The sequence below is a fragment of the Schistocerca americana genome, chromosome 4 (assembly GCF_021461395.2).
Source record: "Schistocerca americana isolate TAMUIC-IGC-003095 chromosome 4, iqSchAmer2.1, whole genome shotgun sequence".
Lineage (NCBI taxonomy): Eukaryota > Metazoa > Arthropoda > Insecta > Orthoptera > Acrididae > Schistocerca > Schistocerca americana.
The window spans coordinates 546,249,139-546,393,317 of NC_060122.1; the positions used below are offsets into that span (position 1 = coordinate 546,249,139).

At 40.8% G+C, this 144,179-nt stretch overlaps 1 protein-coding gene across 3 annotated transcripts; it reads right to left on the reverse strand.

The window, feature by feature from the left end:
* Positions 1 to 16,795: 16,795 nt before the first annotated feature.
* On the reverse strand, positions 16,796 to 104,566 carry LOC124612328 (nucleobindin-2). 3 transcript variants are annotated; one of them, XM_047140465.1, is made up of 10 exons: positions 104,385 to 104,564; positions 99,022 to 99,152; positions 93,206 to 93,316; positions 88,246 to 88,470; positions 87,365 to 87,538; positions 53,208 to 53,310; positions 39,180 to 39,360; positions 24,803 to 24,959; positions 24,593 to 24,661; positions 16,796 to 18,150 (listed from the first exon to the last, which is right to left on the reverse strand). In XM_047140465.1, exons 1-10 carry the CDS (start codon positions 104,419 to 104,421, stop codon positions 17,311 to 17,313), a joined length of 2,028 nt encoding a protein of 675 aa, XP_046996421.1. In that variant the 5' UTR covers positions 104,422 to 104,564; the 3' UTR covers positions 16,796 to 17,310. The 3 variants fall into 3 exon arrangements, with proteins under 3 accessions (XP_046996421.1, XP_046996422.1, XP_046996423.1); XM_047140466.1 differs by lacking the exon at positions 104,385 to 104,564 and adding an exon at positions 104,316 to 104,337; XM_047140467.1 differs by lacking the exon at positions 24,593 to 24,661 and having other exon boundaries at positions 104,385 to 104,566.
* Positions 104,567 to 144,179: the final 39,613 nt, after the last annotated feature.

The window sequence follows — 144,179 nt, forward strand, 5'->3', positions numbered from 1 at the left end:
GGGGGGGGTAGGTGGGGGTGCCACCACAAGTGTCCAGTGGCAAAGTGGGAACCCTGGGAAAGATCTGTAGCAGGCAGTCAACTTCCACACTCAACTGGCAGACCCCCATAATATTGAAGCAGAAAAAGCTTAAAAAGGTCTGGTGTTGGGCCAATCCACTGTTCAGGTGTAGCTGCAGTCAATTCAATCATTAGTAAATTCAACCAAATTTCAAAACAAAGGTAAAACAGTGAAAAAATAGTAAACTACAGTGAGGTAGGGGAGGTGCATCAGCCAAAAATTGTTGGATACCTCCCAGGGCTTATCTAATGGCAGAAAGTCAACTTCTGCATCTCAAAGACAGTGCCTTGGACACTTTACAAGATACGAGCAGAATGCTCAAGTCATTGAATGATAAAAAGGTAGATTACAAACATGTATGAAAGCAAAGATGAATGTAACAGTTTCATTTGCGACATAGAGTCAGATTAAAAGTGAACAGAAACTAAAACAGCAACAGAAAAGCAATAGCCAGGTGTGGCCAATATGAAGCTGGCAAAGGACAGTAGATTACCTTTGGCATGGATGAAGGGAGAATCAATGTGTAGCCTGTGGAGCATTTTATTTTTTGTAACTTGTTTGTAGTGGCTACAAGATGTCATTGCCAATTCCAAGTCTCCTAACTAAAGATGCAATGTTAGCCACAAGTCAGATCCAGGTATCTCCCTGTCCAAGGTTTCTCTCTTTGTAGCCACCTTTGATAACTGATTATCAAGCATGTTCTCCCAGATTCTGTGACTTTGGAATACAACTGAGCTACAGTGGAGGCCAGAAAGAAGAGTGTGTATGGTCAAAATCAGTGGGTTCCAAGTATAGCACTGGTTTATGGTCTACAGACTTCTCAGGGAGTCACTGCAGGTTAGGATTAATTCATTCTTGTTAGGTTGATTGCAAATGTATAGAGCACTTGGATAATGGCCACTAAACTGCTGTAAAAACACTGCACCCATAAGGTAAGGAGTGCTGTTCATGACCTCCTGATGCGATAATTGACCTTCAAGCCATCAATATAGATGAGTTTTGAACAAAAATCTGAGAGGAAGAAGTGCCGAGATGCAGAGGGGGCTACTATTTTTTCTTTTTCTTTTCTTTTTTCTTTCTTTTCTTCTTCTTCTCCTCTCTCTCTCTCTTTTTTTTTTTGGGGGGGGGGGGGCGGGGGGGACCAAAGGACAGATCTTTGGATGGGGTACACACTAGTGAGTGTGGGAGGGGGGGGGGGGGTTGAAGGGAACCTGACTAAACTGTTCAGTGGAGGAAGGCAGATGTCAGAGTGAAGACTCTAGATGATCTTCCATTGGTACAACAGACCTTGGTCGCATTTATGTAAGTAATCCCCCCTGCCAGAGAAAAGGATATGTTTATTTAGATGTTCAGGATAGCTATAAACATGTATTGCCTAATTGAGTAGTAACTGATGGCATCTGATCTGTTGAGGAGAATCCCAACCACTGCCAGGAGGTTGTTCACAGGTTTACCAGAACGTCGCAACTCAGATATCACAATAGTGTACTAGATCCAGTAGCTGTGGCATCAATGCAGTCACTGTTCCGTGAGTGGATTTCTGTGAGGGGCCAAAACCACTGGCCGTTTCTGTGGGTATCTGTAATGGATTGGGACTGCCGATCTGAAGCCATTCGGTTGCCACTAATGTGTGGGCTCTGCCCGTGGGATCTAGTCTCACCGATCTGCGCACAGGCACAGTCTGTTTGTGTGTGGCATAATGCAGTGGATTTTCATGGTTTATCCATGGACCCAGGACTGTGGTGCTCCTCAGCAGGCCAGAGGCCATGGGCAGTCGATTTCAGGAATTGTGACTCTCTCACCTCAAGTACATTGTACAGTGTGGCATCTTATTGACATTTTATTTGTTCTGGTACATTTTAGAACTTTAAAAGTAGTTTATATGTTAGAAAGTATGGACGATAAGAAGAAGAAAATTGTGTCAGCCGCTGGCAATTTGTACGCTATGTACTCATGTATTTCTTGAAAGAAAAATCTTAAAATACCTGTAAAATAATAGGTATGACACAGTGGGTAATAACCAAGAATAGCAAACATAGTAGAACCAATATTTTATTTGCGATCACCTACAGTTATGGTTTACACAGTTCTTTCCAACCTAATGCATTTCTTTCAAGAGGCCTACTTTTTTCTGAGGTTATTTCTTGTGTTTCGTTATATTAAAATAAAATAACATCAGTGGCCTTAATGAAACAAACATACCATCTGGCTTGCTTTCTCCATCTAAAAACAGTTCGTTACAAAAGATGTTGAAGTTAGTACTTAAGATTTTTGTTCACTTCAGAAAGCACCATCTGCTTGCAAGTGTTACGACATTTCCTCGTTTGCACTATTGTTTCTTGTACTGTAGCTGCAAAGACAGATTGTCAACTTATGTCTTAACTTACCTTTAAGATCTCAAAGTTTGTCAGGGAAAAATGCTAAAATTTGTCTGGAAATCAGGGAAATATCAGGGAATTTCACTTGGGTCAACTTGTGGCAACCCTGATTAAACAAACCATATTCACTAAACACTGCTCTGAAACAATTTCAGTGTAGTCTGATAAAGAGTCAACAGTTGCAGATCAGATTGTTGCATTATGTTTCCAAAGAATTTGTACTTGCACTCCCTGAAATTAACAGTGAAGGTGGAACAATGAAACTAACAAAGATAAAACAGTGAAATTAATGAAGTTGTACATGTAAGAAGCAATGCAAATGATATCTCATATTCTACATGCAAAACCTTAGATTTTGCTAACCTGCCAAAGCACTTTACCAGCCTCACTTTCTTACTCACACTCTTCTTTTTCTTCCAGCCAGTTCGTGACAGATTCAAATTTTATCACAATAAATATGTCTTTAATGATATGGTTGGTCTTTAAATATGTCTTCTTGTGTCTGTATATGTGTGGATGGATATGTGTGTTTGTGTGCGCGCGAGTGTATACCCGTCCTTTTTTCCCCTAAGGTAAGTCTTTCCGCTCCCGGGATTGGAATGACTCCTTACCCTCTCCCTTAAAACCCACATCCTTTCGTCTTTCCCTCTCCTTCCCTTTTTCCTGATGAGGCAACAGTTTGTTGCGAAAGATTGAATTTTGTGTGTATGTTTGTGTTCGTTTGTGTGTCTGTCGACCTGCCAGCACTTTCATTTGGTAAATCACATCATCTTTGTTTTTAGATATATTTTCACTATGTAATGTCTTTAACCTATTGTAATAAAGTGGAAAGTTGCATAAAATTTTTTCTCTTTATTATTTAAATACTTTGTATTAATTGGAGGAAAAGTTATATAATTACTTGGCTTTTGTGTTGACATGTTAATGTATTTAAATATTAAGATTTTTGAAAGATGTTTGTTTACAACAGTACATTTAAGTGTTGTTTAATTTGCAATTATCAGGCAAATTATGTAAAACTTGTGTCCGATCCTTGATTTGTTTCCTCTTACAATCCAGTCCACATTAATACTGACATCCGACAATCTTGTGTGTTAAAAGCTGATGAAAATCAATATTTATTTATTTGCATAATTCAGAATGCAAAAATGTATCTAGAGATACTGTGATTTCAACTGAAGTTAAGAGAGGAAGTTAGTGTCGCATTTATGAAAACCTCCATAGTACTTCAAAGATTAACTGAATTAAATTCTGTTAGTGAAAATTACTGGTTGTATTAATGGCAATAAGACAGCACGTTGTCTTGAAGTTAGTTAGATTGTAAATGCACTTGAAGTCTTACTTAAAAATTATAGAGAGAAAATTGCAGTCATTAACCGTTTTAAAAACCATGCGAGGTGAGTGAAAAAGTAGTACCAAAATTTGGATCTTACAAATTGTTTCAGAAAAGTGTGTTTAGTTTGCTTTATAGTAATGTACAGTTTAAGGGTCCCCAATTTTGAGTTGCTTAAGATGAATAAACCTACCTGAATAATGAGTATATTAAATGCAGTGAAGTAAAAGTTGAGTTTTGTGTACTGTGTGTGATGAAAATTGGAAAGTCAGTTTGAGAGCCCCCACCAACAATTTTGCTCATTGAAGATAAAGTTACTGTAATTGCTCTTACCCACAAAAATAGAAACAATATTACATCTTAATTAGGGTAAAAATCCTATTGCACATGATTTTTAATTATATTTGTAGTATTTGGAAAGTAACTAATGAAATAGGACTAAGTCCATGTCCATTTCTGGTTTAATATTGACTTTCACAACATATGATGATGAGATAATTTATGTATGACAAAATATTACTGTTGAGAAGAGATACGCTGTTAACTGTTTCTGTGAGAACTTGCATGTACTACTTATAACTGCTAGCATCACTGTACCACTTGTCTGATTATGGTAGAGTTCATTGCACTTCTTTGATGAAGAAGTAATGGTAGCTTTCCTTTATCATAACTCTATACAGATTATATAAAAGTAATGTTTCACATTACTATGCCTAATTAGGCTGGCGACCATTTTTATTTCGTTTAAGTAAACTCGGTTGCTTCAAACATTTTCCAAATTTCAAACTTTAGCTTTCTGGTTTCTTCTGTAACACTAAATTCAGGTTAGATAAGCCAAACCCATTACGTAATTCATGGTCAATTTACAAAAATCCTCCCTGAGGGTAACATTAACTGCATCATAATACCATAATTGTAATACACTGTATGTTAGTATTACACAAGATGCAGTATAGTGTTATAAGGTAAATGATCCAAAGCAAGCAATTTCACTACAAGCCGCTTGTGTGGTAGTGTCAAATGCCTTTTGGAAATCTATAAATATGGAATGAATTTGAAAACCCTTGTCAGTAGCATAAGAGTGAAACTCTTGCAACCTATGATAAAATGGAATCCATTACTTTAGAATAAATGAACCATGGACCTTGCCTTTGGTGGGGAGGCTTGCGTGCTTCAACGATACAGATAGCTGTACCGTAGGTGCAGCCACAACAGAGGGGTATCTGTTGAGAGGCCAGACAAATGTGTGGTTTCTGAAGAGGGGCAGCAGCCTTTTCAGTAGTTGCAGGGGCAACAGTCTAGATGATTGACTGATCTTGCCTTTAACTCTAACCAAAACGGTCTTGCTGTTCTGGTACTGCGAACGGCTGAAAGCGTGGGGAAACTACAGCCATAATTTTTCCTGAGGGCATGCAGCTTTACTGTATGATTAAATGATGATGGCATCCTCTTGGGTAAAATATTCCGTAGGTAAAATAGTCCCCCATTCGGATCTCCGGGTGGGGACTACTCAAGAGGACCTCGTTATCAGGAGAAAGAAAACTGGCGTTCTATGGATTGGAGCGTGGAATGTCAGATCCCTTAATCTGGCAGGTAGGTTAGAAAATTTAAAAAGGGAAATGGATAGGTTAAAGTTAGATATAGTGGGAATTAGTAAAGTTCGTTGGCAGGAGGAACAAGACTTTTGGTCAGGTGAATACAGGGTTATAAATACAAAATCAAATAGGGGTAATGCAGGAGTAGGTTTAATAATGAATAAAAAAAATAGGATTGCGGGTAAGCTACTACAAACAGCATAGTGAATGCATTATTGTGGCCAAGATAGATACGAAGCCCATGCCTACTACAGTAGTACAAGTTTATATGCAAACTAGCTCTGCAGATGATGAAGAAATTGATGAAATGTATGATGAGATAAAAGAAATTATTCATGTAATGAAGGGAGACGAAAATTTAATAGTCATGGGTGACTGGAATTCAATAGTAGGAAAAGGGAGAGAAGGAAATGTAGTAGGTGAATATGGATTATGACTAAGGAATGAAATAGGAAGCTGCCTGGTAGAATTTTGCACAGAGCATAACTTAATCATAGCTAACACTTGGTTCAAGAATCATGAAAGGAGGTTGTATACATGGAAGAATCCTGGAGATACTAGAAGGTATCAGATAGATTATATAATGGTAAGACAGAGACTTAGGAACAAGGTTTTAAATTGTAAGACATTTCCAGGGGCAGATGTGGACTCTGACCATAATCTATTGGTTATGAACTGTAGATTAAAACTGAAGAAACTGCAAACAGGTGGGAATTTAAGGAGATGGGACCTGGATAAACTGACTAAACCAGAGGTTGTACAGAGTTTCAGGGAGAGCATAAGGGAACAATTGACAGGAATGGGGGAAACAAATACAGTAGAAGAAGAATGGGTAGCTTTGAGGGATGAAATATTGAAGGCAGCAGAGGATCATGTAGGTAAAAAGACTAGGGCTAGTAGAAATCCTTGGGTAACAGAAGAGATACTGAATTTAATTGATGAAAGGAGAAAATACAAAAATGCAGTAAATGAAGCAGGCAAAAAGGAATACAAATGTCTCAAAAATGAGATTGACAGGAAGTGCAAAATGGCTAAGCAGGGATGGCTAGAGGACAAATGTAAGGATGTTGAGGCTTATCTCATGAGAGGTAAGATAGATACAGCCTACAGGAAAATTAAAGAGACCTTTGGAGAAAAGAGAACCACTTGCATGAATAACAAGAGCTCAAATGGAAACCCAGTTCTAAGCAAAGAAGGGAAAGCACAAAGGTGGAAGGAGTATATAGACGGTCTATACACGGGTGATTTTCTTGAGGACAATATTATAGAAATGGAAGAGGATGTAGATGAAGATGAAATGGGAGATATGATACTGCGTGAAGAGTTTGACAGAGCACTGAAAGACCTAAGTCGAAACATGGCCCCAGGAGTAGACAACATTCTAAAGCTATTGACAGCCTTGGCAGAGCCAGCCCAGACAAAACTATACCATCTGGTGAGCAAGATGTATGAGACAGGCGAAATTCCCTCGGACTTCAAGAAGAATATAATAATTCCAATCCCAAAGAAAGCAGATGTTGACAGATGTGAAAATTACCAAACTATCAGTTTAATAAGACACAGCTGCAAAATACTAACGCGAATTATTTATAGACGAATGGAAAAACTGGTAGAAGCCGACCTCGGGGAAGATCAGTTTGGATTCCATAGAAATGTTGGAACACTTGAGGCAATACTGACCGTACGACTTATCTCAGAAAATAGACTAAGGAAAGGCAAACCTACGTTCCTAGCATTTGTAGACTTAGAGAAAGCTTTTGACAATGTTGACTGGAATACTCTCTTTCAAATTCTGAAGGTGGCAGGGGTAAAATACAGGGAGCGAAAGGCTATTTACAATTTGCACAGATACCAGATGGCAGTTATAAGAGTCAAGGGACATGAAAGGGAAGCAGTGGTTGGGAAGGGAGTGAGACAGGGTTGTAGCCTCTCCCTGATGTTATTCAATCTGTATATTGAGCAAGCAGTAAAGGAAACAAAAGAAAAATTTGGAGTAGGTATTAAAATCCATGGAGAAGAAATAAAAATTTTGAGGTTCGCCGATGACATTGTAATTCTGTCAGGAACAGCAAAGGACTTGGAAGAGCAATTGAACGGAATGGACAGTGTCTTGAAAGGAGGGTATAAGATGAACATCAACAAAAGCAAAACGAGGATAATGGAATGTAGTCGAATTAAGTCGGGTGATGCTGAGGGAATTAGATTATGAAATGAGACACTTAACGTAGTAAATGAGTTTTGCTATTTGGGGAGCAAAATAACTGATGACGGTCGAAGTAGAGAGGATATAAAATGTAGACTGGAAATGGCAAGGAAAGCGTTTCTGAAGAAGTATAGATTTAAGTGTCAGGAAGTTGTATCTGAAAGTATTTGTATGGAGTGTAGCCATGTATGGAAGTGAAACATGGACAATAAATAGTTTAGACAAGAAGAGAATAGAAGCTTTTGGAATTTGGTGCTACAGAAGAATGCTGAAGATTAGATGGGTAGATCACATAACTAATGAGGAGGTATTGAATAGAATTGGGGAGAAGAGGAGTTTGAGGCACAACTTGAAGATGGGATCGGTTGGTAGGACATGTTCTGAGGCATCAAGGGATCACCAATTTAGTACTGGAGGGCAGCGTGGAGGGTAAAAATCGTAGAGGGAGACCAAGAGATGAATACACTAAGCAGATTCAGAAGGATGTAGGCTGCAGTAGGTACTGGGAGAGAAGTTTGCACAGGACAGAGTAGCATGGAGAGCTGCATCAAACCAGTCTCAGGACTGAAGAAAAACAACAACATATATGTAGTCTGTACCTTGCTAATTTTGTATTTTTTATATGTTTTTGAGGAACGTACATTGTCTTCATTCTTTCATGCGAGGAAGATAATTTTATGCAGGAAAGATTTATTTTAATATGCTAGGTTACCTAATAGTTTTGTGTTGTTGCTTAATGATATTTTAAACAGCCATTGATTTTCTGCTGTAGTGAAAATATAAATCCTTTAATTATGTGCTTGGTTAGTCCTTGCTCAATTTAATGTGAACCCTATGAGTACCATTTGGAAGCTGTTATTTCTGAAAATTCATTGAAAGCAGTAGTGCTGTTTAACATGTGTATAGTCGATGTGCATGTTTTAAGGAATGGAAGTGATACTAAGAAAATGATCAATAATATGAGGACTGCATTACATTTCACGTCTAGTGGAGGGGTACTTGCACATATTGATGTGCACATTTTAAACCTGAAATCTTAGGGAACCACAGCTTACCCCCTAACAGAAGTAAATTCCATGGTCACTTACTTCGTTTCTTTTTTGTGCACTTTCCGTCTATTTTTCACTGCCTATCAAACAACATCCCCATTTCCACACAACATATACAGAATTGTAAAACTTTGTGAACTTGGGGCACAAAGGCTTTGAAGAGATTTACTTAAAAACATTAGTGCTGCAGAAGTCAATTTAACTTGCAAAAATTTGTCAAAGAGTAATGTACTGAATCAGACAGAGTTTAGTAAATATGGGAGTTTAATCAGGGAGGATAATTGAATCAAAGAGTAGATAGCAGTAAGGGGAAAGGGACCAAACTATGAGGTCATTGGTCCCTTGTTCCTAATGAGACAATGCCACAAGTGTGATAATAAAACAGACGAGACATGTAACACAAAATGGATTGAAAGGAAAGACCACAAGAACGAAAGAAAGGCAATGAACACTAAAAGGAACAAAAGAAAGTAAGAAAACAAGAGAGAGATGCCTGAAACAGAGGAGAGTAAAACAAGGAAGCAGATTACAGTGGCTGGCCGACCACGAAAATGAAAATCAAAAGCCAGCCACTGTGCAACACATTAAAACCTCCACCCTAAAAGCACTAGGGTGGAGGACACAGAGGGACAAAGGATATGCACTAAAACTCAGATCGAATGGTAAAACCCACCCTCATGGATGAAATGTAAAACCAAATCAGCTGATGCATTGTCTGCTAAAAATCAATGATAACGAGTCCAGCACCCAAAGATGAAGTCACAGGGCAGCCAAAGAAGGACAGAGCAGAAGAATATGGGCCACTATCAAGCAGGCACTGCACCGACACTGAGGTGGGTCTTCACGGCGCAGGAGGTAGCCATGGGTTGCCTAGGCATGACCAATGCGGAGCCAGCAGAGAACCACAGAGTCCCTGTGAGAGGCACTCATCGAGGACTTCCTCACATTTCTGGACCCCTTAATAGCTCGCAAAGTTCATTTCCTAGGTTTCCGATGTCACCAGGAGTCCAGATGAACACCACTGAACGACTGGACCATTCCAGGACATAGATGGACTCCTGGATGGACACTACCAAAGGATGACAAGGGTAGCACTGGTCGATAGTTTTCAGGCTGGTCAAGGAGTCAGTACATAAAAGACTCCCCAGGGCATGAACAGAGATACTGAAGTGCACGAGAAATGGCCACCAGCTCTGCAGTGAATACACTGCAGCCATCGGGTAAGGAATGTTGTTCAATATGGCCACCATGAACATAGGTAAAGCCAATGTGACCATCAGCCATCGGAGTAAACTACTTCAGAGCCAGAGCACGTCAAGAATCGAGAGAAAGTGACAGCTGAGAGCCACAGGGTTAACGGAGTCCTTAGGGCCACGTGAAAGCTCCAGACAAAGTTAGGGTCATGTGAAAGGTCCAGACAAAGCTGTGGCCAAGGCATACACCATAGAGGCATACATGAATGGACTGCAATTAGAGGTGGTAAAGGGAAGGACTCCAGTTTGGGGAGAAGGGACCGCACGTGAACCGCAATCGTTAGCCCCGACCTGGGCCGCTGATGTAGGAGATGGACTGCCGCGGGTGGAAAAAGGAGACGGTAATTCAGATGCTCAGAAGAACTACAAATGTGTGCTGCTTAAGAGCAGTTGTGCATGTCTGATCTGCTGTGGAGGGACCCCAGCCTCCACCAGTACGCTGGTCACCGGACTCGTCCTAAAAGCTCCTGTTGCTAGTCGAACCCTGCAGTAGTGCACAGGGTCGAGTAAATGCAACACTGAGGGCGCTGCTGAACCATAAACCACACTCCCATAGTCGATTTGGGATCAGATAAGGGCTCTGTAGAGCTGCAACAGCATAGAGCTATCTGCACCCCAATTGGTGTTGCTTAGGCAATGGAGGGCATTGAGGTGCTGCCAGAACCTCTGCTTAAGCTGACAAAGATGAGGAAGCCAAGTCAATCGAGCATTGAAAACCAGTCCTAAGAATTGATATGCCTCCACTACAGTGAGTGGATCGTCATTAAGGTAAAGTTCTGGATCCGGATGAACGGTACGATGCCGACAGAAGTGCACGACTTTGCAGCTGAAGCCCATGACTGTGCCTTGTGGATGACTCCCTGTAGGCGTCGCTCAGCAACACCAGTACTGGAGCAGCAGTACGAAATGCAGAAGTCGTCTGCATATAGAGAAGGTGAGACGGAGATCTGCTGCTAGACCGTTAATGGCCACTAAAAATAGAGAGACACTCAAGACAGAGCCCTGCGGGACTCCAGCCTCCTCGATAGAGATGGAACTATAGGAGGCACCAACTTGGTCACGGATAGTACGAAGTGACAGGATGTTTTGGATACAAATCTGGAGTGGGTGAGACCCCACTCATACAATGTGGCACAAATATGATGTCACCAGGTCGTGTTGTATGCTCTTCGTAAATAAAAAAAGACGGCAACCAGGTGTTGCCATCTGGAAAAGGCTGTTCGGATGGCAGACTCAAGGGACACAAGATTACCAGTGGTAGAGCGACCCTGGCAGAAGCTGCCCTGACATGGAGCCAGTTGGCCACATGACTCCAGGACCCAACCCAACCGCCGACATACCATACATTCCAACAGCTTAGAAAGAGCGTTGGTGAGGCTGATTGGCCGATAGCTATCCACATCAAGTGGGTTTTTACCGGGTTTGAGCACTACTCCGTAAATGGGGCGTTACAGGATTCACTGTGGCATGTAGTGAACAAGAACACATTTCCTACCAGCCGTTGTTTGAGAGTGTGAAAGGCAGGGGGGTAATTCACTGATGCAGAGGCCTGAGCAAAGTGCTTGGCAATCATAACACAACATTTATCGTAACACCGGGAACACCTGTTGGGGTCTGGGACCCGAAAAGATGTTTGATCTTTGCCCAGACTTGGGAAGGTTACATATGGCATCCAATGGTCAAGACGTATCTCGCCCAACACTCCCGCTTCCATCATTTGGTAAGCTGGTGAACGCGGGTACGGAACCGTTTAAAGGCTATGAGGTGCTCCAGGAAAGGGTGCCGCTGTAGAGCTTGCTGACGCTTCTTAATTGCTTCAGTAACTTCCGGCAACCACCAAGGGACTGCCTTACACCTTGGGCACCCTAGAGAGCAAGGCATTGCGTTTTCTGCCTCAGAAACAATTGTGCTAGTCACCTGCTCAACCATCAAATCAATGTTGCCGTGTGGGGGAGATTAAGCGGTGACAGCAGAGGTGAAAGTTTCCCAGTCCGCCTTGTTCAAAGCCCATCTGGGCAGACGTCCGTAGGCCTGGCGCTGGGGCAGTGACAGGAAGATGAGGAAGACGTCACTACCACACAGGTCGTCATGTGCTCTCCAGTGGATACATGGGAGAAGTCTTGGGCTGCAAATTGATAAATCAATGGGCAAGTAACTACCATGAGCCACACTGAAATGTGTAAGCACAATGCCACCCCACAAGGGGTTAAAAGTAGGAAAGGTTTAGGGAGTTGGTCAATCAGTGCAGCTAATATATTCAGGGGTACTGCACCATCTGGAGGAAGATATACATTGCAGACAGTTGTTTGCTGCGTCTTCCTTATTCTGACAGCCACAGCTTCAAGAGGAGTTTGAAGGGGCACATGTTCACTACAGTCTGAGTTTAGGACATAAACACAAACTCCACCAGACACTCGATTATAGTCGCTACAGTTCCTGTAATATCCCTTGTAGCCGTGGAGGGCAGGGGTCCACATTGCCAGGAACCAGGTTTCCTGGAGGGCAATGCAAAAATAGCAGGTCTAAAGCTTAACAGTTGCCGTTGCTCAGGCATTTGGAGGAAAAAACAGCCACAATTCCACTGGAGGATGACAACATTGTGAGATTGGGAAGGCATGGAACATTCAATGAGGTATTTTATGCCACAGAGTCACCTGCTGCCACCGACGTATTGCCTGACCAGTCTATATCCGTTGTGTCAGAGGTCTGGGGAGATCCAAGTACTCAGCGGATGCCAATATCTCCACCCCATCATCAGACACAGAGCTCCTGCTGCCACCGACGTATTGCCTGACCAGTCTATATCCGTTGTGTCAGAGGTCTGGGGAGATCCAAGTACTCAGTGGATGCCAATATCTCCACCCCATCATCAGACACAGAGCTTGTAGGTAGTGGTGGTGTGGGTGCCTCAGCTATTTCCTATGTCTTAGATGTTTTCTTTTTGCGTTTCTCTCACTGCTCCTTGGGTTTCCCTGGCTGGGAGGACTTCACTGGCTCAGTCTCCGGGACTGAGGATGAGCGTGAAGTCCTACAACCAGCTGCTTTTGGGCTCGCCAGCCACTAGCAGGTGTCATCTTTCCCACTAGCAGAAACATGGGAAGGGAGTGACCCAAGGGACCCCTTCTTAGTGAGAGAAGCCGAAGAAGACTTACGCTTCTCCGGCTTAGAAGTGGGGGTTTGGGGGGGGGGGGGGTTGTTGCTTAGTAAGTAGGTGATGCAGGAGCAACAGGGAGGGAAATGCCCCCCACCATCAAGGGGGCATGTGTAGTCTTCTGGCTCTGAGAGGTGACAGGGGCTGGTGGAGCTGATGGTGCCAGAACTGTTGCAGCAGCGGCGTAAGATGATGTCATATGCACAGGATGCAGGTGTTCAAATTTTCTCTTAGCTTCAGTGTAGGTCAGTCGGTCCAGGGTTTTGTACTCCATGATTTGCCTTTCTTTCTGGAGAATCCTGCAGTCTGACGAGCAAGGTGAATGGTGCTCTCCACAGTTGACACAGATGGAAGGTGGGGCAGATGTGACACTGGAAGTACAGCAGGAAGACATATGGCTGAACTTCCAGCATTTAAAGCACCACATCAGGGGAGGAGTGTATGGCTTGACGTCACAGTGGTAGACCACCACCTTGACCTTCTTGGGCAATGTATCACCCTTGACGGCCAAGATGAAGGCACCGGTGGCAACCTGATTATCCCTCAGACCATGGTGGACACGCTGGACGAAATGTATACCTCGCCACTCTAAATTAGCAGTTCATCAGAATGCAAAAGAAGGTCCCTGTGAAATATGATACCATGGACCATATTTAAGCTCTTATGGGGTGTGATGGTTACAGAAACATCCCCCAGCTTGTCACAAGTGAATAATGCCCGGTACTGGGCAGACGATGCTGTTATGATCAAGACTGACCCAGATCTCATTTTGGACAAGCTCTCCACCTCCCAAAACTTGTCCCCTAAATGCTCAACAAAAAACTGAGGCTTCATCGTCATGAAAGATTACCCATCAGCTCTCGAACATACAAGGTACGGGGCGAATAAGATCTGCTGCCATCATTAGCCTGACATTCCTCCCATGGTGTGGCCAGGGAATTGAATTGAGCTAGTGAACACTTAGACTGCTGGTGTTTCATCACCAGCAAGACATGATGGACTATGCTTCATCCTATGTCATCTGCCATGATGCCACCCAATTCGACCAGGGGACCTTCCCACGGGCGCCATCCAGCCGCAGCAAAGGCCACCTGGCAGGATGACCATTGCCAGGTGTCCTGGATGCACCAGGGGGATGGGCATCTACCCCTTGGCATATGTGGGGAGATAATGGCGCAGGCATCAGCAGAGCGATCCCTGCGTGGTCAGGGAGCTACAATCAAGAGGGTACATGGCGGCTCCACCACAATGGACTGGCTATCACGCTGGATATCAGGTGCAAAGAAGTCCAGGGTCATCGTTGATGCAGAAAGCTACACAGCATAGTGCATGGTGGAAAACATACCCAGGAAGGTGTCCTCACCCAAGAGATGGAGAATGGGCGGGACTGCAATGCGACGATGACAAAGTGGGCTAAAGATCTAAATGCATGATGGGCACAACGCAACTTGTAAGACGCCCTTCCCCAATTGGCTTGCTCTTCCGGAAAATTTTGAAGAATGGAGGTCAAACCCTACAGGGGACCATCATATAAAGGCTGAAATGTGTGAAACTCCTTTTAGTCGCTTCTTACAACAGGCAGGAATACCTTAGGCCTATTCTTAGCCCAACCCGCAAGGGATTTCTGTGTGTGATGGTGCATTATCATAGAGGATTATGTCCTTGTGTTGTCTTTTTCTGCATTACGATAATTTTTCACGTAATGCTTGATTTAAATCAATCATTTACTGTTGGCATCAATCAATGTTCACAGTTTCACCAGATTTTAGTGGCTGGTAATAGATGACGCCCATCTGATCCCACCAAACACAGAGCATTGTCTTCTTTCCAAAGCAATTTGGTCTTACAGTGGATTCACTCATGATTTATGATGCTTAGGATTCTCAAAATATATCCATTTTTCATCAACTGTCTCTCTTCGATGGAGAAATGACTTTCTTTTGTATCTGACGAGCAGCATTTCACAAGTGGTCTTTCAATTTGCTTGCTGTCTTTCATTCAGTTCATGTGGAACTTTTATTCCCACTTTCTGCATCTTTCTCATAGCTTTCTACCAAAGAGAAACAGCTTTCTGCATCACTATCAATTGTTCCGCGAGTTCCTGTTGAGTTTATCATCTTCATCCAATAAGGACTGCAATTCATTGTCTTTGAACTTTTTTGATGGTTCCCCTTGCTTGTCGTTTCTCACATCAAAATCATCACTTTTTAATTTTTTGAACTACTTGAAACACTGTTTTCCCAAGCGCATGTTCACTGAAAACTTTGACTAGCATTTGAAACGATTCTGCAACAGTTTCCTTCAAATGATAACAGAAAACCAATGCTGTCCTCAAATCTTAATTCGCAGGCACAAAACTTTCATTTTACAGGTTTGAAACAGATACCAATGTATGGAACTTGGGTTACTGTGTGTTGACATTTGTCGTCAGCCATTACAGGAAGCAGATGGCACTGCAGACGCCGTCTCACGGGCCATACACTGACAGCTACCACCATCTATAGGGAAATTCTGGTTTCATACTTCTACATCTGGTAAACGGAATCGAATGTCAAGGGTCCATCAATAATTCCTTAACTGTAACTCATCTACAGAAGGGAGATTTGTCATGGAAGAACATGCTCAATATATCTGACTCAATGGATACTAAAACTGAGGCAGTGTTTGCAGTCTTCACAATTAACAGCATGGCTCAAATCAGGTTTAAAATCAATAAATCATGATTAGTGCATTACTTATATGAACCAGATAAGGCTGACATAACAGTATACTTTACTAAATAATAGAATATTATGCTGGAGATACCAATGTTATTACAGAGAAAGCAACAAAACAAAACATTAGAATTTTTAAACGAAAAGCTTTAATTTTCCTTGACTGATTTGTCATATTAGCCAGATTCTAAGTATTTTACAAAGATGGTCGCAATGTCAATTTCATGAAGAGTAAGATCTATCGAAGTCAGTTATTTCCTCAAAAGCAGCTCCTTTAGTTTTAAATGGGCACAACAAAAAGGCTGTAGACAAGCCATCTTACTTTAATTTACATAGCAGCAAGGACAGCAACAGCAACACACTGTTTAGTGCCTAGATATTGGTTGGAAGGAGGAGGTGCCTTGATATTGGGTGAGCACCTCATACATATTTTAACAATTTGCTGTCCTGTGTGTGCAATGCTCTCTCCTCCCCGACACACAACCACGAGTTTCACTATTATTACAATCCCTTCGCAGTACTGTTTCAAAATCCTCTCACCTGCACTCTTCATTTGTCAATCATTGCACTCCTCATGCTAAACAGCATTTCTGCAACTCTTCAAACTTCATGCAGTTTCTGTTGTGTTATGTCTTACAAATAAGTAATAGTTTCATTTTTCTTTCCCCTCATACTCACTAATCCAACTTGCATTCCTCATTGTTGTTGGAAATTGCCCTTGTGGCTGATAAGTCTCTTGCAAGTGGTGCAAAGTGACATCTCATCCTACACGTTCCATCAACTTCTTATTGTATTTAAATTGAAGGATTTTTGATTATAATTTCTTTTCATACCACAGACATGACTGGTATAATGAAATATCGCTAAATAACTATAACTTCTGAATAACAGTAAACTAAATTACAGGAATTTTAACACAAATAATTTGTCCATCGTGTTTCTCCTCATCAGACAATAAAATACTGCATGGATCACGTATTAATGTGCTCTTCCTTCTTTTCACACATGAATATTTTTTTGCAATATGAACATGCAAGTGTGAATAAAGGCACTTATCTATTTCCACAGAAGAAATGTAAGATTTTTTTATTTTAATCCCCAACATTACAAAATAATATTAAACTGTACAGAAAATAAATACAGGTACATACTTTCACATTACACATTTACAAAGAGGGCCATGAAAGCAGTACAGTATCTCTCTGAAGAAAGCAGACTAATCTGCTCTTCTGTGCCTGCACATAAAGGTAATTTGTTTTCCTTGTTATATCACAACACCCCTACCACTTCTTTTTAATACTGTAGTTTCGAAGACACTTGACAATACTTGTAAGAATAAGACTGGTAACAAAGGAAACATTAAAAATATAAAATGTCATGAAAAGGAATAGCACCACATTTTATGTCCTTTACAAGTCTCAGATCTTATTTGAATAACATCACAAACATACCAACAATGCTACTTTATAAGTTTATAGTACAGCTGTTCATACCATCTCCCAACATAATCAATCTGCAATGTAAATGAATACAAAACATTAATTCAATCTGTAAAAATGTCATTTCAATTATAATCATTGCTTTGTGTCACTTTTTGATGGCTGCCTAGGATGTATTACAGGCACAGGAGGTACTACATTCATGGCAGCTTCTTTCAAGTTTCCACTGGGTTCCTTATTTTGTCCTGCATCACCAGCATTTTTATTAGCCTTATTATCTCCTGTTTCAATAATATTAGACCCTATTTCATTGGTTTGCTCCTTTTGTTGATCATCTTGTGGAGGATTCACATTAGCATTTCCTGGTTGTTGCTGGTTTTCACCTTGTTGAGCCTGCTGCACAGGGCTTCCCTGGGGACTCTGTTTAATGGCCTGACCTGGTGGCACCTGGCCAACATTTGCCTGATCTTGAGGGATCTGGTTGTACTGATATGATCCAGGTGGAATATGTCCTTGTGGTAAATGTCCTTGCATTACTTGACCTTGTGGGTTATTCCCTTGTGGCATAAAGGCCTGACCTTGTGGAAACTGTCCCTGTGGTTGTTGCCCTTGTGGGAACTGTCCCTGTACCTGATGGCCCTGTGGGAACTGTCCCTGTATCTGGTGGCCCTGTGGGAACTGTCCCTGTATCTGATGTCCCTGTGGGAACTGTCCCTGAGGGAATTGTCCTTGTAGCTGGTGACCTGGTGGGGCTTGTCCTTGTGGCATATATCCTTGTGGTATGTAACCTCGTTGTTCTTGTCCATGAGGCTGGAACTGTTCAGCTGTATGCAACTGCTGCTGCTGCTGCTGCTGTGGTTGTTGATGTTGTTGTTGTTGTTGTTGTTGTTGTTGTTGTTGCTGCTGCTGCTGCTGCTGATATTGCTGCTGCTGTTGATATTGCTGCTGCTGCTGTGGTGATAGTGGAGGAGCGAACTATTAAACACAGAGAGAGAAATTAAACTTGTGTGGACTATTACAACATGAGAGTACACAGAAATACACAATAATTCATATTGTTGTAACTTAATTGTAAGATTTTGTACATAGGAAAACTTATCTTATTTTAGTAATTCTTAGAATGGAGTTAAGCACTTCCATGACCTTTCTCACTTCAACAGTAATCAAGTCTCTTGAATGATATACATGAGAATACAGGGTTTCTTCATAAATTCCACATTTATCTTTAATAGAACCGCAAAAGCAAGCCACTTTAACAGTAATAAGTACGAGTCCAGTGTATATGTAGTCCTCGAAATATCTTTTGCATTTTAAAGATAGGAGTTGCACATTACTTAAATCAAAGGAACGAAAGAAAGAGAATGAACTTACTTTGTTGTCATACTTCATACAGTGATATGTACAATCTAGTACATAACATGTGACAATGAAACATGAGTGTTAAGCCATGACCTACAGCATCCAGATTCATATGTGTAAAGGTGAAACATTTCTAGATTACATCATCAATGGAAAAGCATCACCCAACAAGTTTTTGAATGAAAAAGGTGAAAATAGGTTTGATTCTTACATGGAAGCTTCCTTATTACCATATTCAATAACGATGTAATGCTGCACTTAAGAAGAGCCAATTTAAAAGAAGGGGCCTTAAATTCTTGCTGACAGATTTATTGTGCAGTAAGAGAACCCAACTCCTCAAATAACTGTCCCACACACATTGCTATGATAGATTCTGGATAGCGTACATACCTACTGAAATGAAAACCTTTGAGTGACACTTGATTAGTACTTTGAAAAAACAATACTTGGGAGATGTCAGTCTCATTCAAATTTACATCTTTCTGGTGCTGTCCACACAGAAACACTTATGTTTTTATCCTAATGTTATTGTAATGTATTTTTGGTACTTACACATTTTATACAAGAAAATGTGTTTAGTTTATGCTGCAAAAATTACTTACCATATAACACTCACTAAGGTATTTTTACTAGTAAACTTCTGAGAGCATTATACAGTTTAACTATAGTGTTATTCAAGTAATCTGTTCTCACAATTCCCTGGACAATACACAAATTTCAGAAAGGTGTGAAGTTGTTATTTAGGTGTTTATTATGGGTTTCTACCAGAGCTGATTCCATACTGCACACAATATTTTGATGACTAACCTAGTTATTTTCAGATATTGGGAGCAATGGTATGGTTTGCACTTACTGATGCTGAACCTCTATTCACAGAAAAATTCAACTTTTGGTACCTGCTGCGCTATTTGATGCACATTGGCTTTCTCCACAGTGTGCAGTTACTCCCTCAAATAATCATGTCCTTGGTGTTTTCCAGTTCTGACAGACGAGATGACTAGAGAGTGTGGCTGCCAACCATCCTGTATGGTAAGGGCTTTCTCAAATTTCAGTGTTAAACATTTTTTTCACACATGGGCGTTGTACAGGACACTAAAATCCAATAGTTAATCTTTTTCCACTAATTTATCTTACTCATTTAAATAATTTGTTGAAATTACATCAATGTTAGTGCTGTATGTTGACACTCAATATACTGAAGTATGAACTTCTATTACAACATGTTTGTTGGAATCATGATTTGGTGCACCACATTATTTATTTGTCCTTGGGCAATGCATCTAAGTTTGAATTTGCCTTATTTAAACTGCAGCCTATGTCGATTGTCATACTAACTTAAATAATAAAGTCTATGTATTACCGCAGTCTAACAAACAGTTGTGGCATTCACTGCTGTGAAAGTTTTTACTGTCTGACAGTTGGAAGGATATTAGCAACCCCTAGTGGCAGCAAGAAAGCGATCCTTAAGATTAATGTTTGTTTGTAATTACATTTCTACTTATTTAAAGAAATAGTTGTTATATTTTTGTGTTGCATGCATCAGTAAATTCACGAGATATGCATCTCAGTGATTCAGTGAGATAAGCTGCAATTTACTCACGAAGAATCACTTTCAATTATGTGTGTAATAGCAGCTCATGCCAGTGAAAGCAATGGAATATAAACACCGTATTCCATGCACAAGAAGCATATATTTCTGCTGCTGTCTGTTCTTATTGCAATGGTCTCTTTTCATGACATGTAAAAATTTTGTATGTAGTCTAATAATTTGCATTTTATTACACTTCACTTGACTTTCAAGCACATGAATATCGATATAAATGCAATTAATTTTGCTTCAAAAGTGAATATAGTGAAGATTCATGCTATTTCTGGCTCAGTGGTAGCAAAAATTGCAGAATGGGTTTCTTCTGTGTTGGGTAACAGTTTTATTGCTTTTTGTCATTTGATTATCGTGTCTGTGCAGTTTTCTCTTCAGCTACAAGTTTTGGTGATTTATTTGGTGTGTTAAATAAAGTAGGCATTGCATTCCATACAAGTTTCCGACATTCCACACTCAGTAATTTGGCTGGAAGTGTAGTGAATGAAACTTCATGTTGTTGGATAGATATAAAATATTTTTCTGCAACGGTCAGGTCTTCTGCTGTGTTTAAGTAATTTTTGGTTCTTAAAGGAAAGCAATGTTCTTCAGTAAATATCTGTATGTTACAAGGAAATCATAAATAAACTGCCCTGTAATTTACTGTTTCATGCCCACCAGGGTCCTTTGGAAACTAAAAAAAGACAAACAATGTATCATTTTTTAGTTACTGCTAATTTTTATTGTACCAGATTTGCTTCCTTTGGTAAGAACTATCTTACAAATAAATATTAATAAAACTATTTGCACTCATCTGATACCATATTCAGAATTATAGCTTACTGTCCACTTAGGAGTCTGCCATTGCACCATATAACAAAAAAATGAACAAGAGTTTTGTAACTGCACACATAAGAATGTGGTATTATTGAACAATACTCTGACATTTGCAAATTGTGGCATCAATGAAAAATGTTTTACTTAAGCCAATACTAACTGCCCTTTCCATAATTGTTGATATTCCAATCTAGAATTTCCACTGTTTAGCATTAAAGCAAAAATATCTAATTCACCTCCCAAATGTTTTGAACAGCTTTGTGTTTTTTTTAGAAATATGAGATGTGACTACAGTATTTTACACTAAACTCACTAATGTAAGTTTTCTCTTTACAACTTTATGCATGTCCTTCCCTCAATAAAATAACAGTTGTTCCGGATAAAATTTGAAGTTGTCATTGGGTCCCTTATTGGGGTGCTGTAGAAGTATGAAACTTTATTGAAGGGATACTAATAAACTGAACGCCATATTCCAAGCCTTACTTTAATACATCTAATCTGTGTTTACAAAGTTTTCCAACATTCTTACTTCAATGAGCTCTAAATACACTGACCCAGAGTCTCCACTACAATATTGCCTCAAACACATTTAATCCTATCAACAAAGATAAAATGCCTCCTATGTAATGTTAAAGATGAACTATGTTTTCAGAAACAGGGTGCATATAGCAGTCTGTTCCAATATGGCATGTTGTATGCTGCTGATACTGACAAGGAACATTAGTCGCAAGACCCTACACGCAGCCCAGCATATCAGCCCTATGCACTGTCTGGAGCATGATAATATAATGCAGTATAATGGTGCAACTGTCCAATTTCTAGGACTTAACAGGGTGTCCCATTTATCTTGACCACCCTAAATAAATAATTGTTTGTCCCGATTCAAATTACAAAATGTTTCAAGCAGATGTTCTTTAGCCATCAGGAGGATGTCAATCAGCATGATTGCCTTCGTTGAGGCTTTTTTTTTTTTTTTTTTTTTTTTTATTTTTTTTTTTTTACAAAGATATGAACAGCGGTGGGACTTTTTTAAATGACAACCTGTATTTTGTATTTGGTAATTCATTTCCCAGCGCTTAGTGCAGGTACTCGGGGTAACAGAAAACATCCACGTGCTGACACTGACAGAGGACAAATGTAAAAATAAGCAGAGTGCACACCCGTCATTCCGTTAACGATCGTCAGCTGAAGAGTTGAGTGTGTAGAATGTACACCAATGAAGAGAAAGTAGAAATGCTGCTCATCTATGGGGAATGTAAGTTAGCAGAACAGTAATTACAATACTGTTTTCTTATGTACGGGTAAATTTAGTACAGTAGTTTAGTCCTTTTAAATACTGTCGTGTAGAGTAGGCATAGAGTAAAGGCTGTCCTTCCTACAAACTGCAACATAACATTTCTTTTATTGTTATTGCTGAAGGTAGGCAAAATGCTACGCACGTAGTGGAACTGTACAGAGAGCGATATCTTGACAAGAACCCACCTTCCCGACGGATGTTTTTTCTCATCTCGTTGCGACGCTTCAGGAAACGGGAAGTTTCAACCCACGACAACGCAATCGTCGTAGCACTCGCATAGACCAAACTGCTGAAGTTACTGTTCTCGCTTCCACTGCTACGAATCCACATGTGAGCACACGACAACTTGAACACGAGATTGGGATTCCTATAAACAGTGTACATCGTATTCTTACAAGTCATCGGTTCCATCCTTACGATGTACCCCTGTATCAAGAGTTGCATGGGAATGATTTCCAGAATCGTGTACAGTTCTGTCAGTGGGCACAGCAGCAAATCCTCGCCAACCCGAACGTCTTCTCCAATGTTCTATTTACCGATGAATGTTCCTTCTCAAACAAATGGCAGGTAAATACAAGGAACATGCATTACTGGTCCAGCAACAACCCACAATGGCTCAGACAGGTGGAACATCAGCGTCCATGGAGAGTTAACGTCTCATGTGGTCTGCTTGGTACTACAACTATCAATGTCAGTCTAAACGGCACAGCATATGCCAACTTCCTCAGATGGATTCTTGCTCCTCTTCTGCATGAAGTGCCACAAAGAACAAGAATGCGTATGTGGTATCAGCATGATGGTGTCCAGCACATAATGCCTCGTGTGCATGTTGTGTTCTAAACCGAAGGTATCCTGCCAGATGGATTGGTTGAGGAGGAGCAGTTACTTGGCCTGCTAGGTCTCCTGATTTAAATCCTCTGGACTTTTTTTTCTTTAGGGGTGCATTAAAGACATTGTGTATCACAATATTCCAACAACTGACGACATGCAGGAACGTATTGTGCTTGCTTGTAATTCTCTTCAGCAGGCAACATTGGAAGCTGTAAATCATTCTTTCATTCAATGAGTGCACCAGTGTACGGTGTCCAAGGTAACCACTTTGAGCACCTTTGAATGTTCTACTCCTGGGCAATGGTACATGAGAGTCAAAGTCAATTTTGTGTTATGTTTTTACTGGGTTTTTATTTGTTTTCTGTCAACTCCAGCAAGAGGACGAGTTTGTGATCCCGGGCTCAAAGTCAATGTTGTGTTATGTAATTAATAACGTTGTGTTTCAGTGAATGATACACTATGATACATTTTTGAATAGGTCTTTAGGAGAAGAAATGAATTACCGAATAAAAAATACAGGGTGCCATTTGAAAAGGTCATACCGCTGTTTGTATCTGTGTAAAAAACAAAACTAAAATGAAGGCAATCATGCTGACTGATGTCCCCCCTGATGGCTAAAGAACATTTGCTTGAAACATTTTGTATTTTATATCTGGACAAACAGTTATTTAGGGTGATCAAGATAAATGGGACACCCTGTATAAGAGTCAAACAAAATAAGGATGTCATGAGACCTTACAACAGGGACACGTATTTCAATTTAAGAAGAAGGCTTGATGTCCAATACACAGTTTGTTAAGATTTCACCAGTCATCTTCCACTATCAAAAACTGAAAATTTTGGGGAAATGTGCATTTCACACAACATTGACATGGGCTGGGGAAACTAAATACATGTCAAAGATTGCAGCAGTGAGAGTTGAGTAAACACAGGTGATGCACTAACAATACCTCACAGTCCGTTCAGGTTCAGTCAGCAAGCACATGACTCTGCTCGGAGCGTCTGAAGTATATGATCAGGTCAGGTCATCAAAATATTGTGTGCAAACTAAAATTGTCAACCCGATTAGAAACAGACAACATACCGTCAATCATTCACATCAAAAGAATTTCATAAATCATAATTACTAAGTTCTGATGCACACACAGATTCAAAAAACAGCAGAAACAACAACAGTATCATAATGATAATGAAACCTTGGTTTTACATGGTAAATTCTGATCTTGCACCTGTGAATAAGTTATTGTAATGTGCAGAACACAGAATTATAACATATCAATAAAGTTAACCAATAAGAAGCAACAAAACTTTTGGGTGAATTTGCAGTTCCTCTTTTCTGTTAACTGCCATTCACAAAGTAGACTTGACATTTGAAACAACTTAATTTAAGGAAGATCTCAAGATTATTAAAATATTAAAACAGGAATTAAACTTCATTCCTGCCACAGTCAATAAAGTTACTTGGATAACTGTTCTACTCAGCAGGTATTTCCAGACTAACTACAGTTACATACTTGCTGTGGGTGGTGAACTGGCTGTTGATGACCAGGTGGTGGAGGCATGCCATTTGGGTAAGGTGGAATCTAAACATGCAAACGTATTGTGCAGTTAACAAAGAAAAACAGCTGATGATACAAGCGACACTATACTACACTACAAGGGTGTTAACAGCAAAATGCTACACAAGTAACTTAAATTACATATGAAAGGAAATGTAATCTTACCAGTCCTTGAGCAACCATTTTCTGGATGGCTTCCAGTCTTTGTCTTTCAAACTCATGATACTCTTCTTGGGTGAAAACTTGCTGTTCATCCAGACTTTCCCAGCCTTGATCCTTTTCAAAATCTGGTTTCATAGTTTGTGCAAGAAATTCAGAGTAGCTGAAATAATTATAACACAAAATATTAAGCCAATAAAACTAAAGCTATGCTATCTGTGCACTTTTTATTTCTCTCTCAACTTCCTAGTATTAAATCTTGTGATCAGGAAAATATTTCATCAACAACAACCATGCTTTCAGTTAAACAATGTTTTAGTGCAGCACAAACCACACTACCATAATATACCACTTTCTCATTAATTTTGTATTTTTGAAATAATATAAATTTATAATATAGTTGTATCCACGAATTAACATAACAAAAGCACTCATACTGTTGTTAATTTTGTATTTTTGTGATTATTGGTATTTATATTAAAGGTGTATATACCACTTAACATAAAGAAAAGCACTACCATCTTCATACTTTTAATAACATAATCATATAAAATGATTATCTATTAAAATTTGAAGAATTCCTATGTATCGAGATGTTCTTTTACATGTTGACTGTCACCATGCTTAGTGATGGATGTTTCACTGCCAGGTCAGGCAAAGCCCAGCCAGTCACACAACACTAAGTGCGGGGCACTCCTGTGGCAGCTGGTGGTCACATATCAGTCAACGCATTATACTGAAGAAGAAAAAATTTACATGCATAAAATTAAGAGATGCATATTTTAAGGTCAGAAACATTGATTTTTGGAGAATGAGAGCTACATGAAAAATTGAAAATCATAAATTGAGCAGAGCAGAATACTGTCTTCTTATAAATTGGAAAGGTGGAAAGCTACTGTGTCTTGCTCTGCTCACTGCACAAAAATCACTGTCAGACAAAGACTTCCTCCAGGCTTTTCGATGCACCAATGTCTTTAGCTACACACAACCAAGTGTCTCCTGTGTGTTTTCTAATGCCATCTATTGCTCTCTTGGGGTCATGATTTCTATCTTGGTACGACGTCGATGCTGACAAGGAACATCAGCAACAAGACCCAACAAATCAGCCTTATGCACTGTCCAGAGCACATCAATTATCCATTTGTGTACTGCCGAATTCATTTTAATTACAGTTGTAATTATATCTTCAATTCGGGCTGGTCTCTCTATATTTGTTTGTTGAAGGTAAATACTATTTGTAACCTTCCCTTTACAGGCACCTTATCAACTTTTGTTTACTCTTCTTCTTATTTCTTTGGTGACTGTGCAGTCATCATTTTAAAGTTACCCTGAATACAAAAACTAAACTGGTTCCATGAATTCATTATTAACTTGTACAGTTTTTAGATGTGTTGGTTATATGTTATTTTTGTTCCACTATAATCAGTTTTCACTCACGCTTCCAAACTAATTCTTTCATTGATTGACAAAATTTACCTGCAGTAGTGGTGGTAGATACAAATTGTCTGGGTGAGCAGAAAGACTGGCAGAACCCAGAAATCCCTAGTTGCTGGGGAGGAGGGACTTTACCAGTACTACATCAAAGGAGCACATGAGCTACAACACCCAACTTCGCATCAAGGTCTGAATATGTCCTATGCCAAAATTGCAGGATTCTAGTTCCACAAAGCAGAATAATTTTACAGAAATTCCAGATATGCCAAAAAGCTCATATCAAGAAGACAAAATTCATTGTCACTTAGCCAGTAGTTGTAATACAGAAAAGAAGGAAGTAATGACAGAATACATTTATCAATACAAGAACAAAATACATATAAAAATTAATAACATCAAATGCATTAGCCTTTTAAGGTGTCGTGCAATAGCTGAAAGAGTCAGTTGTCAACACCAATCATCTTGTATCATGATCTCAAATATAATTAATATTACAGTTTACTTTACCAACATCTCATTATGCAAATGTGCTTGAATGTCAAATCCTCCATACAAATGAGGTGTGATCAAAAACTAATGGAAATTTTTGTTTTCTAAAAGTGTCTTTGTTTATTCATGAACATCAACTTCGTCCCCTTCAAATAAGCCTTCTCAGGTATAATACACTTGTGCCAGTGCTTTTTCCAATCTTTGAAGCACTTCTGGAATTCACTTTTTGTTTATGTTGTTCAGCTTCTTCAGTAATTCTGTTCTTATCTCGTCAGCAGTGGCAGAACGACATCCTTTCTAGGGTTGTCTTCAACCTCAGGAACAGAAAGAAGTTGCTGGGGCCCCATTTCTGGCAAATATGGTGGCTGAGGCAACATAACTTTTTTTTTCTTTTTTTTCCAAACAATCACAAACAAACCTTGAGTTGTGGATGGGAGCATTATCAGGATGCAATTTCTACAAGTGGTTTTGCCACAGTTCTAGTTGTTTTCTTTGGACTGCTTCATACAATCAGTGCTTAATTCCAGCTAGTATTCCTTATTGACCATACGATCATAAGGCTCTATCCCACCATAATCAAAGAAAACGGTGAGAAGAATGATCATGTGACCAAACTTGTCAATTTTTTTTGTCTTGGCTCTTCTGGCAGCTTCCACTGGTACAATTGGGCCTTGGTTTCAATATCACACACGTATACCTATGTTTCATCACCTGTTATAACCATCTTTAGAAGTTCTGGATCATTGTCAACTTCATTCAATAATTTCTTATCGATGACTACACAATGTAGTTTTTGGTCGAAATTCAACAAATTCAGAACAAACTCTGCTGCTGCATGTTTCATGCCCAAAACATAAAAAACTGCTTGCCATGAGCCAAAGGATAAGCCGATATCATCAGCAACCTCTCCGACAGAAATTTTCCAGAACCACTTTCTTTACTTCTTCCACACTGCTGTCAGTAATTCATGTGTTATGGCAACCAGAGTGGCAGTTGTCTTCGACACCTTTTTGGACCTCTCTGAAATGTTTATACCGCTGAAATTCTTGTCTTGTTCATAGTAGATTCACTGAAAGCCACAGTCAACATTTAAAATACAGTGCTGCATTTTATTCCATTTTTCACACAAAATTTAATGCAAATTCTTTAACTGATCTTTTTTGAAAGTAAAAATTCCCGAGCACTTGAAACCACACGTAACCTTTTCGACTGTCAACAATAAACTAAATATTCAAAACAGCTGAAAAGGCAAATACATCAGGAACATCTGTACAAAATAAATATTTAAAAAAATGAAAATCTGATGTACAAACATGCAAATTTTAAAAAATCCACTACTTTTTGATTGCATCTCTTACACATAAGATGATAATACGAACATAGCATTGTGTAGCCCTGACCACCCCTTTCTCCCAATACTGCATCTGTGTAAATTTAAGTTTTATTTAATAAATAATCAGGTATTTATTCCACAACAGATTTTCACTCTGCATCAGTACGTGCAATGATTTCGAAAATTCTTAGCAGATTAAAACTGTGTGCCAAACGGACTCGAACCTAGGCCCTTTGTCTTTTGAAGACAAGTGCTGTACTGACTAAGCTATTCAAGCATGATTCTCAACAAACTCTTGCAGCTTTTTCGAACCAGTACCTCCTCTCCTATCTTCCGAACTTCACAGAAGCTCTTGCATTCTTGGAAGAAAGGATATTTCCACGAAAGACAAAGGTCCCCGATTTGAGTCATGGGCCAGGATAGTTTGAATCTTATAGAAAGTTTCAAATGATTACTCATTTGGTTAGTAATAGGCAAAAAGTGTAAATTCGAAGACCAACACTGAGAAGTGAGCATCAAGACATCCAATATTCTCAAGACTATGTTTGTTTAACTATTTATTGATATATCTTTTATTTAAGGAGGAGAACATGTGTGTTTGAAATATGTACTGTTGTTGTTTAATAATGAACCAGTAGACTTGGAATGGCTTGTGAGGTCAGAAAATGATCAGCAGAGAAATGAACTCCCTTCCATGTTAACTGTAGGCTTAAATTTTTTTGGCAATTTTGTTGGAGCATGGTGTTGCACAAGATTGGCAGAGGCTATGTGTTGACACCCTTACAGTCTACTGCTGTTAGTCACTCTCACAATCAAGAGCTACATCAGTTTGCGTAAGATTCAAGTGATTGTTTTTTGGGCTGAGAATTGGAAATGCCACTTTCATACTTTCATATGTTTTATGAGAAAGCTCTGAACAATAGTTTGGGACTTAGAATAGTCTGCATTTCTTTCAGTGATAAAATTTGGCCCTCAGCCAATATTTAAACATTTTTACTAGTGCTGGACTCTGAGCAGCAGATGCGACTTAGAATTATTTGTGCTGTTTTGGTGACAGGCTCTACAGAGTGTTAAAGACTACCATTTTGCATGTGGATTGTACAATAGTGCTATAAGGCATTAAACTGCCTATCTGAGCATGATCTGTCAGATCTTACTGAAGCTGTAGCACTTCAGTATGTTGCATTTGCACACCAGTTAAACAAACAGATGTGTACCGGATTCTGGTAGCACCTGTTCTCACATACAGAATCTTTAACTGAGCTTGTTGTATTTCATATGTTTGAGACTCCACTTACTTCCACTATTTGTTTCAGTGAAGGGCGAATTATTCACAAGTTTGACTGCTGTGAATCGAAACTATCTACTTGATTCAATTTATCCATATTTTTTGGTATGGTGTTAGATTAAAGTCATTTGATTATTATTTTAACATGCAAACTTGCTTGACTTCGAGACTGTTTCAAATGCATGATTACTTATGAACCCTGTTGCACTCTCAGCTAGGAAAAGGCAAGCACATGAGCTGTACATTAGTGTAGTCCGCCTCAATAGGTGTGCTGGTTGCTCTCTTTAGTAAAATGTTTCCAAGTAGCAAAAGTAAATAGGTAGTATTAATGGCCAAGTTGTTGTCCATTTTATGCTCAATATTTTTGCCAACCAACCCAGCTTTCATCTACAGGTCCTGCAAGCTGTGTGTACATAAGAATGTACACTCACTGTGTGGACTCCAACCAACTGATTGGGAGTATGCACACACTAAGAAAAAATAAATAAGCAAATAAATAAAAAATGTATAAATATAAACAGAAGATGCACCACAAAGGAATTACCCAAATGGGACAGAAATTAGTAGATGTGATGTACATGTACAGACATACATAACTTCAGAAAAATTGGATGATTTATTAAAGAGAAAGAGGTTCACAAATTGAGCAAATCAATAACTTGTTGGTACACCTATGGCCCTTATGCAAGCAGTTACCCAGTTTGGCACTGGCAGAGCTGTTAGATGTTGTGCAGAGAGATATCGTGCCAAATTCTGACCAGTTGACATATTAGATCATCAAACTCCCAGGCTGGTTGAACAGCTCTGCCAATAATTCTGCAAACATTTTCAAGTGGTGAGAAGTCTGGCAATCTTGGTAGCCTAGACAGGGTCTGGCAAGCATGAAGATAGAGTAGTAACTCATGCTGTGTGCAGATGGGCATTATCTTGATGAAATGTAAGCCCAGGATTTCTTGAAACGAAGAACAACAAAACAGGACATAGAATATCGTCAATGTACTGCTGTGTAGTGATTAGACAATTGACAGTTTTTTACAACTGATTGGCCAGTCGACTGTTTTTAAGTTCAGTTGGTTTTTTTCAGTCAAATGAAACAACTGAATGAAACTAGTCTTTGTGGCAATGTCAGCTATATGAATGTTTTTACTCACTCAGCATGTTTGAGTGATTTTACTTACATCTTTTTCTGTCTTTCTAGATGTACATGAACCATACTACGGGTGACAACTTTTTTAGAGCCAAATAAAGTATCTTATTTCAAGGAGATGTGAATGACAAGTACATTTCTAAAAATATATTCAAAATGTATGTATTTACTTACTGAAACGAGAATTTTTGGCTTGTGGCATTAAATATCAATTTTTGTTGGTTTTAAAAGTTTAATATATGGTGCTGCACTGTAAATTTGTTATATACGAGGGCGAGTCAAATGAAAACCTTTAATTTGTAATAACAAATCGAAATTTCGCGCTGTTATCCTGTAAGTTGGGAAGCGTGCCACAAACAGCGTGCAGAATGGCCCATAGGTGGCAGCATAGTGCAGATGCACACATACCGTCACAGTATCAGTATAAAGATGGCCATCCCACTTGCAACTTGCACCAAGGAAGATCAGCGTTCTGTTATTCGGCTTTTGCATAGTGAAGGAGTGAAACCCATTGAAATTCACCGACGAATTAAGGTTCAGTACGGTGATGCATGTTTGTCACAGCAGCAAGTCTACGAATGGAGTAGGAAGTTCGCAAATGGAGTGACTTCAGTGGAAGATGCTCCTCGTCCAGGTCAGGCACCATGAGTTGTGACTCCACAGAACATTGCAGCAGTTGAAGACATAGTGAAGGAAAACTGCTGAGTGACACTGAATCTGCAGCATGTTTACAGATTAGTCATGGGTCACCACACCACATCGTGCATGATATGCTCCAGTTTCACAAAGTGTCTGCAAGATGGGTGCCACGACGGATGACTCCTAAAAGGAGAGAACGATGTGTTGATGCTTGTGAAGAACAACTTTGGCGCTTTGAACGAGAGGGTGATGGCTTTCTTGCAAGAATCGTTACTGGGGACAAAACCTGGGTTCACTTCCACCAAACGGAAACGAAGAGAACGAGGAAGGAATGGCGCCATTCCTCATCACCAAAACCAAAGAGGTTTCGAACAGAACCATCAGCAGGGAAGGTTATGCTGACTCTCTTTTGGGATGAAAAAGGCATCATTTTTGGAGCATTACATGCCTAGAGGGACCACTGCCACCAGTGCATCATACACAGATCTCCTAAAAAATCATCTGCGGCCTGCAATCAAATCAAAGTGATGTGGATTGCTGTCAGCAGGTGTCCTTTTGCAACAACATGACAATGCAAAGCCCACACTGTCCGTACAACAGTTGCAACAATCACAGACCTGCATTTTGATTATCTTCCTCATCCACCTTACTCACCAGACCTTGCCCCAAGTGATTTCCATATGTTTGGACCACTCAAAGATGCAATGGGAGGAAAGAAGTTCCGTTCTGATGAAGAGGTACGCCACGCGGTGCACGAGTGGTTTCGCAGACTTCCAAAAGAATTTTTTCTAAAAGAATTTATGCACTTTGTAAGCACTGGAGGACTTGCATTGAGCGTGGGGGAGATTATGTTGAAAAGTGATACAGCTTTGTACAACTTCTGCACAATAAATAACATTTAAAGAAATATTTAAGGTTTTCATTTGACTTACCCTCGTATAAATGAACAATCACTTTTTAACATGTTTTTATCGGTTTCTTGTCTTTTTAGGTACAAATTTTGCAATTGATTTTAAACTAGCTTTCTGATAAGCTGGAGACTTGAAGCTTGCAACATAGCTCTGAATTGGATGACACTATAATATTAACTCGCTTTCGAGTCCAATGTTTGGCAGAGGTTACTTTGTTTTTCAGTCTGTCTGTCTGTCGGTCAGGTACAAATTTTGCAACTGACTTTAAACTAACTTCCCAATAAGTTGTAGACTTAGCTCAGAACTGAATGACAATTGCCTCGCCTTCTCTACTGGTTTGTGGTGGAGAGCAGGTACTTTGTGTACTACTGCCCTGTGTTTTTGTTCCAGTCGTGAATGTTTCTCTATTAAAAATGACTGTTGCTAAGCTTCCCTATGAGCTTGATTCTCTCTCATTTTTACATCCACGGTCTTTCCATGAGATATCCCTATGAGGAAGCAATATAATGGTCGGCTCAGTTGAAGGGAAACTGAAATAAACCTGAAGTTTACCACATGTAACTGTAAAAATCTCACAAAATGTTGAAAAATTTCACACACACAAGACTAAAGAGCAGAAAATAACTATTTCAACAGAGATACTGCTTAATATAAAACTGTTTTAAAATGAACTAATAAATATGAAAAAATCTCTCTTAGTCCCATACAGGTTCCTAATGTCATAGGGATAGTTCAGAAAATTTGTGCTAGTGAATTTTTAACAGCTATGACATTATCTGCAAAGCTGGAAATGCTGGGAGGCATGTATGTAGCTGGTGATGTAATTTCCTGCACAAAATATTTACCTTCCACACAAATACAGCAGAGTCCCGCTAATCCAAACCTGGTAATCCGAATGTTCGGTTAATCCGAACGTGAAAAATGTTACTCTAAGTATGGAAAAGTGCACAGTAAACTGCTGTACATACACACATTTTAATTTATACAGTACAGTAAACATGCATTAGAAAAATTGGCAAGAAAACATTAGGTTTAAACAATGCATAACAATGAAAGAAAAGCTGTCAAACTTACTAAATACAGCTGACATTTTATCCCAACTTTTTAGATGACAAAACCTCGGTAATTGTTTTTTGGCGTACTGAAGACAGTCTGTTATAATATGATGCATAGTCAAGCAATTGTCTCATAAACATCAAATCAGCAGGTGTAGCAGTGGGCTGTTGCTCCAAAGAACGCAGTGCGAGGTCAAGGGTTTCTGCTGGCTCACTGTGTGTCACCAGCTCTCCTTTGTCGCTTTTAGGCGCATTGTCACTACCGTCACAGCAGTCCACTTGTTCCTGGTCTTGAATCACAGCACCAGATCTACATCCCCTTCACTAGCTTCTTCACATCAAGGGATTGTCTGTATCATTTGTAGTAGATTTTTCTCTTCATTTTCAGCTAGGTTGTTCTGAAATTCAAGAGATGTCCACAGTTTTCTCCACGACTTTCTCAGAGTATTTTCTGAAATATTCTGCCATGCCTCAGCGGCGCTATAAACAACATCCTTCACATTGGTCTTTTTTATTTTGTCCACTAAAGGAATGCAATCATCTTGAATCAGCATTCTTAAAAATTGTTTCTTGTAAATCAGTTTTAATGTTTGCAGTACGCCCTGGTCCATCGGTTGTAGAAGTGGTGTAACATTCGGCAGCAAAAAGTTCACCACAATTTCTCCATCACATAATTCCTCAGTGCTGCGGTGAGATGGCGCATTATCAGTGAAAGGGATTGCACAGGGAGACAAATGATTTTCCTTAGAAAACCACTGAACAGAGGGAACCTGGCCGTGAAACCATTCTTTTAACAGCTTACCACCCATCCATGCTTTTTCCTGGTTGCAATAATACACGGACTTTACGTTGCAGTTTTTAAAATCTCTGGGTCTAGCAGATTTGCCGATCAGCATTAAAGGCAGCTTGTGATTACCAGCAGCATTGCTGCACGCTAATTTTAAAACCAGGAGCATGGTCTTTGCTTTTGACGCCAGGCTTTTTGTTGGCAATGTCCTCAAATTATGGCCAGCCTTGTCGGTGTTATAAATTTGTTGGGGAGAATACTTTCCCTCTCTTATAGTTTTTTCAAACTCACCCAAGTATTCCTTCACTGCATCACGGTCAGAAGAAAGCTTCTCTCCAGTAATAGTTAGCTGACAGAGTCCATGACGTTTTTTGAGTCTGTCCAACCAATCCCTACTCACGCCACTAAAAGACTCATCACCATTCATCGACTTGTTCAGGTAAACAGGCTTCTCCTGAACCAGTGCTCCACTCAAAGGAGCATAAACCCAAGAAAAAGAGCTTCTTCCACTTTATGATATCGGGACTGTTTCAAGTCTGGGAAAAACACTCGAAATTCGGCAAAGACGTTGCACAGGAATGTTCAAGCTTCACCCAGTTCTTATTCCAATCACAAATGGTTGCTTTACCAACACATAGTTCCGTTGACAGTTTAGATACATTCTCACTGTTGTCTATCCGCTTCAGAGCACTTAGTTTTTCTTTGAGAGTTAACATTGTATCTTTCCATTTACTCATGACGAAAATGCGTACACCACTACACCTGAATGAATACAGTACAACTGTTACATGCGCCAGCGATCAATAACCAACATAACCAAGCATGAGCCAATTGGCAGTGCACTGAACTCAGACACTACAAAGATCTCAACAATGCAAAACAACAAGGGCAGGGAGCGAGAGTGAGCCATTGTTCCCACGCTTGTTCCCATTTGTTACCATGGTGTACCTACTTATCTGCTTGGTATACTTCATTCTAGAAACTTGTCACCATAATTCCGGCTAATCTGAACAAATCCCTAATCTGAACAAGGTCCGATCCCAATTAATTCGGATTAATGGGACTCTACTGTATATGGTTGATTATGCAAATGATCACATTGCCTATAAAACAGAATGCAAACTGTTGCTAAAACGAGGCAAGATTCCTTTCTTCTTCATGTCATTAAGGGAACCATTGTGTTCATCTCTGCATCTCCCAATAAGAGTTGCAATACATCCAGATTTCCCTGTATTGATCCTAATTTTGAGGGCATCCAGAGGTGTGCTGGAGTGATTTTTATACAACTATTTGGTGTAAACCTGGAACTTTTTCCGTATAAGTGGACATTTGATTCATTAGAAACAGACTGTAATAAATCTTAGTTAAAATTCAATAAAGGAGGACTGAACCATAGACAGTTTCTTCATTTTAGTCCATTTAAAAAAAAGCGGCAGTTATCATGCTTAGACACTCTCCGGTACACAAACATTATGTTCCAAAATGATCTTTACAACTTTGATCATGTATATTTTAGAAATGGGAATAGGTAGAAACATGCAGTTTATGGCATAATGTTAACATACACGTCTACAGCTGTTTTTTGTCTCTTATTTTCGCATGTTAGTTATTGGCACTTTGCTACCTATCCCTGTTTCTGAAATACAGGGTTATACAAAAAAGGGTCCATTTTACCAATCCAATAAAACTAGAAGTGATGAAGGAAAGGAATTGCATTCATAGTAATCGAAACCCTACAACCTTGCCATTTACGAAACATTAATGGCATTTATCATTTTTTAAAAATTACGTCCTTTAGATGGCGTCCTCCTGAGTAGATACATTCGTAAAATCTGCTGTTGAGATTTCTTATTGACCACTGCAACATCTCAGCTGGGATGCTGTGAATTGCATCCTGAATTCTCTGTTTTAACTCATGCAGGGTTCTTGGTCGATTCGTGTAGATTTTGCTCTTGTAGCCCGACAACAAAAATCACAGACAGATAAATCTACTGATCTAGGGGGCCAGGGAATGTTACCGAGTCGTGAGATCAATCACACTGTTGCCAAACAATTCTTGCACATATGCCATTGATTGCCATGCAGTGTGTGATGTCGCTCTGTCCTGTTGAAATCAGGCTTCTTGAATGTTTGGAAAGTTTTTCAATGCAGGTGTAACGAATGTACATAACATCTCAACATAAAGCTTGGCATTCACAGTTATTTTGTTTCCCTGTTCATTTGCAAAAAAATACAATTCGACAACCTCATGTGATGAAGCACCACTCCATACTGTACTTTACTAGTGTGTAAAGGGTCCTAATGAACATAATTAGGATGTGTGTTTGCCCAGTAATGGTAGTTCTGTTTATTCACATAACCTGCGAGATGAAAATGTGCCTCATCTGACATCCATAACTTGTTTAGAAATTCGTCGTCATTAAAACAATTGTAACCGGTAATTGCACCATCTGTAGTTTGTACGGATGGAATTTTAAATCAAAATGAAGAATTCTGCAGTCTCTTCAACGTTATTAATTCAACATTTTATCAGGTGTTTCAACAAAATGGCATCATGACGTCCTAAAAATGTCAAAATTCCCTCTGCACTGCTACCAAAGTATCAGTGTTTTATAAAACATTTTTATGGCTAACGCACAGTGTTGTCCATTCCACTGATCCATGATTACTGAAATAGCGGACTGTTGACTCGCTAACCGTTATGAACCCGCAGTGCTGCCACCTGCCCACTGCTGCCACTACTCATTTCTAACATTTCCCTCATTTCTAACATTTCCGTTATTCTATGTCACCCTGTACATGTGATCAATGTTGCGAAGACAAAATTGGAACACCCTATATTTTCCATACTTATTTATTGAGACAATGGGAAGCTTCCCACAATGAGCAATCACACAATCACATACACCGCACTGCCACCCCACCCGCCAGACAACTGGATATCTTAAATGTCATTTGCCCTTCTACTCATTGAGCTGTATGAAACTGATATCATTTATGATCATATTCTTTACTGCAAATTAGTACTACATCCGAACATGACTGCACTTTTTAAAAATCATTCTCAATATCATGTAATTTACACCTGCTGGTGGGATGGAGACATGTGCCCACTGGCGTTGTCGGCACTTAAACGCAAGTGGGGAAACATTCCCCCTCTCATGTCCCTGTTCGCCACGCAACACCATGGCCATCGACCAACTTATCATGAAGAGGCTGTCTGTCTCTGGCAAAACAATCTGATTTGACTCAGATGTCCGGGGTTTTCAAAGCTTTTGTCTTGTGTTGGCAATTTACGTGATGAGAGGCCTACCCCAGTGATACATCAGGTTAATTAGTTATGCAATAATGGCAACTGGAACAATTTAATCCACAACAGTGCATGGATCCATTTTAATTGTGAAAAGAAAAATTACCCCATTCAGTACGTAATTTAATGAACATGTATACTGCTTATTTTAACTTTGGCATACCCCTGAGGCAAGTCTTCGCTTAGGACCAATCTCTGTTACTATAATGTAGCACTGCTTTAGTTCAACTAATGAAATTACTGCAGGCTTGTTTCACTAGAAAGACTGAATGGATACCTTGGTCATCTAAAACATGAAAGAGTGGTTTCAGTGAAAAGAATGAACACATGGTTCAACCAACGGAAAAATTACCCACTGATTTTTTTCACTTGAAAAGAAAGAATGAATAATTCAGTCAATATGCAAAGCTACAACAGTGTCAAATCTTTTCATTTGACTGCTAACACACTGATTGCTTTCACTCAAAGAAAGTAAATGAATAATAATCCAACTGATACACAAAATACAACTGAGTCACATGATTTTGTTTTCTTTCAGTTGCTCCCACATACTGGTTTCAGTCAAAGAATGAATGAGTAGTCCGAACAACTGAATCGATCGTTTTCATTCGGTTGCTCCCACAGACTAGTTTTACACGAAAGAATGAATGAATAATTCAACTGATACATGTAACTACAACCAAATGAGTCAACTGTTTTCCAACAACCAAAAGAATCGATTATTTTCATTTGGGCGTTCCCATCACTACCGCTGTACTGTAAGAATGCTGCGGGTGAGAACGAAAGGGCGTCTGCTATGAAAAGAAATGGCATCCCAGAAGGATCAGTTCTGGTTGGTGGGCTGTATGGTGGGTGACAGGTTGGTATCGCACTGCTGTCCGGAGCGTCTCCAGACATGTCTTCGCTTGTCATTGGGGCTCAATTTGAAGTTGGAATCGTCACTGAACACAATTCTATAGTCACTGAACACAATTCTACTCCAGTCAATGGAAGCTTAAGACGGGTCCTTGAAAATGACCAAAGGTCAAAATTCATTCTTGAAACACACTGAGTGTTCTCTTTGTAAGTGATATACCACAACAAGCTACAAACTACCATACCACAGAAACTGAAATTAGTGAAGTGGAAATGCCTGTGCTGCATTCTCTCCATTCACTAACGCTATATTAACTCTGCTCCATCAGCCCAGCACCAGTGAGCACGTGCAGCTCACCTGCTGAGCCCAAGTCCATGCCTTGTTCCATTGCACACAAACATCAGGATAATGATCTAAAACTGGTGCATTAATGGACAAACTCTGTCTTTTTTGAAAGTTATCTTGGTATGGGAAACCACCTAAATTATTTCACATGGCTCATCACTGCCACTTCACATCCAAAATACGTTTTTTGTTTATCATCAAAACACGGTACAATTTTACCACAGTTGAGACAAAGCTTCATAACCTGCAAAATAAATTGATATTATTTGGCATTCTGTTTGTGTTGCACCTGATACTCTAACTTTAGAAATGCACTTAGAAGTGATTGGTTTACAAAGCTGCATTCTTCTCAAGGACAGATATTACAGTAGCACAAATTTGCCCCAATGATACGAGTAGAAGAGTATCCCAAAATACACAGAAATGCAGCCATCATATCTATAGTTTGGTCAGCATTTGGTTGCAATAAGCTTTGTTCGTTCATGAAAAGGAAAAAAACTTCACAACCCAACACTAAAGGGGCCTTCTATGTGTGACACAGATATTTTCTCACTTATGAATAAAAAGAAATCTCATGTTCCACAAACATAACACTCATTAACAGTTTTCCATTAAATGGATGCTGTAACAATCTTATTTCCTCAGTACACTAAGCACTTTGCACACCTAGCCCACCGGCGGGGTGCAGAATGCACGTGGACTCTCAATACTGAATGTCCCTTGCCCTAAGGCAATGTAGAAAAAATGACTAAATTCACAACACCACAGAAAACACTTCTAGAGTACTACCTGATTAGACCATCCTTATTGGTATCAGTTTCAGCAAACACATGTTCTCTCATTCTTTCCATTTCCTCCACTCGTTCTCTCATGTCAGCGTCTGGTGCTCCAGATTTATACAGCTTGTCCAGTTCCTTCAAAAATAGTGCTTTTACCTCTTGTTCATCCCAAGCACCATTTCCATCCAAATCTGTAAAAATAATAATAAAGTTACTAAACTTTATGCTACATTTTATTGGTATGCAATAGTCAGTTTATACACCTTATATTAACTAGCAACATCTGATTGCTACCAATAACCAGTCAATACTGTATTATTAACAGATGGCAAGTTGATATACAAAGGCATTAGAGTGTATGGACTTTGGCCAGGGGTATTTTGAGGCTATGAATGGTTCTATGATGGGAGCATCTCTGACACCAGGGAACAAGAGTTTAGTGTATCACTGACAGCAAGGTCTTTAGACATGAAATACTTGCCTTCCTGGAGAACTGCAATTATTTAATGAACAATTCCAGCATTCATCCTGAAGTAATTTAGGGAAATCTTTCGGTACCTTTAGATGGACCATAAAAATCACATACTGCTGACAATATATCCCAATAATGTTGTTTGGTAACATTGTGGCTACTTGTACAACAACATTACCAGCCACTGCTGTCTGGCAATGTTGGTGGTTATACATTTCTAAGCCAGAGGTGTTTACATGGGGACCCTTACTGATCGACAAAAAAAATGATGAACATGAGGTAGTGGAAGTGAGTGTGGCTCTCCTGCTTTTACGTCACACAAGGAATAAAGTTAGAAATAATAAGAGACATTGGACTTTGAGGATGTGTTCTTTTTTAGGTAAGCTGAATGCTTCAAAAAATGTAACTCGTGAACTGACATGGGATACATACATTTTCTGAATGGCAAAACATGATTTCAAATATCTCGCGAAAGTGGTCCAAGAACTGCCAAAACCAACACATACATGGAAGAGTGTGTAACGTCGGACATGCATATCCTCTTATTTCTGTCTATTGTACAAATTTTTTTCCTTATTTTGTTACCTGAAGATATAACATTTCTGTGTCTTTGTATATTGTAATTGTTTTACTATTTGTATATATATGCATTTATGTCGATGTATAATTGGTTTGTTTTGTGAATATTATTAGTATTTATACGCTGGATCTGGTCTAGGGAAAATTATGCTATCGAACGAATACATCAATAGGTCGTGTGGAGAACCAAAGTGTTTAGGATCTTTGGTAGTGTTAACTCGGTCACGTGGAGCGCGGGCAGAGGGGAGTCTGGCTGGGGTGGTGCAGTGGAGCAGGTGTGTTGTGTGACGCTCCCGCGAGTTGCCGCACTTTCGGGGTTGGGCAGCATGTAATTGCGCTCGACTTGCTATGATAGTTTCTGACACGGTTTCGCGGACGGGAAGCATTAGCTGGCGCACATCAAGAGCCCGTTTCGCCTGGTGACCGTGTCGAGGAGGAGGCGCGCCAACATCCAGCTTCTGCAACAGCGACGGCCGACAATGAGTGACTGTCGCCACCTCCTCGACCGACGACTGCAAACCTTCAATCAACCATCAAGGAAGACTGGAAGCACGTAAAGGTTTAGAACTGTATGGCAGACCTCAGCTTTTCAAACAGTTCCATTTTCATAACTAAATTACAGCAATGTAGCATGAACCTTTGTTGCCCATTGTCCCAATTGCATTACCAAGCAGGGTCCCTTCGTTTTCCGGAATGAACCCGAGTGTCGTTGAAATTCAAACGCCAGCATCATCCAATTTCACTGCTTTAATTTCAAAGTTCAGTTAAGGTATTCATAGCTGGCTACAATATTTAGATTACACAAGCACAAATTAAGAGTGCGAGTTTTGTTACCGTATTTTAGCTTACCTGTGACTGCAGCTCAGCTTGGTACGTACTAAATTTTACTATTGTTAATTGTTCAGAATCATTTAATCAAGTTCAAAGTTAAATCTCTTATTTCTAAATTGCGTAGATTCAAGTAGCTTTTGAAATGATTGTTGAGGTAGTCCAAGACTAACCGTATTTTACTGAATTTCGATATGCTTCAGAAAGAAAGCTCACTATTAACTTCAGTCACTAAATTAACTTTCGATTTTCCGGTTTTATTAATTCTTTTGCTAAATTAAGTCAGAGTGTAGCGAAATTTATTACTTCTGACAAACTTTCAGTTTTCACACTACACGTGTCAACCTTCAGTTGCCACGCTTTTAGTGCTAATTATATGTGCAATAACCTTTCTTTTTCAGTTATTATAGTAGTTGTCAATAGGACTGGCGACCGTAATTTTCCCCAAATCTCAAATTAGTGCCAATTAATTGTTAACATGACGACCACACATTTACTTTCTTCATTAACTTTACCCCTTTTCAAAATTAATTTCCACCAGTTTCATTTGCATTTTTCCTTTCATTTAGATGTAATCCTTTCCTCCCTCTTTACCGACAGATTAACTACGGTGACGATTGCTTTTCCCAAATTTCCATTAGGTACACGCGGTTTAATTTTTCACTGTCATTAAGGTCGATACGTGAGGGGGAGGTTACAAGTGTATACCAGTTACAACCCAATTGGCAATCACTCTTCAGCTGTTAGCTACTGGCGGTTCATAGAAACTTTAACGTACCTCTTTAAAGAGCACTATTCATCAGTAAGCCTCTTGGTACCGGAAGTATGCAATGCTTTTGTAGGATGACTGAAGGATTTCATTATGGTAAGTTGGAATAAGGATACAGTTTTTATTTACACTTTATTTTTGTTCACCAGCACACCACTGTTTAGACTATCAATTCCTGCTTCAGGCCCATCTAGAGAAATATGAAACTCATGGTATCAAATGTGAACTATGTGACTGAAGAGCTGCCTGCACTTCCACTCTTCCTTGGCATCATTTTTACAATGCATTTGGCTTGGTCTGAAGACTTTGGAATTTTTTGTGTGCTTCATCAGACGCGATTCTAAGTTCATCAGCAACAGCTTGCCAACAATCCTTTTTCTGAATGTGAACGTTCTATACATTATTTTCGGCATTACATAGCTCTGGTCCTAGACAAATTGCGTTTATGAAATTCTTAATTCTCTCATTTGTCCACTTCTCTGTTGCTGTGCACAACTAATGAATGACCATATGTATACGCGCAAACTTTGGAACAAAAGCGAGACACTATTGTGGCTGCAGCACTTTTAGTGAGAGAAGTAGAAAACAAAGGTGAGAGCGACAGGGAAGCATTTTGAGACAGGGAGAGAGATAGATATTGCAATGTAATATGAAATATTCTCCACCTTTGATGGTGAACACCCTTAACCCCGCAGTAATACATTGACAACTGCCAGCAACAGCCTGCTACATATTGCCTGGCCATACCACAAAATTGCTGTGTATTGCAGCCACAATGCAGCTCCACTGACAGCAAAGCTATTGCGGCCAAATATTGCAATAAAATATGACCTGTCGTAAAAGCACCTTTAGAAAAAGTTAATCAATGTGGCAAAAGTTAATCGAAGCGGCCGGATGGATGTTGGAAATCTGTTTTACCCAAATACGAGTCTAGTTCCTTAACTGTTACGCAGCCTCACTCAGCAGTACATCTTGGGAAGAGCATAAAAAAGTGAGGGTGCCTGAGTAGATGAGCTATTTTCTAACATAAATTCCAATATTCTAAGACTTTAAAGTTAAGGAAATATCAATGTTTTTAACAGGAAATCTTAACTAGTGCAAAAAATCTGTTATGTTGTTCCAAAGCAACAAAGCAGTGTCTCCTGTTTAGATGTGATATTATGAACAATCTACAACATATATATTTAAAACTTTTATTCATCTTCATTCTGGAATAACTGAAGTTGAGCTTTAGTGTGCCAAATCCATATGCTTACAGGCAGATGTGACGACAGCTTTCACTCCTTTTCAGGTGTGCCATGTTACTGCTAAAAAGTACAAGCAAAATTCTTGAAACTGATGGTTGAGCATGGTAATTGTGAGACATCTCATTTTGTCATAGCAGGATACTGCACTATATCAAATACTTCCACATGAAGTTTGCCCAGAGGTCACTGTTCATGTCCATAGGCTGAATTACGTGAACTTCAGACTGCTTAATGTTTTATTGGCAACAAAAGCTGTCAGTAGTGTTTAAGCACAGGGAAATGTTGAAGTTTTAAGCTTATGTTTTCTGACATACTGATACAGATGGCAACTGTATTCTTACATACATGCATGATAAACTTTTATTTATGGTCTGACTTCGTTTATATGCTGCAGAATATGTTTCAAATGATAGTGCATGGTTGGAACTGTACAGCAGTGTTAGCATAATGTCAGGCAACTGAAAGTGTAGAGATCAGCCTGCGATCTGGAAAATTGTTCTGTGAACAACAGATCATTTGATGATCACAAAAGAATAAAGAATTATATGCACCACCTTGACTGAAAGCCTAGCAAGAACTTGGTCTTGACAGAATTATCTCGTTGAACCCAGTCACAGCCAATAACACTAATTAATATCATTTAATAGAGATATTTATGTTTGTGCACTGTATTGTGGGCGACTATACTGAGATTCCAGCCATAACTTCACAAAGAATAAGGAGACCCTAAAGTTGTCAGCACACAGAGCACGCTTTTGGATGTCAACATTGAGCATGGTGAGTTCAACATGCTGCTGAACAGTCAGAAACAATGTGACTTGTGGATATGGTACTACTTCTCAATGTGGTATATGCAATCGCATCATGCTCCAGTTGCAGTTTGCACCTATATCTGTCTCGTACATCACACTGTTCACAAACTGGATGCATGCAAACTTCCTACATTAGCTCTATTAAAACACAAACTTGCTTCCTTGTCCAAATTCTAGTCATATTGTTCTGCCTGCAGTATACAATAATAAAAACTTCAGTACCCATGGACATGTTATGAGGCAAAAAGGGAAATACCACATCCAGTCAATAAATACATCGGCTTAGAAAAGTTCCATTAAAATTAATGCAATATAAATTTACAATAGTTCTTCACATAAGATAAAAAATTATTTAATCATACTCTTTAGTAAAACACTAAGGTCATTCTTACTTAATCACTGTTCCTATTCAGCAGCAGAATCTTTGCAAAATGTGAATTACAAAACTTAAAACAAGAAAGTGCAAAATATCTTACTGCAAGTAGTGAAAGCTGTCTTGTAGAATAAGACAATCAAACAAACTCACTCCTTGGAAAGAGCAGCACTTATATTCACATAACATTGAATATTATAGAATATTTTTCTATTACACTAATAAAGTATCAGAACTGATTAAAAAATGAGAAGGCTAGTAAAAAAAATTTTTGGATCCAGTGAGACACAAACCAGTAATGCATCATCCGAAAACTTACAATTCTATGAAGCTACTCATTTTGCTACATAGACCAAGAATGTTACATGACCACACTTTATGTCTTACTATATCCTGAAAGCTTTAAGCCTAGATATGTTATTAACTGACATTTAATTATAGCAAGTTGTACCAAGAACACTGCGTTTCTTATGGGTCCTCAGTGTGCCATTGCTTTGAAACAGCAAACTTTCATAATACGGAAGTTACAAAAATTCTTTCGCCACCAATATGATGTTTTCCCATTATTTGACACAGATGGAAAAACTCACAATACCATGAAGGAGTTGTGCAACATAAATGAAAGTTGGTAGGCATTATGCCTGTTCAACTCCTGTGTTAATCACATAAGAGTGGTACTACTAGCTTCACTATGAGGATGCAGCTCAGGTTTGCTTTAAATACATTCTGTAATGATCATAATCACTAGTTACCTTTGAGACTGAACATGTTGACTTGATGTTTGTCAAGAATGAATTTAAGGTGACAATAACACTATTATCAACACCTCACTGTGTTTGAACGAGGTTGTGTAATAGGGCTATGAGAAGCTGGATGTTCCTTTTGTGATGCTGCAAAAAGACTCGGCAGGGATGTAGCCACTATACGATTGCTGGTAGCAGTGGTCACAAGAATGTACAGTTGCAAAAAGATGGGGCTCCAAGTAGCCGTGTGGCACTACCAAAAGGGCAGACCATTGTGTTCAGCATGTGACTCTGATGCATTGTACTACTGTACCTGCAGTAGCAATTTGAGCAGCGTTCGGCACCACACTGACACAATGAACCGTTATAAATCAGTTTACTCTAAGGACAGATCCAAGCCAGGTGCCGTTGCGAGCATTCCACTGATCCCATATCACCACTGTTTGCGACTTCATTGGTGTCAAGCAAGAGCTGATTGGAGGAAGAGCTGATTGGAGGGCAGGATGCATGTCTGTTGTGTTTTCTGATGAAAGCTGGTTCTGCCTCAGTGCCAGTGATGGCCATGTGTTTGTCAGTAGGAGGCCAGCTGAGGGTCTGCAACCAATCTGACTGCATGCCAAACACACTAGAAGTACACCTGAAGTTATGGCCTGGGGTGTGATTTTCTATGACAGCAGCACCACTCTCGTGGTTATCCCATGCACCACGACTCACGACTGCAGACCTGTACTCTACATGTTGTTTCAACCTGTTGTGCTGCCACTTGTGAACAGCATTCCAGTGAAGGGGGGGGGGGGGGGGGGATGTTTTTCAACAAGATAATGCTCGCCCACACACTGCTGTAGCAATCCAACATGCTCTACTGTGTGTCGACATGTTGTCTTGGTTTGCTGTATCACCAGATCTGTCTCCAATCAAGCACATATGAGACTTCATCACCCGACAACTTCAGCGTCTTCCACAAACATTAACTGTCCCTGTATTGATCGACCAAGTGCAACAGCCATGGAACTCCATCTCAAAAACTGACATCCAACATCCGTATAACACAAAGCACGCACATTTGCATGCTTGCATTCAAGATTCTGGCAGTTACATCAGTTATTGATGTACCAACATTTCACATTTGTAATGGCTGACCTTGCACTTACATTAATTTGTGATCTTGCAATTTTTTTCCGTCAGTGTATTACAGCAAAGCACACAATTAATGACGGGTTTTCGAGAGATCTTCAATTTTCTGATGCCTAAAAACTGCTTATATACAATGGGCTTCAACTGAAAGCCACTATGGCATCTTTTGACTCAGTACTGAAGAGATGGTGAGCATGTAATATAGGTGGCATTCTTCCATATCACTGGTTGTACAAACGCACATTCAGAATGTTATGCTAAATTTGTTCTGCACATTCAGAAAGACTCCCCAATGTGCTTATCCCACACTAACTCAGCATGCGCAACATTCAAAAGCACAGTCTGTGTGCTGACAGCTTAACCAATGTATTTAATTCAATACACATGTCAGAGCAAAGGTAAACAGTGTGTGTTTTGTGTTCACACTAAATATATATTCTTCATGGACTTTACGTTTGTAGTTGTTATGTAACCAGTTTAATGCTCAGCTCTTTACTGAAAAGCTATTTGTGCAAGGTTTTTTTTGTATATTAAAACCAATAAATTTAAGCAAAGGGTTAGCCTAAATGATGCATTAGGTTTCAAAGCACTGTTTATTGACATGTAAACGACATACAAAGATGAATGATACATGGAAAGATACACATACTTGCCGCTTTTAAAAAGGTTTGCCTCATGGCACACATGCACACTAAATGGAAGGCCTGTGATAGCACTCTATAAGATGGTGGCAATGCAGGAGAAGAGTTTTTATGTATTACAATGTGTTACAGGTGTTCAGTTTACATTCATACACAAATATGGAAAAGATCAGCCTGGTTACCAGAGCATTTTGTGTTGATTATGCCAGTTTTGCGATACTTGTTGTTTGTGTAATGGGAAAAGCGTGGGGCAACCACATGTCTCAGAGGAAACCATGGAGTGCATTAGACAGAGCTTTGTGTGCAGCCCACAAAAATCAACCGTTTGTGCAAGCTGTTCAGGGCATTCTGCAACAAACAGTGTGGAATGCTTTGCGATACATTTGCATTTCAAACCCAACCATTTACAACTGATACAACAACTGATCCTAGATGATTATGCCCACCGGTCGAAGTTTTGTACCCAAATGCAGCAAGCTATGGAAGACGGTGGTGATTCTGCAGGGACATTGATATTCAGTGGCAAGGCAACTTTCAATCTGACAGGATAAGTGAGTCGTCATAATGTGGAGTACAAATTGCTACATATCCCAATGGTGTGAAGCTGGAAAGGGATTCGCCAAAACTGAGTGTCTTCTGTGTCACATCCAAGACAAAGGTGCATGGTCCCTTTTTCTTCATTGAGCAGACGGTGACACGTGTGTACCTGGATACATGCAGAAATTGCTGTTGACTATTCTACTTTCATCTTTCAACAGGACAGGGCTCCCCCACAATTGTCCACACCTTCGTCAACAGAGAACTGCTACACTGCTGAATCCCCTCTGGTTGGGGATGGGTATGGCATAGGGGATAACAATACCATAATTCTGGCACACTCATTTAGTACCGTTATCTCTTGAGTAATTTGCTCAATGACCTCAACTGACTCCAAGTTAATAATGTTACTGGCCTCATGTCAAGTCAAATGGGCTACTCAGTTTTTTGTAATTTGTTTGCCTAACGGCAGCCTCCATTTCACTATTAACTTTTAAGTCAACAGTTAATATCCAATCAATGACTGATTCGTACCCAACACAATAACTCGGAAACTGCTGTCAAAACTGGTGGAAAAACCAATGTGCCTCCAAGATCAACCTAGTAGGTAGACATTAGCAACTGTCATGTATCACATAAATCAGCTCAGAAAATCATGGTAATCAATAACCTTTTGACATATACAAGTATCTGCAATTGCTATTTGGCGTCGCTTGTGTAGACTGTCTGCAAACTGAAAAGTGAGCAGATACAGGCTATTTCACAAGGTTATGCCTACCTTTCTGCATTGTGCTTGTAAATCAGTGACAAACCATGAGCAGACATGCCTGGATGGTGTCTATTTTCCACTAAACGTACACAAACCAAATCTACGTAAATCACTGCACAGTGTGCTGCACAGTTAGATGTCATCATGTATAGGCCGCTTCCCTCCCTCACAAGTGCTGCTTGCTCTTTAGCTTACATTGGAATGAACATTAAGCTTTTGTTCAAAGGACAGCAAAAGCAATGGTGTACCTCCTTCAATACAACCATATCTAGTAAAGCACTGTGGTGTTTAAACCAACCTTCGAGTTACTGGTAGTAATAGCTTTAACTAGAGAAGTTGGTGCAATCTATCCCAGAATGGTGGCTGCAGTCTGAACTTAAGCATTTGAGATACATTCAAAGAATACAGCTACAGATTTAAAGGTATGACATAGAAATTCTTGTGAAACAAATAGAAAATAATTCATGACTTTGGGAAGAGGTCAACCTATTAATATTTCTGTGAGGTTGTTATCAACAGAATAAGCTCCACAATTCTTATGCATAAATTAAGACCATTGTTTTAAGCAGTACAAAAGATATGATTAACCTACTGTTAAACATAGCTCACACCTCAAAAGTTCCTACTGTTTACAGTATTCCCTGTGAATCTGGCAGTAATGTTCTAGGCAAACTATTGGAGCTGTCAGTAAGTAATGTACACAACATGCATGGCACATAAAGCAAAGGGCATTAAACAGATTGGTTGTGCTATGGTGTCAAGAGTACACATAAAAACGAAGAATTTGAAAATGAAAATTGAGGCCCATGTTCAAGATATTGGAAATTTTTTATACTAAGATGGCAGACAAGGTATTTTTTGACTGAATCGAGATTATGAAAGATTAACAAATACGAGATTATGAAAGATTAACAAATACAAAGAGAGTGGTGGAATAAATTATATTGAGAAATCTGGCTGCACACCAGTCACAGAGTGCAAGGATCTCTCTGTTTCAAGGGTGGCAGTAATGATAAGAATTTATAGTGGCTGTCCCATGTGCCCACTGAGTTCAGTGGCATAACGGAGTTGTGATGACCCTCACTGATTACTCTTCTTGTACATGCATTCTTTCACCCCATCTCTCGAAAGTTCAATACAATTTTGTGATCCGCCTATTGAAAGTTATTGCTAAATTAATTTTGGAAGTCTACTTTTGGATAGTAGTCTATTTTCAAGCAGTTGTAGTTATTAGATGTTCCACAAGAATTGTGAACAGCAATTCCAGAGGATGGAAATGGGCAGATTTGAACCTCTTCCTTAAAATGTCACTTAGCTTGCAAGGAAAACTTTGTTTAAAGTTCATGATTGAGGACATGTACAATAAAGTGAAATGCTCCTGGCAGTTTTCAAGGTTACTGATAAATGACTACTTTTTTCTTTTGTATTCTGATGGAAGCAGTTGCTAATTTGCCATGTAAGTACTGGTAACTAACAATGAAATAACTGCTGAATACCGAATTATACACTGACAAGTGTCCAAGCATAATTTGTGGGAGTCCATGAAACACATTATACGTAATATAAAAATCTAAACAGAATTAGAAGCACAGTTATACTTTTTCTTCTTTATTATTGGACATTAGGTGAGTATGGAGGCTAAAGCATCATAATAAGTGTTGCTTTTGACCAAAAATTAGTTTTTAAAGGCTCCAGCTTTTCACAATGTAATTATAAAGGTCCTGGCACTCAGAAGGATTAAGAAACACTGTATTAAAGCATCCTACACAGCAATGGCAGAAAAATTATCTACAATTCCAATCCTCCATCTTCCCAACAAAGGAAAACCACAGGGTGAGTCAGTTTGCCTAACAACAAAACAATACCCAATGTGAGTACACTCACTGAAGTGGATGACATTTAAAACACAAAGGCCATGAACAACTGACAAGCATTCTCTTGAACATCTGCACTCAAGTGTGTGAAGACGCAGTTGCAGCATGTTGGTCACAGAGAGTAAATTATTTTAAGTGTTAATACAACTAAATGTAAAACAGGGTGCATACGCGGACAAGGAAAAAAAATTCCCAGATTTCCCGGTTAAAAGTACACTTTCTCCCAGATGAAAACACACTTTTTCAGTGTTATTAAGTGACCGTATATTTTCCCTCAGAATTGTAAAACTTATCAATGCTTTGAATGGTTATGTTTTTATACATGGGCGTAGAATTTCCTGGCACTTTAGAAAACTAAACGCAGGGAAGAAAACATCTTTTGGAAAGATTTTTGATGTGCAGCAACATGTACGCTGCATATTTTCGTATTACAAAAGTATAAATTCGAATTCCAACAAACACCGCATGCTACTTTCCGAACCATCGTAATCGAGATTGCTATGTGCTTTTGTAAGCCAGTCATAGCTCATGTCACGTGATCCTGCCAGCCGATGACAGCGAATATTCAGACCACAGGACACGTGATGTAGTCTGCTAATAGAAACATCACTGTTAAGTAGCCCGGATACACAAGCAGGAAAAACAGCGGATATTCAGACCACAGGACATGTGATGTAGTCAGCTAATAGCAACATCACTGTTAAGTAGCACGGATACACAAACAGGAAAAGTTAATGTCTTAAATTAATACACATAGTGTTGCTACACGAAAAGCAAAGCTTTCACATATAATATTGGTCTCTAAGGTTAATAAGCTGCAAGAGAAGATAAGCTTTCACATATAATGTTGATATTTTTTGCGCGTGTTACACTTTAAGATACATCACACAAATGTGCGAGTAAAATTTTTAGCCGAGTCCAGTGACTTGTCCTCAAAGTTTTCCACAAATAAATTAACTACCACTGAGGAGAGATAGCTTCCCGTAGCACTACATCAATTTGCTCATAATAATGACATGAATGTGTGATCTTCTGGGCTCGAAATACTTCTAAATGGTTCGTCATCAAACGCTCTGTGATTTAAGAAATTCATTATACATACTTGCACATAGTTCAACTTGTGTAAAACAAAATTTACTTTGAAAGTAATGCTTTTCAAACCACCATTCGCAATATTTTCCCGCAATCTGTTAGAAATAGGTTCGTTTCAGTAGCCGTCAGAGAGCACCAGATAACAGGCGTCACCATGCTTTGGCAGCTGCTATGAAGCAGGAATCCCGGATGTTTGTACGTGTAAAACATTAAAAGATCTTACATTATGTCATAAAAGAAAAAGACATCAGAGGATACTCCAAGAGCAACGGAATTTCGCGAAACATACTAAAATGGCACATTTAAAGTGCATACTTAAAGAGCACATTCATATGTCCAGATTCCCAATGAAGTAGGCCTCGAGCTGATATTAAGCTTTTCAGTGTGGGTTTCGGGATGTAATTTTTCTTGGAGTACCAGTACTGTATTAATTCATTTTTGATTCTTTATTATACTAGCTAGAAGATGAAAACGTGGATTTTAAATGCAGCGAGCAGTAGAAATTAGCCAATAGTGTGGAACTAAACACTTTGTTTCAAACACATTGACTGCCTCAGTGTAAAAGATTAATAAAACCAAATTTCTTTAGCAAACCAACAAAAATAATTTCATTGTTCTACAAGGCAATTAATCCATGGCTGTCAGAAAAGTGGAAATAAAAATAAAATCTGAAAGTAATAATGTATATTAGTCTTCCGTAATTATGTGAATGTATTTTAATTCACTTGATAGCTCCTGGCTACAGAAATCCATTTTGTTTTTATTTGACGTGAGAGCAGTAAACGAAAAGGAAACAGCAAAATCACTAAATGTAAACACGGGTCACGTGGAGACCACACACTTTCCCACTGTAACTCAGACTGCTCTGCACATCAGCCTCAGATCTATGATATTTCCGAACCGAGGCAATACTAAGATAGTGGCGCCACCTCCACTCTGGTAGTCTGAATCTATGGATTTCCCTAGTAATTATAACAACACTGATCATTCACAAACCCGAACAACAACATAATCAGACAGCGATTGGTGTTCACTCGTTCGGCTTTACTCCACTCAGCTTGTATAGCCCGGTCCCCTTTTGCCTGCAGGAAAGTTTATTTCTAGATGCGACGAGGATTCCCCTGACAGATACATCACGAACACTATGCAAGCATTCAAAAATCAACTTATGGATTTTTTTTTTTTTATCGTGGGACCAAACTGCTGATGTCATCGGCCCTAGGCTTACACACTACTTAATCTAACTTAAACTAATTTACACTAAGGGCAACACATACACCCATGCCCGAGGGAGGATTCGAAACTCTGACAGGGGGGGGGGGGGGGGGGGGGGCACATGAACTGTGACAAGTCGCCCTAGACCACACAGCTACCCCACGCTGCTTATGATTCACTCAGAAATCAACTTACAGAGTGTGTTCAAAAACCAACAGGGATGCACATCAAAATCATATGAGTAATCGATAGACCAATGAGTGCTGGATGCTAGGCATTTTGTGAAAAAAGGTTTTTTCTCCTCAAAAATATGAATCTGATGTCCCTCCCTCATAGATCTGGGCCCGCTGCACATGCGTGAATCTTGGCAGCTTGGGTGCGGCAGTAAAATTTTTCCCGATTGCCTCTAGCTGCTTGCTGCAACTGCTTACACAGCCAACAGCCACATTTCTGTAGCCTACTCATGCGCCCGCTCGTAACTGTTAAAACGAATTCAATGTAAACAGTTGTGATGTCATGCTCATCGGAGTCAATTTAAAGCCTTTGACAAATTTTGTTGTTGGCAAACTCTTGTATGAGCACTGTGTTTTGTTGTTGTATATGGCACATTTCCTTTGCAATTTATGTTTTATTTTCATTTTTGTTTCTCATTCATGTTTCATTGTTGCAGTATTGTTCTGCAGTAGCGGGTAACAGTGGGGGGAGGGGGGGGGAGGGAAGAGTCTCAGTGCGACAAATAAAACAGTTATAACAGGAAACAAGGTTCGAGCATTCCTATTGTAGGAGCCACAATATTACTGCATACCAAAAAACAGAAAATTTTACCCAATTTTTTAACAGTGGTTTGATTTTATGTTGCAAACTACTATGTGGGAATCCATGGAATAGAAGGTGTACCATACATACTGAACATAAAAAACCAAAATTTTCTGACAGTTTAAAATAATGCGTACCATGAAGGTAGAAGAATGTTTTTGGGTCAAATTCCTGATTTTCCATATGATCCTGTTTCTGCCATACCTCTTCAAGCTGTTGCTTGCTACCAGGATGGTGGAGCTGTAACAATAAGGACACAGTTAGGATTACTTTCAGGACCTTAATGAAAGTAAAAAATTAATTCATCTCTTGAAGCACTAATGCAGCACTAGTTCTTGTGTAATACTAATAATGACCATCGGTGCATAAGAGAAAATAAGAATCCAATTGTACACTAAGAGGAAAATAAGAGACCCAAACCAATAGTCCAACATAAATATTATACAGTTGGTAAAATATATAAATGATTCAGAGGAATATAAATCCATGAGCAGATTATCATACATATCATCAAGAGTTTCTCATTACTTCAGTTTGTTGCCACAAATGTTCACAGCATTTTGTCTAAAATAAAAGATCACTCAAAACACAATCTCCTCATGCCCCACATGTGCTTCACTGGGACTAAATCTGAAGGTCACACTGTATGCATAATCACTACCTTGTTGGAAAGCCCACCTCCCTGACATAAGACTGGCAACATAATATGCTGGGTGCTGTTCCTGATGTATTTTAAACTATTCAGCTTTCTCTCAATAAATACTCATTGTAGGCTACAATTTCCAACACCGTACTTCCTGGAATTGGTATTTCTTATCCATTTTAACACCACTCTTGGCACTAGGTTTTGTAAAGGGGATTGAGGAACTATACAAGGTGCTAGAGGGAAATATGAGACAAGTAAACTTGAGGAGTTGGAGGAAAAAAGAGGGACGAGGGCACAGGGGCTATATACCACGAGTAATAAAGTAACACTGAGAAGCAGTTAACCTAATAGCAAGGATACTAGAATGTGTAACAAATTACACTGAACATATTAACAAAATACTTAGACAATAATAACTGTAGTAGTCTTGACATAAAATAAAACTTAACTAAACAAAAATTATCTGGATTAAAAAATTCAGAAACATGTGGCTGGTTGACAACCACATAAAAGCACAACTACGCATGTCAAAATCTTCTTCCTAACAATATAGGGATGAATCTTGATTCTTTACAAGTTGTCGAAATTCATGCTACACTCACCCAACATCACTTAAGACTGAGGAGAAGTCTACAGTCAAGCCATTTAATACTGTCTTATCAGTATACAAAATATTATTTAGACGTAATGTGGAGCAGTGATTCCACATGGGTCATATTCTGGAGGCTCTAATGCTGGAGAAAGAAACCACAGAAAGCATCCCATGCAAAGATGAGCCAGAGTTCTCATTACATCTGAAGGAGTGGGTGGAGGCATTCTTTTGATACCTCTTCTGTCTAGAAAGAGTGCAAGTTAAGATCAGTGTTCACACACTGTTCAACAACTTCTGCAAGATTAGGCAAACAACTGGAAAGGTGAATGGGTGTGCTTATAAGTATCATTTGACCTCTGATCAGGACTAAGATGTCTGGTACAGAGTGTCTTAACATTTTGGCACCTTATAATAATGTTGCCTGTTTCCCATAACTAATTGGTCTAGCAGAATTAATCAGCCACAGTTAGTCGTATAACTGACAATGAATCTATTAGCGGATCCTGGGGGAGAGTGTACTCCAAACAACAGAATGATGCAAAGCTCAAATTAGGCTCAATAAAAAACAATAAATTTCAATCAACACTTAAGTGCAAGCAGCAACTCAACAAACTGAAGTGGTATGAAGAGAAAAGCAAAACTACTTACAAAAATAACCAATATTAAAGAAACACCCAAATGCAAGTAATCACTTCCTTAATAATCTGTCAATGGCCAAGAGTAAAACCTTGATGACTCAAAGGTATACATCAAGGACTTCGGGGAAAAAATATGAACTTCATAATAAAGTAAGAGTGAGCAGTAAACAGAACTAAATTTGAATTGCTAGAGGCAACATGCATCTAGGAAAGGTTACATGGCCATATGCGGAGACCAGATGACATGTTGATGACAGATGATTTATGCTTCTCACTGAGAAGAATGATTTCGTGAAAACAGAAAAGCATTATCAGGCATTACTCCCTGAAACTCCAAACTGACAAAAACTCTCTTGACTACTTTACCCTTGCACACACAGGGAGACAAACTGTCCATAAAACGAGTTTGTCTGCCATCTTAATGGAGTTATCAATTTGCATACCAAGAATGATGCACCAATTTATGCTGAAAATTAGGTGACCACCCAAGGGATCAAATGACATATCTCTCACCTCTTGTTTCATTAGGAAACACACAGGAAATCAAAGAAAGTTTAAACACATATTAATTTAATCTGACATATACATACCCTACATTGCTCCTTGCAATCATATCTTACTAAAATTACTACTGCTCCACTTCATAAGTATATCTGAAGTTTACTCTTACATCTTGAAGGAGGTCTTTTTTGGGGAAATCCAAGCACCTGTCATACATTACAATCCCCTTTAAGAATGCTCTCTTTGTCAATTATGTCACATGGTGGGAAATAACACCACACATGCGTTGATTTTCAAATACACATGAAAAACAATTACTGCCTCCAAACTGAAGGTGAGTGGGACAGATATATATAGTTTCCTAACGCAAAACTCCACAACATCCTTAGAACTGGCAATACTGATCAACCAGCAGTGCGGGGACCCAAAGTTCACAGCGTCTATACACAGCTATTGCTGTCTGAAACCCACTGGGCGTAATAACCCGTGTAATGAGCATGCATCCTGGCCTCTACTGAGACCTACCCATCTACAGTGGTCCTAAGGCAATTGGAAATCTCCTAAACTAACACTACCTTGTCAAAGGCACCTTCAGTATGCTGTGGATGCACCTTGGTAAAGCCCAGGGCTCTGCTGGCCTTAGGGCAGGCCTCAGCAGAAGCCATGATGCATGTCTCACTTTCTAGAGAGGATTGCAAGGTCATCACTCCCCAATGCCATTCAGCCAGCAATGGCTGTGTATGAGCACTGAATGTTGGGTTCCCAAACTGTTGGCTGGTCAGTAACATCATTTCTAATGATGATGTGAGGTTTTGCATTAGAGAACTACATACCTCACCTGTCTCAGTCACCTCTAGCTTACAGACATTAACACTTGCCCATGTGCTTTTCAAAACTAGCATATTCACAGTGTGCTTCCCACCATATAAATTACTTGCAAAGAGGGATTTCTTAGGTCTAATAGTTATTCCTCTCTATAGGGTGTATGGAAAGTGGACCAAGAGGAGCAATCACAGAATTCAGTAAGTGGCCACAGGACTTCCTTTTGTTAACCTGTCAGTAGACAGGATATTAAAACTGTAGTGTGTATATAAGATATTATGAAACAATTACCTAAAGATTACATTTGAATCATTTTCTTTCCTAAAATTCATGAAATCTAAAATGACTCTGGGCCTTCTAAGAAGTCAATGTTGAGGTTTACTACAAGCTTGGTGTAAGATATTAATTTTGCCATCCCTGATTTTTAATGTGTAGTTCATGAATTTCAAAACATATGAGCTAACCTTATTAGTTCTTGTTTTGATATCCTGGTTGAAATTCACAAAGTAGTAGTACTGTCTCCTCATTCGCTATTATCATAAAACACCAAAGATGACTACCTCTACAGACAAAAGTAGCAGTAAAAGGAAGTGCATCTTCTAGCAAAACTGCTTTGCCGCTATCAGTGAAAACATTGTGTCACTCTCTCAGCAAAAAATTCGAAGTGTGTGTCTCAGAATTCATAGTGTATGTCTCAGCTTCCCACTGCTCTGTAAAAAGGTCATGAACATAAATGACTACCAAAATTGAAAAATATTACACACCATTCTTCTTTGTTCACACTCTACTGACTGCAGGAAAGAGTCTGCAAATACATGTTTATTTCACTTTACTTGTTTTGACAAATTAATTTGTCATCTTCAAAAACCTACAAACTTAGGGATGTTGTAAATCTAGACCTTGGCTATACATTGTGTGAAACATAAGATGTATATTACAGAAACTTAAGTAGTACTGCTTTAGCAACCATCAACACCCATTTCGTAGAGGCATAATGTCATGATATGTCAAAACATGTGCATACTGTATGTGATTATTGTGAACACTGATTCATAATATACAGTAACTGAGTCACTTCTATGTACAAGGCAAACTGCTGTGCTAGCAGCAAGAAACATATATAAAAGCATATAAAAATGTAACTAATAAAAGCATATAAAAATGTAACTAATAAAAGCATATAAAAATGTAACTAATAAAAGCATATAAAAATGTAACTAATAAAAGCATATAAAAATGTAACTAATAAAAGCATATAAAAATATAACTAAGGTATATAAAGAAGTTATATATAAGGCAGTACATTTGAAAAAAACATGCCACATAATTCTAATATATAAAAGGAGTGGACTAATTTTTGCATTTTATAGGAGATTCTATGCAATCAAAATAGTGTGTGTTTTTAATGTAAGTTTATCATTCAATATCTTTTGAATTTACGAGAGAATATTAATGTATATTTCAAATTATTCAAAAACGTTTACAATGGGACACAATTATATTTTTCACCATGCCCTGGACAATAATTTGCAGTTCAGATTCAGAAAGATAGTTATAAAAGATTTAGTTGGTTCCTTTGAACATCCATTCCGGTGGCTGAGTGGCAGAAACTAACCTAGCAGGCAAACTGACCAAAAGGTGAAGTAGTGGCTACAGTCAGAGTTATTTGCCACTTCTCATGGGGCAGCATTGGTTGATGCATCAGAACTATAGATCTAGTTATCTGGAAATTTACAGCATCATTATAAAAGCTGCAGTCCTCAGATTTTTCAGTTGGGTGCAGGATTACAATAGAGGCACAGATGATTCTACAATGTTCTTGTATGTGAATTTATTAGTTCTTACCGTACCTCCTAATGGACCAGGCATAAACTGCAAATAGAAAGCAACACACACACACACACACACACACACACACACACACACACACCCTCCCCCAATATATCTAGTGAGGTTATTGTGGTTTCAGAACGTGAAATGAGTAAAAGTCACTATCAAATGCGTGTCAAACACAATAACTGGATGCTTGCATCTAGTGAATCTGCCTCAGAAGCTGCACTAAGAGATTGTTTCAGGGAAATCTTGGAGAATTACCTGCATCATGGCAGAAAGTTGCTATGAAAGTGAAGAGTTTAATCACACATTTAAAAGAGGCCAAAGTAATGTTGACAAAGCTGAATAAAGCCCAAACGAGATGATGTAAACAAGGCCAGAAGAGTTCAGTGCATTACAGATATCAAAACGAACAATACAATCACTTGATGATCATATTGGAGGATGGTACACACAAATCATAAATACTGAATTTTATCTTCTAAAATTGTCGCATAGAAGATCTTACTACAGTTCCTCCTTTCAATCATTGCACTAAAGCCGAAAGAATAAATATTGAAATGGCTGCAAAAATAAAATCATTTAACACAGGAAAGGCAACTAGACCTGATGTTGGTTGGTGGGGGAGGGGGGGGGGGGGGGGGTTAAAGGACTACACACACAGTGAGGTCATCAGTTCCTCTGCCACGAAGTACTTCTCCTGGGGGTTAGCGATGGCCACAGGAAATTTGATCTCACTGATTGATTTGGAGTGAAAGGGACTAAACTGCAAGGTCATCAATCCCTTCATCCATTAAGTGGCAAACCAGGAGTAGTTGTCAGAGGAAGGAGACAAAAGGCAAATCCTGGAAAGCCAAAGTGTAACACACAATAAAAATTAATGATATGAATATAATAGAGGGAAACATTCCACATGGGAAAAATATATCTAAAAACAAAGATGACGTGACTTCGTGACTTACCAAACGAAAGCGCTGGCACGTCGATAGACACACAAACAAACACAAATATACACACAAAATTCTAGCTTTCGCAACCAACGGTTGCTTCGTCAGGAAAGAGGGAAGGAGAGGGAAAGACGAAAGGATGTGGGTTTTAAAGGAGAGGGTAAGGAGTCATTCCAATCCCGGGAGCGGAAAGACTTACCTTAGGGGGAAAAAAGGATGGGTATACACTCGCACACACACACACACACACACACACACACACACACACATCCATCCACACATATACAGACACAAGCAGACATATTAAAAGGCAAAGAGTTTGGGCAGAGATGTCAGTCGAGGCGGAAGTGCAGAGGCAAAGATGTTGTTGAATGACAGGTGAGGTATGAGTGGCGGCAACTTGAAATTAGCGGAGACTGAGGCCTGGTGGATAACGAGAAGAGAGCTTCAAGGAATCCTCAGAACCTTAGGCCCCCTACAAAACCTTTCACCTGACTCCATCAACCTCCTAACCCCACCGACACCCTGCACCCCTACCTTCTACCTTCTTCCTAAAATTCACAAAACCAATCATCCCGGCCACCCCATTGTAGCTGGTTACCAAGCCCCCACAGAACGTATCTCGGCCTACGTAGATCAACACCTTCAACCCATTTTTCATGCAGTCTCCCATCCTTCATCAAAGACACCAACCACTTTCTCGAACGCCTGGAATCCTTACCCAATCTGTTACCCCCGGAAACCATCCTTGTAACCATTGATGCCACTTCCTTATACACAAATATCCCGTACATCCAGGGCCTCGCTGCGATGGAGCACTTCCTTTCACGCCGATCACCTGCCACCCTACCTAAAACCTCTTTCCTCATTACCTTAGCCAGCTTCATCCTGACCCACAACTTCTTCACTTTTGAAGGCCAGACATACCAACAATTAAAGGGAACAGCCATGGGTACCAGGATGGCCCCCTCGTATGCCAACCTATTCATGGGTCGCTTGGAGGAAGCCTTCTTGGTTACCCAGGCTTGCCAACCCAAAGTTTGGTACAGATTTATTGATGACATCTTCATGATCTGGACTCACAGTGAAGAAGAACTCCAGAATTTCCTCTCCAACCTCAACTCCTTTGGTTCCATCAGATTCACCTGGTCCTACTCCAAATCCCATGCCACTTTCCTTGACGTTGACTTCCACCTGTCCAATGGCCAGCTTCACACGTCCGTCCACATCAAACCCACCAACAAGCAACAGTACCTCCATTATGACAGCTGCCACCCATTCCACATCAAACGGTCCCTTCCCTACAGCCTAGGTCTTCATGGCAAACGAATAGCTTTCGCATCCCGCAACTACCCTCCCGACCTGGTACAGAAGCAAATAACCAGAGCCACTTCCTCATCCTCTCAAACCCAGAAACTCCCACAGAAGAACCACAAAAGTGCCCCACTTGTGACAGGATACTTTCCGGGACTGGATCAGACTCTGAACGTGGCTCCAGCAGGGATACAACTTCCTCAAATCCTGCCCTGAAATGAGATCCAGCATTCATGAAATCCTCCCCACTCCACCAAGAGTGTATTCCCGCCGTCCACCTAACCTTCGTAACCTCTTAGTTCATCCCTATGAAATCCCCAAACCTTCTTCCCTACCCTCTGGCTCCTACCCTTGTAACCGCCCCCGGTGTAAAACCTGTCCCATGCACCCTCCCACCACCACCTACTCCAGTCCTGTAACCTGGAAGGTGTACACGATCAAAGGCAGAGCCACGTGTGAAAGCACCCACGTGATTTACCAAAAGACCTGCCTACACTGTGACGCATTCTATGTGGGAATGACCAGCAACAAACTGTCCATTCGCATGAATGGACACAGGCAGACAGTGTTTGTTGGTAATGAGGATCACCCTGTGGCTAAACATGCCTTGGTGCACGGCCAGCACATCTTGGCACAGTGTTACACCGTCCAGGTTATCTTGATACTTCCCACTAACACCAACCTATCTGAACTCCGGAGATGGGAACTTGCTCTTCAATATATCCTCTCTTCCCGTTATCCACCAGGCCTCAATCTCCACTAATTTCAAGTTGCTGCCACTCATACCTCACCTGTCATTCAACAACATCTTTGCCTCTGCACTTCCGCCTCGACTGACATCTCTGCCCAAACTCTTTGCCTTTTAATATGTCTGCTTGTGTCTGTATATGTGTGGATGGATATGTGTGTGTGTGCGAGTGTATACCCGTCCTTTTTTCCCCCCTAAGGTAAGTCTTTCCGCTCCAGGGATTGGAATGACTCCTTACCCTCTCCCTTAAAACCCACTTCCTTTCATCTTTCCCTCTCCTTCCCTCTTTCCTGACGAAGCAACCGTTGGTTGCGAAAGCTATAATTTTGTGTGTATATTTGTGTTTGTTTGTGTGTCTATCGACGTGCCAGCGCTTTCGTTTGTAAGTCACATCATCTTTGTTTTTAGACACACAATAAAAACTGAGATAAAAGCCCAGGAGAAAGATAGTACATGTAAGTTGTGAAAAAATCAGTCAAGACAAGGCATTAAAACCAAGAAATGAAAAAGAGCAAAGAGAATAAAAAGGTGGAAAGGGTAGGGGCCAGGTTGGGCCACCCAGCAAGGGCCGCCAAGTGACCCCAGGGGAAAAGGGGGGGGGGGGGGCAGAGAGGAGTGTCCCACCAATCTGTCAGGTCGTCAATGAGGCCAAAAAGCCCTTCCTTACAGGGATGAATAGAAACCACCTTTGTGGGCAAAACGTAACACCAGGTCAGCCAAAATGGCGTCGTCTATTAGTACCAGAGATAGCAACTCAGGAAGATAAAGATGCTGCCTCAAAGCAGCCAAATTAGAGCAGTCTGAGTAAGTGGGCCACTGTCAGGCAGGCTCCGCATTGGCAATGAGAGGGATCCCCTCATCTGAGAATGTGGCCATGTGTCAGCCAAGTGTGGCCAATGCGGAGTATACAGAGGATAGTGGATTCCCTGCGAGAAGCATGCAGGGAAGACTGCCACATAGTCATGGTCTCCTTAATTGTCCTCAGTTTTTTGGGGGAGATCAGGACGGACCAGTCTGAGTTCCAGACTTCCAGCAATTGCTGACGTATAAACGACCAAAGATCTGGTTCTGGGATCCCCATTTCCAGAATCGGCATCCTGGAGGCCTGCTTTGCCAACTCATTCATTTCCCGAAATCCTAACATGACCAGTGATCCAAATAAAAACGCCTGGCCATTCAGCATGATGGAGGTCAGAGACAAGATCCTCAAACGCACCCAGTGGGTGAGAACAGTAGCATTGGTCTATAGCCTGAAGGCTGCTAAGGGAGTCATTACAGATTAGGATAATCTTGCTAGTGCAAGAATGAACATGACTAAGGATTAATTTAATGGCCATTCATTCAGCAGTGAAAACACTGCAGCTGTTTGGCAGAGTTTGGACTTCCTGCACCATGCATGTTAGTGCGCAAAGCGTGTTCATCCATCAACTGTTGAGCCATTGGTGAATACCACCTCCAAATCTCGATACTTCTCAAGGACAGCCAAGAATAGGTGGCAAAAAATCTTGGGGTCAACAGAATCTTTCAGACCAAAAGAGACTTTAAGGCAAATCTGAAGTCGGGCGTAAGTCATAGGGGTAGATGTAATGTCCTCCTGACCAGAGGCGACAGTGGAGGAATTTGCCGTTCCGAATAGAAACACTGGAGACGTGCAGCAGTTGTAAGGTGAACCAAATTATCAGCAGTCGAGCAGCCTTTGTGAAAACCACCCTGAGATGCAGACAAAAGGGCACGAGACTCAAGGAGCCAACAAAGTCTCTTGCTCACCATGCATTTGAGCAACTTGCAGAGAATGTCAGTAAGGCTGATTGGGCAATAACTGCTCATCTCGAGGAGGTTCTTAACTGGTTTAAGTACCGGAACTATTGCACTTTCTCGCCACTGAGCCGGGAACCCACCTTCGGTCCAGATCCAACTAAAGATGGTGAGGATGTAACGATTCCAGTCCAGCGGCAGATGTTTCAGCATTTGGTTGTGAATGGGGTCTGGCCCTGGGGCTGTATCAGGGCAACGGGTTAGGACACTGAAGAGTTCCTATTCACTAAATGGAGCATTATATGCTCCAGGTGGTGGGTAGTAAAAGATAAGCGCATTCACTTCTCCCGCTGTTTTATAAGCCGAAAGGTGGGGTGGTAGTTCTCAGGCACAGATACGTGAGCACAATGCTCAGCAAAATGCATCTGGATCAGTACAAATGGCACCATCTAAGGAAACGCTTGGTACAACTGTGGGGGCTGGAAGCCGTAGAGTCATCTGATCTTTGTCCACACCTGTGATGGAGAAGTAAGTGATCCAATGTTCGAAAAGAACCATTCCCAGCGTATGCAGGCATGGAGCTGTTTAAAGGCAATGAGATGCTCTAATGAAGGGTGTCGCTTATGGTATTGGAGAGCCTGACTACAATCTCTAATGGCCTCAGCAACCTTTGGGACCTACCAGGGTACCGTTTTCTGATGATGGGCTCTCGAGGAAGAGGGGGTGGCTTAGTTGGCTGCCAAAAGAATGGCTGCTGTTGTATACTGAATGGCCACATCAATATTACCTTGCAATGGGGAGCTAAGGACGACAACAGAGGTGAATCCATCCAGTCAGCATTACAGTGAACCAATTTGGGTGGATGTCCAGTAGAACAAGACTGAAGGAGGGACAGGAAGATCGGGAAGTGGTCACTACCGCAGTGCCTGTAAAGTTTCAATGTCTTTACCACAGCCAGTGATCATTGTTACACCCCACAAAGGGCTATGGACATTGAAGTCATCCAAGACTGTGAAAGGTTGGGGGGGGGGGGGGGGGGCTAAGAGAGTACTGCAGACTGTACATCCTGTGACACATCATCATTGGGAGGGAGATAAATATTACTGATGGTAAAATTCTGATGTGCCCATACGTGAGCAGTCACAGGCTCCAATGGTGCATCGAGAGGTACAATGTCACTGTACATAGTCTGGCACATACAGTTGGTATGATTCTTAAAATAACCTTGGTAGCCACAAAGAGCTGGGGTCCAAGTTGCTGGAAACCCATATTTCCGGGATGACAATACAGAATGCAGGGTATGTGCTTAAAAGCTGCTGTAGCTCAGCCAGGTGGTGGAAAAATCCGTTTGTCTTCACATTGCCTGGGGAGATCTGGTGCCTCAGGGGCCACAGGGATCTCTGCCTTGGGCACAGAAGTGTGCACAGAGGACAGTGGCATAGGGACCACTGGAGTTTCCTTCATCTTAGAGGACATAGTTTTGTCCTCCTCCTCCTTAGAAGACGAGGACTAAGAAGATTTCCCTTAAGTGGTTTCATGCACAGGAAGAATGAGAAGTCCAACAGCCACCAGCCTGCTAGCACCTGGCTGTGGACCAACAGGAAGTGTGGAAGGAAGAGTCCTAAGGAACATCTTCCTAGCTAGAGAAGCTGGAGGAGGATGAGGTGCCTCTGGCTGGGGATGGGGACTGGTCCCCCAGCAGATGGGAAGCCAATGGTCCCAAAGTGTGTGCAGTGGAAGCATGAGAAGGGCCCCCCAACCACCTGGGGGACAGATACCAGCGGGTGGCTCTAAGCGCCCACTGTAAGAAGTCCAACAGAGGAAGGCATTGACGGCAGAGAAGGCAACAATGTCGCAGGAGTAGCATAAGATAATGTCATTTGTTTGGAATTAAGATACTGTTTTTGGCCTCTTGATATGTGAGCTTGTCCAGGGTCTTATACTCCTGGATTTTCTTCTCACACTTAAAAACGGAGCAATCTGTTGAGTAGGGAGAGTGCTCACTGCAGTTTACACTGATGGGGAAGGGCCACAAGGAACATTCATGTGCAGCAGATGTCCACAATCCCTGCAGACAGGGGTGGCAGTGCAACAGGAAGACTTATGTGCAAACTTCATACACCTGAAGCATCTCATAGGAGGAGGAACATAGGGTTTCACATCACATTGGAAGACCATCACATTTACCTTCTCAGGCAACACATCACCCTCGAAATCCCAGATGAAGGCCCCAGTAGCAACTCAGCTTTCCCTTGGTCCCCTATGGACACGAAAGATGAAGTACACACCCCGTCACTCTAAGTTGGTCCGCAGCTCATTGTCAGATTGCAGAAGAAGATCACGGTGAAAGACTACACCCTGGGCAGAAGATGATGTTTTAATGAAGAAGGAACTGCTCTTCATCTTAGAGATGGTTTCAACTTCCCCATACTTGTACTCAATATCTCTGACAAAAAATAAAGGCTTTGTAGCCTAAAAGCTGTCACCTTTGGTCCTGGTAAACACTACATATTGGTGGGAGAAGTTTGCTCCTTGACGTCTAGTCCTGCATTCCTCCCACGGCATGACAAGGGAAGGGAACGCTTCAGGATCGTACTTTATTGCATCAAATGAGACCTTTCCATTTGAAGAGACAAAATTTAAGTCACGTCATGTGTGAACTATCCACCATGGTGCCACCCATTCCAAACTGAGGCTCTCCCCATGGGCACAACCCCGCCAAAGCAATTTCTACCTGGCCAGTAATCCATTGCCAGGAGTCCCCATGGCCCAGTCACGACAGGCACATGCTCCATGGCATACATTAGGAGCGTGCAACACAGACACCAACAGTGCAATCCATGTGTGGTCAGGGGCTAACATTACGCAGGTATTTAATGACCCCCCCCCCCCCCCCCCCCAATGGGATAGCTACCACGGTGAGTTTTGGGTTACTGTGAAGGGTTTGGGGTGTATTATAATAACAGGTACAAACAGTGAGAGGGTGGAAGGGCACAGAGGTGGCCCGTACACCACAGTGGGCAACCTTCCCTGCATAACATGCACTTCTGTAAAATGTGGAAAACATGGCAGTTCAGACCCAATAACGGGGATCATATAATTGTTAATAGAAGGTGAAACTAGTGGTGAGAATGAAACTAAAAATCGTGAACCAAGTCCAAGCAGGGTCTTTACTAAAAGAACCATCTGACGAAAAGTCAGACGAGTTTAAGTTTGCAGCACAGAGAGGAAGCACTGCTAAAAAGGCTGGGGCCCCGTGGTAGCCAAGCATGTGCTCACCTAAGAGTAGTGAGCCTCTGGGACATTTGATTTGATTTTGAAAGATTGTAGAAGTAGTAAAAATCTAGGCACTCAAACAATTTTGATGCCAGAGCTGAGGTTGAGGTGTGGCATCTAAAATCAATTAAAATGGAGTAAAAGATGGACGACTGATGCAGATGGCTACAGGAAGTAGCGCTGAAGCTGCCCCAGACCCAGCATGCAGTGGAAGACATCCCAGCCTCAACTGCAGGACCCTGCCATGAAAGTAGTTTAAAACGTTAAATCTGAGAATAAAAACCACTTTCACAGACTAAACAGAAAACCACTTCAACTGTCCATGAGTCATTTGTCAATAATAGGAGCAAAGAATCCTGAAGGGGGACATTCCACCAAGATGTCAGCTACTGTCTGTGAGACTCCACAATCAACATGGGATGCCACATAAAACTATGGGTTAATCCCGTATTACCTACGTGGAGGTGACACAGGATGGTGAATTCCTTTTTGGTGGAGTGAATGAGAAGCACCATATAGCAGAAGTCTCCTTCATGGTGTAGAATTTATGAAGGGGGCCCACCCAATGTTGTTCCACCTCTGAGTGATGTTCAATGAATAATTGCTTCTGTCGTCAAAGTTGGTAGCAGGAATGAGAGAGGAGAAAGGCTAATTGAGTTCTGCAATGAATTTCAGCTAGTAAAAGTGAATACTCTGTTCGAGAATCAAAAGAGGTGGTGGTATACTTGGGAAAGGCCAGAAGATACGGGAAAACTAAAGTTAGATTACATCACGGTCAGGCAGAGATTGCAAAATCAGATATTGGAATGTAAGGCACATCCAGGGGCAGATATAGACTCAGCTCACAATTCAGTAATGACAAAGAGTAAGTTAAAGTTTAAGAGATTAGTCAGAAAGAATCAATATGCAATAAGTGGGTTACTAAAATATTAAGAAATGATAATAATATACTCTTGAAGTTCTCTGAGAATATAAGAAAGAAAACCTTAGGCACAAGGAAGACAACTGCAAGGAAACCATGGATAACAGATGAAATATGTCATCTGATTGATGAAAGAAGGAAGTATAAACATGTTCAAGGAAATTCAGGAATAGAGTAATCCAAGTCACTTAGGAATGAAATATACAGAAAATCAAAACAAGCTTTGGTGAAATTAAAAGTAAATGCAGAGGAGAAAGCGGACAGGCGGAAAGAGTACACCGAAGGCCTCTAGGTGGGGGAGGACTTGTCTGATGATGACATAGAAGAAGAAACAGAAGACAACAGGAAAGAGATAGGGGATTCAGTATTAGAATCAGAATTTGAAAGCGTTTTGGAACACTTAAGATCAAATAAGGCAGAAGGGGTAGATAATGTTCACTCAGAATTTCTAAAATCATTGGGGAAGTGGAAACGAAATGACTATTCACATTTATGTGTAGAATGTACGACTCTGGCGATATATCATCAGAGATTTGGAAAAACATTCATACAATTCTGAAGATTGCAAGAGCTGACAAATGCGAGAATTATCAACAATCGGCTTAACAGCTCATCCACCCAAGTTGCTGACAAGAATAATATACAGAAGAGTGGAAAAGAAAACTGAGAATTTGTTAAATGACGATCAGTTTGGCTTTAGAAAGGGTAAAGGCATCAGAGATGCAGTTCTTACATTGCAGTTGCAATGGAAGCAGGACTGAAGAAAAAACAAAGGATTTGTAAAACTGAAAAAAATATTCAACAATGTAAAATGGTGCAAAATGTTTGAAATTCTGAGAAAAATTAAGGTACGCTATACGGAAAGATGGGTAGTATACAATCTGAAGAAGGAACAAAGGAGTGGAAGACCAACAACGAAGTGCTGGGATTAAAAAGGGTGTAAGAGAGGGATGTACTATTGAATCTATACATCAAAGAAGCAATGACGGAAATAAAAGAAAGTTTCAAGAGTGAGATAAAATTCAGAGTGAAAGAGCATCAACAAGAAGACTAGATGGTGACATTGCTAGCTCAGTGAAAGTGAAGAAGAATTAAAGGATCAGTTGAATCAAATGAACAGTCTAAAGATTACAGGATATGGATTAAGAGTAAACCGGAAAAAGACAAAAGCAACAAGAAGTAGCAGAAATGAGAAAGACAAGGAGGAAACTTAACATCAAAATTGGTGAACTGAAGTAGACAAAGTTTGCTACTTGCAAGCAAAATAACTAATGATGGCTGAAGTGAGTAGAATGTAAGCAGACTAGCACTGGCAAAAAGGGTATTCCTGGCCAAGAGAAGTCTACTGATATGAAATGTGGGAAAACCAGAACGAAAGAACACTGAAGCATTTGAGATATGGTGCTACATAGGAATGTTGAAAATAAGTGGACTGGTAAGGTAAGAAGTGAGGAGATTCTCAGCAGAATCAATAAAGGAAGATACATATGGAAAACACTGACAAAAAGAAGGGACAGGGTGATACAACATGTGTTAAGATATCAGGGAATAACTTCCATGGTACTTGAGGGCAGCATGGGAAGCTTAATACTCTGCTTCGTTGCTCTCGCATCTTGGGATGTAGATTTCACTACTCTCCTCCAGATTTACTGGGCCCTGGTCTCATCCCGACTTGACAGTTTGGGGATTAGATGGTAAAAATGTAGAGGAAGGGAGATATTGCAACATATCCAGTAAATAACTGAGGATGTAGATTGCAAGTGCTACTCTGAGATGAACAGGTTGGCACAGGAGAGGAATTCGTGGCAGCCCACATTAAATCAGTCAAAAGACTGATGCCTCAAAAAAGTCGAAATTCATTCACTGGGACACCTATATCACTTGGGACCCAGATAAAGACACCTGGGCAGGCAATACGACCAAAACCAGAGATAACCTCTTGACTAGCAGATATCACAAGGTGACAAAGGCAACAAGATCAGTAGCCTGGACTCAGCTCATTGAGTCACTACAAATTAAAACGTGATTGAAGGAGGTCTGTTTAATAACATGTATGGCTCTGTTAATGGCTATCAGCTGTGCCTTAACCCTCTAACTGCTGGAGGCGCACCATCTGCTTGGTGCGCTGAGGCGCTGCGGCATGTGGCGTAATCCGGCTACCTACGCTAAGTGCCTATACCTCGGAGCAGTCACCAGCACCAAAAAGGCCCGCGCTGCCCAACCTGCCCTGTGCTGAATACTTCTGGACTGATTACAACTCACACAGAGCCAGTGTGAATTTTTGGCAACTTTGAGCTTTAATATCTCAGGTAATAGTTTTTGTAAATAAATCAGATTTGGCTATCATGTAAACCTTATGTGTTATCTTAAGAAAATAATGAAAAGAATTCTATGGGACATACTGAGCCAGAAAATTGTAGGTAAAATCGGTCAATAAAATAGGCACCTGAAAAAATTTCGAAGTTTGGCTTCTTGCACCTCCTGGACTCATGGTGTGATAAACTTGAAATTTGGCATTTAGTAACCTAACAACACAAGGTTCTTAAATATAAAGTTTCATTTACATAGCACTTTCCAGTACTGAATGAATTAAAAGCAAAATCGAAGATTTTGTAAAAATATCAAAAATGCGATATTTTTGTACTGATTTTATAATTATGTGTAATAATGTTCTATAAAACATTCCAAGCTGTATAATTGGAATCAAAGTTCAGCACAAAAATCAGGCCTGAAAATAATGTAAGCTTCGGATTTGCATATCTAGTAGAGAAAATGCATGATGAAAATGAAATTTAGATTGCAATAGATTGATAGCACGAAGATATGGAATAAAAAATTTTATTCCCCAACTATATTCCAAGAATCTACAAATTAGTTGAAAAGATGTTGATTTTTATGAAAAGATGAAACGAGGGTATATTCGATACTTCTTTTATAAATACCTTTTTCTATTAATGCTTCAAAGCCAGTATCATTTGAACAACCAATTTTAAGCCCCCCAAGTATTGGCTAACAACAGAGGCAAAGTAGGAAGAAAAATTGCACTGAGAACAAAGCTTTAACTTTGGCATGTTATTTCTCATTAATCAAAGGCATTTGAAATCAGTTATGGAAAACAGGTTTTGTACAAGTAGACCAAATGTAATCTACATTTGTAGTACTAAGAATAAAAGAATATAACTGTCTATGTTATGTGTAATAATTTAATTGTATCGTACATGGATTAATACATGGGTTTTGTTATACTGGTGCAATGTAATTACATTTGCCACTGTACAGATATTACGCCATCTCAGTGACCAAGTCCATTCATTTGCCAGCAAACTGCTACATATGAAGAAATCAGGCATTGTTTGAATAATTTTACATCTTCTTTTCAGTCCGGGCTTTGAGATGGGCACTGGCAAAGTTAAAAATAGGTTTATATACACTGATGTTTTTAAATAATTCATTCAGAGGTGTCAATAAATTTTCTCAGATTTAGTTCGCAATGTTTAATAATGCTTCTTTGTATGATAAGCCTCAGAGCAAGATACAATGTGTAATGGAACATTTCAAGTTTTGCTTTGGTATCTAGTTTCCCAGCACACTTTCTCTTTCGTGCAAACCAGACGTCTGCGCATTAGCGTACTGTTCTACAAATGTTCACTCACAATAACAACCGGAAAATGTCTCCCTGTGAATCACAGAGGATTGTCGTCATCTTAATACCTTCCCTACCAGCTTTTTTCTGTTCTGCAGCATATTTTTCTACAATCTCCCCTATGTGAGAAAGGTGAAACTCTGCGAGTGACACTTTTTGCCTTGTTACCGACCGGTGGAGAGCATGAGCATTTAGAATGCACAAATCCAGAATGTGAAAAAAATATTTCTAGTATCATTTCACAGTCTTACGCACTAATCCCACTGAGCTCAGTAACATGTCACAACAGTCAACTGCACCCATTCCCAAATTGTAATCTACAATACATTGTGGGATCTTTATTTTTTCACCAGTATTTATGTCAGTCTTCTCTGTTTCAACGATTTGTGTTGTGTGGCTTGTGGTCAACATGCACACCTCTCTCTTTATCACACTACTTGATAGAAAGTATCGTGTCAGTAGACTTAAACTAGTTTCTCCTCGTTTTAACTTCTTCTGCAGTTTTGGCATGTTGCACCAATTCTTACAAACAGTGCCACATGCAGCTGTTCCATGGTTGTGAAGCGAGACGGATAGGTATGAGCTGGAGTACCAATTATCAACATGCAGAATATGATCCTGTTCCAAATACGGCCACATAAGAGTTGTCACTTTTCCATATATTGTGGAACGTAATTTCTGTTGTTGCGCCTGTATATACAATAAAATCCAAAATATACCCACTCTGACAGACACACAGTACAAATGTCTTTATTGCAAATCTACTTTGCTTGTTTGGAATAAATTGCTTAAAAGATAATCGTCCTTTGAACAGCAAGAGACTTTCACTTACACAAAGCTTGTGATGTGGACGAAATGAATTACGAAAAGTCTTACGAACTTTGTCAACAATCGTCCTAATTTTAAATAGACTGTCACCTCCAGTACTCGCAGAGTTACCACTGAAGTGTAGCATTCCCAGCAGCAGACAAAAACAGTTTCTGAACATAATTTTGCTGAAAATTGGTGTGCTCAAAAGTCTATCTCTGGACCAATAATGACTTAATTTTAACTTCTTAACTTGCAAATAGCAAAAAAACATTATTAAACATTAATATTAAATTCAGTGTGTTTCCACTTTGACAGTTGACAATTCACAGATTCTGTAGTATTTTCTCCGGTTTAAACGTAAAAACGATTTTGTTTCATCTGCAATAAGTTTCAACAGTTCTCCAGACATAAATATCACAAAAAATGAAAGAATGCTTGGGTCAGTATCTAGTTAATATTTCTGTCTTGAACTCAAATCATCAGAGTAATGGTTTAACAGCTGGAAATTTGTTTCTTTCTGGTAAACGTGTCACTTAAAGCACATTCTTTTCCGAACCATTTCACTGTCACTTTCTGATAACTGAGATTCAGATGAACTGCTGACTGTAATACTTGGTCTCCACTCTGACGTAAAGGGCTGAGGATTACAGCTTCGAGATTCTGTTGAAGACTCATAACTGCTAGCAACATCAGATAATTCACACTCACTGTCGCTCCTAATGAGCATATCCAGGATCTCACTATTTATGCAACCATGGTGGCATGACATTTTTCCCACAGAAAACAAGAAATCTGATGAAAACACAGGAAGCAAAGTAGAATTCTGCAAAGAGGAAAGACAGCAACAAACATATACGCACTCTCAAACTATACTGTCAAACCATTGAACAGCTACTGGAAGAGCAGGGTGGAAAAACAGCTCTGCGTCTTTACACGTCTGTCGTACTCAGGTAGCTGGGGACTCAGCGCACCTTTACTCATCCCTAGCGATGGAAAGGCTGGTGGCACAGTACACATCAACACATCCTTAGCGCTGTAGGGAAAGCTAGGGGCTGTGATTAACCACTCTGGGCACACCAGGGGAACAGTGAGGCATGATGAGTTAAAAACACTACACATTGCTGGCAGCAAATGTTGTTCCTGACTGGTGGGAATTGTAAAAGCATGTCCCATCCTCTACATGGTTTAAGAGCCATCAGTGTAAATTATGTGACACATTGATACTACTGTAAACAGAGATAAACAGATGGCATAAGTAATGGGTCCTTGAAGCAGATCAATCTGGATTTGTTGTCTGGATACTAACAAAAGAGCACATTCTAAGTAGGTTACGTGGAAGTCTCTGCACAAGCGCATTCCACGTAGTAGTTTCACCAGAGGGTGGACGTCAGGAGTCAATACCCCTTGAATGCAAAAAGAATTTGGTGTGCTGGATGATTAGGTAGTTGCCGAATGGTGATTACATACTGAAGAAGAGTTTGTATCATTGAATCTGAATAGGTAAGATCCTCATTACAGCAAGGAGACTGTCTATAGGGCTAGTCTGGAAGATGCCAATGGTCAGCCTTACTCCACAATGGTGGACTGGGTCCAATAATTTAACATCAAAGGTGCCACAGTCATAAATGAGGCAACAATGGTCCACAGTTGGGAAAAGACCAGAGCCCTGTAAATATGGAGGAGAGTACTACAATCTAAATCCCAAGAGATGTGGACAAGAGAGAGAGAGAGTGTTAAGCTTTCCATGCAGCTAGTCTTTAGTTGTCAAATACGGGACAGCCATGTCAGGTTTTTTTTTCTTTCTTTTTTAAAAAAAAAATAAAATAAAATAAAACACAAACCCCAAAAATCCATACACGACATCGACATCCAACTAATGCATGCCCAAGAAGAGTTTTGTGGCTGGATGGACCATGTTACGACGACAGAAATGTATGACTTTCATTTTGGAAGCCATGGGAAAGGGTTTTAAGTAGAGGCTCTTTGGATTGTGCCTTGGAGCTGACACTCTGCTGAGGCTACATATAAGGAGCTAAACCAAATCAAAAAGTCATCAATACACTCCTTGAGGGGACAACATGTATGGTCGAGGTAACTAACCAGTGACAGTAATGAGGAAGAGTGTAAAACTCAGCAAGGAGTCCTGCAGGACGCCATTGTCTTGGATCCTTGGAGGGGGAAGGGGGAGTTGAGTGATGTACCAATTCTAACCCAAAACAACCAGTGGAAGAATACTAGTGTACAAAAATTGGTAGAAGTAATCGGAAGTCCATGGAGGAAAAGTAACCTGTGAAGGCCCCAAACTTTGCCTAAGCCTTAAATATGTCACCAAAGATTGCAATGAGATGTTGGCACTTAGAAAAAACCTGTAGATTGCACTTTCTAATCAAACCAGATGGTCGATTGTGGAACATCATTTCCAGAAACCATGCAGAGGTGGACAAATGGTCCCGCAATTCAAGAATACAGTGTAATCCTTTCAAGCAGTTTGCATTCCACACTGGAGAGGCTAACTTGTCAGCATCTGTCAATGGCCATGGGGTTTTTGCCTGCTTTAAGGATTGGGGCAATGATACTATCACACCACTCTGAAGGGAAAACACCTTCTAGTCAAATATAGTTGAAGACATTGAGTAGACAGAGTCTTTGAGTAACATTCAGATGTTAGAACATTAGGAATCAAAAAAGCACCTGGGGCCGTATCCTGTCATGATTCAAGTGCCTGAAGGAGTTCTCAGTCAGTGGAAGGTTTGTTACATAATTCATTTCATGGGGAGGGGGGAAGGAGGGTAACAGATGGAGAGATTTCTTCATCTCCTCTTTTCTGTTCTTAAAAGACAGCCAGGTAAGAAAAGGATGCTGATGCTATCCCAGAGAGGGTCACATGGTGCTCAGCAGGAACTGATGCATCAGTAGAAATACTGCCACGAAGGAAGAGACCAGTTGTTTATCTTTGGCAGCCCAGTACACTGCAGAGCTTGGCTCACATCTGAGATGAAGAGGCCTATGTTCTCAACAGGGAGATATAGTGTTCCCAACATTCCTTCTTACTGTGTTCAATCAGGCAGCAATCCTTGGCACAGAGCTGCATAAAAGTGACAGGGTGATATGTGAAGGATGTTGCATGAAATTTACAGAGTCCTTCAATGAACATGAATAGCTGTTGCAAAGTCTTTGGTCCACCATGCAATCAACCAGCAGTGGAGAGGGCCTGTAGGCAGAGGAATAGCAGTTCCAGCAGAGTGGGTGACTGTGTCACGGACATCTACCACAACCTTGCCAAAGTACTCTGACACAGAGGGGACAAAGGTATTACAACTGCCAGTTAGGTCTTAGAAGAGTCCAACATGGTAAGTGGTCAGGCGATGACAAACAAGTGACAGGAACCAGAAAGTGGTCACTGTCACTAAGATCATTGTGTAGCAGTCATTATAGCGAAGCTTTGAGATGGGAAAGAGATCGAAAAGTTGATAACGAAAAGTTGCCATGAGAGGGACTGAAGTGGGTAGGAGTATTGTCACTGACAAGAAACAGACCAAGGTACGCAAAAAAGCTGATCAATCAGAAGGCTTTAGATGACATGGCACTTTCCCACAGGATGTGGTGTGCACTGAAAGCATCGAGTAGGGGACAAAGGGTTTGGGGGGCAGGGGGGTGGAGGGGGGGGGGGGGAGGGGTGGAGGAGAGAGAAGGAGTTGTTGGATATAAAGGTGTCATCTGAAGGAATGTAAGTGCCCAGCCTGGGCATTAAGAAATATTACGAACAGTTATCACTGGGGACATTTCCACTTGCATTGCTATTGTTTTCAATGTGTTATGGAGAAGAATTCACAGACTGAAGATATCTGTACAAACCAATATACAGACCTTCTATATGCTCTCTTGGACCAGTATGGTTCTGACAGAACGTACGGTAACATCGAAAAGCTGGAGACTGGTCATCAATGACATGTTTCTTGGAGAGTAGCACAGATCACAGAAGAGGAGTAAATTAGTTGTTGTCATAGTAATACCCATTGTAGTTCTATAGGATCATCATGTTGACAGTATCCTGGTTAAGCATAAAGTGGCCAGAAGGAAAAGCTATACCATAGAATCACTGTCTGCCGCCGGCGGGGGTGGAACACCACCACGGAACATTGGTTCAGAGTACAACGTGGAGGGATGTGGCACCTCCGGGGCCACTGGAGTAGCTCTCTCCTGAAATGATTTCTTTGTCTATTTCATTGTGTTTGACAGTTGAAAATCTTTTGAGGGCTTATCCACTGTGGGTGTAAAAGTAGAAGAGGTTCAGGGAGCCCTGGGATCCACAGTGGTTCCTTCAGCCACTGGTTGGTGTCAGGTCACTGGTCTGTTGGTTTCCAGAGAGAAGGTTCCTGAGAAGTAGTCCTGGTTGGTTGGTTGGTTAAAGGTGGGAGAAGGGACCAAACTACGAGGCCATCGGTCCCTTGTACCTAATAAAACAATGCCACAAGTCTGAGAATAAAACAGACGAAACATACAACACAAAACGGAAAGAAAGGAAAAGCCACCAGAACGAAGGGGAGGCAACGAACACTAAAAGGAACAAAAGAGGACAAGAAAACAGAGAAACGCTAGAAACAGAAGACAGTAAAACATGAAAGCAGATTACAGTGGCTGGCCAACCACGAGAATAAAAAGGGAAAGTCAGCCACTCTGCAACACATTAAAACCTCCACCCTAAAAGCACTAGGTTGGAAGACACAGAGGGACAAAGGACATGCACTAAAACCTATATAGAAGTATAAAACCCACTCTCACAGATAAAATGTAAAACTAAAGCTGCTATGGAGGCATTGTCGCCCAACGCCGAAGGCAGGGTGCTGGGAAAGTTAAAACACTGCTGCAGAGCAGCTAAAAGTGGGCAGTCATTTGGGAGCCACAGTGACACTGAGGTGTGTCCTCGCGACGGAGTAGGTAACCATGCATTAGCCACATATGGCCAATGTGGAGCCGGCAGAGGACAACTAATTCCCTGCGAGAGCCCCGCATGGAAGACTTCCACACATTCATAGTCTCCTTAATGACACACAGTTTGTTATGCATGCTGTTATACCATTCCATCCCCCAAAGCCAGAAAACCCTGTGGTGTAAGACTGAACGCAAGTCAGCTTCGGAGATGCCTATCTCCAGGAGGGGCTCTGTAGAGCTGCAGCAGCGTGCAGCGATCTGCACCCCAATTGGTGTTGCTCAGGCAACGGAGGGCATTGAGGTGCTGCCAGCACTTCTGCTTAAACTGATGAAGATAAGGGAGCTAAGTCAATCGAGTGTCAAAAACCAGTCCTAGGTTTTTATATGTCTCCACTACAATGAGTGGATTGTCATTAAGGTAAAGTGTGGGTTCCGGATGAACGATACGATGCCGACAGAAGTGCACGACACACGACTTTGCGGCTGAAAACTGGAAACCGTGGGCTAAAGCCCATGATTGGGCATTGTGGATTGCTCCCTGGAGGCACCACTCAGCAACAACAGTACTGGAGCAGCAGTACAAAATGCAGAAGTCGTCTGCATACAGAGAAGGTGAGATGGAGGGCCTGACTGCTGCCGCTAGACCATTAATGGCCACTAAAAATAGAGAGACACTCAATACAGAGCCCTGCGGGACTCCATTCTCCTGGATATGGATGGAACTATGGGAGTCACTAACTTGGACACGGAAAGTACGGAGCGACAGGAAGTTTTGGATAAAAATTGGGAGTGGTCTCCGGAGACCCAACTCATACAATGTGGCAAGGATATGATGTCGTCAAGCCGTGTCATATGCTTTACATAAGTTAAAAAAGATGGCAATCAGGTGTTACTGTCTGGAAAAGGCTGTTCGGATGGCAGACTCGATGCGATGGTCACAAGATTATCAGTGGTAGAGCAATCCTGGCAGAAGCCACCCTGACATTGAGCCAGCAAGGCATGTGACTCCTGGACACGACCCAACTGCTGACATACCGTACATTCCAGCAGCTTACAAAGAACGTTGGTGAGGCTGATGGGCCGATAGCTATCCACACCAAGTGGGTTTTTACCGGGTTTGAGCACTGGAATGATGGTGCAATCCCGCCACTGCGATGGAAAGACACCATCATACCAGATCCGGTTGAAGATGATGAGAAGATGTTGCTTGTAGTCAGATGAGAGATGTTTTATCATCTGGCTGTGGATCCGATCAGGCCCAGGAACTGCGTCGGACAATGTGTAAGGGCACTGAGGAACATGTAGTGAATGAGAGGATGCTCCCTTCCAGCCGCCGTTTGAGTGTGCGAAAGGCTGGGGGTAGTTCTCCGACGCAGAGGCTCAAACAAAGTGCTCGGCAAATGCGTTTGTGTCGGTACATAACTCGCCATTTATGGTAACACCGGGGGCAGCTGTTGGGGCCTGGTACCTGAAAAGACGTTTGCCCAGACTTGAGAAGGTGCCGTGTGGCACCCAATGGTAGAGACGTATCTCTCCCAACACTCCTCCTTCCATTGTTTGATAAGGTAGTGAACACGGGCACGGAGGCGTTTAAAGACTATGAGATGCTCCAGGGAAGGCAGGGTGTATACGTGGACAAGGAAACAAAATTCCCGGATTTCCCGGTTAAAAATACACTTTGTCCCGGGTGACAATATATTTTCCCTTATCAATCCTTTGAACGGTTATGGTTTTATACACAGGCGTACAATTTCCCGGCACTTTAGAAAACAAAACTTCGATGCGCTTTTGTAAGCCGTTCGTAGTTCATGTCACGTGATCTCGCCAGCCGATAACAGTGGATATTCAGAGCACAGGACACATGATGTAGCCAGCCAACAGCAACATCACCGTTAAGTAGCATGAACACACAAACAGCGAAAGTTAATAGTTTAAATTAATATAAATAGTGTTGCTACAAGAAAAGCAAAGCTTTCACATATAATATTGTTCTCAAGCAGCAAGAGAAGCTAAGCTTTCGCATATACTGTTGATCTTTTTTGCGCCTGTTGCACTTTAAGAAATCACACAAATGTGCCAGTAAAATTTTTAATAATGACATAAATGTCTGATCTTTAGGGTTCAAAATTCGTCAAAATGGCTCGTCATCAAAGAGTTGATTTTTAAATGAGAGTCAAACCCTCTGTGATTTAATAAATTCATGGTACATTCTTGCACTTAGTTCACCTTACGTAAAAGGATATTTACTTTGAAAGTAACGCTTTTAAACCACTATTCGCGATATTTTCCCGCGGTCTGTTAGAAATGGGTTAGTTTCAGCAGTTGCCAGAGAGCGCAGATAACAGGCGACACCGCGCTTGGGTAGTTATCATGACGTACAAAGCCTGTATGTACGTACATATAAAACATTGAAAGATCATACATTATGTCATAAAAGAAACAAGACATCAGAGGATACTGCAAGAGTATCGAAATTTCGTGAACCATATAAAAATGTGCACATTTAAAGTGCATACTTAAAGTGCACATTTGTATGTCCAGATTCACAATGAAGTAGACCTCAAGCTGAGATTAAGCTTTTCAGTGTGGTTTTGGGGATGTAAATTTTCTTGGAGTACTAGTACTGTATTATATCAAGTTCGGTTCTTTATTATGGCGTAATGTCATACGTGCTAGAAAATGAAAACGTGTACTTGAAATGCAGCGAACAGTTGAAACTAGCCAATACTGTGGAATTAAACATTTCGTTTCAAATACATTGACTGCCTCTGTGGAAAAGGCTAACAAAATTCAAATTTCTTTAGCAAACAGACAAAAATAACTTCATTGTTCCACAAGGCGGTTAATGCTCGACTGTCAGAAAGGTGGAAATAAAATCAAATCTGAAACTAATGACATATTCTAGCCTTCCGTAATTATGCGAGAGTGCTTTAATTCACTTGATAGCTCCCGGCCACAGATATCTGTTTTGTTTTCATTTGATGTGAGAGTAAACAAAGCAGAAACAGCATAATCACTAAATGTAAACACGGGTCATATGGAGACTACCCACTATAACTCAGACTGCTCTGTGCATCAGCCTCGGATCTACGACATTTGTGAACCAGGTCAATACTAAAAAAAATCGAATTTTCAAAATATGTTCATCTTGTAGCGCACCATCTTTCTGAAAAGTCCGAAACATAAAATATATGTATTCGAGGAAATGTAAGACATATTATTTGGTCTTAAAAGTATGACAAAGTGCAGTGCCATGACTCTTTATAAAGCATTTTTCTACTGCACGTCCAAACTATAATCAGGAGAGTGGAAATTGAAATGTGCTGTGGCGCCTCTCCTTCTCCCAGTCGGCCGGTTTGACAGCCTGCCCCTCTTTAAAAAAATCTCGCAATTAATAGCGGATGGGATTATTTGTAATCGAAAGAACAAGAATTCTTCAGAAAATTGAACTTTTTATTGCCTATTAGTTAACAACTTGCTGTTTTGTGTGGCATAAAATTAAATACAGGATATACAAAATCAATACTGACAAGAGATAAGCAAGAAATTACACATTTCTTCAAACCTTAGCACCTAGTATTTTTTTTCTCTCTAATCTTGCTACAGCTTTACATGGCATGCTTTCCTTTCTGTGAACGAATATATTACCTCATCAAAGTTTGTCAAATGTTTTGCTACATGAAAAATCGAAATGTCGTTATCTAATACTGAAAAAGCTGTTAATACAAATAATACCCAAGACTGATGTGGTTTCTCGATCTGATTTCGTCTATTTTGTCACTGTCTACTACATAAAACAAAATAGGCCTTTCTAATATGGTAGCAATTTTGTAACACACCAAATAAACAAGACTGTTTTGGCACAATGGCCATTTTTATAACATGACAGAATATAATCCAAGAAGTACCAATAACAAATGCCTATTAGGCCTACAACAAGCAAAAAGCTTTATGTTCGGAAATAGTTTCACATTTCATTCATACGCACCACCTTCTCAAGCATAAGATCGAAAAGTAATATTACGAAATTTTTATACAAATTTGGAATTGTCTTATTTTTCCATAATTTGTGTTGTCCCCGTTTCTTCTCCTTCCTCATTCTAACAAACAATCTTGTCATCACCAATTCTGTAGCTATTGCTGCCATTGTTAAAATTTGTTCACCAATTAACTTCACTAACCCTGCCAGAATCACAGGTTTAGTTATCCCGCGATTATTTTCCGGTTAGGTGTTATTACGTGTTCGAACAACACATTTTCCGCATTACTTCCAGAATAGAACTTACGCAACTGCTAGCCGGGGACTGTACTACTGTTCCTTACAAGTGTAGGGATCTGGCCAAAACCTTTCTGTCAAAATTTTTTTTCTTGGATACACTGAGAAGATAATACGTAATCTTTCTCACCTGTCATTCCTGTCAGTCGTTTATTTCCATTCTGGTAGTCTGAATCTATGGATTTCGCTAGTAATTATAAGAATGCTGATCATTCGCAAACCCAATCAACCACATAATCAGACAGTGATTGGCATTCATCCGTTCGGCTTTACTCCCTCAGCTCGTATAGCCCCGTCCCCTTTTGTCTGCGGAAAGTTTATTTCTAGATGCGATGAGGATTCTCCTGACAGAAACATCATGTACACTATGCATGCATTCAAAAGTCAGCTTATGATTCATTCAGAAATCAACTTAAAATGTGTTCAAAAACCAACAGGGAAGCGTTTCAAAATCATATGAATAATTAATAGACAAAATTGCGCTGGATGCTAGGCGCTTTGTGAAACAAGTTTTTTTCCTCAAGAATATGAATTTGGTGCCCCGTTTTCCCGATAGCATCTAACTGCTTGCTGCGACTGCTTGCACAGCGAACAGCCACATTCCTGTAGCCACAAGCGGGAGAATCTACTACTCAAATGCGACTCACTCAACTGTGAATGCGCATTAGCCCACTCGTAACTGCTAAAATGAATCTAATATAAAACCCTTTGACACGTTTTGCTGTTGGCAGCCGCTTGCATGAGCACTGTATATCGTTGTTGTATGTGGCGCACTTCCTTTGCAATTTAAGTTATTTTCGTTTTTTTCTCTTGTTTATGTTTTATTGTTGAAGTATTATTCTGCAGTAGCGGGATACAGTAATATCCTTTGTTAGAACATCGGCTCTTACCAGTCAAAATTACAAAAATTTAACTGAAAACTAAAACAATGAAAAATTCCCGTAATTCTAAAAATATCCCGAGTTTTTCCTGGTTTTTTCCCAGATGAAAAGATTCCCGGGTTTTTCCCGGCTCTCCCCGGTCGTACACACCCCGGAAGGGTGCCGCTTATGCTGCTGTAGAGCTCGTCTACGCTCCTTAATTGCTTCAGCAACTTCCGCTGACCACCAAGGGACTGCCTTACGCCTTGGGCACCCTAAAGAGAGAGGGATCGCATTTGCTGCAGAAGAAACAATTGTGCTAGTCACCTGCTCAACCATCACATCGATGTTACCATGTGGGGGAGATTCAGCAGTGACAGCAGAGTTGAAAGTTCCCCAGTCCGCCTTGTTCAATGCCCATCTAGGCATGCGTCCGTGTGCCTGAAGCTGGGGCAGTGACAGGAAGATGGGGAAGTGGCCACTAGCACACAGGTTGTCATGTGCTCTTCAGTGGATAGATGGGAGAAGTCCTGGGCTGCAAATTGATAAATCAATGGCCGAGTAACTACCATGTGCCACACTGAAATGTGTGGCGGCCCTAGTATTTAAGAGGCAGAGGTAGAATTGTGACAGTAAAGTTTCGACATTCCGCCTCAGCCAGTAAGCATGGTACCACCCCACAAGGGGTAATGGACATTAAAATCTCCCAGAAGTAGGAAAGGTTTAGGAAGTTGATCAATCAGTGCAGCTAATACATTCAGGGGTACTGCACCATCTGAAGGAAGATATACACTGCAGACAGTTATTTCCTGCGTCATCCTTATTCTGGCAGCCACAGCTTCAAGAGGGGTTTGAAGGGGTACATGTTCACTACAGTCCGAGTTTGAGACATAAACGCAAACTCCACCTGACACTCAATTATAGTCACTATGGTTCCTGTAATATCCCTTATAGCTGCAAAGGGCAGGGGTCTGCATTGCTGGGAACCAGGTTTCCTGGAGGGCAATGCAGATAGCAGGTGTAAAGCTTAACAGTTGCCATAGCTCAGCCAGGCGGTGGAAAAAACCACCGCAATTCCACTGGAGGATGACATCGTGAGACTGGGAAGGCATGGAACACTCAATGAGGCAGTTTACGCCTCAAGAGTCACCTGCTGCCACCGATTTATTGCCTGAGCAGTCTATATCCATTGTGAATGAGGGTCTGGCGAGGTCTAGGTCCTCAGCGGACGCCGAAATCTCCACCCCATCCTCAGCCGCAGAGCTTGTAAGTAGCGGTGGTGTGGGTGCCACCGCAATTTTCTTGGTCTTAGGGGTTTTCTTTTTGGATTTCTCTTGGGTTTCCTCCCTGGCTGGGAGGACTTCACTGGCTCAGTCTCCAGAACTGAGGATGAGCGTGAAGTCCTACAAACAGCTACTTTTGGGCTCTTCAGCCACTGGTGGGTGTCATCTTTCCCACTAGCAGAAACCTGGGAAGGGAGTGACCTAAGAGACCCCTTCCTAGCGAGAGAAGCCGAAGAAGACTTACGCTTTTCCGGCTTAGAAGTGGGGACGGACGTCCCCGATGGTTGCGCGTGTGTGTGTGTGTGTGTGTGTGTGTGTGTGTGTGTGTGTGTGTGTGTGTGTGTGTGTGCGCGCGTGTGTGCGTGGGGGGGGGAGTTGTGCTCCAAAGTAGCTGGTGCAGGAGCAACAGGGCGGGAAATGCCCCCTTCCATCAAGGGGGCAGGTGTAGTCTTCTGGCTCTGAGAGGTGACCTGGGTTGGCGGAGCTGATGGTGCCAGAACTGTTGTAGCAGCGGCGTAAGACAGTGTCATACGCACAGGATACAGGCCTTCAAATTTTCTCTTAGCCTCAGTGTAGGTCAGACTGTCCAGGGTCTCGTACTCCATGATTTTTCTTTCTTTCTGGAGATTCTGCAATCTGGCAAGCAAGGTGAATGGTGTTCTCCGCAGTTGACACAGACGGGAGGCAGCGCACATGGAAGATTGGGATGTGATGGGGGTCCGCAATCTCAGTATGTGATGCTGAAAGTCATATGACTGAACTTCCAGCATTTAAAGCACCGCATAGGGGGAGGGATACATGGCTTTACATCACTGCGGTAGACCATCACCTTGACCTTCTCAGGCAATGTGTCACCCTCAAATGCCAAGATGAAGCACCAGTGGCAACCTGATTATCCCTTGGACCCCGATGGATGCGCCAGACAAAATGAATGCCTAATCACTCTTAAGTTGGCGTGCAGCTCGTCGTCAGACTGCAAAAGAAGGTCCCTGTGGAATATAATACCCTGGACCATATATAAGGTCTTATGGGGCGTGATGGTTACAGAAACATCCCCCAGCTTGTCACAAGTGAGTAACTCCCGTGACTGGGCAGAGGATGCTGTTTTGATCAAGACTGACCCAGATGTCATTTTGGACAAGCCCTCCACCTCCCCGAACTTGTCCTCTAAATGCTCAACAAAAAACTGCGGCTTCATCGTCATGAAAGATTCCCCATCAGCTCTCGAACATACAAGGTACCGGGACAAGTAAGATCCGCTGCCACCCTTAGCCTGATGTTCCTCCCATGGTGTGGTCGAGGAGGGGAACGATTTGGGGTTGTACTTCTGCGCATTGAACTGAGCTTGTGATCACTTAGATACTGCTGGTGTTTCACAACCAGCAAGAGATGATGGACTACGCTTCATTGTGTGTCATGCACCCTGATAACACCCACTCCAACCAGGGGCCCTCCCCACGGGCGCCACCCAGCCGCAGCAACAGCCACCTGGGAGGATGGCCATTGCCGGGAGTCCCGATGCCCCAGGGGGATGGGCATCTACCCCTTAGCATACATGGGGAGTTAATGGCGCAGGCATCAGCAGAGTGATCCCTGTGTGGTCAGGGGGCTACAACCAACAGGGTAAATGACGGCCCCACCACAACACACTGGCTACCGTGCTGGATATCAGGTGCAAAGAAATCGATGGTCATCATCGTCGCAGAAATCGACACTGCATTGTGCATGGTGGAAGACGCACCCAGGCAGGTGTCCTCGCCCAAGAGATGGAGAATGGGCAGGACTGCAATGCGATGACGAGAAAGTGGGCTAAAGATCTCAATGCGTGATGGACACGATACACCTTGTAAGACGCCCTTCCCCAATTGGCTTGCTCTTCAGGAAAATGTTGAAGAATGGAGGTCAAACCCTACAGGGGACCACCACATAAAGACCAAAACATGTGAAACTCCATTTAGTTGCCTCGTATGACAGGTAGGAATATTTCGGGCCTATTCTAACACCCGGACCTGTAGGGGGAAGGGAGTCCTGTTAACAGTACATACCAGATGAGAATGCTACTTCTTTAGCAGGTTAAGGGGAGTGGTTTCCAAAGATGGTGCATCAGGAACCATGTAAAGCCTTCAGTTCCTGTAGTTTGTGTCCCTTAATTTGGGTATCTCACTTCAGGGATACAGGAGGGTGGTCATTCCCACAACTGATACAGATGCAGTGAATTTTCACAAAATGGCCAGCAACAGTCTACACAAATTGGGTTATATGTATACCTGGAAGACATACAGGGTGACAATTACTGAGCTACATGAACTAAAATCGTCATAACTTATGAGTGGTTTGCATTAGAATGTTCAAATTGCACTTTTGGCCACGGGGCATGATGGGAATTAGTAATCACTGTATGGTTTGGTTTAGCGACAAAGCCCTCTTTAATTTGGATAGGTTTGTCAATAAAAACTGGTGTTTTCTGGGACAGAGAATCCACATTTCACGATTGAGAAGTCTCTTCACCCTCAACAGGCGATGGTGTGGTACACAATTGTCCAGCCACAAAATAATTGATGTAATATTCCTTGAGGGCACAGTTACACTACCTTCATGTACCAAATGATACATGAAGATTTTGGAAGAGGATTTCATCCCCATTATCCAAAGCGACCATGATTTTAACAAGATGTGGTTCATGCAAGACAACACCTTACCCCATTGAAGCAGAAGAGTATGCCCTGGAGCAGCTCTTTGGGGACCGCTTTCTGGCTCTGGCGTACCCAGAGGCCACTGGCATGGGCCTTCACTGGCCACCATGAATACATGCAATTCCTTTTTGTGGGGCTATATTAAAGACAGGGTGTAGAGCAGTAACCCCAAAACCATCGCTAAGCTGAAAACAGCCATTCAGGAGGTCATCAACAGCACCGCTGCTCCAACACTTCAGCGGATCATAAAGAATTTCGCTATTTGTCTGTGCCCCATCATCGCGAATGATGGCAGGCATATTGAACATGTCATGACCTAAATCCAAATATCTGTAGCAATGTTTACATGTTGAATAAAGCATGTGCATGCCACAGTTTGTAACTAATTTACTTTTTTTCATGTAGTTCAGTAATTGTCATCCTGTATGTTGAAATGTTGACATTTAAAGCAACACAATGGGGGCGAGGAATATGGCTTCACAGCACAACAGGGAACTATAATTTTCACCTTCTCTGCAGTTGAATCCTCCTCAAAAGCAAAAGATGAACGATCCACTGTCAATCTTACTGTCTAGCGGGCTTTGATGTACATGTTGTACAAAGTGGATCTCTTGATTCCCCAAGTGTTTACACAGTTCTTTATCCATCTGCTGTATCACGTCCAAGTGAAAAATTAAACCCTTCATCATGTTTAAGTTCTTATTAGGTGTTATGGTGACAGATGCACCACCAAATTGTTTACAAGGGAGTAATGACCACGACAGGGTAGGATGTGCCATCTGAATTAAGGTGGAGCCACTTCATAATTCAACAGGGGAAGAAAGTTTGCACATTTTGTTTTTAATATTCTTCACAAAGAATATTGACTTAGCAGAGAGAAAGGACCCTCCATCTAGGTGCGAACCAGGAACTGAGGGGAATAAGTGTCTGCAAGTTGTTTGGTTTTACATTCCCCCCAGTGCATGGCAAAGAGAGCATTCCTGGGGCCGCAATGAACTGAACTTAACTGTGGTCTGTTTAAAGAGACTGCTATAAATTCAGTCCTTTCACGATTCCAGAATTCTGCCAAGGTATTGCCTCCTCAAGCACCTACTCCTTGATATGCACAGAGAGGTGACATCTCTGGCATCGAAAGTGCAATCCCTATGTGGTTAGGGAGCTAACACTATATGGGTACCTGATGACTCACCATATGGACTGGCTACCATGCTTGGTATCGGGTGCCCTTCTCCTCACATACTAAATTCCTGGAGGAAAACTGGCAAGGGTGGGGATCAAACCCAGTTGTTGGGACCAACATACAATAATCACAATACACTGTGCAAAACAGAGTGATGAAATGGCAGAAGCCGTAATCTATGTCCCATGAGTGAGTTAGGATGTCAGCAGGGAATCTGTAATACAAAATAAGTCTGACAAAAGATAAAATCACAGTGTGAAATTGCTGCACAGGAAAGGAAAAAGTATTTCAATAGCTTAGGGGCCCATACTTGCCACACGTGTACTCAAAAAAAAAAGAGTTGTGAGCCGCTTGGCAGGGCTTCCACACCAAATCAACTATAGGGGCTCCAAAACAGTCTCAAGGGCCCTATGATCAACAGTATCAAGGTCCTCTGGGTCTTCACATGGACTGGGGAATCTAAGGTTATTGCCTCTATTTGGGTTATCTCGGACTGGGGAATCTAAGGTTATTGCCTCTATTTGGGTTATCTCAATACAATTTATGGCAAAGTACTTAAAAATAACTTAAGTATATAGTGATACAATTCAGTACTACTAATTTTACTAACAAGTTACACTTACTGGTTCATGAGCTTTCTGTTTCTTTTCCTTCTCTTCTATTTCCTTTTGAAGCTGCTGCTTATGTTCCTCATCTAAATTTTTTAATTTCTCTTGTTTCTCAAACTCCTTCTGCATTTCATATTCTTTGAACTCCTGCCTTCTCTTTTTATCAGCTTCAGCTAGATCAGCTGTTGTCTGTGGGAAAGAGATGTCAGAATTATTTACTTTCTCTCAATAGCACGTGACTAACACCAGACCAGTCTGTAATAGCATGATTCACTACCAGCAGTTATGAGTCTGACTATGATAACTTATATCAATTTCATTTCTACTGTATAATATTTTATTGGCGTTGTTGATGGCCATGAGAGGAGAGGGTGTGGAGTAGGAGTAGGAGTAGGAGTAGGAGTAGGAGCAGTAGTAGTAGTAGTAGTAGTAGTAGTAGTAGTAGTGGTGGTTTTGGTGGTGATAGTAGCAGTAGGCCCTCAGGTCCAGTGGCCAGAAAGAGTGGCCTGTGTGTGCAAGTGGTGCTTCTTGTGTGTGTGTGTGTGTGTGTGTGTGTGTGTGTGTTCTATAATGGGACAACTTTTAGTAGTCTGTTTCATTGTGCCTGTTTGTGAATGAATGCCTCCTTTATGTGGAGTTGAGTTACATATAAAATGTTTCTAACACTGATACTCCCTATCGATTGACCTATCCCTCTTGTCACTTTTCCTCAACTTATTCTCAGCTCTTTCATCTAAGTCAATTATTAATCTAAGTGATGTCTGGGTCTCCAACTATGAATCTTGTGTTTTGTTTCATTCATTGCCACCTATCCTGGAACATTACTGAAAATTTTGATCTATGATTTATATTTCTTAGCAATAGAATGCTGGTATCTTCATAATGTCCGTACTAACCTTTGCAATTAATTTACGCAGATCTTCAATCTCAAAAGTATGAGGATTTGAATGATCAAGATGTTCTGGTGGTATCTTGAGGTGTTCTGTGTCAATCCCATTACGAAGTTCATATTCTTTGATTGCCAAATGTCTGAGCCGTTCCAGTTCTTGACGCTTCAATTCATCTAGTTTTGTGCGCACTTGATGATTCACATATTCCAGTTCTTGAGCTATTTTGCCTGTCTACAAAATAAAAGTGTGACTGCAGAATACTGTAATATATATGTAATTATATATAGAAATAAAAGCTTCAAAAATGCAGGCTAACACTGAAACTTCAATCAAATAGTCTTTCACAGCAAAGAATACCTCAGTTATCAGAAGAAACACTTGTGATAAGAGTTTGCAAGTCACTCTCATAAATACAATGTGGAATAACTGTTCTCTGATAGCAGTTAGAGCAAACAACAGAACTAGGACGGTTGCCTGTTTGGTGTAGGCCAGTGCCGTTTTGTCACTGCTGCCTCTATCCCATACACTATATATATCATTGTATGAAACACTTACTGTTACCATGATGCCTTTCCTGCCCTGTGATCTACAGAGGCCTGGCCCAAATGCACTGCACCATTGAACAGATTGATGCTTGGAAGTACAACACTGTAAATGCCCTTTTTCATAAATTTGTACACAATATTGTACAATTACACTCAGGAATGCGACCAAATTTTTATCTGTTTTGTTTTTTATTCACACACTGATAATTACCTCCAATGAAAGCTTACAAGGGAATGGTCCAATTCCACATGTCACAACCTGCATTGAAATTTGTTGTATATGAAGAATACATCAAAAGAAACACAACGTCAAAATTTTAGCTGCTAAGACACACCGCAAATACTTTTAAAAAATTGTTAAAATTGCCAAATTTGTAGCTCACCAGACGACTGGAGGAATGTACACCCCTACTGCAGCTACAGCAGACAGTGCACATGCAACACGGCAAGCACCTAGCTTTGACTGATGCCAAATTGGTAAACAGATAATGTGGCACAATGTGAATGGAATTGTAAAGCAAATTTTAGTTTCCGCTAACAGTTACTCTGACAAAATTGTTCACAGTTAATATTCACTCAAATCTACACTCGTGTATATCCATAACACCTTGCAGCTGCCTCTGCAGTATCGCAAAGTGTTAACAATGGCAAAAAAACTCTATTAATTTTCTGTTTGTTTATCTCATACATGGTTGTTAATAGCATCCGTCTTTATGTAGGATCCAGTTTCACAGTAGTGTAGAAGCCAATTAATGTTTTTAACCTCACAAAGATTAAATATGAAGAATGTAGTATGCAACTGAAATCACCTATTTCCTATGAACATCTACATATGTGTTATTTATTAGTTAATTTCTTTGAAGTTCATTTGAAGGAACTGAGATTAGCTAAAAATTGTGTGGAAAAAATTAAAATAAATAGAAAATAACAGACGATTTCATGAACTGAGGTTTGAATGATGATTGTTGTGCTAATTAACACCCAGAACAAAAATACAGTATCTTGCCAGCTCACGAAAACGTGAACAATATTAACTTTCAGTGACAAAGAAAAGGCTGTAAATTTTTTGGTTAAATTAAGGAAGGAGACAACACTTAAAGTTAAGCAGTGTGCAAAGCTGTTTTCATTTTAAATCTGAAAGTGAACTATAAATACACTCCTGGAAATTGAAATAAGAACACCGTGAATTCATTGTCCCAGGAAGGGGAAACTTTATTGACACATTCCTGGGGTCAGATACATCACATGATCACACTGGCAGAACCACAGGCACATAGACACAGGCAACAGAGCATGCACAATGTCGGCACTAGTACAGTGTATATCCACCTTTCGCAGCAATGCAGGCTGCTATTCTCCCATGGAGACGATCGTAGAGATGCTGGATGTAGTCCTGTGGAACGGCTTGCCATGCCATTTCCACCTGGCGCCTCAGTTGGACCAGCGTTCGTGCTGGACGTGCAGACCGCGTGAGACGACGCTTCATCCAGTCCCAAACATGCTCAATGGGGACAGATCCGGAGATCTTGCTGGCCAGGGTAGTTGACTTACACCTTCTAGAGCACGTTGGGTGGCACGGGATACATGCGGACGTGCATTGTCCTGTTGGAACAGCAAGTTCCCTTGCCGGTCTAGGATTGGTAGAACGATGGGTTCGATGACGGTTTAGATGTACTGTGCACTATTCAGTGTCCCCTCGACGATCACCAGTGGTGTACGGCCAGTGTAGGAGATCGCTCCCCACACCATGATGCCTGGTGTTGGCCCTGTGTGCCTCGGTCGTATGCAGTCCTGATTGTGGCGCTCACCTGCACGGCGCCAAACACGCATACGACCATCATTGGCACCAAGGCAGAAGCGACTCTCATCGCTGAAGACGACACGTCTCCATTCGTCCCTCCATTCACGCCTGTCGCGACACCACTGGAGGCGGGCTGCACGATGTTGGGGCGTGAGCGGAAGACGGCCTAACGGTGTGCGGGACCGTAGCCCAGCTTCATGGAGACGGTTGCGAATGGTCCTCGCCGATACCCCAGGAGCAACAGTGTCCCTAATTTGCTGGGAAGTGGCGGTGCGGTCCCTTACGGCACTGCGTAGGATCCTACAGTCTTGGCGTGCATCCGTGCGTCGCTGCGGTCCGGTCCCAGGTCGACGGGCACGTGCACCTTCTGCCGACCACTGGCGACAACATCGATGTACTGTGGAGACCTCACGCCCTACGTGTTGAGCAATTCGGCGGTACGTCCACCCGGCCTCCCGCATGCCCACTATACGCCCTCGCTCAAAGTCCGTCAACTGCACATACGGTTCACGTCCACGCTGTCGCGGCATGCTACCAGTGTTAAAGACTGCGATGGAGCTCCGTATGCCACGGCAAACTGGCTGACACTGACGGCGGCGGTGCACAAACGCTGCGCAGCTAGCGCCATTCGACGGCCAACACCGCGGTTCCTGGTGTGTCCGCTGTGCCGTGCGTGTGATCATTGCTTGTACAGCCCTCTCGCAGTGTCCGGAGCAAGTATGGTGGGTCTGACACACCGGTGTCAATGTGTTCTTTTTTCCATTTCCAGGAGTGTAGAAAAAGATATAAGAAGCATGAAATATGCATCAAAATGGAAATGGCAAAAGCGTGAAAAAAACTATTTGGAAGATATGGAACTGTCATTAACAGGTAATGCTACAGAGAAATTTTTAGATAGCGTGAAAATGAAGCTTCTTGTTTTCCCCTAAAACGCTGAGTATAAAGCCAGTCAGACCGATTTCGAGCAAGAAATGCATTCAAGGCAAATTAGGAGCAAAAATTTAAAAAAGAACTGTTTCGAAGCACAAATTATGTATCTGACATAGCAAAATCAGGAAAAATGTGAGAGAATAACTTTCAGTACTACATCAGAAACATCTTCTGACCAGTTGCAGAAAATAATTCACTGCTTTTGTTGAACTTGTGGTCTGGACGCCACAACACCTCTGCCCTCAAGAGAATGGTGTAAAGACTGTTAACATAATTCAGATACCATCTGGACTGAAAGTATTATTCAACCTTTCCAAAGAAATTTTTCAACAGTGTAAAGGATGTGAATGTATGCTTTCCCGGCATATACAGCTGGCAAAGAGTTCTTCGGGTTTCGAGCCGGGTGGCAGTGTCTTCAAACTGCGACGTTTCGACGAGTTACATACTCATCATCTTCTGGCGAAGTGCCGAGACTTTGTGGATGCCGGTCCCCAGTTTGAAGACACTGCCACCCGGCTGGAAGCCCGAGAACTCTTCACCAGTGTAAAGGATTTTTTCAGAAAACTGTTGAACAATATAATTTTCAATAGCTGTTTGTGATTTCAGGTTTATCAGCATAATAGTACTGCTAAACTTTAGTCATTTGTGCATAGTCAGTTTGCTTCACCACCATGTTTTACCAATTTGATCAAGTATGCAACACCACATGCAGAACAATGGCCATGACCATTTCTCATGCATCCCAATTCTGTCTAAATATAACTAGTAATAACTGTGACATGCTTTCTTTTAACAGGTTTAACTGATGTAAGGACAATGTTAGTTTTCATTATCCAATAGACAATTCCCATTATTGTGATGACTAGGGAATAAAGAAGTTAGTAAATTACACACCATTCAAAAAATTATCGTATGAACTGTACTACAGGAACTGTTATAAAATATCCTGTCAACAAATTAAAATTCCAAATTGATCGAAGTCGTTTGTATTGTAACATCATGCACTGCCTTGATTTTCTTTCCTCTACTTGTTTAAATGTCTCTGAGCACTAAGGGACTTAACTTCTGAGGTCATCAGTCCCCTAGAACTTAGAACTACTTAAACCTAACTAACCTAAGGACATCGCACACATCCATGTCCGAGGCAGGATTCAAACCTGCAACTGTAGCGGTTACACAGTTCCAGACTGTAGCGCCTAGAACCACTCAGCCACCCCGCCTGGCTTCCTCTACTAGTCACTTGTGCAGTAATTACATCTGCAACAGTTTAGCTGTTGATATGAACTGCAAGTTTTAAAAAATTAATGATTTGAGTCTTTTTGGTATGACTTAAGTGCTTAACATTCACACATGAGTGCACTTCATGTTATGCGACATTACATTCTCTTTGTTCACCAATTCTGTGCTAGGCAGGAAGGGCTGTACAAACAGCTGTTTTAAGTAGCTCTTCATGTGGAAAAAATGAGTAACTTTAACATTAACAAAAAAAAATACTTTCAGTGTGACTTAGTAGCTAAAATTTTGACAGTGCATTTCTTATCGTATATTCTTCCTATGTGAAAAATTTCAGGGTAGGTTTCAACATATCGGATCAGAACATTCTCTTGTTAGAACTAAACAGAATCGAAAGAAACTATCCCAAAAACTACAGCAAAAGGTACTTTAAACACTGATATGGAATTCCACTTACACGAATATCAGCTTCTTCAGCCTTTTCCAATTTACGTCTAAACTCTGGATCACTCTCTAGTGCTGTCACAACTTCTTTCAAGTAACGAGAGTACTCAATTCCAAGGGGTTCCTGCACATACACACACACAAGAGACAGTAACTCACTGAAAATATTATTAAAATTGTAGTTTTAAAACTCAGTTTAAAAAATAAAATTATGCTAATGATCATCATAATGTGTTCTTTGGATTATGAAGTTCCATGACAAAAAAAAAAATTATGAAACTCTATAAGTATTCAAAAAATAATTATAGGAACAATAAGTACAGCATATTCAGTGACATCAATGAAATGTATACAAATCATGCCTTGCTGCAGATCTATCCATTTCGTCAATGCCTGTGGCAAGATGGAAACTGAGACAAACATGTACAAATGGCAAAACGATCCCAATATAATCTGAAAATAGATTTGTATTGCATGTGAAATTTACAGATTAAGTGTGCAGCATGCCTGTAAAAGAAGGCAGGCACATGGACACATTCGAGGTCAATACATGGACCATTCTCTTGTTCTCCAGAATAATGCTGCTGAAGCAGATCAGCGTGTGTGTGATACAGAAAATCTGGGCCATTCCTCATCTGTTTAGTTACATTCTACACACTGATTCCAGAATGATATTATCAGTCTGCAGACTATAAACAAAATGTCAGTCATAATGAATGACATATCATTTACAATACCACAATCACACCAGGCCTCAGATGCAACAGCAGAAAAACATCATTAAATGGTTATTTACAACATGAAATTTACTGGTACATTCTGATCTGTTAATATACTTCTTTGTGGTATGTGAACTGGTAACCATAACTGATATTCATACTTGACACCTCAAAACTAAAGAGAAGACAACATCGACAAATTTTTTGAGAATTAACAAACTGTCAGTCCCTCTCAGAGGACACTGCCTTATTGTAAGCACCTTCAGTGCTGGGCGGGAGGGTTTGTGTGCTTTGATGATGTTGAGAGCTGTACTGGCAGTAGTGTAGCTACTGGCAGGGTCACCCAAGCCGGAGTGATCTCGACTGAGAAGCCAGATGAAGTGTGTTCCACACCGATACCCCAGCCTCGTAAAATGCAGTGTTGATACCCCTGCCTTGTAAAAAATCTATTATTGTGAATAATTCAACAATGAATGTTGTACTGCCCACACACAGACAAACTGTGTTAGGAAAGAGCAACATGGATTTATTGGTGCTTACATTTGGAACATGGAATGTGTGTACGCTGTTGCATACAGGAGTGTTGAATAGTGTTGCAGAAGAGGTGCTAAGGTATGGAATGGGAATTGTTGCACTGCAGGGAATTAGGTGGAAGGGAAGAGGGGAGATTTATACGCAGAAATTCTCCCCATCTATACAGGAAAACAAGAGAGACAAGGGGAGTACGGAGTTGGGTTTATAGTCTCCAAGGATATGCGTAGATCTGTTATTGCTTTCACTCCATATAATGGAAGAATATGTACTCTGCATATGAAAGGCAAATTTCACAATGTGACCTTTGTGAATATATATGCACCAACAAAAGAATCAGGTGAAAATACTGTGGACATCATCTATGATCAACTACAGGAGGTATGGGACAGAATATCCAGATATGATTCCACAATAGCTCTTGGCGACTATAATGCAAAACTGGGAAAGGAAAAGGCATTAAAAAGCATGCTTGGTAAGGAAAGTCTGTATGACGAAACTGATGATAATGGTATGAGGGTTGCCCAGTTTGCTTCTGCAAACAAATTGAGAGCGGTAAGTACCTGTTTTCAAAGGAAAAATATATACAAAGGGACGAACAAATGAATCATACCAAATACACCATATATTGATATCAAAAAGATGGGCATCCGATATGGAAAATGAGCGAATTGTGATTCTGACCACTACCTAGTAAGAGCCAAAATGAGAAACTTGCCATGGCTGCCATAGGAAGTAGTACCAGAGTAAACATATGGAATATAGAACAATTGAAAGATAGGTCTACTGTTCAGAAGTACCAGAACAGATTGACGCAGGAGTTACAAACGAAAGATGGTGGAGATGATAGAAAACAATGGAACTCTATTAATGATGCCATTAGACCAACAGCACATGAAATACTGGGGCAAGCAAGGAGACTTAGGAATGAAGACTGGTATGATGATGAAAGTAGACAGGCAGTGGAACAGAAAAAGGAAGCAAGACTGAAATGCTTGCAGCAGAATACTAGGTCAAATCAGGCACTGTATAATGAAAAGAAAATAGAGGCAGAAAGGGTATGAAGGAGGAAAAAAGGGAAGCCATGAAGAGAAAGATAGAGGAGCTGGAAGAGCACTACCAAAGGAATGAAAGAAGAAAGTTCTACAAGAAAATTAAAGAAGGAACTCAAGAATATACATCGAAAATAACAGCTTGGAAGGACAAAGAGGGGAAATTTGCTGACCGATAAACAAGATGTTCTGGATGTATGGAGAGGATACTTCAAGGGGATTTTGGAGGGCAATCCTACCAGGAACAAGCAGCTACTCAATAATACTGCAGATCTGGAAATAGAGGAAAGAGGAACTATGGAAGATAGTGTATTGTTTAAAAATTATGTAACACCAGGAACTGATGAAATAACTGCGTAAGTGCTAAAAAATGGGGGAACTTATCTTCATAAGTGGAGCCACAGACTTATTAAGTTGATATGGAACTACGAAAGAATCCCAGAAGAATGGATCTTAGTTGTAATTCAACCAAAACATAAGGAAGGAGAAAAGACCTGCTGTTCAAATTACCGAGGAATTACCCTGCTAGATGTAACCTATAAGATCTTCTCTAGTATTATCTACAAGAGGTTAGCACCATATGCAGAAGAGATTCTAGGGGAATATCAGTGTGGATTTTGGCCTAATACATCAACAAAAGACCAGATATTTGTGTTGAGGCAAATACATGAAAAGGCCTATGAGTATAACATTGAGCTGCATAACCTCTACATAGACTTCAAGCAGGCCTTTGAGTCTCTATAGAGCTCAAATGCTAAATGATTTGCTACTGCTTGGTATACCATCTAAGAATGTCTCACTTATTCAAGCAACATTGCCTGATTCCAAGGCTGCAGTGCGAGTAGATGGAAGACTGAGCAATTGGTTTAGCATAAGGCCCCGGGAGTAGACAACATTACATTAGAACTACTGATGGCCTCGGGAGAGCCAGTCATGACAAAACTCTACCATCTGGTGAGCAAGATGTATGAGACAGGCGAAATACCCTCAGACTTCAAGAAGAATATAATAATTCCAATCCCAAAGAAAGCAGGTGTTGACAGATGTGAAAATTACCGAACTATCAGTTTAATAAGTCACAGCTGCAAAATACTAACGCGAATTCTTTACAGACGAATGGAAAAACTGGTAGAAGCCGACCTCGGGGAAGATCAGTTTGGATTCCGTAGCAATGTTGGAACACGTGAGGCAATACTGACCTTACGACTTATCTTAGAAGAAAGATTAAGAAAAGGCAAACCTACGTTTCTAGCATTTGTAGACTTAGAGAAAGCTTTTGACAATGTTAACTGGAATACTCTCTTTCAAATTCTGAAGGTGGCAGGGGTAAAATACAGGGAGCGAAAGGCGATTTACAATTTGTACAGATACCAGATGGCAGTTATAAGAGTCGAGGGGCATGAAAGGGAAGCAGTGGTTGGGAAAGGAGTGAGACAGGGTTGTAGCCTTTCCCCGATGTTATTCAATCTGTATATTGAGCAAGCAGTAAAGGAAACAAAAGAAAAATTCGGAGTAGGTATTAAAATTCATGGAGAAGAAGTAAAAACTTTGAGGTTCGCTGATGACATTGTAATTCTGTCAGAGACAGCAAAGGACTTGGAAGAGCAGTTGAACGGAATGGACAGTGTCTTGAAAGGAGGATATAAGATGAACATCAACAAAAGCAAAACAAGGATAATGGAATGTAGTCAAATTAAGACGGGTGATGCTGAGGGAATTAGATTAGGAAATGAGACACTTAAAGTAGTAAAGGAGTTTTGCTATTTAGGGAGTAAAATAACCGATGATGGTCGAAGCAGAGAGGATATAAAATGTAGACTGGCAATGGCAAGGAAAGTGTTTCTCAAGAAGAGAAACTTGTTAACATCAAGTATAGATTTAAGTGTCAGGAAGTCGTTTCTGAAAGTATTTGTATGGAGTGTAGCCATGTATGGAAGTGAAACATGGACGATAACTAGTTTGGACAAGAAGAGAATAGAAGCTTTCGAAATGTGGTGCTACAGAAGAATGCTGAAGATAAGGTGGGTAGATCACGTAACTAATGAGGAGGTATTGAGTAGGATTGGGGAGAAGAGGAGTTTGTGGCACAACTTGACTAGAAGAAGGGATCGGTTGGTAGGACATATTTTGAGGCATCGAGGGATCACAAATTTAGCATTGGAGGGCACCGTGGAGGGTAAAAATCGTAGAGGGAGACCAAGAAATGAATACACTAAGCAGCTTCAGAAGGATGTAGGTTGCAGTAGGTACTGGGAGATGAAGAAGCTTGCACAGGATAGAGTAGCATGGAGAGCTGCATCAAACCAGTCTCAGCACTGAAGACCACAACAACAACAACAACAAGGAAAGGAGTCGGTCAAGAGGACACACACTCTACAATAGGCAGATGAAGTTGCAACTATATAAGGTCATGATCAGGCCAGTAGTAACCCACGGATGTGAAACATGGACGCTAATGAGTGTTGATGAGCAACAGTTCAGGAAATTTGAACGTAGAGTGCTGTGTAAGATCTATGGGGCAGTTCAGAATAATAATGGTTTCTGGAGATCTAGGATGAATGGTGAGCTGGATGGCCTCACACAAGGAGCTGAAATCTTAAGAATTATAAAAGTAGAAGAACAGCCTGGCTTGGGCATGTCTTCAGGATGGATACTGAAAGAACAACTAAAACGATTTTTGAATGGAGGCCAATCAGAGGAAGACAGAGAGGAAGGCCACGAAAACGGTGGATAGATGATGTGGAAGAAGATATAAAATCACTGAGTCTGAGGATGGTGGACAACTGTGCTGAAGTGGGCAGAATGGAGGAAACTTGTCGACAATGCTAAAACCCACACAGGGTTGTAATGCCGAGAGAAGTAGAAGAGAACAATCTGTCCGTTTCTGTTAATACATTTAGTGGGGTGAAAATCACCACCACCACCAACAACAACAACATAAACATGATCAGGCCTAGAGAACCACAGGGGATAACTACCATGTTATCCTCTGCTGATGGTGTCATTGGATGTGAAATAGAGAGGAATGTTAGCAAACTGATGACCCAGCAGCTGTCATCTTTCCTGATCTCTGAGCCATGGCTTTTCTCAAACAGCTCCTCGGTGGACTTCACAAGGCTGTGCAATTTTCCCATCTGAGTCCTTTCTTCAAGGACAGAGTTACTGGCAGCATCAAGAACTGGACCCAGGTTTCCTCATGGCAATCCAAAATCCAGACCATTTGAGAAATACGTATGTCACATAAAACACCTCATCCAGCATCCACAAATAGGGGCATATAGAGACATACTTAAAACTGTTTAGCTCACTTTGTAGAATCCACTACAACAAAACTATGTGCCACAAGTTTCTCTCATCAAGTACTGTATATACATGAGTTATGAAGGAAATTAACCAACTTCAAAACAGATCTGAGCAAAGGGTACAGTTTATTTGTCAAGATCACAAGTTACAAATAAACTGCTCTTTACAGATTGAATCATGAAATAAAACTTGATATGGGCAACAGAAATTTTAACCAAGCTTACCAGATTATCAGTTTCATTTATCTCATTTCCATCAGTTTTTTCATCATTTTTCTTCTGTGTTACAGGTGGTCCAACAGTATCTTGAACAACAAGTAAGGTACAAAGGAGTACCAGGATACCTTTCATCATTTCTGCAACAAATATAACAGCATGATTAATACATCAGGCTACTTATATCAATAATTATGTTATTCAGCAGACACAGTCTGTGTGCATATGTAATAAAAAAAAGAAGTTTATAAGGGAGAAAATACTGTAAGTGGCTTAGACTATCAGTATGAAAGATTTGTTCGCCTGATAACACTACTGGATGGATGGGTCAAGGAACCAAACTATCGTGTCATGTTCTCTCTGTCCTTGGTGAATGAAATTAATAAAATTCTTATAAAAAGGGCAACCAAACTGATCCTTAGTATGTTCATCCAGTATGGATAAAAAGCAAGAAGGCTAGGATAAAGCCATGTATAAAACAAAAAAGAGTAAACTACCTCAAACTGAAGGGTATTAAATTGAATTAACTGGAGACTTTTCTTGTAACAAGAAGCACAACTTATGCATCTGAGTGGCAGGCATTCCATTCACTATGAAAGACTGGTAAGTAGTCAAGGTCAATAAAATGGTACGAAGCAAGATAAAACACTTTAATTAAAACCATAAGGAATGTAAAAGCACAAATGAATTAAAAGGTTTGGTCAGGGGTCAGGCCAATCCTCTCCACCCAGAGGCCAGATAGCAAAACCATATTGCCTGACCTTCAGGTAAAATTACACGAGCTACACTATAAGATAAAACGTAAAATTAGATTTGCTACAAGAATGTCTTCTGCTAAAATTGACGGTAATGATTAAATTTCCAGAATGAAACATCCCCAGGCTGTGGCTAAGCCATGTCTCCGCAATATCCTTTCTTTCAGGAGTGCTAGTTCTGCAACATTCGCAGGAGAGCTTCTGTAAAGTTTGGAAGGTAGGAGACGAGGTACTGGCAGAGGTAAAGCTGTGAGTACCGGGCGTGAATCGTGCTTCGGTAGCTCAGATGGTAGAGCACTTGCCCGCGAAAGGCAAAGGTCCCGAGTTCGAGTCTCGGTCGGGCACACAGTTTTAATCTGCCAGGAAATTTCAATGACTAAATTGCTAGTTTCAGAGTTTGGATTATTGTGGTAAAAGTGGGGCACTGTTAAGATGTATGCCACTGATAAGGGATACCACAACTCCAATAACATGTTTAAGAATATACGCATGGGTCACTGTAGTATGGTCAATGCAGAGTCAAAGAATTTTAGGTTCTCAGGACATTCTGCATGTAGCCATCTTTTATGCTATGTAGCTTGTTGGCATCTGTGATATAGCATTCCCTATTCAATGTAGTCAGGAGTCAGTGGGACAGGATCTTCCTTAAGCCATGAATAGATAATGGCTAACAGTGCCATACTAAACATTCCTATAGTAATGAGTACTGTTCATTGCCACCTACATGTGTGAAGATTTAGGTCATTCGGCTACGAATGCACAATCATGGTTGCGAATAATTTTTGAACTCTAATTTGTTCACCACTGAATTAAACTGTTATCATAGAACATATAGGTCTTTCATGTCTGGGCTGCTGGACTGAAGGATAGAGATACATGAAAAAGATGTACAAATGATCATGTGGGAGATTTCAGGAAGGTCACATATACTTCAGAGTGGACAATGGATTGTGGATGGGCTGATATGATGACACCACCAGTCAAAGGACATGAAAAGTTGAGTGTTGCAGTATGTCGAGGTTCTTACAAGATGTAACTGCGACTAGGATCACTGCCTTTGCTACATGAGAGCAAGGCTTGGGTTCAGGAAATGAATTTTTTGTTAATACAGATCCGATTCTCATTTACTGTCCCTGTTTTCAATCTGTTCTGTGAAGAACTATGATTTTGTATTCAGAAACAATGAGTCATCTGTTCTGCTACACCTACTCTGGGGCATACGTTTATCTGTTTTTTAGTCAGTTTTCCTCCACTAGTGTAGATAAGGAACGAAATATTTTGGGATTATATCTCTGCACTGTGTTGATCTGACCCATCTGGCAAGACTGCTGAGGTAGTCTGACCATCTGCCTGTGCTTCTTCATTCACACATTTTATGTCTTAGTTCCACCCATTCCAGCTGGGTGCTCTCCCCACAGGCAGCACCACCCAACCAGCAGTGGCTAACTGGCCCAACTAACCATTGCACGGAGTCCCAGCATCCAAATTTTGACAACCATGTACTCCTGGGCATACACGGAGATTTGACATTTCAGGCAACAACAATGTGATCTTTGAGTGGTCAAGGGAATATAGCTCTCTGCAGGTATCTTACAACAATAGAAGTATAGAAGTACTAGAGAATTTCTGCCACTTGGATAGTAAAATAACAATATGGCCAAAGCAGAAAATATAATGCAGAGTGGCAATAACAAGAAATGCATTCATGAAAAGGAACAATTTGTTATACTGAATAAAAAATGTTTAATCTTTCCCAAAAATAATTGCCTGGAGTGTAACCTTGTATGGGAGTGAAAAGTGTACAATAAACACTACCGACAAGATGAGATGAGAAACTTTTAAAACATGATGTTACAGCAGCTATGCAGAAAAGGAGACTTTCAACAGGATACAACAGTACAGAGAACTGTGTCAAATCAGTTTTTAGACTGAAGACCTAGCAACAACATCAGCTACTATGTGACATGAAGTTTATCATCAATATAAATTACAGTAAATTTATTGAGCTCTATCCTCAAGGCATCAGCTAATACAACTCTCATGGACAACCAATGCACAGTTGTGTATCTAAATGTATTTTAACTACAGGACTGAGAATTGTCCATTAGAGGCGTATTAGCATATACTGTTGGGATATACATACTGTTTCTTCAAGCAATATTTATGCACAATAAATGAAAGCTATAGAAAGTTTACTTCTAAAACACACTATCAGATTTTCGGTTCTACTAAACCTACCAATACAGGACGTAGCTCTCTCTCTCTCTCTCTCTCTCTCTCTCTCTCTTTTGGTGACTGGCAGGACAAAATTCTTAACACCAGTTTCACATGTTCACACTTCATGGGTTTGCAATGACCTTTTGTCAAAAATCACATTATTTAAGCCTGTCATAATGCTATTCAGAATATCATTTCTGCAAATACAATTCACATCCGTCAAACCAGTACGTTCAATTTGTATTTATTCCAAAGTCTACAATAGGGTTTGGCACATAATTTAGTTGAAAAGCCTGATGTAAACCTTCCAAGAAGAAGACTAGGGTCAACCGAAGTGCCCGATCCCACTCGTCGGCTTTGACCCATGACGTAAGGCTGTTGTGGTGTGTGACATCACGACAGAGTGGAATTTAGTTTGGGAGAGTGGCGTCTTTGTAGGTATCGTTTTGATGTGATTGGTGGTGCTCTCTGGTGGTGTGTTTACATGTTGTGTGTTAGGTGCTGTTTTCAGTTTAGTTTGCGTGTGTGGCACGTTTATAGGTGGTGTATTGTTGCGGTCTGTGGTTCTCTCTGGTAGTGTGTTTATGGGTAGTGTGTTACAGTGTGGTATCGGTAGTGACTGTGCTTTCAGCGGAATATTTTTCAGTGAGTTAACAATTTTGGTTTTGTTATGTCGATGTTATTGTAGTTTTTTTCTGTTCGTTGTATGTGAATTTTGGTAAATAGCTTTTTTTATGTCTTTGGTAGGAATGGATTTGACAGACAAGGTCAACAGTTTTCGGATGTCGGCGATGATGGGGTACAGTGCGTTGTCTCTAATAAAATTTCTTCAACTATTCAGAGTTTTGGATGAAGTCGTGAAGAAATGAGGCTTACTAAAGTTCCGGCGTCTTGGACCAGGGACGGCTGTATGTGGAGATGTCTTAAGGATAACAGATAAATGGAACTGTCTGATTATAATTTTGTTGGTTTGTTGTGTTTTTTGAGGTAGTTATGATTGTGGACGTGGTTGTAGTTTTGGGTTTTACGATTCGGTATCGTTAGTTTCTGTTGACCTATATAGGTCAAGGGAAGTGTTCAATTCCAATGTGTGGTTGCTGTATTTGTTCCGGTATCGAGAGTTGATGTTAAGCTATATAGGTCAAGGGAAGTGTTATTTGTGGGATCGAGAGCTGATGTTGAGCTATATAGCTCAAGGGAATTGTCCGATCCCTGAGGATAATTTGGGGAGTTTTGTGTTGTCGGTTTTTTTTCGTCGTTTTGTGTGGTTTGATATGGTGGTGCGAGTCCAAATTTGTTTATATTTACTTTGTCCCCACCCAAACATCCCCAATTTCCCGCGCTTGTGTCGTTAGTTTCATTAGGTTTTTTGTGGTGTGTGTGTTGGTTTTTCAATGTATTTTCGTGTTTGCGGTCATGTTTACGTAATGACGTCATAGGCGCCATATTGAAGTCGTAGTTGTGACTTCATGGGTCAAAGCAGACGTGTGGAATCGGACGCTTCTGTATTTCCGAAGATTACACATCGGCATCCTAGATTAGATTCCAGACTTATTCTCAACAATTTCATCATTACTTTCGAGTACAGTTACCTATAAATGTCACTCAATTTCAATATATTTTATAGTGCTACGCTTTACATTCACTCAACCATGAATCCGTATTTCGCCCGTTAGTTTTACATTACATATAAAAAATAGAAGAAAATTATAATGTCAGAGCTTGCGAAACAAAGTTTTCTAGCATTTTTTGGCAGTATATATAAAAACCTGTCTGTGTGTTCGTAATCGTAACATAAGGACCATATATTGCTTCCACACACGAGGGATGACTGAGGGTTAACGTTTCATATATTAACGGATACTCATCTGCAACTAGACAGCAATCAAGAGGGGTGCAAATATGGGTAATGAACTAACCAGATCTTTAAATTACCGTTTCTTCCAACTGTCTGTCTAAAATATATGGAATCTACGCAACGTAAATGTTTCCGAAACTACATTTAGTATTTTTTTGTTGTATTTTTGTTTTCGTTATCTATATAAATTCATCAATAGCCAGGAGTAAACATGAATTGCATCATCCATCTCTTCTGAAATGTAGGACGACTTGGGGAAAATTAATAGCGGGGCGTCATATTTGAAAGCGAAAAAATAGTGTACCTATACGCTGGTTGAAGTAACTGATCTTGATTATTAGGAGAAAAAGAATGTCAAATCAGTTTATAACTGAAATATGTCAAATGAGAAAGTGGGCATCTTTTAATATCACGAGCTAATACATTCATATATAATCATTAACAGCACTGAATACTACTTCCAGTGTACTCACGTCAAATAAAACTGTCACGGAAATAAATGCACTAAAATTATGTGACAAAACATTTCACTCGCTACTTACGTGGTTTACAGCAACACCACAGATCAACACTACTCATTTCCGTGTATCAAACATCACTACTCAAAGATTTTCATTACAGACCACTCACTGTATTTCAAAACAAAGAACTAAAGCCTTCAGATGATCCAAACTGTTTTTACAAAACTTGGGGAGATGGATAAAGCGCAGCTTGGATAAAGACGTGTCATCTGAATCTGATACCTCATGTTATCATCAGCCATCAGGTGGCTTCGATCAGTCTGTCCACTCTTCCGTGTTCCATTTTGGCACATTATTGCCTTTAACCGATAAAGTTCTGATTAGTATGCATTGAATATGGTAATTTCTTGTTTGGCTATAAATCGTTTAAATTAGTGAAACGAAGATCGAAGTCATTTTAATTTCCCGCAGACCAAAATGTTACTCCGAGTAGCTTGTCAATATGGCGGTGCATACGGGTGTACTGGTAAATCGCTCCGTAAATATCGGTAAATTACCTTCAGTAAATTACCTCCTATTCGGAAAAAGTGATGAAAGGTGTCAGAACATTTGTAGTGATGCATAAATGATATCGTTAATGTTGTTTTGTGAAAGCAAAACTCAGTAAATATTCGTGTGATTGCAGAACTGAATGCAAGGGCTTGAAATTGTTCTGCAAATGTGTAACGCTGGACTCGAAATAACTGTGAGAGAACGACTGCAAAATGACTTAAGCAAAGCTAGACAATATGCTGAAATGCTGGAAAGTTTGATTCAGTATGTCGGCATTCCCATAGAGTCGTAAAGTTGTGAACAAGAGAGTGCGTATATTTTAGGCCTCGTTTTTCGTGTTCCTGCTGCGTGGGGTAGCCTTGCGGTCTCAGGCGCCTTGTCACGGTTCGGGCGGCTTCCCCCGTCATAGGTTCGAGTCCTCCCTCGGGCATGTGTGTGTGTGTGTGTGTGTGTGTGTGTGTGTGTGTGTGTGTGTGTGTCCTTAGTGTAAATTAATTTGAGTCAGATTAAGTATTGTGTAAGCCTAGGAACCGATGGCCTCAGCAGTTTGGTCTCATAGGAATGTACCACAAATTTCCAAATTTTCGTGTTCCATTAAAGATTAAATACGATGTTCTACATGAAGACTGTCTAAAACCGTGGAAAGAAAATTCGAGTGCTGCGGAAAACTGCCCAGAAGCAGCTATTGGCCATAAAAGTGCCAGAGAGAAAACCCGTTAGTCCCATATACTGTTAAATATAAAAATCTTGTGTTAGTGCAATATGTGAAAATACGGAACACAAACCAAAAAAGATAAACAGATAAGAAAAAAGAAGAAATAAACATATTATCAACGAGTATCATATTGAAAAACAATAAAGCATCTGGTAAAGATTCGTTAGTCGCGGAACTACTGAAATACGCAGGAGAAAACTTAATAAATAATTTCGAGGCGCTGTTTGAAGAGATTTGGAATACAGAGAAGATTCCGGAGGAATGGAAGACAGCATTGATTCATCCGTTACATAAGAAGGGTGCCAAGACAAATGCAAATAACTACAGAGGTATCTCATTGTTATCAGTGGCCTATAAGATCCTATCCAAGGCACTACAAAACAGGATTGAAAATCAGGTAGAGAAAGAACTGGGTGAATATCAGGCTGGTTTTAGAAAAGGAAGATCATGCAGTGAACAGATATTCAGTCTACTCTCCATAATACAACTTCGCGCACGCACATCGAAAAATCTAGTAATTACATTCATAGACTTCAAAAAAGCATATGATTCTATTGATAGACCAACTCTGATTAACACATTAGAAGATTTTGGGATTGATGATAAAAGCAGAAGTCTAATCCAGGAAACCCTTACGGGAACAAAATCGCAAGTGAAGTTTTTGGGTAGATTGTCACAACCGTTTGTAATTGGAACAGGTGTTAGACAAGGGGATGGGCTCTCCCCGCTGTTGTTTAACATTGTCCTTGAAAAAGTGGTCAGGGAATGGAGAAAGAAGATGGCAGAAGCTGGAGTGAAAAATGGGATAACGTTAGGAAGAAATAAAACAAAAATTGAATGTCTGGCATTTGCTGATGACATGGCAATATTGGCAGATGACATCGAAACAGCAAGGATTCAGATAGAAATGCTGCATGAGATCGCTGAGAAGACAGGTCTACAAATATCGTATGAAAAGACAGAACTGATGATACAGGACAAAACAGACCCAACACAGACATTGCAAACTAAATATGGAATAATTAAGAGAGTTCATAAATTTAAGTATCTAGGGGAATGGATTACACAGACAGGGTTACCAAATGTTTCACTACAGGAAAGAGCAATAAAGATGGAAACGGCATACCAGCTATGCCGAAATGTATACAATAAAAAGTCGATCTCCATCAATGCCAAGCTCAGGCACTACAATGCGGTAATAAAACCAGAAAGTTTGTATGCGATTGAATGCATCCCACTGAACAGAAAACGTCTGTTGGAGAAATTGGAAATAAAAGAGAGAAAAATACTGAGAAAGATCTTAGGACCTAAAAAGGATGGACAGGATTATAAATTGCGATCCAATAAAGAGTTATACGAGAAAATTGAAAAACTGACAACATCCTTTAAAAAGAGAAGACTGAGTTTCTATGGGTATGTCAAAAGAATGGCACCAGAAAGAACGGCAAAGAAAATCCTGGAATACATGGAAAGCAGAAAGACACAAATTAACTGGCTGAAAGAAGTAAAAGAAGACATTGCAGAAATGAACATTATACCAGAGACAGTTTACAACAGAATGGAATATAGGAATGCCATCAACAAAATACAGGGATTCAAAGACCGAACGCAATCAAAGAAGACGGGAACAACCTGGTCGCAAGAACGTAAAGAAGCCCACTCAGAAAAAATGAAGAAGTACTGGGAAGAACGCAAGAAAAAGCACAAGAAATGACTGATGCTTAGCGTAGTCCAAAGTTGACTGTAACGAATAATAATAATAATAATTATCAACGAGTCATGGTAGGGGACTAGCTACAATCATGTCTGATATCCAGTCAGAATGTAAAGTCACTGAAATTTCGAAGCCTGGAGCTTCTTCAAGAGAACTGTGAAACTACAGTAAATAATGGTATGAACTGTTTCATAATCGGAGGGGGAAATGTTGCGTACAAGAACCAGAGTAGCCTTGCAGTAAAAGCACTGAAACAAACGCTAAGAAAAATTTCGCAATCCAAGGTATTTGGGGCCAACTGAAGAATGGGATACAACCTGTCGGCTTTGACCAGTAACGTCAAAGTTTTCTCATATACATTAATTTCTTTATTTTAGAGTCATAGATAATAAATCGGTTATCTTCTGTGACGAGGCCACAGTCTAGCATTACAGTAGCGACACTTTGCCTCATTTTGTTGCCTACTACGGCAGCAGCTCGCCAAGCGGCCAGTAAGTAAGTCTGTTGAATACGGCACGGTCGTGAAAGTAAAAGCCAATAGTAGTTGTTCATTTTGGTTTTTGCAATGGTTTTTTACAAATATAAGCGTCTGTAGCGCAATAAATTGCAGCAACAACAAGAAGAAGACACCACATCTGCCTTTTTTTTTAGGTTTCCTGAGGACCATGAGAAGTATATAACGTCACATTACTATAGTGTATTGTCAGGATTCGCTTGCAAACTACATGTGTATTATTGATTATTTTTCGTTTCAGGAACAGAAAATGGCTAGTGAACATCAGACGAGAAGATCTTATGGAAAAAGATCTTGTTCGCTACACTTAGAACAAAATCAGTTCATGACAGCAGACAGTAATAAACTCGTGTGGAATACAGTACCCACACTGTCTGACATCTCTCATAAGCCACCTCAACTGACGATGAAGAGGAAACTGCCACAAACGTTCGACAATCCGTCTGAAGCTGTAAAACACTCCTGTGGCACAGAAGCAGCCAGTTCAACTCTCCACATATCAGTGCCAGATTTATTTGAATCGTTAACAGAGACCTGCTATGATGATGAAGTGGTTAGATTAAGTGCAGTTGTTCGTGTCTTGCGAGAGTGTGTGAAGTGTCAGAATGTACAGAAAGCTAGACTTCGTGCAAAACTATTATGAGACAAGGAAAGTGCGTATCATTTTAAGTACAGACAGCAACAGAAACTTTGTCAGAAGGATCGAGTATAGAACGATAAACAAATTTTGATGCTCTTGACTTGTTGTTAAGCCAGATTAGCATGCCACTGAAGGAGAAAAGTGCTACAAGATGGAAAGAGGAAAATAAGCTATTAGCTCCTAATTTGTTACATTTTACAGTACTCAGGCATACAGGTTTTGTCAAATGTTTTATGTTTCCATCAGTGAGTACATCACAGAGGTATGTGGAAGGCATACAAATTATATGTGGGATAGGTGACAACATATTCCACCTTTTAAAGGAGAAGGTACAGTATTTCTTCGATACTGATAAATTAGAGAATATGTCATTGGATAAAAAAGTCGTTACTGGTACATTTAATAGACGACAGCCCTTCTGACATTGTTATTGGCTTTGAGGACTTCGGGTTTACATGCACAGCATATTTCTCCCACTATCTGGCAGTTGCTTGTCCTACTTAGAATAATATAAAGACGAAGGTCGTACTTGTGGCAACAGGTGACAATGGCTAAAACAAAGTAGACATAAGGAACGACAAATGAGGCGTCGATCCCTCATGCACACAGTGGTATATGTCTGTGCTTCTTATGTGTGAATCTATGTTTGTATTCCTTTGATATCAATGTGGTAAACTGCAGTTCTATCGAATGTCACAAGTGTTGCTTCGCAAAAGTGTTGTAGAAACCGAAATAAATGATCGTGTTTTTAAAAGACAGGGTTAGACATTGTGTACGATTTTTGTCACTTGTATTAATTTAGAGATGGCGCTGGGTAGAGAGGTAGTATCTGTCTCAGTTCGACGAAAAAGTCTTGTTTTACTCGATATCTACATCTACAATTACATGGATACTCTGCATATCACATTCAAGTGCCTGGCAGAGGGTTCATCGAACCACCTTCACAATTCTCTATTATTCCAATCTCGTATAGTGCGCAGAAAGAGTGAACACCTATATCTTTCCATATGAGCTGATTTCCCTTATTTTATCTTGGCGATCTTTCCTCCCTATGTAAGTCAGTGTCAACAAAATATTTTCGCATTCGGAGGAGAAAGTTGGTGATTAAAATTTCGTGAGAAGATTCCGTCGCAAGGAAAACCGCCTTTCTGTTAATGATATCAATCCCAAATCCCGTATCATTTGTGTGACACTAGCTCCCGTATTTCGCAATAATACAAAACGTGTTGCCCCTCTTTGAACTTTTTCGATGTACTCCGTCAGTCCTATCTGGTAAGGATCCCACATGGTGCATCAGTATTCTAAAAGAGGATGGACAAGCATAGGCCGGCCGAAGTGGCCGTGCGGTTAAAGGCGCTGCAGTCTGGAACCGCAAGACCGCTACGGTCGCAGGTTCGAATCCTGCCTCGGGCATGGATGTTTGTCATGTCCTTAGGTTAGTTAGGTTTAACTAGTTCTAAGTTCTAGGGGACTAATGACCTCAGCAGTTGAGTCCCATAGTACTCAGAGCCATTTGAACCATTTTGACAAGCATAGTGTAGGCAGTCTCCTTAGTAGGTCTGTTACATTTTCTAAGCGTCCTGCCAATAAAACGCAGTCTTTGGTTAGCCTTACCCACAACGTTTTCTATGTGTCCCTTCCAATTTAAGTTGTGTTAAGTGTAACAAGGTAGTTCGTAATGGAATTATGTGACAAATGGTGTCATTTTTGTTGCTCTGAAGTGTCGGAAAATAATCTTCCAGATGAAAATACTGAGTGGAAGTATCATGGTTGTGCAGATACAAACGGCAAACAGGCATGATGTCCGAAAACATGGTGGATGAAAATGCCTGTAGACTTGCTTCACATCAAGATACTCTGGAAGAAATGAACCTTGTGAAAGTTATTTAATTGTTACAAGAGGTTATTAAATCTCTCCAGTTAGAGAACGCGAAACTAAAGGAACAGGTTAATGCTGTTGATAGTAATATCAGGCATATCAAACGTGCTATTAACAGTCAGATAGCTTTTCAAACATGTAACGATGTTATGCCTTGGGAATATGTTTCGAGTAAAAGATCATTCACAAAAAAGATCAAAGACAATGAAAGCAACTTTCCACATTTAACACATTGACTGCCATGGTATAGTTGGGTTAACAACCCGTTGGGACCATTTACTTTTTTTTCAATATCCTGCTTTAGTTTGCTCCAAGTAAACTTGTTAAGTGAAAATAAAGTGAAAATATGGCATTTTAGTGCGTTTTTTTAAATTTTTTTGTGAGTTACATATGATTCACATGGCCCCAGAATAAAGGTACCAGGTGTCCCATTTGCGATGTTGCTAATAATTTTAGGTTTGTACTCCTTCAGTTTTTCATTCCACAGCATTATTTGTGTACAGTTCTATTATTGCTTTCCTGTACTATTGCTACAATCTTTATTCAGTGTTGTTTGCTCCATAACAAAGTGATATTGAGGCAGAAGAAAATGTCTCATAGAAGTTATGAAGATGAACAAAGGTATGTACAGCAGCTTTTAGATGAAGTTATGGACATAAGTGATGAAAATTCTGTGTCTTTATTTGGTGATAGCTCAGACGAATTTTTACCAGAGGAGACTGGAAGCGAAACCGGAAGATCTGATGATGGAATCACATCAGTGAAGGTAGGAAGAAGAGTTTTATGTCCACATTCAGTCAAAGAACCAGACTTCACAGCTGTAAAAACGAGGCAACAAAGCACCTCTAACCGTTTTAGTGCCATAACTACTGCAGTCGTTTCAGGTTCAATTTAAGTAAGTGTAATATCAGAAAGTTCTGAAGATGAAGATGACACACAACAAATTATAATGAGATTGTCTGGAGGGGGGGGCAGTTATGGGTAAAAAGATGAGAAACTTTACATTTATTCACTCCAGTTCTGGTGTAAATGCTTCGGTTGCACTAACTCTCAAAGGCAAGACACTACATGATTTCTACAAATATTTTGTAACTAATGAAATTTTACAGTATGTGACTCAAAAAACTAATTTGTACGCAAAACAAGCCTTAGAAAGTCATTCAGTTACTGTTAATTCACGACTGAAAAAGTGGACTGATGTCAGCAAAACTGAAATTGAACAATTTTTAGCATTTTTGTTATGGATGTCACTAAATGTAAAATCAAGGATTCCAAATTATTGGTCAAGAAATACGCTCTATCACAAGAATGTAAAAAATATTATGTCCACAATCATTTTCAACTGCTTTTCTGTATGTGGCATTTTTCTGATAACAACCAGTGCCCACTGGGAAACCGCCTATTCAAAATTCAACCTCTTATTGATAAATTACTACAGAGACTTCAAAGAACAGTTGTGCCGGAGAAAGAAGTCAGCATTGACGAGACACTTGTGCCATTTCGAGGAAGACTTAAGTTTCATTCAATATATAAAGAACAGGCTCATAAATTCGGAATTAAATTGTTCAAACTTTGTCTAAAGAGTTGTTACACTTGGAATATGAACGTTTACTGTAGGAACAATGCGAATCCTGGCGTTTCTCTTGCCACTTCTGTTGTTATGAGCCTTATGAGTGGATTACTAAATGAAGGCAGAATCTTATATGCAGACAATTTTTACACAAGTGTTCGTCTAGCACACCAGCTTCTTGAAAAATCGACACATTTAGTTGGTACTCTAAGATCAAACAGAAAACTAAATTCTCAAGATGTGGTACAGGCAACACTGAAAAAGGGGGAACACAAAGCAACGGAAAGTACCACAGTTGTAGTAGTACTGAAATGGAAACATAAGAGGGATGTTCTGATGCTGCGTACTGTTCATGGAGAAGAAGAAGCAAAAGTTCAAACCAGAAAGGGCTCAAAGAAAAAACCAGCAATTGTAATTGATTATAATCAGTCAAAGTCTTTTATAGATCTTTCTGACCAAATGAAGTTGTACTCTCATTTTCTAAGGCAGGGTGTGATATGGTACAGGAAGCTTGCAGTTGAATTGTTGACAGGGTCAGCACTGGTAAATGGTCATGTGATTTACCGATACATCAACAACAAGAAGATCTCAATCACAGAATTCAAAGAGGAAGTGACTTTGTGACTACTCCATACAGAAGATGCCGATGATCCTGAGACATATCTCACCAAAGCCATCGCGTTACCTACAGATTGTGGCACTTATGAACATGGGAGCAGCCAGATGTAGGTGTACAGTGTGCTACGAAAATATGGAGAAAGAATTTGGACAAGAGCAAGCTGTCAAGAAATGCAAACAAACTGCAGGGAAATGTAAGAATTGTGACTCATATTTTTGCAGAGAGTGTTTTTTCATGAAGCACAGTGCATACAGGTGTTAGAGAAACAAAGTGGAATGACCCAAATTTTTCAGTTTCATTGTTGTTACAATTCTAGTTGAAGAATGTATATAAAACTGTGTGTCATTTGCAATCTACTGTGTAAGTCATATGTCAAACTAAATAATAAATAGAATAAAGGTCCAACACGACCTAGCCATGTGAGTTATATATAACTGACGAATTCAAATGTCAGTAACTACTCTTGAGTTCTTGAAAACCATAGGCCATGAACGTTATTTGTTACTAGGGCCATAACCTACTATAACACCGAGCCACAGCACGCTCCTGTGAGTTACAACTGCACCACGAAGCTTTAAATTGAAAAATGTCCTTGAGTTGTATTTACTTCATGTGGCCAGAAGAGAACACTTCCTGTGAGTTATATTTAACTCACATGGCAGTCACAGTTTAAAAAAATTGATTTGAAGCGTTAACTAAATCTGAAAACAACGAATCAAAAGTGTCAAAAGACAAGGGAAACAACTACAAAATAAACAAAAAGAAAGAATCCAGTTCTTTGAATTAGAAAAGTTGCGTGTCAAAGTCTGAAAGCAAACACAAGATAAGGATTATTTCAGACTGCCACAGTCGTGGTATGTTCATTATATTAAGTTCAGTGTTGAATAACTCAACCAAGTTTGAAGTGGAGGGGTTTATGAAACCTGGAGCGCTTCTGAGTAACGTTGTAGGTAAAACTGACTTCTCTGAATGGTCTACTAAAGACTTTGTTGTTGTAGTTGGAGGATCAAATGATATTAACAAAGATCAACCATCTGATACTGATGTCAAGAGAACATTAGATAGGCTCACACAGAGAAATAGCATCATAGTGAACATACCACATCGGCAAGACTTCACTGAAGTTTCATGTGTAAACAAAGAAGTATCAAAAACTAATATTAGATACAATCAAAGCTGTGATCATTTTAATAATGTGATAGTAATAAATGTAAACACATTTAAAAGGGACTATTATACAAAATGTGGACAGCACTTTTATTATTCTAGTAAATTAGCTTTATGCCAGGCTATTGAAAAAGTTGTGAGTGGTAAGTTGAAATTTCAGAAAACAATCCATAGTCTTGAACATTAATGTCTCCAGCAGGGAAACTTGCAGTGATGACCAATACTTGTTGTTACAAGTCTTGGTCTAGGCATATTAACCTTCAACCACCACCATTAACTACAACTTTAGATTATGGGAAACCTGTGCTACAATCAAAAGAACACTGTGATCATCTGTTCTTCTTTCACATAAACATACAGTCAGTGAGAAATAAATTGTATGAACTTTAACTATTTTTAGAAGACTTGCATTGTGATATTCTGTGCCTAAATGAGCACTGGCTTAAGGAACACGAATCCAAGATGTATACTCCTGTTGGTTTTAAATTTTTAACTGCCTATTTTAGATCAGTTATGCAAAATGGAGGAGTGTTAGTATTAATGAAAAGTGATCTCATACATACAATTAAGATTATAGGTCTCAAAGTTTTAGTGCAGGAGGGAGAAATTGAAAATGCTGCTGTTTACTTCCCTGAAAGCAAGATTGTTGCAGTATCTATGTACTGTTTCTCCAAAACTGGTGCCAAAGTTACTGACAAACAGGTAGATAATCTCTTAATGTACTTACATATAAGAACCATAAAATTTTAATAATGGTTGACATTAATATAGAGTTGATGGTGCAAAATTCTAAAACTAGATAACTGTTAGATACCTTCAAGTCATACAGTTACAGCTGCCTTAGCTATAAGCCTACCAGGCAGAATGCCTATCTAGATAATGTTATATCAAACATTGGCAAAGATAATGTAGTCTTAAATGTTGTGAAACCAATGCTCTGTAATCTGATAAAAGTTTCCTAAAATTAATGGGTTTAAAAATTATGCTCAAAGAATAGAATAGAGGCAGATAAATCCTTCAAATGTAAAAAGTCTCACATAAAGACTTTTGACCATTGATTGATGTAATACTGTCATGGAGAATAAGTCTTTAAGTACTGCTTTGGATTATTTCTTAGATACCACTACCACTGTCTTCAACGAATATTGCCACCTCATCATTAAACACAGTGACTAAATGCAAGGAGAAAACAGAAAAGTAATGTAACTGGCCAGTATACACGTTACTTAAATAACTTAAGAAATCTCTTAAGAATTTACTATGACAAATCTTGCTCAAATAATTAGTATAGACATTCATATGCCAAATTAAAAAAAGCTGCACAGAAAATATATCATTTCTGCAAAGAAAAAAAGCAAATGACACTATGTTTCTCAGGCCAGCAACAAATGTAAAACAGCATGGAAAATAATTAAAGCAGAAACAGAGTTAATGGCAGAAAATTTACCTGTCCCACTAAGAGCAGAGGAACTAAATAATAGTTTCATAAATTTTGGGGGGTTTAGCTATATCAGATGAAAGAAATTTAGAAGACAATGAAGACAAACTTCCCAATTTGTGGGAAACAGAGTTGCCAGTAAGCTTGCCATCATTTGGATATACTGAATGTAGTCTAATCATTTAGCAAGTCCAGAACTGAGGACATCTATGACTTTTATAATTTTATCATAAAGAAAATAATAGACACAATATTCAGTCCACTTTCTTACCTAATCAATAGGATGTTTACAGAAGGAACATTTCCAGACCGCCTTAAAATGACAATTGTCTTACCCATATTCAAAAAAGGAGACAGAAATTCACCCCAAAAATTACAGACCCATTGCAGTAGTATCTATAATATCCAGAATTATTGAAACATTAATGGAATGCCAATTAAATGATTTTTTTAGTCTTACAACCTAATCAACAATAAAGGCAGTTCAGGAAGTCGTATTACCAATATTACATGGTTTTGAAAATAGGGAACACAACAATGCAACTTCAGTAGATTTATCCATGGCATTTGACACTGTCCCATATAGCATTTTAATTTTAAAAAACCTTAAAAATATGGAATAACTGATGTAAAACTATTATCGCTGAAAACATATTTGACAAACAGAAACCAAATGGTAGTTTTAAATTCAAATAACAAATATGGCATACTCAAGGTGAAATATGGAGTTCCACAATGATCTGTACTGGGACCTTTCTTATTTATTGTGTGTGTGAATGACCTGCCCAACTTATTATCATGTAAATCTGTAATGAATGCCGATGACACAACTTTTATCACATCACATAGTGACGTGAATGTTATCAAACAAATGAACAACTCAACAATGGAAAAGGCAGCTCAGTGGTTCCATGAAAATAGACTGTCATTAAATAAACATTAAACTGAACACATCCTCTTCTCCCTTAGAGGTATTAATAATAGACAAAATGAATTCATTCAGGCATATATCCAGATACTAAATTCTGCTGGCATACCCACACAGAAGAGCTGTGTAGGAAGTTGGCAAGAGCTTTATATCTCCTTAGGAAACTTAAGGATTGTGTCACTAAGGAGTGCCTTTTTCCATACATATTTGCGTTATCAAATACTTCTTTGGAGAGACTCTGCTGGAGCAAATGATGTCTTCAGCTGGCAGAAAAAAGCCATTAGATGTGTTTTTGGTTTGTACAAATTAATTTATTGCAGACAGTACTTTATTGAGCATAAAATGTTTACAGTCTTCAGTTTATAATACTAAAAGCACTTATGAGAGCCAAACAGAATGCCCACATGTATGAAAACAGGTCAGATGTACACTCATATAAAACAAAACACAGGAACTTATTAGACTTTCCTTGGATGCATTTGAGTACAGTCAAAAACAATTTTGTACATGCTGTCAAAACATTTTTAACACTATATCACATGGCACAAGGGCATTGCATGAAAATAAATTTAAAACGGTGGTAGAGACATGGCTGAAAGAAGAAAGTGTTCTATGGTACAAGTGAATTCATAAGTAATGAAAAAATACGATGCTCCCTCATATAATGAAAAATATTATGCTCTTTTAAACAACGAAAAATGATGCACTTGTATTATAAATGTAATTGTGAAACAACAAAATTGTAACTTACGACATACAACAAAATTTGTCTGTGCAACCAGTGTAACAAAACTAATTGTGAATGATTACAAGATATGCAATATTTATGTAATAATATCTGTATATGTTAACCTTTTGTATAATCATTTTATAACTGTCTGTGGAATTACGTATCTAACTTTTGTATAATTTGTTTAACAAACTGTATTATTATGTAACAAACGATGATACCTTATACAACACAACAGTCGTCTACAGGCAAATAAATCTAACTCAGTTCAATAAATCGTTTTTTTGCTCCAATTCATTCGGCACTTATTTTCATTCTTAGTGAGTTTGAGATATTTTGGAAGAATTTCTTTTCATTCTGGACAATTTTTACTTTTTCATTTTCGTTTTGGAGTATGGATTTATTTATGCCTATGAATACGCAAGAGTTGAAGCAGGTTCAACGACTACAGTACAGAATACAAATTTCAAGTTGTCTCTTTTTTTAGCCTTTGATACCACTAGTGTTACTACTATGTTTTTCAGTTGACCTATATAGGTCAAATGAAGATCAGGATAATAGTGCTAGCAAAGACGAAAAAGGCGACATATATAACATTAGCGTCCTGTGCCTCAGTTGAACTATTAACTATGTTACTCAATTGACCTATATAGGTCATCTGAGGTATAGGAAACAAATCTTATCTATGTCGCTATTCTTCCCTTCACTAGCCCTAGTGTCGTATTCTCTTGAAGCTTTTCGCCATCATTAGTACTGCTATGATAATTTTCAATCGATATTATTAGTATCGAAGGCGAATAAAAAATTTGTATCCTGTACTTCAGTTGAATTATGTATGTACACTTCAGTCGATCTATATAGGTCAAAACAAAAACAACAAAGATTTTTGGCATATGCAGTGTCGCCAATGCATGAAATGAAAACGCACCGAACCCTTCTTTAAAAGCACCTATATAGGTCAACTGAAGTATGGGACATAAATTTTATGTATATGTATGTTGCTTTTTTATGCCTTGTGTAGTTCAAGTGACGTACAAGATGCCAATGCTACATACGTAGACCTTTTTGTCTTCACTGGCTTTAGTATCCTGTTCTTCAGTTGACCTGTATAGGTCAAATGACTTATACAGGGTTGTCCATTGATAGTGACTGGGCCAAATATCTCACGAAATAAGCGTCAAACGAAAAAACTACAAAGAACGAAACTCGTCTAGCTTGAAAGGGGATACCAGATGGCGCTATGGTTGGCCCGCTAGATGGCGCTGCCATAGGTCAAACGGATATCAACTGCTTTTTTTTTAAATAGGTACCCCAATTTTTTATTACATATTCGTGTAGTACGTAAAGAAATATGAATGTCTTAGTTGGACCACTTTTTTTGCTTTGTCACAGACGGCGCTGTAATAATCACAAACGTGTAACGAGGTGGTATCACGTAACATTCTACCAGTGCGGACGGTATTTGCTTCGTGATACATTACCCATGTTAAAAGGACCGTTTACCAATTGCGGAAAAGGTCGATGTCGTGTTTATGTATGGCTATTGTGGTCAAAATGCCGAACGGGCGTGTGCTATGTATGCTGCTCGGTATCCTGGACGACATCATCCAAGTGTTCGGATCGTTCGCCGGATAGTTACGTTATTTAAGGAAACATGAAGTGTTCAGCCACATGTGAAACGTCAACCACGACCTCCAACAAATGATGATGTCCAAGTAGGTGTTTAAGCTGCTGTTGCGGCTAATCCGCACATCATTAGCAGACAAATTGCGCGAGAATCGGAAATCTCAAAAACGCCGGTGTTGAGAAGGCTACATCAACATCGATTGCACTCGTACCATATTTCTATGCAGCAGGAACTGCATGGCGACAACTTTGAACGTCGTGTACAGTTCTGCCAATAGGCACAAGAGAAATTAGGGGACGATGACAGATTTTTTTGCACGCGTTCTATTTAGCGACGAAGCGTCATTCACCAACAACGGTAACATAAACTGGCATTATATGCACTATTGGGCAACGGAAAATCCACGATGGCTGCGACAAGTGGATCAGCGACCTTGGCGGGTTAATGTATGGTGCGGCATTATGGGAGGAAGGATAATTGGCCCCCATTTTATCGATGGCAATCTAAATGGTGCAATGTATGCTGATTTCCTACGTAATGTTCTAGCGATGTTACTACAAGATGTTTCACTGCATGACAGAATGGCGATGTACTTCCAACATGATGGATGTCCTGCACATAGCTCACGTGCCGTTGAAGCTGTATTGAATAGCATATTCCATGACAGGTGGATTGGTCGTCGCACGTTCACCGGATCTGATGTCCCCAGATTTTTTTCTGTGTGGAAAGTTGAGGGATATTTGCTATCGTGATCAACCGACAACGCCTGACAACATGCGTAACCGCATTGTCAATGCATGTGCGAACATTACGGAAGGCGAACTACTCGCTGTTGAGAGGAATGTCATTACACGTATTGCCAAATGCATTGAGGTTGGCGGACATCATTTTGAGCATTTATTGCATTAATGTGGTATTTACAGCTAATCACTCTGTGACAGCATGCGTTCTCAGAAATGATAAGTTCACATATGTACATGTATTACATTGGAATAACCGAAATAATATATTCAAACGTCCTACGTTCTGTATTTTAAATTAAAAAACCTACCTGTTACCAACTGTTCGTCTAAAATTGTGAGCCATATGTTTGTGACTATTACAGCGCCATCTATCACAAAGCGAAAATAGTGCTCCAACTAAAACATTCGTATTTCCTTACGTTCTACACGAATCTGTAATAAAAAAGGGGGGTTCATATTTTTAAAAACGCATTTGATATTCGTTTGACCTATGGCAGCGCTTGGAGCGGGCGAACCATAGCGCCATCTGGTTTCCGCCTTCAAGCTAGATCAGTTTCATACTTTGTAGTTTTTTCGTTTGACTCTTATTTCGTGAGACATTTGGCCCAGTCACGATCAATGAACCACCCTGTATAACAAGGCTGACTGGACAAGCGGATGAAAGATAAAGCGGGTTCAAAAATGGCTATAAGCACTATGGGACTTAACATCTGAGGTCATCAGTCCCCTAGAACTTAGAACTACTTAAACCTAACTAACCTAAGGACATCACACACATCCATGCCCGAGGCAGGAATCGAACCTGCGACCGTAGTAGCAGCGCGGTTCCGGACTGAAGAGCCTAGAACCGCTCGGCCACATCGGCCGGCTAAAGCGGGTTAGAATAGAAAATTATCACTTGTAAGGACTACAGCCACCTACAAGATGAGAGACGAAGCCTTCAAACACCTTACAGGAGTATGAATATGACACTGGCAAAACCATTATCCAAGGTCATAAAAGAACTCACGAACGATAGCGTCCCTGGGTAGACGGCATCCCCCGTGAATTTTTCAAAAACTTTATGGCCAACGTCAGCAAAGATTTCACAGAGATAATAAGGGAGAAACAACACTTCAGCTCTGGAATAGTCATAATCGTTTCCCCAAGAAAAAATGATAACGTGTATCACGCCTATATCATTGTTTTATGCACACTCGAAAATCAGAGCGTAAGGATTAAAAACAAACCTTTCCAAACTTCCCTGTGCAAAGTGTACCCAACGAAAGCATTCCAAAAGCATTCTAGACGTAATTAGTTCACAGCCTCCATCCCATGACACGTTCATTAGGGTTACTGAACATCCATTTCGGGTAAGCCCTCAGTACCTAAAGAGTGTGTTATTCGAATTCTAAGTTATACCCTGTATCACACTTATACACTTAATGAATTCATATGCGAATGTAATGTCTGATGCCATTCCGAACACTAGGTCACTTTATGCTTATAAGCTGGTCACATGTTCTCGACAATGTTTCCGGCCATGACTTCTAAATTTTAGAACAGAACTACTTCTACATACGTAAGCTGTTGTATGGTGCATGGTGGAGGGTACCTTTTACTACTAGTAGTCATTCTCTTTCCTGCTCCACTCACAGTCAGTGACGGGAAAAACGACTGTCCGTATGCTTCTGTACTGTCCATAATTTCCATTTTGTCTTTCCATCCTTATGTGAAATATATGTTGCCGGCAGTGAATTATATTTAAGACTCCCCTCCCAAATTGGCGGTTCTCTCATTTTCTCATTAGTGTTTTGCGAAAAGAACGTCATCTTCCCTCCATAGATTCTCATTTGAGTTCGAGAGCAGTTTCGTATTACTCTGATTACCATCCAGTTACACATCTAGCTGACACTAATGATATAATCGCGTTAGTTGATTGCTTCGTGATGTGTTTTAGATGCTGCTTTCGCCCACATATCACAGTGTTAACTGCTGTAACTATACAAGCACATAATAGTACATAGGGTGGTCCATTGATAGTGACCAGGCCAAATATCTCACGAAATAAGCGTCAAACGAAAAAACTACAAAGAACGAAACTCGTCTACCTTGAAGGCGGAAACCAGATGGCGCTATGGTTGGCCCACTACATGGCGTTGCCATAGATCAAACGGATATAAAAATAGGAACCCCCCTTTTTTATTACATATTCGTGTAGTATGTAAAGAAATATGAATGTTTTAGTTGGACCACTTTTTTCGCTTTGTAATAGATGGCGCTGTAATAGTCACAAACAATTGGCTCACAGTTTTAGACGAACAGTTGGTAACAGGTACGTTTTTTAAGTTAAAATACAGAACGTAGGTACGTTTGAACATTTTATTTCGGTTGTTCCAATGTGATACATATACCTATGTGAACTTATCATTTCAGAGACGCATGCTGTCACAGCGTAATTACCTGTTTACCTGTAAATACCACATTAATGCAATAAATGCTCAAAATGATGTCCGCCAACCTCAATGCATTTGGCATACGTGTAACGACATTCCTCTCAACAGCGAGTAGTTAGCCTTCCGTAATGTTCGCACATGTATTGACAATGCGCTGACACATGTTGTCAGGCGTTGTCGGTGGATCACGATAGCAAATATCCCTCAGCTTTCCACATAGAAAGAAATCCGGGGACGTCAGATCCGGTGAACATGAGGGCCATGGTATGGTGTTTCGACGACCAATCCACCTGTCATGATATATGCTATTCAATACAGCTTCAACCGCACGCGAGCTATGTGCAGGACATCCATCGTGTTGGAAGTACATCGCCATTCTGTCATGCAGTGAAGCATCTTGTAGTAACGTCGGTAGAACATTACGTAGGAAATCAGCATACATTGCACCATTTAGATTGCCATCGATAAAATGGGGGCCAATTATCCTTCCTCCCATAATGCCGCACCATACATTAACACGCCAAGGTCGCTGATGTTCCACTTGTCGCAGCCATCGTGGATTTTCCGTTGCCCAATAGTGCATATTATGCCGGTTTACGTTACCGCTGTTGGTGAATGATGCTTCGTCGCTAAATAGAACGAGTGCAAAAAAACAGTCATCGTTCCCAAATTTCTCTTGTGCCCAGTGGCAGAACTGTACACAACGTTTAAAGTTGTCGCCATTCAATTCCTGCTGCATAGAAATATGGTACGGGTGCAATCGATGTTGATGTAGCATTCTCAACACCGACGTTTTTGAGATTCCCGATTCTCGCGCAATTTGTCTGCTAATGATGTGCGGATTAGCCGTAACAGCAGCTTAAACACCTACTTGGACATCATCATTTGTTGGAGGTCGTGGTTGACGTTTCACATGTGGCTGAACACTTCATATTTCCTTAAATAACGTAACCATCCGGCGAGCGGTCCGACACTTGGATGATGTCGTCCAGGATACCGAGCAGTGTACATAGCACACGCCCGTTGGGCATTTTGACCACAATAGCCGTACATAAACACGATATCGACCTTTTCCGCAATTGGTAAACGGTCCTTTTAACACGGGTAATGTATCACGAAGCAAATACCGTCCGCACTGGTGGAATGTTGCGTGATACCACGTACTTATGCGCTTGTGACTATTACAGCGCCGTCTATGACAAAGCGAAAGAAGTGGTCCAACTACGACATTCATATTTCTTTACGTACCACACGAATATGTAATAAAAAATGGGGGTTCCTATTTTAAAAAACGCGGTTTGTATCCGTTTGACCAATGGCAGCGCCCTCTGGCGGGCCAACCGTAGCGCCATCTGGTTTCCCCCGTCAAGCTAGACGAGTTTCGTTCTTTGTAGTTTTTTCGTTTGACGCTTATTTCGTGAGATATTTGGCCCGGTCACTATCAATGGACCACCCTGTATGTTGCAGTGCCCTCTACACTATGGACAATAACCCGCAACAATACCTGAGAATAGCTGCCCAGTAGGTAATGAAATGTCGTGTGACGAGGGCCTCCCGTTGGGTAGAACGCTCGCCTGGTGCAAGTCTTTCGATCTGACGCCACTTCGGCGATTTGCGCGTCGAGCCCAGTAGGTGGCAACGCTGCATTAGAGGCGTTGTGTTACTGTTACGAAAAAATTTTGGAAAGTCTGCTGCGGTGATATATATCACTTCTTCGCACAAAAGTCTCTTACGGATCTTCACACACATCTATTTCTTCCACGCGAATCAAGCAGGATGTGTAATAATGTCATGTCCAACACATACCTTAAGGTTGTACGCTGGTGTTACGAATTTTATTTCTTGAAGATTCCTCATATATAGAGAGTGGGATAGCCTCAGAAAACTGTTGTACCTGTATTTCGAAAGTCATTTAAGTTTCCAACATACGAATGTAAAGCACATAGGGGGACGAATTCGCCCTGTTTCTGTGTGGGGATTTACGATATGTTCTACCATACTTAGCATAGTATAATTAATGTTAAAGGTTTCTTTGACCATTGCTATGGAGAATTATAAATCATTTCGGGGGTACTGCAGCAGATTGGAAGAATATACGCTAGTCTGCCCTACATCCGCTCTCGACTATCATGAGGATTAGAAAATAAACAATACTCTAAATCGTTTAATATACTGCTTTACTTCTTGTAATATTGTTATGTGACAGAGACCCCAAATCATTAAATATACTTTCCAACCCAGGTATCTCCCTTACCTTATTACTATAGTCTCTAAGCGATATACACTCCTGGAAATGGAAAAAAGAACACATTGACACCGGTGTGTCAGACCCACCATACTTGCTCCGGACACTGCGAGAGGGCTGTACAAGCAATGATCACACGCACGGCACAGCGGACACACCAGGAACCGCGGTGTTGGCCGTCGAATGGCGCTAGCTGCGCAGCATTTGTGCACCGCCGCCGTCAGTGTCAGCCAGTTTGCCGTGGCATACGGAGCTCCATCGCAGTCTTTAACACTGGTAGCATGCCGCGACAGCGTGGACGTGAACCGTATGTGCAGTTGACGGACTTTGAGCGAGGGCGTATAGTGGGCATGCGGGAGGCCGGGTGGACGTACCGCCGAATTGCTCAACACGTGGGGCGTGAGGTCTCCACAGTACATCGATGTTGTCGCCAGTGGTCGGCGGAAGGTGCACGTGCCCGTCGACCTGGGACCGGACCGCAGCGACACACGGATGCACGCCAAGACCGTAGGATCCTACGCAGTGCCGTAGGGGACCGCACCGCCACTTCCCAGCAAATTAGGGACACTGTTGCTCCTGGGGTATCGGCGAGGACCATTCGCAACCGTCTCCATGAAGCTGGGCTACGGTCCCGCACACCGTTAGGCCGTCTTCCGCTCGCGCCCCAACATCGTGCAGCCCGCCTCCAGTGGTGTCGCGACAGGCGTGAATGGAGGGACGAATGGAGACGTGTCGTCTTCAGCGATGAGAGTCGCTTCTGCCTTGGTGCCAATGATGGTCGTATGCGTGTTTGGCGCCGTGCAGGTGAGCGCCACAATCAGGACTGCATACGACCGAGGCACACAGGGCCAACACCCGGCATCATGGTGTGGGGAGCGATCTCCTACACTGGCGGTACACCACTGGTGATCGTCGAGGGGACACTGAATAGTGCACGGTACATCCAAACCGTCATCGAACCCATCGTTCTACCATTCCTAGACCGGCAAGGGAACTTGCTGTTCCAACAGGACAATGCACGTCCGCATGTATCCCGTGCCACCCAACGTGCTCTAGAAGGTGTAAGTCAACTACCCTGGCCAGCAAGATCTCCGGATCTGTTCCCCATTGAGCATGTTTGGGACTGGATGAAGCGTCGTCTCACGCGGTCTGCACGTCCAGCACGAACGCTGGTCCAACTGAGGCGCCAGGTGGAAATGGCATGGCAAGCCGTTCCACAGGACTACATCCAGCATCTCTACGATCGTCTCCATGGGAGAATAGCAGCCTGCATTGCTGCGAAAGGTGGATATACACTGTACTAGTGCCGACATTGTGCATGCTCTGTTGCCTGTGTCTATGCACCTGTGGTTCTGTCAGTGTGATCATGTGATGTATCTGATCCCAGGAATGTGTCAATAAAGTTTCCCCTTCCTGGGACAATGAATTCACGGTGTTCTTATTTCAATTTCCAGGAGTGTATATGACGACTGGTATAGAATTATCATGCATTCCGTAGAAATTATCCAACAGAATTTTGTGAGAACTGTGTTGTTACTCTCCACGGATAGTTATTTCATTATAGATGTGAGAAATCAGGCCACGGTTTACATTTGCATATGAGCAAACAACTAGCAGGCTGAAATGTGAAACAGGCAAACGCTCGCTAATTCCTGCCTTATAACTCGCGATTTCCCTATTTTTTAAAATAATGCCCAGTGGTATGTGTCTACACGTGGAGCGTTGTAAGTGTTATACTTTAAAAAATGCTAAGATATAAACTAAGAATATTTGTAAAGTTCAAATGGTTCTGAGCGCTATGGGAGTTAACTGCTAAGGTCATCAGTCCCCTAGAACTTAGAACTACTTAAACCTAACTAACCTAAGGACATCACACACATCCATGCCCGAGACAGGATTCGAACCTGCGACCGTAGCGGTCGCGCGGTTCCAGACTGTAGCGCCTAGAACCACTCGGCCACTCCGGCCGGCACTTGTAAGGGGGGGGGGGGATGTAAGGAGGATGAAACTGGGAAGCTTACATGTTTAAGATGGCGCACGAAATGCGTCACCAATTTGTTCTTGAATAAACACTTTACTGTGAAGAAAAAACTCAAGGGTACTTATACTACAATGGTAAACACTCTGTGAAGGATTATTCCACAGTTTTGATTCCTAGATTCCTTTACATGCACACTTATTTCACTGCAAGCTTCAAGAATAAGGCTTCTGAGTTCCACAAAATCATGTCTACGTTTCGGGAAAATTGTTTCCTCTAGGTAGCCACAAAGAAAGGACACATGGGTTGAGGTCTGGACTACTGGGGAGACAAAATTTTCCATCACTGAAACAACCTGGAAATCTGAGTGAAATGACCCTCATGTGGAAACGCTCGTGTTTGCAGTATGTGGCCATGCTCTATCTTACATGAACCACTGCGTGTGGAAGGGCAATTCAGTAGCAAGAAGGAGTGTGGAATGGAGTGATTGCGGAGCATGCTGAAATACCGCCCACTGTTCACAGTTTCTTCAAAGAAAAAAGGCCCATTAAGTCCGTGAGTGGAAATCACGACCCACACTGTTATCCTTGGGGCATGATGTTGTCGTTCGTGAAGCATTTGCAGATTTTCAGTAGTCTAAAAGCGTATATTTTGTTTGTTAACCACATCGTCCAAATGATAAAGTTTGTTCCTTATCCTCCACCCTCCTGGCAAACAATACTCTCTGCTGCTTGTATTCTGAAATGAGCTTCCCAGTATAAGTCATCTTCTACAGCTACTTTCGGAGGTTACTTTTAAGGATGTGTCCAGTTGCACTGCTGCCTTTGCTGCCTTTCTGCACGATCTGCCTGAACTTCTCTGTAGAGCAGCTCGTACCTCTTCTTTTGTGGCGGCGTTCGTAGCGACAAGCAATTCGCTGTAGAAACGGCTTACGAAGTCACCACCACACTTTTAATAGCGGGCCGAACGGTCCGCTGGAACAGTGAACAGAAAGATGAAAACCCAAACACTCTGATTAAATAAAAGTCGGTACTTATCTTTATTAACGAAGATACAGAAGCACAGTAGTGAACTCCGTGTCTACAGAAATCTGTCTAGTTCGAGTCGGAGCGGCTAGGTCAGCGTCGGCTGACGACAAACAACAACTCTGCTGCGATGAACACACAACTGACTAGCAAGTACACAATTCGGTGGCGAGTATACAACTGAGCGGCGAATACAGAACTGTCCTAGCGCTCGCGACTCCAGCGCTTAAGAAACCAGAAGCCAGCGGTGGCGCGCGCAGACTTGCGGCGATTTCCTGTCTCGCTGGCGCTGCTTATGCGGACGGCGTCCGGACTTTGATGCTGCCAACCTTTTGGCAGCGGGCTCGGGTGGCATTACTGGCTAGGATATAACATCTTCAATATTCTCTGGCGAACAAACAGGCTATGGCCGAGGTCGCTTCACACCCAGTATTGATTCTTCCCGTACCATTTGATAAAAAAGCATGTGAATGGTTCTCTTGAAAGAGGTCCACCGTGTGTTAACCGGTTGTAGAAACCGTCTCTGAGTCACAACAGTACTTTTCGTATCGTGAAAACGTAACACAACTGCCGACTGCTGCTGCCTTGTTAGTCATCCCCTGTGGATCACACTGTAAACTGTAGTCTCCTTAGCGGCTGTATCGTGAATTAAGCGCCATTTCGTAATTCATTTGTTTCTCCATGCTCTACTGCTACTGCTGTTGAGATGCTCAACAGCCTATGTAGTGTGACTAATAAATTGATTCCTCTAGATACCCACAAAGAAAGAAGTCACATGCATTGAGGTCTGGACTACTGGGGGGCCAAAATTGTCTGTCTCTGGAACGGCTTCGTGACACATGTCGTGCGCCCTTCCATATTTACATGATCCCTTTCCTATGCTTTGGGTACTGGCTGTTCTTCGTGCATTTTAATGAAGCTATTAACATGCAGGGTGTCCCAGGAGGAAAGGTGAATATTCAGGGAAATGACAGAAATAATCATTCTAAGCAAAAAAGTGTAGTAATCATGGACTCTAAAATGCATATCTAAAGACTTGTGAGTACTTGATTTGTAGAAGACACGTGTTTCACAGTGGTGAAGATGAACAAGTGCTCATAGCTCTTAGGGTATGCACTGTAGAGCCTTTGCTTAGTGGACGTTTTTGTCTTGTTTTGGTCCATACGACCTCATCCCAAAATGTGGAAAGCAAAGAACTTGCAGAGGAAGAGATCTGTTTCATACTACCAATGTCAGCATGCAGGATATCAAGGACCAGTTACAATAGTTGTAGGTCAGCTACCCTCAGAAGAGGATAAAACGGCTTTATGACACCCTTCAAAATGGCTCTGAGCACTATGGGACTTAACTTCTGAGGTCATCAGTACCCTAGAACTTAGAACTACTCAAACCTAACTAACCTAAGGACATCATACACATCCATGCCCGAGGCAGGATTCGAACCTGCGGCCTTAGCGGCCACGCGGTTCCAGACTGAAGCGCCTAGAACCGCTCGGCCACTCGGCCGGCAAACACCCTTCCCAACTGAATCAGTGCATTTATACTGGGCTAAGGGGAGTGTAACGTTATGCTGATAAGCCAGCTCATACTTCCATGTTCTTTGTAAATTTGACTTGATTTTTTAATCACTGCTATAACATCACATATCCTTTTGACTTGTGAAGATTCATTTCACTTCCTCCTTCCATTCTGGGTGCTTAACTTTTTTGTCACACCACACACACACACACACACACACACACACACACACACACACATATCCATGACGCGATCAGCCCAATCGAGGTAGTCCCACAGACTCTCAATGGGGTTACATCCGAAGAGTTAGTGGCCAGAGGATTACAGTAAACTGATTTTTACTTTTTTTATTTATTTATTGCCAAATTATAGACCTGTTACCTGATGTTTTAAAACAGGTCGTACATCTTACAATTTTCGTTTTTCACCTTTTTACAGTTTTCTTTTCTTTTGTTTTATCTGCAACATTTACAAAGAATGATACTTTTCAAAATAACAACAATTTAAGGTTGAAATATAAATAATTTTTTTTCTTTTAAGAAGAATAGATAAAGACTATAGGATATAGGAGAAATTTGTTAGTATCCTTCACCGAATGTGACTGACAGTGAATATTTCGGTATGGTTTCTTCGAGCCGTTGATTGCCAGCAACACACACACACGCACAGAAACACATGCGCGCACACACACACACACACACACACACGCACGCACGCACGCAAATGGTTATTAGTAGAGAAATAGTATTGCTTATCCAACTTATTACTAATCCTATCAGCCGGCCGCGGTGGTCTTGCGGTTCTAGGCGCTGCAGTCCGGAACGGCGGGACTGCTACGGTCGCAGGTTCGAATCCTGCCTCGGGCATGGATGTGTGTGATGTCTTTAGGTTAGTTAGGTTTAAGTAGTTCTAAGTTCTAGGGGACTGATGACCTAAGATGTTGAGCCCCATAGTGCTCAGAAACATTTGAACCATTTTGAACTAATCCTATCTATTGACTTTAGGTGCCCATCCGTGTACAGCATTTGGTGATTTCTTGTCTAGATCGCCAGCACCTCACGCTTATTTACTGTCATGTATCGGTTTCCTCCTCCTGTTCTTCCTCATTGTCACTCTTTCTGCTGTCACTGTGAGTATCGCTGTCCACCCTCTGGAGATTGTTGTTACGTTGGACATAGGCATGTCTGTTATGCTGTGTACGCATGTACTCTTCATGTGTTGTTTTTGAAATACTGTTTGTCAGTACGTTTAATTGTGCCCATTGTTCTTCGTCTCTTATTGCTGTGTATATTTCTATGTCTGTATCTGTGTAGTCTAAGTGTAGAGTATGTCTATTCGCGTATTGCCTGCAGAAAAAGACAGTGTGTTCTGGGGAACCTTCTTCCCCGCATGTCCATGTAGGTGTCTGCCTCAGACTCACGCGGTTTAGGTGCGTAGGATAACGTCCGTGTCCGGTTAAGAAATGTACCATACCGTGGCTGGGATCGATATGTTTCATGCTCAACTGCTCCCTTATGTCAGGGAGGAAGCCGTGCAGTCTACGTCCTTTATCACTTACATCCCACTCACCTTTCCATGTATCCAATCGCCAACATTAAGGTGACGCTTCGTCAATATCGTCACTCCAGTTATTGTGTGTACCTTATCTAGTCTCGCCATCTTTAACCAGTACCTTGCAGCTCTGTATTTGATCGTGACATCTATGGGGCATATTCTGAGCACTACACACAGTGCATCCGCTGAGGTGGTGCCGAAGCCTCTAGATAGCCTAAGTAGGACACTTCTCTGCCCTCGTCCGACCGATGCATTTTTGGTGACCACGTTCAGTATATGTGCCTACGTGCTAGCTGCGAAGCTGAGTGCTGACTTGAAGAGCGCACAGTGGTATGTCCGTATAACTGGTAGAGGTAATCTGTACAGTTTTGACTTAAGCCTCACCAGTTTGTGTAGTATTTTTTCTGTTTTGTCTGTTGTTAGCCTTATGTGTTCGTGGAAATTCAATTTTTCATCTATGTGTACTCCAAGACAGACCGTAATGTGTGCTCGTTTGTTGTTTGTATCCCCAAATTTAACTGAAGGATTCCTTTGGAGTGATCCTTTCAATAATGTCTATGTTGTTTTGTTTTTAGCTATCCTGAGTTTATTGTTGTGACACCATTGTGTAATTGTTTGTAGTATTCCACTGGCTTTCTCTTCTAATTGGGCTCTGCTGTTTGCAGTGACTACAACTAATAGGTCATCTGTGTAGGCGACAATTCCGTCTGCCCTGTCATCCCCATCCAAAAGCTGTAGGAGGAGTTCGATTGTTATGTCCCAGAAGATGGGGCCGGAGATCGACCCTTGAGAACAGCCTTTGGTAATTCTTTTAATTACTTTCCGGCTGTCCATCTGCCATTCGACTACTCGGTCTTTACAGTAGTCGAGGAAACTGTTGCACAGAGACTGCGGTACCTCCAGATGGTTTAACCTTTGAAACAGTGCGGGCTACCAGAGATTATCTAATGCTCCGGAAATGTCAATCATTATTGCCATGGCGTATTTCTGTTTTGTAGTATTAACTATGTGTAGGGCCTGGTTGATGGCGTCATCTATCGATCTGCCAGTTCTGAAGCAGAAATGGTGTTGGCTCATACCCCTGAGAGCTCTGTGTGTTTGCAGGCGCTTACACAGTTGCTTCTCCTGAATCTTGGCTAGGGTGTTTACTAGGCATATCGGCCTGTAAGACTGTGGATCTGAAGGATCCCTGTCCACTGTTTTATTAATAATGACTGCTTTAGAGGTTTTCCATACTGCAGGTACCCTGACCAGTCGTAAGTCATCGTTCATTGACGTTGTTAGGCACGGGGTGACCTGCGGTGCTAGTTTTTTCAGTATTTCCGAGTAGATGCCATCTGGTCCAGGTGCTTTTTTGTTTTTGAGCTCTGAGATTGCTAGTGCAACCTCTTCTTACGCAAAAGGATAGGTGACAGTTGCAGTGTTGTATGGTGTGTGTAAGTTTTCTCTTAGTGTTGCATGATACTGTGTGTCTGTATCGATAATGTCGTCATGGAGCAGTTTATACAGCAAAAACTCCGCTGTATTCCTCCATCCCCTCGTCATCCTTCCGTCGCGTTCCAGAACTAGTGGGGTTCTTATCTTCTCTGTTAGTGTTTTGTGTGGTTCCCCCCATGTATTTTGCTCTGTTTGTTTTGTTACAGATAGCTCCCATTGTTGTCTACGCGTGTTCTATAGGGTCTGTCTGTATAAGTCTTGTGCATGTCTATATGCTTCAAGTCTTATTCGTCTGTCCCTATCTGCTATCGCCCTTTGATATGATTTTCGTTTGCGTCTTGCATCTTGTTTGAGTAACGTGAGTTCGTTGGACCATGGCACTGATGAGCGTTTTGTGTTCTTTGGTGTCGGTATTGATGTGTTTTGTGCATGTTGCATTACCTGTGTTAACTTGTGTGCTCTGTAATCGATGTAATTGATGTTTTGGATAATTTCAGTTAATTTGTTCCAGTCTTCTTTGCGCAACAATAAGTGCCTGGTGTGTGATTTGGTCATTGCGTTCTGAGTGTGAGTTAGTGTGTATTTTATGACATTGTGATCACTACTGGTTATGTTGTCGTGTACAGTCCAGTTTGTTACGTATGCCATTGCTGGTAGCTCTAAGTTTTGTATTGGTTTGTGGCTTGATTGTTTCGATGCCTATTGATTCAAGGTCTACATATGTATCTGTTTCTTGTTCCTTTTGCTTGGGATGAAGAGTGCCTCCCGAGACAAATTTGACTGGTTTGATGTACTGATGTACTGTTCACATTTACGTGTGTCGTAGGGTTTTCCATGTGATGATGATTCTGGTTTGTGTTCATCTTGTGTATGTGTGATGTGATGTACTTCGGTTGGGAGAAATTGTGAAGGAGTATGTCGGTTTTGTTTGTACATTTTGTTGTGCACAATATATGTAAGCTCATCTTTCAACTCATCTATCCTCTGCGTTAATGTTATTTGGAAGTTTATCCAGTGGTGTAATTATCTTTTAATTGGCTTTGCCACCTTGTAGTGGATGCAGCCGCCGATTGTCATGTCATGTATGTATTCTATCGTATTGATGCAGCTATCCTGTAACGTCGCTGAGTGTGTTAGGGGCGGGATGGGTTCATTATCGTCGTAATTCTCTGGCAGAAGATGCATTTGTCTTTCCAGGAAATCGCTCTTTGGTAGCTTCTCTGTAATGTTGATGGTGATTTGTATTTATGTGGTTTGGGTGATTGACTTTGGGTGTTCGTGTATCTTGTGTGTGTGCTGATTTTAGCTGACATAGTCTATACTGCCCAGGAGCCGGTCATGCAATTGTTTATATGTCAGATTATTACCTCCTTTTGTTTTATTGAAGACGCGGCTTCTGTATTTGAAGGGGATGCAGACGCAAACCGCGGACGTGCACTCACTGCACTTGTGTCCTTGGTTGTAGCACTTGGCACACTTCATGTCGATCTTTCTGTAGGTTTTAGTCGTATGTCCTAGGTCACAACACTTAAAACACCGATTACAGCTGTAAAGTCTTTCACAGAGAGTGATTCGAAGTCTATATAGACTTTCTGTCTTCGTGTAAGGGCTCTGTGGGCTGACCTCCAGTATCTGGTGACTGAAACCCCTTCCCTTAGGCCCTGTTTTAAACCTTCTTTTGACTTCTATGTCGAGGTCTTCTTTCTTGGTGTCACCTCTTAGATTCTGCTCGTAAATGCTTTCTAGAAACTCCTCGTCCGTAAGCGTATCTGGCACGTGATATACTGCCACGTGTGGCTTGCGTTTTCGCGGTCCTTCACAGACAATGGTGTGCAGGTCTTTGGTCTTTTCTATTATTTTTCGACAATCCTCCTGTGTTTCCGTTTCTACTATAATTCCAGTCTGGGTGGTTCTGTTTGACTTGATATGTATATCCTTTCCTGGGATTTACGTTCTTGGTGATCGTCTGTCGAACAGCTTTGGCGTCGCTGTCGATTTGATATATAGGGTTGTGGCCTGTTTTGATTTAGCCTGGTCTATTCTTCGAGCCTCTTTGGTTTTGGACTCTATTGTTAAGGTGGCAGCGTATGTTAGTGTCTGTGCTTGTGTTTGCACTTCTTGTGTTAATTCTCTAATTAGTTAATTCTCTGATTTGTTGTTGCATGTCTTGATTCGCTACACTGAGTTCCCTAATTTCTCAGCCTTCTCTTGCAAAGTTTTTATTTGTAAGTCTTTGACTGGATTCGATGCTCTCTGTAGTTCAAGTCTTAATCGTCCATTTCCATTGTTTAGGTGGGACAGTTTAGCTTCAAGGCTAGTTATTTGGATAGCTAAGGGAAGCACTTTGTCTCTAATGACGGTTAACAGAGTATATGAAGCATGCTTAGCTTTTAACTGTACTCCTATTTCGCTCAATATTTTGTCTGTGGCTGTTATCTTTTAACTGGAGGACATAGGCATAAGTTCTTCCTCCGTGTGTTCCATTCTGGGTGTGACGTTGATGGCTCGAGCTAGCGTCTTACCCCATGCTTTCCTTCTTCTTCCATCGGCGGTTGAAATCCAGACCCGAGCGTAGGCAGGCGGTTGTTTATCAACAGCAGGGAGCACAACAGCAGGGAGCACAACAGGTGGCCGCTACTGCTGACGTCGACGGCGGGGCGCGGGGCAGCCGGTGGCCGCTGCCGACGCATCGGATTCCGCTGCGGCTGCTGAGGTGTCGCAGCGCGCGGCGCGGAGCGATGACACTCGCGAACCGACGCGGCTGGCCGTCGAAACCGACACGCGCTCGGTCTGCGGGAGGGCGACAGCTTCTCCACTGACGCCTTGCACACGACGAATGCACTAGAAGTACTTTAATCACTCTCTCTGTTTCATTTACAGTACCTAATGAGTAAACGAGAATGGACTATATGTAAGATGACACTCCCGGCAACCGAGAATTTTTTATCAGGGTCCACAATCAAATTTTTACCCAGAAAAACTGCATCTGAATGCGGAGCCATATTACACGGCAACCGACTCGGCGGTCATCTTGCGCATCGTAAACTGACGCTGGTGCTGTTCGAACCATGCTCATTCCACATCATTACGATTTATTGTGCAAAATGATCCGTGGCACATGACACTAACTAACTAGCTAACAAACACTATAAGCCATACAGCATGTTGTATTGTCCTGCTGGTAGATGCCATCATACCAGGAAACAACAAATTACATGCAGATGTGGACATGGTCCCCAAGGATAAATGCACACTTATGTTGCTCCATTCTGCCTTCCAGAATGACAAGATCACCCAGGGAATTCCACAGAAACATTCCCCAGACCATAATGCTCCATCCTCTGGGCTGCACCCTTTGCTTTCAGACATTTCATACCATCACACCAATAACGGTCTGTCTAATGGAGTATAAAACGTGATTAATTTGAAAAGGTCACCTGTCGCCACTCAGTGGACATCCTTTTGCACTGCTGGTTTGAAAATTCTAGCCTGTGTCACTGATGAACGGTAGTCAACGACGATGCATGAACCAGGCGCTTGCTGCAGAGACCCACATGCAGCAACTGTGCTGGCATACGCCTTCGCCAGCACACCGATCTGCACTAGGAAACATTGTATAGCAGCAGTGGTTGGCATACTGGACTCGCATCCGGGAGGACAATGGATCAAACCCTTGTCCGGCCATCCTGATTTAGATTTTCCCTGGTTTTCCTAAATCGCTTAAGGCAAATGCTGGGATGGTTCGTTTTAAAGCTTTGAAAGGGCACGGCCTATTTCCTTTCCCATTTTCCCCTAATCTGAGCGTGTGTTCCCTCTTTAATGACGTTGTTGATAGGACGTTAAACAGTAACCTTCTCCTCCTCCTCATGGAATCAACCATCGGCTATTTGAGAAAGAGAACTTCTGTACAGGCTGCCATTAACAGATGAGTATGAGGTGAGTGTGAAAATCTACAGATCGGTAAATTATGAATTAATGTACTTAAAAGACAAATTTTACCCACAAACAGTCCGCTCCCGGTAGCAGTTCCGTTTCAGCCGCGCTCGCGAGTGGCCGCTGTTAACTGTTGCGCTGCACTTCAGTGTTTACATCGCTGTACTTGTGCTTCGCCGAGTGCCGTCCGTCCGTTAATCTCCGTGTTCGTTCCTGTTCCGTGATCGCTCTTTCTGGTCTAGCTGCTGCTACTTGGAATTTCGGTTGTTTAACCGAAATTGCTTCGCTGGATTAACCATGGCTACAAACCTCAGGAAGAATACTCTGGTATTTGCTTTTGACAAAGAATCCCGTCCTGTTCAGCCGACATCCCTGGAAATTGATGACTGGATTACACAGGTAATTGGTCTAAATTCTGAAACCGTTCATACCTGGCAACTGGATCAGGAAAAATACTGTGTTTTTGTCAAGTTAATCAGTGCTTCGACTGTTGATAAAGTGTTACGAAAGTGGGGCTATGAAGTAGATTTTGTGCATAGAAATGGTTATAAAAGTAAGGTTTCCATCTATAGAGCGGACATTCATTACAAAACCGTTCGTGTCTTGAATCTCCCCATTGAAATTGAAAATGATAAGATTAAGGAAGCTCTTTTAAACTACGGAGACGTTAAATCAATTGCAAATGAAAGATGGTCGCCTCGCTTTAAACTGCAGTGTTTTAACGGGGTCCGCTGTGTAGAGATGGACGTTAAGACGAATATTCCGTCTCACATAACTGTTTGTGGGTATAAGGCACAAATTGTTTATACAGGTCAGGAAGCTACATGTCATATATGTAACGAAACCGGCCACTTCAGACAGGAATGTCCGCGGCGAACTGTTGTGCTTAAAAGTAATTTGATACAGCGTCAGAAGCTTACCTTAAATGATCTGTTACCAAAGAATAGCCCGGAACAACTGGTTGAGGATGTTTACGCAGCGGGACAAGCTGATGTCTCCCTTCACGATAACAGTCAATTTCCCCCGTTAACAACAAAAGGAAACCCCGTTGCCACTACTCGTGAAACTGAAATGCAACCGAAAAAACGACCTCTGGAGATAACTGATAGTTGCTCAGAGGACGAGCTGTCTTGTCCCACTCCCTCATTTCGCAAGCAAAAACAGTGCGATGAGAAGGCAGAGGAACCTGAAGGCAAAATGCGAATGGAAACTAATGAACAGAAAGATAATACACATACGGTACCAGAAAATGAAAGGGGTGTAAGTAGCATTAATTTGCAAGACACAACAGGTGCAGTAGCCGATTGCAAAGATCAGAATCTATCTGTTAATAAACAAATTCAGGGAGAGGATGCAAAACTGCAGTCTCCATTTGTTTCCCTCGATCAGAAAGTGAGTGAAATTAATAAAGAACGAGGAAGTGGTGGCCAAACTGAAATCACGGTCAACACCTCAGGGCAGGCGCCGGCAACCGAAATTGCTAAAGCGTCTGCTGCTGCTCCAGATAAGCCGCGAAGTAAAATACCGACGCAACCAAATGAGAATGTAGCTCGAAACCAAGGGAAGGGAAAATCCAGTAGGGGCGACCCAAGCCCAAAGAATGTTCAGTCCGAAACGGTCGTACACGAATCACTGGAGGAAAAATCAGAAAGTTTACCAGGAAATCAGTCTGCTTGCGGCACAAGAGAAAACATCAGAAGTAGAAAAAAACGGGACAGTAACTAATAAACTGATTGAAGTGTTATTCCATGTTCAGCCTTCCGAGAAAACTGTTACAGCTTAACTGAACCCTGAACCACAGTAAACTAAATTAGTTCAACAAAACAACTACATAGTGACAGCACAATGACGCAATCTTATTCTGTCACCACTATAAACATAAATAAAATCACGACCGGTTTGAAATTATCAGCCCTTAAGGAATTTTTGTACGAATCCGCGACTGATATTGCCCTGTTACAAGAAGTTCTAATTTCGGATTTGGTAATTCCCGGTTTTGTCAGTTACATAAATGTGTCTCCCGAAACAAGTGTTGGAACAGCTATTTTGGTAAGGGAAGGGATTACAGTAAGCGAGGTGGAACGACTGGAATCCGGAAGGGGAATAGGACTATATATCTATGATGTGACTATCATCAACTTGTACGCCCCTTCAGGAAGTTCTCATCGAGCTGACAGGGCACGTTTCTTCAAAGATGACTTAATATACTTGTTAAGGAAATCACCAAGACAGTTATTACTTGGAGGTGATTTTAATTGTGTTTTACATCGAAAAGATCAGTTACCTAATTTTAATTTCTCAAGTGAACTAAAACAATTAGTTACTGGTTTAGAATTAAAGGATATATGGGAAATCAAATACCCCTCCACTGTTGAGTTCACTTATGTCACGGCAACATCACGTAGCAGGATTGATAGACTATATATTTCTAAAAATCTTGTAACTTCCGTGACAAAAGTAGAAACCATTCCTACGTACTTTTCAGACCATTCAAGTGTCTTAGCTTGCATAAATCTAACAAGACAGCCGGTTCGCCGATTCAAGAATCAGTGGAATTTGAACACTTCCTTGTTAGTTAATCATGATTTAGAAGATCTGATTAAAGAAACATGGGCAATATGCCTGCGAGCCCGTAGTAGATATGCCACTGCTATTGACTGGTGGGTTAAAATGGCAAAGCCAAAGTTGAAGAAAGTTCTTATTCAATACAGTGCCCAGAGCGCAAGGGAAATGAAATGCACTATAGAGTATTACTATTCCGTTTTGAGAGATCTATATGATCAAGTCTCAGCAGGTTCCTCACTTCGGATAGCAGACATAAAAAAAGTCAAAGCCAAGTTACTTAGTATCAAGAGAAGTCAAATGGAAGGGCTGAAAATAAAATCGAAGGCAAATTCGGTGTCAGCAGATGAAACTACTTCCCTATATCATTTAGTGAAGCATACGAAAAACGGGAGAAGGACTTTTATTGAAGAAATTCGAACAAAACACGGCACGATTCTCAGAACCCAGCAGGATATCATGGACGAGATTTATCGCTATTATTGCGAGCTATATTCTGTACATCAAAGTAGTGATGCTTCCTTGGAAGAATTCCTTGACATCCTAGCCCCACAGCTGACAGAAGATGACAACGAAAATTTTCTCGAGGTTGTCAGTGAAGAAGACGTGTATGAGACTCTGTGCGCCTCGCCACCAAAAAAATCCCCAGGACCGGATGGTCTGCCAGCAGAGTTTTACATCCGTTACTGGCGAATAGTAGGTGCGAAAATCACGGACATTGTAAATGAGGTTATTCAGGGTAAAATGATTCCGGCTGAGTTTAAGGAGAGTAAAATTGTTCTGGTGCCAAAAAATAATGGAAAGAAAGATTTAAATAATTTTCGTCCAATTTCACTGCTGAATTCTGATTATAAATTAATAGCTAGAATAATAAACAAGAGAATTTCACGCCTTACAGATAAAATTATTAGTCAACATCAGAACTGTGCGCAAGGCAGAACCATTTTTCAAAATCTAGCGGAATTCAGGGATATCATTGCAATAACTTCTGTAACAAACATAAAGTGTGCTTTATTGTTTTTAGATTTTTATAAGGCGTTCGATGTAGTTAACCATGAATATCTTCTGCAGACATTGAAGAAAATAGGTTTCAACGATAGGGTTATCCAGTTGATTAAGAACATAGCAACTGGAATAAATGCTAAAATAGCGGTGAATTGTCAACAATCCAGGCCGATGCAAATACAACGAGGTGTTCCTCAAGGAAGTCCTCTGTCCATGTCGCTCTTCGCAATTTCGCTGGAACCTTTCCTCCGACACGTCCATGCTACATTAAAAGGCTTAACACTATCAGGAAACAAAACAGTTATAAGAGCCTATGCTGACGATATAGGGGTCATTATAAGGAATAATGACGAGGTAACCACGCTAGCAACAGTGATTGATTCGTACTGTAGAGCATCTGGAGCCAATGCAAACGGAAAAAAAAGTAAGATGTTAAATCTCAGAGGTTTTGATAATATCAACGTCGAGTGGGCAAAATTAGTCCGGCAACATAAAACACTTGGGATCACCCTGACAGCATGCCCTATGAAAATGACGGCTTTAAATTGGAAAGTTGCAGCAGATAAAGTGCAAGGAGCCATTGTAGAGAATTTAACTCGATATATGAACCAAGTTCAACGAACACAGTATATCAACTCATGCATCCTTGCTAAGGCTTATTATACTGCCCAGCTGTTTCCAATACCGAGAATGATAGCGAGAAGAATAATGTCCAAAATCACAACATTTTTGTGGAGAGGTGAAGTGTTCAGAGTACCTGCTAAAGTAGCCACTTTAGATCCTAAAAATGGTGGACTAGGATTAACTGACATAACGGATAAAGCCTCTGCTCTTTTTATCAAAAGGCAAGTTAATTTAATAAGAGACTCGCGAGAAAGCATAACCAGCCAACTTTTCGAGATCATTAAACCTCCAAGCCTGCTTCCCCCGATTGACGTGCAGAATATCAACAGTCGCTTACAGCACGTGAGGATTTTCTATGTTGAGTTTAGTTATGTCAGTGTCGAACTCAGGCAGTCCCGACACTTAACATCGAGAGCCATAATGCGGGAACGAAAGAAAAGCGAAGGAAGAAACAAAATAGAACGACAGTTTCCAAACATTGAGTGGACTGAGATTTGGAAAAACATTAGTTCTAATGTGCTCACGTCTAATATAAAAACGTCATGGTACAAGACAGTTAACAACATAGTTAGCACCAATGAAAGACTGCACGCAATCGGACTCTGTGAAACAAATTTATGTCAACAATGCCATCTAGTTGACACAGTAATTCATAGATATACTTGCAGTGGTCACATGAATAGTTGGAAGTGGATCCGGGAGCAAATAGCTCTGATTACAAGAACATCCCCTGAGTCTATATCGCTGTCATTGATACACAGGCCTGAAGCACGCTATTTCCCAGAAGCAAAAAATAACGCTGTGTACTGGTTGCTGGGAAATTTTGTTAACTACGTCCTTAACAAATTAGGATCCGATAGCATCATAGAGTTCAAGGTACACATGCTGTGTGAGTTCCACAAAATTAGAAGCTATTCGAATCACAAGAAAAAGTTCGGTAATATGCTAAAAATTGTATTTGAAAGAATGGGCATTGGTTAATATAAAAAAGAAGACTGTGTTGACAGTGATGTATTATAGTTACCTTAAGGATACTATTTAAGATTTTACAGTATATTTATTATGTGTGCTTTCTCTACTTCAGAGAGTAGTTTTTTGAAATTTATAAGCTAATGTACAGAACTTATGTGACATTGAGATTGTGTGTCTAATAGTGCCAAACACAAAACATGAAAGGTGCATTATTGGCTTATACTAGAAATTTGGAAACAGACAGTTTTTATAGAAATTTCCTTATCGATTGGTTAAAACCATAAGATTCTATCCGATAAATGTAATATTCAATGGCTGGCACATTGCCCTGTTCATTTTTGCAGTGAAAGACTGATTATATAGATCTGATCACTTGAAATACTTAGATTCAATTAATGTCCAGAAAGTGTAGTTGGAAGGCTAGTCAACTTTATTATATATCTCCTTTCCGCCATTCACAAGTATTTATGTTTAATTTAATTCTTTCTGGTGATTTAGTCAGTAACACAATCTTCTGTTGTCTTTCCTTAATGTCAGCGCAACTGAAATGATCAAACCGCTTTGTTTAAATAACTTCATGTATGTATAACTTAGTATGTATTTGCAATGTGTAACATTGTTTTTTTAATAAAGGTTTTATAAAAAAAAAAAAAAAAAAAAAAAAAAAAAAAAAAAAAAAAAAAAGGTAGCTGAGTGGTCACCGTGTCAGAATGTTAATCTTAAGGGCCCGGGTTCGATTCCCGGCTGGGTCGGAGATTTTCTCCGCTCGGGGACTGGGTGTTGTGTTGTCCTAATCATCATCATTTCATCCCCACCGACGCGCAGGTCGCCGAAGTGGCGTCAACTCGAAAGACGAACGGTCTACCCGACGGGAGGCCCTAGCCACACGTCATTATTATTATTACCCACAGGCGTATTTGAAAATAAAAGAAAAATCCACTATAGTCCAATGCTGCTAACTTCTTACATATTTTGATCGTTTAACTGATTGTGGGAATTCGGGTGGAATACACTTTTCCATAGAACTCGCACTGAATGGCATCCTGTTAAATCATTAGTCTTTGTCACAGTCACGTAGGGGTCGGCAACGTTGGCATGGCTAGGTGTTAACCACGGAGCTAAATACTTCTTCCAACTCTTTTTTGGCAGTTATACACAAGCGGTCCGCTCACATTAGCGCGCTCACCACTTATGTTTGACGCCAGCTTGCAATAACCACTCATAGACGACAAGTGACAGCACTAGCAGTGGAGGGTGTATAAAGCGCGTTGGGGAACGTGGAGAATAATGCAGTAGTTGTCGTTACGCGGAAACAGAATAATTTATCTGCTGTCCAAAAGGGCATGATCATTGACTTTAGGGCAACGGATAGAAGAACTCCTCAAACGGTTAGGTTTGTAAACTGTTTGCCTGACGTGGTTAAAGTGCACCATGTGTGGCAAAATGGTACTATCCAGAACAGAAACCTCCAAACGCCATAGATGACAGGGGTAAATAACAGCTGTGGAGATGTGTTTGGACGAATAGATGAGTAACTTTTGAGCAACTGACCGCTCAGACGAATCAATTGGCTACAAACAGTTTCTCCTCAACGACTGTCAGAGAACGTTGCTGTTGTGGCTGTCCCCTCCTGTAATGTTTTGTGGTTCCTGGCTGGATGAGGAGAGAGTGCTATGATAGGTGGGTAGCCAGTTTCCTCTCACTACAACACAAAATGCACATGTGCTTAACATACACTTTATTACAGAAACCAATTGAGTACTTCGAGGATGTCCAGTCCGAGGTTCGGTGGTTAACAGCAATCAATAACAGGCATTAACTCTTGAATCATGTCCGTGCCCTTACTACAACTACATACAATTACTAACGTTCCCTCACAGCTACCTGAGGTACGAGGCGACGACAATCACTGTGGAAGACTAGAGCACAGCACAGTGCAATGTATTGAGGTGCCACGCCAACTAAGTCCCGATCCGATGTACTGAGGCTGAGCAATTGAAACAGCTCGGTCGGTCGGCGGCGGCCTATATGCACTCTGGCCAAGGGGCATTATCGGCGCGTAGCCTGAGGGCGTGTCTTGGTCTTCCTTTTGTCATAGGCGTGCTCAGTTCAGTGCAAGTGAAGGAATACTTGTGCGTACTCGATATTCTTTTTGGGGTGGGGGGGGGGGGGAGGAGGATTTTATCTAAAATCCACATAGCACACAATTGACAAAAAGGGAATGGTGAATGAGTAAAAACAAAATGTTCCAAAGAACGACCACTAGTACACTAGCCCCCAAATAAGAATGAGTTTGCCCATTTCTGTGTCCACGTAATGAGGTGCACCGCTCCTAAGTGGTGATTATCGCGTACTTAATGCAAGGATAATCCTGGACAGATACCTAGTGCCTCTGTTAAGATGGTTCAAATGGCTCTGAGCACTATGGGACTCAACTGCTGTGGTCATCAGTCCCCTAGAACTTAGAACTACTTAAACCTAACTAACCTAAGGACATCACACACATCCATGCCCGAGGCAGGATTCGAACCTGCGACCGTAGCAGTCGCACGGTTCCGGACTGCGCGCCTAGAACCGCGAGACCACCGCGACCGGCCCTCTGTTAAGAGATTGCAACTGTGCTCTACATGGTGCGGCAGTGCTTAGTACGTTGGACTGTGCAAAAACCTCTACAAAAATTTCTATAACAGACGAAAATATTCCGAAAAGAGCCATAATCACGCCTTTCAGCATATTCTAGAGTCTGTTTATGATATTTGGTTTACGCAACGCTGCTCAGTCTTGGCAAAGATTCATTGACTCCGTGTTGCAACGTTTGTCATTCTATTTTGTGTACCTGAATGAAGTCCTCGTCTCTTAAGCCGCTGCAGAACAACACCAAGAAACATCTGGCGAGTTTTCAAACGCTTAGAACAGCACGACATGGTTTTGGTAAAACACATATTACCTTCTTACATCATGTAATTTCGCCAGCATAATCATTACCGCTACGCGAGAAAGTAGAAACCATTCTGAAAATCCTACTGCTAGAAACCATCAAAGGTTTACGCCGCTTCTTGGGAATGTTGAAATATTACCAGTGGCATCTGCCTCGGTCTGGTGAGTTGCAAGAACGGCTGACTGCAGCACTTTCTGAAATTAAGACTGAAGGGAATTCACCGATTAAATGGACAGACGCAATGAGCACTGTTTTTGAAACAGCAAATGCTGCACTGCTGGCACACCCTGCACTGGATGCACCCCTTGCACTGGTAGCTGTTGCCAGCCAGACTGCTATTGATGCAGCATTCCCTTAACAGGCCCATGGTGCTTGGCAACCATTTGCCTCCTTTCACACAAGCTATCTCCTTCGCAACAAAACTGGAGCGTTTACTATCATGAGTTTCTTGCTATTTACAAATTGCTCAAACACTTTCGTCTCCAGTTGGAAGACAAGAGTGTTTACAATATTAATGGACCATAAGCAGCATGTCTGTGACTCAAACAGAACAACAAATGTTCACCACTACACTATAGCCATCTGGAGTCCATTGCCAGCCCAGTACCAACATCTCCGAATATTCAGGAACTCACAACCTGGTCGTCTTGAGTTAGCAATGTAGCAAATTTTATTGATTTTTTTCCAACTTGCATAGGCACAAGAATATGATTAGGAACACCAGAAACGACTGAATGATGTATCGTCCAGCCTTCAGCTACAATTCGTCGACGTTCCTGGTTCAGACACAAAGCTGTATTGAGATACTTCAAGT

Coding starts and splice junctions, on each gene's coding strand:
- LOC124612328 (XM_047140465.1), bottom strand. CDS start 104,421: ATGAGTAGTGTTGATCTGTGGTGTTGCTGTAAACCAC. Junction 93,317..99,021: donor TAAATGAAACTGATAATCTG/GTAAGCTTGGTT, acceptor GTGTATGTGCAG/GAACCCCTTGGAATTGAGTA. Junction 88,471..93,205: donor CTGAAGAAGCTGATATTCGT/GTAAGTGGAATT, acceptor TTTATTTTGTAG/ACAGGCAAAATAGCTCAAGA.